The sequence below is a fragment of the Equus asinus genome, chromosome 5 (genome assembly GCF_041296235.1).
Source record: "Equus asinus isolate D_3611 breed Donkey chromosome 5, EquAss-T2T_v2, whole genome shotgun sequence".
Lineage (NCBI taxonomy): Eukaryota > Metazoa > Chordata > Mammalia > Perissodactyla > Equidae > Equus > Equus asinus.
The window spans coordinates 96,005,805-96,146,490 of record NC_091794.1 but is presented as its reverse complement, the minus strand read 5'-3'; the positions used below and the strand labels follow the sequence as shown (position 1 = coordinate 96,146,490).

Here is a 140,686-nt window from a genome sequence, read left to right as displayed (position 1 = left end):
ACAAGTTAACAAGAGAAAATGCATATGGATTTTTACACGGGCATGGGAACCCCCGTAGGAAAATGAAGACCCAAAAAGCAGATAGTCCCAAGTGTTTATATACTAGGTTGAACAAAGAGAGGCTATTGTGGAAAAGTAAGTAAAATACATGGGCAGACTAAAGGAAGATCAGTTATTTTAACACAGGCTGTTTGTATAGATTTCTCTCTGCCTTGACTGCCCCATCTCTGGTGTTAAGAATGTATCTTTCCTCCTGGTATAGGAGACCATCTTTCACATGGGAGTTTTATCTCCTGCTTTCAGGAAGAAAAGGGGAGGGGGTCAGAGCATCCTTCTTGTACCTGCTGTTTTTCAAGTATCTTTAGTTCAAAATAATCCTTACGCTAAAGTAGCATGTTTTGGGGTGGCATATTCTGCCACTCTTTAGCTCTATCTGGACAAGAACTTTTGATAAGGGTTATTCATGGAATTGAAGCAAATAAAGGAAGTCTGCTAAGATCTTGAAGGTTTAGATTGTCCAAGAACCCCCAGGGCTGTTCAGCACAGCCTGTGCAGCCCCTAAGGCAGCTGATATACATCCAAAATGGCACTCATCACCTTCCCCCTGAAGTGCACTTCTGTTCCTGTGTTCCCTACTCAGTTCATTTGACCACCATCTATGCAGAAATCAGCACATAACTTCTATCCTTTATTTGCCCCTCCCCCAAGTACATAATCAATCTCTAAGTCTATTTTGTGTTTTTTTTTGAGGAAGATTAGCCCTGAGCTAACTACTGCCAATCCTCCTCTTTTTGCTGAGGAAGACTGGCCCTGAGCTAACATCCATGCCCATCTTCCTCTACTTTATATGTGGGACGCCTACCACATCATGGCTTTTGCCAAGCGGTGCCCACATGTCTGCACCGGGGATCCAAACTGGCAGACCCCAGGCTGCCACGAAGCAGAACGTGGGAACTCAACCGCTGCACCACTGGGCCGGCCCCTCTAAGTCTTATTGATTCAATTTCTTAAATCTCTCCCTGTTACAAGTTGAATTGTGTTCCCCAAAAAGAGATGTTAAAGTCCTAACCCCTAGAACCTCAGAATGTGACCTTATTTGGAAACAGGGTCATTGCAGATGTAACTAGTTAAGGTGAGATTATGACAGAGCAAGGTGGGTCCTTAATCCAGTACAACTGGTGTCCTCATAAGAAGACAATATGAAGAGACAGAGACAGAGAGAAGAGCATGTGACGACAGACGCAGAAATTGGAGTGATGCAGCTGCAAGTCAAGGGACTCCAAGGATGGATGGCCACCACCAGAAGCTGGGGAGAGGCAAGGAAGTTTCCACCCAGAGCTTCAGAGGGAGCTTGGTCCTGCCGACACCTTGATTTTGGACTTCTAGTCTCCAGAACTGCGGGAGAATACATTTCTGTTATCTAAGGCACCAAATTTGTGGGACTTTGTTCCGGCAGCCCCAGGGGACCAATACATGCCTGTACTGGAGAAAACTACACTTCTCCTCCTGTGTCTTTCTCCTCTACTTTCACATAGAACACTTCACTTCTGATACTTCTGGTCACCAATGTGTGGGTTTTTTCCCCCACACCAAGCAATTCTGCAACATCATGTGGATGTCCTACAACTTAACTCAATTCTGGCACTCTCTACCTGGGGAGGGTGTCAGATCCCATTGGTTAAGGGCTCAGTCCCATGAGACTGCCTCCCACTTCAGATGCCAATCAAAAGCCGTGGGTCCTCCGGTTACCCACAGCTTCTGTCCAACTTGGCTACAAATCAGAGGTTCCCATGACTTCCTCCCCTTTGGATTTAATTAATTTGCTAAAATAGCTCACAGAACTCAGGGAAAGACTTACGTTTACCAGTTTATTAAAGGATATGATAAAGGATACAGACGAACAGCAGATGAAGAGGCACACAGGGCGAGGTCTGGGAGAGTCCCCAGCACAGGAGCTTCTGTCCCCGTGGAGGTGGGGTGTGTCACCCTCCTGGTACCTCTCTCTGGAGAGGTGGGGGGCAAGGCTGAAAATTCCAAGCTTCTAATCATGGGTTGGTCTTTCTGGTGACCAGCTCCCTTCCAGGAGCTATCCAGGACCCCACTCAGAGCCACCTCAATAGGACAAAAGATGGTCCTAGTGTTCCTATAACTTAGGAATCTACAAGGATTTCAGAGGAGGCAGCCTGTGTCAGGGACCGGGGGCCAAGACCAAATATGTATTTCTTACCATAAATCATAATATCATAATGCCCTAATCTATTCACTTTCTACCCCAGGTCACCAGACTCTCATTTTGCTGCAAGAGCCTCTGGAGTGGGCTCCCAGCTTCTAGTGTTGCTTCTTTTCCGTTCGTTCTCTCTGTAACAGCCTGAATGAGCTTTCTAAAGCTCAAATTACTGCCCTGTTTGCACACGTTTCAATGGCTTTCCAGTACTCTAAAGATAAACTCTGCACTCCCTCACCTGATACAAGACCCTATGTGCCTTTCCAGCATCAATTTCTTCCATGCTTTTCAGCTATTCTCAGTGTCTGCAATTTCCCAATGTTCCTACTGTGTTTGACCTCTGGGCTCTAATCCCCATTAGATGTCCCTTCTTCCAAGAAGCCAGCCTGGACTCCCCCAACACTGAGTGCCCTGCTATAGGCTCTTGTAAAGGCTGGCTCTTACCCTATCGGAACACAGATCCCACTTATTACCATGCACGCCTGCTTGTCTCTCTGCCTCCCTAGTCTGTAAACTCCCGGGGCAGGGATCGCGCCTCCGTCAGCACGATAGCATCGCTGTGCAGCAGCGATGGCCCCATTTCAGGTGCTCAATACAGTGGATTAAAGGGAACAGAGGGCTGACTGCTTTTATTATCTTTTCCCCATGGGTTTCAGATTTTGAAAGATTTAAATCACAGAACACCGTTTATTTATTAAGTTAATCTATTTGGGCTTATCAGGGGATGAACGCATAGTTTTATTTTTTTATCTAATATTGAAAATTGCTTGAAGAACTTCCATGCTGTTTTCTTTTGGGGGAATAACTCAGGGCTTAGTGATCCTAGTTTTTTAACCTAAGCAATCCCCCTACATTTAATACATAAAGAAATTGTTGCCCAGAGAAGTGAAATGACTTGTTTAAGGTTTACAGTGAGTTAGTAATGACACCAGGCTAACACTCAAGTTTTCTGAATTCTATCCAGGGTTCTTTCTGCTCTTTCACAATAGCTAAGCCAGCTATTGCGTGTTGGAGCAATGTTTAACAATTGGCTCTCTAGGGGGAAATAAAAGTCAGTTTCTGCGGTGTAAAAACGTATACCATGGCTAATTTCAAACTACCTACACGAAGTCACTCGACACAGCAGTTGGTTCAGGCAGGCTCCAAATTCCATGCTCTCTGCCTTCTTAAAGGTTTCCAGTGCTGGAAGCTCCAGCCCCTGGGAAAGTGGCTGTTGCCAGAACATGCTAAAGTCTGGCAGTGAAATGACACAAAGGGCTATAAATAAAAATAAAGGATCCCAAAGGAAGGACCTGCTGAAAATATGCAAGATGGAAAACTGAGATGATTAGAAAGTACTATTCGTTGTCATCTGTTGGAACCAAAAGCCAGTGATAGCCTCTGCAAAGATGAGTTAAGGCACCAGAAATATAAGTCCCCAAAGCAGTCCCCTCTTCCCTCTGTAGCTTTTCTGATTTATCTCAGGGGAAAGAATTCCTCCTTGCTTAGTGGTTCCCATATATTTATACTCAGTCGCTTTTTTATTTTTAGAATTGTCTACAGACTTTATCCAAACTCCCCAGCTCAGCAGAGAGGCCTTTTACCAAATGAATTTCAAAGAAGGCGGGGTGGGACAGCAGGAAGAACACAGAGTTCTGGACTTAGCACTTCTGGGTTCACTCCTGCCCACTGCTTACTGCTGTGAGGTCTCGGGTCAGTGGTCTAACCTCTGGCTTCAGTTTCTTCGTTCTTAGATACCTTCCTTGTAAGGATGAAACAAGGATGAAGCAACATAAGATATGTCAGGTGTCTAACACGCCACCTGTCACATGGTAAGGATGCAAGAAATACCTGTTTTCTCCTTTACAGGTTAAACATTACCTGCCTGTCCAGATCATCTTCACATTTTTCAAGACCTTACTTTTCTAAGAATTAGTTCCTTTACTCAGTCTCTTAATAAATATTTAGAGACAGGAGAATGCCTCTGTGGACCGAATCTCTCGAATTGAATCCATTGTCTTTTTCTAGTGGTTTTGGAGAACCAGGACACAGTTTAGTTCTTGGGCTCAGGGAGGCAGGATAAGATCCCATGAAAGGTGTTCTTTAATGTGGCCGAAGTGCTGAAGGGCGGTCCTGAGGGTCCTGTTCTGCATGGCGCCTCACCAAGTGAAGCCTGTAACCGTGAATGACACTAGTGCCCCCGCTGAGGGCTGGGCACTAACCCACAGCCTTAAACCCACTCCTTCAACCTCCACATTAACCCTGTGGGAGCAGAATTATCCCCATTTTGCTGATGAGAAAACTGACATTCAGAGAAGTCCATGCTCTCTAATGTTCCTTGGGCACTCCTATGTACCAGGGACTGACGGAGACAGAGCAGGGACAAAACAGAGAAAAGCCACTGCCCTCGTGGAGCCGACATCGATGAGGCTATAGACAGGGCAAAGGAGTCAACTATATCCTGAGCTGGGTGGCGCTAAGTGCCATGGAGAAAAATAAAGCAGAGCAGTTCTGGGTGGCATTGGGGTGGCATGGGGGAGGCTGCAACTTGATTTAAGTGATCAGGGAGGGTCTCCAGGGGGTGACCTTAGTATAAAGACATGCAGAAGGGGAGGGAGGGGCTGTGTGGATAACTAGTCCAGAAACTTGCCTGAGGTTACTAGGAAGCGACAGTAGGCCCTGGAGTCGCTGTTTGCCAGGCTCTAAAGCCAGGGCTCTCATTTCAACAGGCTTCTTTTTCAAGAAGCAGGGATGCCGTCCTTCAAGCAGGGTGCGTGTGTGTGTGTGCGTGTGCGCGCGTGTGTGTATCTATGAATGTGTTGTATGTCCCCAGCAGATCCTGTTGGGACCCAAGCTTTCCTACTGACACCTCCCAGGGGCTGAGGCCTCACATTGTTGGTTTTCATGGAAACTTGGCAACTTTCTAGTCACCCCACCCTGAGCCCTGCTCCACATTCCAACGGCTTTATTTATGTGCCTTGGAGCCCTGCCAGGGCTGGGCCTGGGACAGGTTGCCATGGCGATCTCCTGCTCTCTCCAGCTTAGAATTTCTCAAGGATGTTGCCCTTGGGGCCGACAGAGCTCAGGCCTGCTCTCAGCCCGCAGTAGGGCAAACTGAGTTAGGAAACTCTTTCTCTCAGCTTTTGCACTTGCACAAATCAAAGCCGGGGTGAGAAAGACTGCTGGGGAGCGTGGTCCAGGGCCCCAGGGATTTAGGAGCGGGGATGGCTTTCCTTGGGATACGGGGCAGCTCCTTCTTTCATTTGTTACATGGGAGCCTGCCTCTGAGAGCCCTGCTGAAACTGAACATTTTTTACTGCTTTTCCGTTACCTCCCCTCCCCCACCTCTGGCCCCAGGCAACTGCTGATGGCTGTCACCATAGATTAATTTTGCCTTTCCCAGAAGTTCATATAAATGGAACCATCTAGGATGTACCCTTTCGTGGTGGGGTTCTCTGCTCCGCATAATGTTTTCGAGGTTCATCTGTGTGGTTGCTTGTGCCAGTGATTCATTCCTTTTCGTTGCTGCTTCCATTGTACGGAATGACCACAGTCTGTTTATGCATTCTCTTGTTGATGGATATCTGGGTTTTTTCCGTTTTTGGTTATTACAAATAAAGTTGCTGTGTACATTTGTGCATAAGTCTTTGAGTGAACACATACTTTCATTTCTTTTGGGTAATACCAGGAGTGGAATGGCTGGGTCACACGGTAAATGTATGTTTAACTTTATAGGAGACTGCCACACAGCGCATTTTGAGGCAGCGCTGGGTGCAACTGGTTTTTGCTCACAGGGACGGGAGCTACCAGTGCCTCGTGAGTCGGGTGCAGAGGGGATTTCAAGAAGGGAGAGCAGGGTCCTTTATCAGTGAGTAACTTGCCCGCCCATTTAGGAGAGTCCATGGACGTCTACTGGTAGGTAGCTGAGAACGGGTCGGGTAAGAGTCAGATAGGGAAGTGGCCACGAGGAGTATGTTTCAGGGCGGCACGGTGGCTGGGTGACTGAGGACTGTGGGGACCCTGGAAAGGTATGTGTCGGGAAGGGAGGCTCAGGGTCACAGACCCAAAAATCTAAGTACAAAGTCTGGTTTTCAGTGATCAACAGTTCTCTTTAGGGCAGCTTGCTTTTCTGTCCCATTCTCCACTTCTATCTCTCCACCATTGTCCAGGAGAAAGGTAGGGAAAGAGGAACACTTAGATGTCACTGGGTGCTGAGTGCTTGACGTGCTTATCTCATTTAATCCTCCCAAAGACTTGGCGGGTCTGAGTTCTTTCTCCAGTTTTTGAGACTAAAAGTATTTTAGTGATTAGTTATAGACAATCATCTAAGGAGGGTGCTAGGTGGAGTAACTGCTGTTCATAAGAAAGGGATAGCTGGACATGGGGGGTAAGACGTGGGGGGAGTCAGCAACTGAGAGGGTGAAGAGAGGCTAGAAGATGTGAGGGAGAGACACAGAGAGAGAGAGAGAGAGAGGAACAAATGTGGCAGCTGCTAAAAGGAAAGGACTTTGAGGAAAGAACTGAAGGATAGCAGAACAGGCCCCCCCAAAGTATGACTGTAGGAGTTTAGGACACGGCACCCCAAAATATGCTTCTTTGGTGTATTGGTTATTTGAGCTGTAGGCACTTGAGAAACAGCAAATGTGGGGAGAGGCTTTCTCTGAACTCACTTTATCCGCCTAAGGATCGATCCTCCAAGGAACTCAATTGTCATAGATCCTCCCCACGGAGTTTCATCGACCAGGGAGGACTGACTCTGATCACAGGAGAGATGAGAAGCTGACACCACACCCAGACAAACTTTCTCCCATTCATAACTCCTGCCTATTCTCCTAAGGGCCCATTCATCTTTCCTGCTAGTCACTTACTCTTCCCAAGAGGCCTACATCCCCCCTCCCCTTTCCCTGTGAAGATGGCATTTAACCCTGAATTCTAAAGCCACCTCTTTGGGGTGCTCGCTTTTCCTGGGTCTCTCCCATGCATACATGAGATATACACATTAACAAACTTCTGTTTGCTTTTATCTTCTTACTCTGTCTTTATTACAGGGGTCTCAGCCAAGAACTCAGAAGTGTGGGGGGAAATTATTTTTCTTCCCCTACAGAGCCATGATTTGGGGAAGTTTTGTTACGTGATATGCACTGTAATTCCCTCCCCAAAACGTTCAGGAAGAACTCTCATTACTCACCTTTGCCTTTGGAGTTGGGTGTGCGTGTGTGTGTGCATGTTTCAATGTGATTATGTCTGAGACTGACTTTAAGTCTTGGGTAGGTCCAAGGAGGTCCAGTTACTTTTGAATTACATGTAAATGGAGAAACAGAGAATAATTGATTTGAGAGAGAATAATTTGCCCAAGACCGCACAGATTTGAACTCAGTTTCCTGACACCAGTGTTCTTTCCCATTTCACTGCACCGTCCTGCTGAGGTCCTAGGACCTTGCCTTGGGTGCTATGCTAAGATACTATCCTCTGTTTCCAAATTCCCAATTTTTTCAGTGATTCCATCTGCAAATGGAAGGCTGGTCCACATAACCTGTGAACTGAATCAGAATATGTCTCCTCAAAATATGCCTCTTTAACACAAGAATTGTTTTGAGCTGAAAGCAATTAAGAAATAGCAAATTCAGGAAAAATTCTCTATATTTTCCCCCTTTCTGCCTAAAGGCAGGAATATAAACCTACCTTTACTGGAGATGCCTCTAGATTCTTATCAGCTCAGAGATGACAGCAGAGGAATCTGCAAACAAAATTTACTCATTAATTTCCCCCGTATTATTTGTCTTCACACAGTTTGCCACCCTTGGAAATCTAAAAATGCTTTCCTTTGTCTGGCTATTTCTCCTCAAATTTATTGTTCTTTGTTGAAGATGCTACATAAGCCCGAGTTCTAAACCACCTCTTTAAGTTACTCATCCCTGAGTTTCTCCCATGTATATATAAGATACACGTGTTAATAAAGTTTTGTCTTTCTCTTATTAATCTGTCTTTTGTTACAGAGCTCCAGCTGAGAACTCAAGATAGGTAGAGGAAAAATTTTTCCTCCCCTACAGCTGACTCCTGAAATTCACTGTGTGGCATTAGATTCACAGCAGCACAAAACAATACTTGCCTGCAGATGTCTGCTTAGGAAACTCACATGCCCGAATCCGGATTTAGAGTCTGTCCATATGTTAGGCTCCCCCTGCATATGGTATTAGTTTTGTAATTTTCACTGTGTGATGACTATGCCACCTGAGCAGAGAGAGAGAAGGTGAAGAAAGGTCAAGGACTTCAGAAGTGGAACGATGCCCAAGATAGCTGAGCCCTAATCCCTTGTTTTAGAGATGAAGATCTGAAGCCCAGAGAGGGGAGGTGCCACCCCCTCTGCCTCTACTCTCAGATCCTCCCCCATGTCATTCATCCAGCATTTACTTATTTTCAAGCCTCTTCTGTGAAGTTTTTCAAGCTGTCCCGGTGTGCTCATTCCCTGCTGCGCCCCATAGAGCTGTCCGTTTGCTTCTTTGCGCCTTCCTCCTCCATGCTCAGGTTGCTATCTGTGTCTGCATCACTTGGCTGGCTGTCACTGTTAGGCTAGGAGCTTTCTGAGGGCAGGGACGATGCTAGCTCACCTTTGATCCTAATGCCTAGCATAGTGCCTGACACATCACCAATTACTCAGTAAATTTCCTTTTGTTATAAATGTGATGCACATTTGCAATCACACCTATGGAAAGTATGCTTCCCTCTCCCACAGCTCCTCTCTCCAGCCACTGTTCAGTCTCTTGTGTGACCTTCCAGACATTTTCTCTGCATGCACAAAGCATACATAGATATATCCATCTTTAAAAACATGAGTCATGCTATAGAAACGATTATGTTATTTATTTTTCTCATAAATACTTTGAGCAAATAAAGTGACTTGTCCAAACTCACTGGACCAGTTATCTATTTCTGTGTAATAAACCGCTCTCAAGCTTAGTGTCTTATAACAACAATCATTTTATTTGCTCGGGATTCTGTGGGGCAGTTATTTGAGCTGCTGCTCTTCTGCTGGTCTTGGTTGGGACCACGCATACAACTGCAGTCAGCTGACTGGTTAGTTGGGGCCTCAGCTAGGATGACTCTGCTCCTTGTGGTCTTATCCTCCAACAGGCTAGCCTGGGCTACTTCACGTGGCAGGCCTAAGTCCCTTGAGGCCTGCTGCTTGGCCGGGCTGTGCTCAGGAGGTGAGGCTCAGGGCCCTTCATGGGCAGATCCTGGAGCATGCACAGTTCCGGGGGCCTAAAGAAAATAAAAAGTTACTAGTATAAAATCAGGTTCAGGCCTTGGAAGAGGGCTGTGTGCATGAGGGGCCCAGAGCTTGAACTTTATGAGCTTCCCAATACATCCGCTCCTGGCCTTCTCTGCTCTTGCGTCCTCAGTGAGCCTTTATGGGATTCCATTGTCTTTCCCATTCTCGGGAACGGCCGACGATTGAGGATGGCAGAGAGCAGGGCCCTTCTCAGTGACACACCAACAGCTAAGCTTCCCAGCTCTCCTCTCAATCCCGGGCCTGGAAAGACTGCTCTTACTTTATGTGTAAGAACATGTGTGTGAGAACACATTCTTCTGAATTTATTGAGACAATAAATTTCATGCTCTGAATGTTTCATGATTTAGATTTTAAAATTTGACATCTTCCTCCACCCGCCCCTTTTCTCATGTACAGCCTCTGCCATAAATTTCAAAGGTCTGTTTTGAAACTCACCAGCTAAGAACGGACTCACTGCCCTGCTGTCTCCTCCTGCAAGGTGGGCTTCAAATGCCCTGGCTGCCTCTTGATGAGGGGGCAGGATTCAGGAACAGAATCCACTCTGGACAACGTTGTAAAGTAGGACCCCACTTCATGGTTAGAGCTGCTTATTTACACAGGCCTAGGAGCACCAGGGGAAGTAATTTGAACTTGCTGTCTCTTGGGGTTTGAACTCATCTGGGCATATTTGGGGTGGAGGTAGGGGTAGGGTGGAGGAGTGAGTGTACCCACGTAAGTTCAGCTGTAGGTGGAACTGTGTTCCAGAGAGACGTGACAATGGGGAAGAAGGCATCTGGCCGCTCTAGACTCGGCTATGGGGCTTTGAGTGGGATGTGAGCAGCGGCTCTTGCAGAGTGAGGCTGTAACCGGAACACCACGATGGTGGCTCATGGTGACACTGGGGAGAGAGAGTGCTCTGGGTATAAAAGCTGAAAGAGTTGTAGCACCTAGAGCCCAAGCCACGGAGAAAGTTGAGTCCTTCCTCTTAGCAGCAGACTGGCGAGCAGCAGAGTTGGATACCTAAGTGACAATTGGTGGTAGTGCTGTTGGCACTTGTGGGCAAGCATGGAGGTTGGTGGTGGGCAGGCAAGTAGCAATGGCTAGGTCAGTAACCCAAGGGTGGGGACCTGGTTTGATGGGTGGTGAGAACTGCAAGAACTTTTGGCACATGACAACTCCATCCAAACCCCTGCACCGAGAGACCTGGCCAACCCGAGTCTGGCTTCCAGCAGCCTAAAGTGGAGTCACCGGGACAACCCAGTCTCCTTTTGAGTTACTGTCTGGAAAAGGTCAGGCTGTCAAAAGAATTTGCTTTTGTTCTAGCCAACACCTGACATAGGCCTCTGACCTCCCTTTCTTAGAGCATTTAGTAAAGAGGGCATACAGTTCCTTCCTCTGTCCCATTGAGATGTCTGTGTACCTCCTACTACTCAGGAGTGTCTTTCCCAGGGACCCGAGATCCGTAATCATCAGGGAGGAGAGGGCCACAGCCTCCCCGTCTCTCCCCTCCCTGCCCCCTCATTCTCCCTTGAAGACGCCTTGTGCAAATCGGAACAGAGCTCAGTCATTTCCCCACCGTCTATAGTTACTGAGTAAAACCTGTTTTTCTATTTTAATTCATGTTAGGCTTTGTTTATCTTTCACAGTTGCTTAGGAGTTCACAGTGGCCCTGGGGAACTCAAAACTGCAGCCCGGATGAGGGGCAATCGAAGAGTTCAAGTCGCTGTGATGATGACAGCACCAGAGGGTGACCGATGAGACTGGTGACTCGGGGCAGGAGTGGTTTGGGCAGCATTTGAGGGTACGTTAGGAGCTGCTACAGGGGCACGCGGGGGCTTTGGTCCAAGAGCGGCAGCAAAATGTGCAGCCTGGCACAGACTGACGTGGGCGAAGAACCTGGGAGACACCCCCTGGCAGCCCTGTGGAGATACAGGAGGGGGCTGAGAACCGCAGAAAGGAGGCAGTTGGCGTCCTCCACTCTCACACATGTCAGCTGCTGAAACCACAATCTTTCTACTTGTTGATGGGACCTCAATTGTGCACATAAACCACAGAAGCAAACCTCTGTGTGTTATTGTGGCAATTCTCAGAGCTTCCTGTTTACCCACAAATCTCTTTGTTGGGGACCACTTCTGGAGGTCACGGTCACTGGCCTCTTGCCTGAAAGAATTTTTTAAAAACTTTTTCCAGCAGGAGGAAAAAATTCGTTTTGAGGAGGAAAAAAAAGTGATGAAAGAAAATTCTAGTAAATGGAAAATGATTTGGAAGGCTCCCCTTGCACTTGATCAGTATAAGGGGCTCTCAGAGTGAATCAGACTTTTAGGACATTAAGGGAGCCCCGTTGGGGGAAGAGAGCTGGAAACAGGACTCAAAGCTGAGACCCCAGGACAGGACGGCTCCCTGCCTGTCCCTTTGGTGACAAAAAGGGATAATTTCAAACCTGAATTTCAAATGATATTCAATTTTTATATGTGGGCTTAATGCTTGCTATATTTTTTGCAGTTAATGATGTTCCTTTCTATATTTTTGTTAAGGTAAATCATTGTTGTTCCAGATTTTTTTTTCCCAGATAAGTGGAGAGGGGCACATGCTAAGTGAAGTGGGGTACCCCAAAAGTAAATGGTACTTAGCTGACACATGGGCTTCGGCTAGATGAGTTTGGCCTCCCTCCAACCTATCTTCAAAAGGAAATATTTTTGGTTTTAGATTTAAAATATATTTAGGGTTGAGTGAAAGAAGCAAGATATAAAAGAGCAATACTGTATTATTCCATTGATATGAAGTTCAAGGATGGGTAGAAACTAACATATGGTTGTAAAACTCAGGACAGTGGTCACGTCTGAAGGGGCTGGGCCATCAGGTGTTCATGAAGGTTCGTGAAGAAACCTTACCGGTTGATTAAAAAAGTCCTACATCTTGTTTTAGGTATTGGTGTTATTGCTTTGTACATTTATCAAAACTCATCCAACTGTACACTTCAGACCTGTGCATTTTTTTGCACTCAAATTAAACTTCAGCAATAGTTAAACAAATTTTTATGAGACACAATGAGTCCCCAAAATTTAGATGATGAACTAGCTTGGGTTGCTAGCTCCCTTCCTTAAAATCAACCCTGGAGAAATTGTGGAAGCTGGAGGGAGACATAGATTATAGAATCAAGGGAAAATAGCAATGAGGCCACCCTTCTCTTTGTCTCACCACTCCCTAATTGAGGCTGTCTTGAACCTGTGTGTGGGAGGTAGGTAGCTGCGGTCTCTGGTGGGAATGAGGGTGGGTGTGGAGGAAAATGACTTTGTTTCCCCTCTTTGGAGATCTATATCTATATGTATGTCTAGATCACTGCCTGTTTGATCAAGCCCAATTTGGTTTGGTTACCTATCCTTTCTTGCCTTTCCTCCAAGTATCTTCGGAAAAATTTTCACTTTCCTTGGGCACAGGTACCTGTGGGATGATATTGACCATACAAAAGCCCTACAACGTTAGAATCCAAGCCGGAACATTGTTTACGCTTCCCTCTTTCTCCAACCCCCAGGCTGTGGCATCAATGTAGGGAGACTATCTCCTCTCAGTGTCTCTTCTCTGTAAGGGGTTGAGGGGAAATTTCAAGCGATAGAGCTGCTTGGTGGGGTCAAAGGGAACCATCCTGGGGTTCCCTGGGGTGGGAGTGCTCCCTGCCCTGGGGCTCACCCCCTTCCCTCTCCTCAAATTCATAAGGGCTGATCTAAATTAGGGCTTAAACTAACTCTTTCCAGTACTTACTTCCAGACAAATTAGCTGATCGATATCTGATTTGATTCTGATTTTTTACTCACAGAGTGAAACTTTTTTCCATTTCATCAGTTCCCCTTTTGCTTTTTTTTTCTGCTAATTTTTGATTGGATAGGCACAGCTCTTCTCCTATATTACGTGCTTTGTTTTTTGTCCTTTAAAACTGTTCCCGCCGTGACAATTCCACATGCACATGCAACATTGCATGCTTCATTTCCTCACCATTTTCAAAGTAAATATTATTTCTACGTTTGTTTCTTTTGTAATTGTTTGCCTTTTATTAGTGCTTTCAAGATTCTCAGTGGCTTTACACTTATTGACTATTATGGGGTTGATAACATGTGAAAAATTACCTGGGCACAAGGACAGCAACACAGAGTAGAGTAACAGATTGTGTGTTCGAAATGGCGAGTCTAAAATGACCTTTCACTATAGCGACGCCATCTGTTGGCAGAGGGAAGAGCTGACATACTTTTCTCTGGAATTTTTATTTCTGTGAATCCGTAGGCGCCGAAATGTAAGTGGAAAAGCTTCTCTATACATATTATTCTGGGGCTTTAAAACTAATTTGTTATATATAGCAGACACCTCTCCTGGTCTGTGTGTACAGACGTACTGCATTGTTTCTATGGCTGCGTATTTCCGGGTCTGAGGACGCTATAACTTATTCAATCATTTCTCTATTGATGGACATTTAGATTCTTCTGAATTCTTTTTTTTGAGATTCTTCTTTTTTTTTTATTACAGATAATCCCATAAAATAGGTATCTTTATATTTAAATGTACATTTCTTTGATTTTCAATGAAACTGAGCATCTTTTTCTATGTTTATTTGCCATGTCAACAAGTAGACTTCTATTTCATGATTTTAAGTGCTACACAGTATTATAAGATACGGCTATATCGCCACTTACCCAGGTAACCCCCAGTGTTGGACAGTGTGTTGTTTCTTTAGTGGCAAAATCAAATGCTTTTTATATCTCCTGAATCCGCTTAAGATGGGAAAGCTTGGCTGGCTGACCAGCTGTCTGAAAAATGTCTTACAGTTAATGAACTGGCTTTTATCATCAACTTGGTTAGATGGTTTCAGATATTCATATTTCATTGTGGGGCCAGAGAAGCATAATTTTTGAGATGTTTGCACTGAGTGCCAGCCGAACTTCCACACTCCCCTCTGCTATTCTAAAGAATAATTATCAAGTTATAGTTGGGAAAGCGTTATATCAGAATCCTTTTTTGATTTTATGTGTATATTTGGATAACTGCCTTCTTTAATAGGACCTGTCTTATTTGTCCATAGGAAGATTTAGGGCATCACTATTTGTCATAAAAGAAGAAACACAGGGATAAAACTAATAGGACAAACTTTTTAGTACTTTAAGGATTTTTCTTCTTACTGTCCATCAAGGGTTCTTATCCAGTTTGTGGAGCTGACTAGCATAACTTTAAAGCTTTTACAGCAGCTTGTGTTTTTGTTATAAATGGTTCGTTCTGATGTGCTCATCTTGACTAACGAGGCTGCATCATAGTCGATGGAGGTAAGCACATACTTCTCTTTGAGCAGTCTGCAGATAAATATAGACTATTTGATTTCTCACCATGCTTCCTCAGAAAGGGTGCTTGCCTCCCTCCCTCTCTCCTTCCTCTCTCTCGCCTTTTTTCTACTGAGGGATAGCACACATATTGCAAAGTTCATAGCCTGTACTAATTTTAAGTGCTTGCTGGATTTTTACGTATGTGCACATCCACGTGACCACCACCCACATCAAGACGGAGAACATTCAGTAACTCAGCAAGCTTCCTCATGCCCCTTCCAGCTCTAGACTACTGCCCTGCTGGAGGTAACCACAATTCTGACTTCCGTTATCGTCAATTTTGCCTATTCTTGTACACACAGTATGCGTTCTTGTGTGTGGCTCCTTTTGCCTGTATTCCATGTTTCTGAGATTCATCCATGTTGCTGAGTGTACAAATAACTGTTCTGCTGTTGTTTCTGTTGAGTAGTATTCCATTGTATGACCATATCACAGTTTATTTATCCATTCGTCTATTGATGAATCTGAATTGTTCCCAGTCGTTAGCTATTATGAATCAAGCTGCTAGGAACATTCTTGTACATGTCTTTTTGTGCAGTCCTTTCTTTCGGGTGTATACCTAGGACTGGAATTGCTGAATGGGAAGGTAGCATATATTTCACTTTAGAAAAATCTGCTGAACAGGTTTCCAAAGAGGTTTTATTCCTCTCAGCAGGATCTGAGCATTCTAGTTGCTCCAGGTCCTTGTTAACACTTGTCATTGTCGGTCTTTTTAATTTGGCCATTCTGATGATATGCTGTGGTATTTCCTTGTGGTTTTAATTTGTATTTCAAGGCTATTTGATTCTGTCAGTCACTTTCCCCAAGCTTTTACTTCTTATCTGAAAAGCCCTTCTATTTTATGTGTGGAATATGCCAGTTGTTTAAAATGGTTTCTAAGATGACTGGACAGCTTGTACCAATTTGCTTATTCCCAGCCTTGGCACCAGTATTCCCATAGCCTTAAGAATGCCTGGTTTGTGTGTGTGTGTATTTATACCTAGTAAGTCTCTGTTTCAGAGAAGAAGCTTTCTCTAGAATGTTCTTCACATATGGAATCATGCCAGGTGACTCCACCTGTGATAAATCCCTCAGATCAGATATCTTTTCAGTTTTAGGAAAGGACTTGGTAAGCCCTCATCCCAGAGTCAGTAGAGAGCCTGTTTACACAGGATTGGGAAGGGAAAGGTGAGAAATTTGAGCAGTTCTGTTTCTTAAATATAAATCTGGGTAAGAAAAACCTGAAGGAGTGAATTTAGCTGGCCCTGGACAGTTGCTGGCAGTGCAGTAGCTGCCTCCAGGGCACCTTGGATAGGGCCATTGTTAGATTATTGGTAAATCTCATCACTGTAAGTGGCAGCTCAAACATCACCTTCTCAACGAGGCCCACCCTGGTCACCCTATTTAAAATGTAACCGCCTCCCCACCCAAGCCTGATTCTCTTTACCTTGCTTAATTTTTTTCCTCATAGCCCTTATCATCTTCTAACATAATCTGTCTATTTATTATTGTGCCAGTTACAAGCTACTGTAACTGTTTTTAGCTCCAACCCACCTTCCTATATGCTTTGTGATGCTGGGGCGGGGACTCTGCAGACTACATTTCTGCTTTGCCGGCTGGTCCCTGTTAGTCTCTGCAGATAGATGCTAGGGGGAGGCTGCAAGGATGGAGGAGGAAGAAGGGCCTTCCTCCTTCCAGTCTGCTTCCTGTTTCCACGAGCATCTCCCCGGCAACAGATCTTCACCCCCGCAGTGGCAGGTCCTTCCTGTAGCAGCAGCTAAATCCACACTGCGGTGTTTCTAACACCTGCAGAAATAGCTTCACTGCGCTCTCCTCAAAAACACCAGCAGCAGCCAAGCAGCGCCTCCTCCTTAGAGGTCTGAGTTTCAGTTCTGCAGGGCCTCCTCCTAAGCTTCTCAATTTTAACAGCCCCAACCTCCTCCCTGCGTTCCCCCTACCCTGGGGTGGTAGCTGCTTCCTGTAGTTGCTACCTCTGATATCTTAGCATTCTCTTTCCACGCTTTTAGTTCCCCCGGGAACAACTTTATACCTAGTTAACAATTCTTTATATTAAATTCTCTTTATTCAAACCTCTGGTGTGGTTTCTGTCTCTGGAAACAATTCTGTCTGTTGTTTATTGTCTGCCCTTCCCCTCCCCCCACCGTAATGGCAACTTCCTAAGGGCAGGGATTTTGTCTCTTCACTGAGCTCCTCCCAGCCGCTAACACGGCGCTGGCACCTTGTAAGTGCTCAATAAATATTTCTGGGCTGGGTGAATGGGTGGGTGGATGGTTGTTGGTCTACGATTTCTTTGAATTATTTGTTTGAGTTTTGTATTTAGGTTTTTGTTAGCTCTGAGCCAAGATGAACTGTAAAACGAGGTTTAAATGAATTTGAGCGGCATGTTCTTTTTTGAGATAAAGGCACTCCCCAGAACTTGGGTGTTTTGACTTAAGGCTCATCCAGTGATGTTTTGGGAGCCCTCTGGACCGGGAGATAGAAGAGCTGGGTGAGGCTACGGATGACAGGGACAGCAGAATTTCACTCTGGTCAGTGGTCAGCTCAGGAAACCAGTATAGTTAACACAATATGTTTGAGGCAGACTCAGTCTGGGCCAACCAATAACCTGGCATTCTTTTTTGGAAACTAGTGTTTTGAAGTCAGGACAAGACCAGTGGATGGAAGCTTCTGAGTTATAGAGACAGGAATAGAGACCAGTCAGGAAGAATTTTGAGATTTTTAAAAGCAATCTTTCAAGTGAAACGAGCACCTCTATTTCTTGAAATGGAGAAGGTTGGTTCCCAGTGGGATTAATATCATAACAGAGTTTCTTAGCAACAAAGGTGCAGACAATATTTGTGCATAGCAGGACTTCAATTCTTCCAGGAAAACCCCCACCTCATTTAATTAGGAAAGAGGATTGATAGGAATCAGCGTTAGGAAATTGAATAGATATCACTTGGAGATGCAGGAAGGGACCAAGAGGCACGTGCCTCATCATCCACCATCTTTATGGGCTTACCCTCATCATGGGTTTGGCAGACAGGGAAACAAAAAGTCTAGTTCAGTCTGATATAAAAACTGCAAACTCTCATCCAATTTAAACTTTCTTGGGGCCTGCCCGGTCGCATAGTGGTTAAGTTTGCACACTCTGCTTTGGTAGCCTGGAGTTCATGGGTTCAGATTCCAGGCACAGATGTATGTACCCTTTGTCAAGCCATGATGTGGCAGTGTCCCACATACAAAATAGAGGAGGATTGGCACGGATGTTAGCTCAGCAACAATCTTCCTTAAGCAAAAAGAGAAAGATTGGCAACAGATGTTAGTTCAGGGCCAATCTTCCTCACTAAAAAAAAATAAAACCCCCAAACCCCCAAAACTTTCTCTTTCCCCAGGCTTGGTGGGGAGGATGTCATGGTAGGCATCTTCTCTTTATCTCCTTTCACTTCCTCCGCACTCACCCGCTGCTGTTTTGGGTCCCTCAAGGGTTAGAGCAGTGGGAGGGGAAGGTCTTCCTTGGTGTCTTCAGTAGTAATCTGGTGCTGGTGGCTCTGGGTGTGGTGCAAGTGCACACAAGACTGTCTCGGGAAGGTGATTTCGTGGGGAAGGTGATTTCGTGGGTCTTTTGGAGGTCTTCTTACTGGGGACCTCCACCTGCAGTTTCAGAGTGGAGGATGCTTCCTCTGGCTGGCCGCTCCATCTTGGCTTTTGTGTTTGATGGTCCAGTATCCAGCCTCTTTCTCTCTGATGTCACCTGGCTTCGGGCAGGAAGCTTCCCTGGGCGGATTTCTTTTTGGGCATCTCATACCTGGCAGTCCCTTTGGGGTCTGCCCTTGGAAAGCACCTTTACCCTGCCCTCCCTGGACATAGATGTTTTACCAGTTTCTGTTCTAGCCTTCCAAGGATAGTCTGTGTTATTGTTTCAGTTAACCATTTATTGTGTCTCAGCATGAAAGCCCTGCTTTGTGATATGGAAGCTGGACCCTGTGTCAGCTCTGGCTTCATTCTTTTGAGTAGTCTTTACCCCTTGGTAGTTAATCTCCTGTTATTAGCTAATGATTCTTTCTTTCTTTTATTTTGTTATTATTTTTTTTTGAGGAAGATTAGCCCTGAGCTAACATCTGCTGCCAGTCCTCCTCTTTTTGCTGAGGAAGACTGGCCCTGAGCTAACATCCATGCCCGTCTTCCTCTACTTTATATATGGGACACCTACCACAGCATGGCTTGCCAAGTGGTGCCATGTTTTGGGTCCCTCTGTTAGTCAAATGATATAATACAGAGAATGAAAAGGCAAGCCACAAGGTGAAAAAAGCATTTGGAATACATAAAGCCACCATGGACTAGCATACAGAATATATTAGGAACCATCAATATGAAAATGTCCACACCTGGGATCCGAACTGACGAACCCCAGGCCCCCGAAGCGGAACATGCATACTTAACCGCTGTGCCACTGGGCCGGCCCCAGTTAATGATTCTTTACATTAAGCTTTCCCTGTTCAAATTACTGTGTGGTTTCTGTTTCTTGACTGGACACTGACTAATACATTATTGATTTTTAGTAATTCTTTGTATATTCTGAGTCTTAATACTATGTTATATGTTTGTCACATAGCTTTCTCCAGATTCTCACTTATACAACAAGTACACATATGCATAATTTAATTAATAATTATAAGGAGAACACTTATGTATCCTCCCACCCCAAGGTCAAGAAGTAGAACATTGCAAGCACCCTGAAATCCAGCATGCCCCCTCTGCAGTCACAATTCTATGTTCGCCTCCTCTCCTCCCACTCCAGGTGACTACTATCCTAGCTTTTATAGTAATACCAACCTTGCTTTTCTTTATAGTTTTAGTACATAGGTGTACAACCTCAGACAATGTAATTGTGTATATTTTTAATTCTACATAAATGCAGTCTTACTGGCTGTGTTCATTTGTAACTTACGCCTGTGAGATTTGCCCCGTGTCATTGTGTATAGCTCTGACTCATTTGTTACATTGCTGTATAGAATTTCATTGTGTGAATACAGAATATATAGTTTATCCATTTTCCTGGTGATGGACAAGAGAGTGGTTCACAGTTTTTAGCTTTTTAGCTATTAGGCACCATGCAACTGTGCGTATTTCTGAACAGCTCTCCAGGTATAACTGGGAAAGGTTTCCTATAGTACATACCGATAAGTGGAATGGTGAGATCAAAGGATATGGATAATCTTCGACTTCACAAGATAATCCCTATTTTCCAAAGTGGTTGCACCAATTTACGTTCTTACCAAAAAAAATAAAGGATGACATTCCTCCTGTTCTCCAATCACACTAACACTTGTTATCGGATTAAAACTTATTGGGTTGTTTTGGCCAGTATGGAGGATGTGCAATGGTATCTCATCGTGATCGTGTGGCATTTATCTGATTACTAATGAGACTGAGATCCTTTAATATGTTTATTGGCTATTTGTATTGCTTTTCTTGTGATGCTGTGTTAAAATCTCTTGCCTGTTTTTCTATTGGTCTTGTCTGTCATTTTCATATTGATGGTTCCTAATATATTCTGTATGCTAGTCCTTGGTGGCTTTATGTATTCCAAATGCTTTTTTCACCCTGTGGCTTGCCTTTTCAAACTCTGTATTATATCATTTGACTAACAGAATTTTTTTTTTAAAGATTTTATTTTTCCTTTTTCTCCCCAAGTCCCCTGGTACAGGTGTATTTTTAGTTGTGGGTCCTTCTAGTTGTGGCATGTGGGACGCCACCTCAGCATGGCCTGATGAGCGGTGCCATGTCTGCTCCCAGGATTCGAACTTGTGAAACCTTGGGCTGCCGAAGCAGAGCGCACGAGGCCATGGGGCCAGCCCCCAGAAGTTTTAAATTTTAGTGTTAACAGATGCATCAATCTTTCTTTACAATTTTGCTTTTTGAGGAAGATTAGCCCTGAGCTAACTACTGCCAGTCCTCGTCTTCTCTTTTTTTTTTTTTTTGCTGAGGAAGCCCGCCCTGAGCTAACATCTGTGCCCATCTTCCTCTACTTTATACATGGGATGCCTGCTACAGCATGGCGTGCCAAGCAGTGCCATGCCCACACCCGGGATCTGAACCAGCAAACCCCCGGGCAGCTGAGAAGCAGAGCGTGTGAACTTAACCGCTTTACCACCGGGCCTGCCCCCTACAATGTTGCTTTTTGTATCTTGTTTAAGAAATCCTTCCTCACAAGAAATCCTTCCTAGTTTTTACTTTTCACATTTAGGTTTTTTATGAATAGTGTATGGATATCCAATTATCTAGCACCGTTTATTGAAAGATCCTCCTTCTCTCACCGATGTGTCATGTCACTCTGTCACATATCAAGGGTCTGTAGAAGTTTGTCTGTTTCCAGGCTCTCTACTCTGTTCCGTTGATCTACTTGTCTATTCCTGTGCTAATACCGTACTGTGCTAATTACTACAACATGAAACATATCTTGAAATTTGGTAGAGCAAGTGCTTCCACTCATTCTTCTTCCTTAAGATTTCCTTGGCTCTTCTTGGTCCTTTGGACTTCCATATACATTCTAGAATTAGATTGTCAGTTCCACACAAGTCTTGATTGGCATTGCATCGAATACATCAATTTGGGGGAGAATTGACCTTTTACAACGGTGAGCTTCCAACCCATGAACATGGTATATCTCTATATTTATTTAGATCTTCTCTAACGTCTCTCAATAAGGCTTTGTAATTCCTCCACAGACTTGGGTCAGATTTTTTTCCTCAGGTACCTCATATTTTTAATGATACGTAAGTGACATCTTTTTGTAAATTTTCCTTTTCTGTTATGCAACTGTGCAAAGGAATAAAATGGACTTTTATATACGTATTTTATATCCAGAAGCCCTGCTAAACTTTCTGAACTTTAACTGGATTTTCTATGTATACATTAATATAATATGCAGACTAATAGACCAATGGAACAGATTAGGGAGCCAGGAAACAGGCCTAAACTTTTATGGACCCTTGATATATAACAATGTTGACAATTTCCAATCCTTATACCTTTTATTTCTCTGTTTTGCCTTATTGGCTTATTGCATTAGCTAGGACTGTCAGTACAATGTTGAGAAGAAATGGCGACACTGGGCATCTTGGTCTTACTCTTGATCTCAACATTTCACCATTGCATATGATGGATGCTGTAGGTTTTTGCTCTAAAATAAATATCCATGATCAGATATTGTCTTCTATCATAATCTGCTAAGAATCTTTATTGTGAAAGGATGTTGACCTTTACCAAACGCATTTTCTGCATTCATTGAGATGATCATATGCTTTTCCCCCAAACCCCGTTACTTTGTGTATTCTTAGTGCCTAGTAGAGGGTCTAACACAGAGTGGATGCTCAGAAAAATGATTTTTGAATCAATTAATGATGAATAATTAAGTAACTTGTTCATGGTCATGCATCAAGTAAGTGACAGCCTTAAGATCTAGGACTCCCGACTTTTAGTCCCAATATACTTTCCACTAACCCTTCCCTCACCACCCATGATTTATTCTAAGGACCCTCATATCAACCTCCTGGCTGGGATAATTCTTCCAGGAAACAACAAAGGCCAGGTGACTTTTCCAACTTGATCTTAATACTCTGCTCAAAAACCAGTCTAGCATCAGGATCTACAATGTTAAGCTTACTGTGAATTTGTAGGTAATTGTCCAAGTTTTCTTGCTCGTGTACTTGCTGTATTCCACTGAAAACCATTCTGGAACCAGAAGGTAGAGGGAAGTTGGTAAAGTTGGGAAGAAACTTTATGCCTTCGTGGAGAATCTGAGGTTATGTATACTGAGTGTGGGATCTCCTAAGGCACATGGAAAATTATTAATTAAGGGACAATTGGTAAATGAAGTTTCGAAAAGGGTTAATGACTAGTAGTTCATTGTGTTTTATGAAAAGGTAATCTGAGTTACTTTTCCACTTGTGTCTTAACCACTGTGGTTCATGATTAGGTTAGACTTCAGATGTCAATTTGCTGGTTAGGTTAAACCACAATACATTCCCAACGTATTTCCTTTACCACTAGACATACTGTTACTCATGGTACCAAGACCAATCAGTGGTTCCTAGAGCTCTGTCGCAGATGCTGTGAGTGCCAGCTCATGCTCCCTAGGACCACCCTGGAGATGACCTGCAGAATGGCTTCTTGTTTCTCCCTGCCTGAAGGTGTCTCAGGCCATAGGAACTTGCTTGTCTTGTGCAAAGGAATACTAGAAACGTTGGAGAGTTAATGCCCCAGATGAGGGCTGCCCTAATCAATGAGGGATGGAGTTGGGGATAAACACCCCAGCTTCTTTGCCCCTCGGGTGGATAACTGTGTTCTATCCAGACTCTCAGAGGGTCCCCAGTGGGATGGGGCCTCAGTTGCCCACAACAGTAACCTGCTCATTAAAACACGTTCTCTCAGCGTCCTCCCCTTCCCTGTGTCACTTGGCCCCTCCCCTCCTGGTGTTTCCTGGGAGCTCCTCTCCAATAAACCACTTACACACAAATTCTTGTCTCAGGGTCTGCCTTTGGAAGAACTCAAACTAGGACAAACGCTGTTCTGGTCTTGTCACTCTGCCACTCGAGAAGCTATATTGACTCCTTGCCATCTACTGAGTAAGGTTCAAGCTCTGCTCCCTGGTGTTGGGCGCCATTTGTAATTGGCCACCTAACTTTGCTCCCAACACTCCCCACCCCATTCTCAACTTCAGCCATCACTGTTTCCTCACTGACCCCTACTCGTGCTGTGTATTGGCCCATCTCTGTGCCTTGGATCTTTCTGTTATCCCCCCCGGGGTGTCTTTTAATCATCGGCCCCTCTCCCTCTTCTCTGTCCTGTACTCACAGCAGACTAGAGACCAGCACACAGTAGTTACTGTTTGTAGAACAAACTCATTAATGATTGAGACGTCATTTTTAGCTCATTAGACTACTGAACTATTATAAAGTTTGATAATAACAAGTGTTGGTTACTGGTGTGGGGGTATAGGTACTTCCTGTACTCAGTGTAGGGGGGTATAGGTACTTCCTGTACTCAGTGTAGGGGGGGTATAGGTACTTCCTGTACTCAGTGTAGGGGGGGTATAGGTACTTCCTGTACTCAGTGTAGGGGGGGTATAGGTACTTCCTGTACTCAGTGTAGGGGGGGTATAGGTACTTCCTGTACTCAGTGTAGGGGGGGTATAGGTACTTCCTGTACTCAGTGTAGGGGGGGTATAGGTACTTCCTGTACTCAGTGTAGGGGGGGTATAGGTACTTCCTGTACTCAGTGTAGGGGGGTATAGGTACTTCCTGTACTCAGTGTAGGGGGGTATAGGTACTTCCTGTACTCAGTGTAGGGGGGTATAGGTACTTCCTGTACTCAGTGTAGGGGGGTATAGGTACTTCCTGTACTCAGTGTAGGGGGGTATAGGTGGTACAGTCTTTCTTGGAGGGCAATGTAGCATTATCTATCAAAAATCTAAATACGCCTACCATTCACACAGCAGTTCTGGTTATTTATCCCACAGAAACGCTTTATCCTACACAAATACTCTATTCCTCAGAAGTATTCCACATGAGCCCAACAGTATGTGAACAAGGGTCACGTAGAACGTCTATCACTATCTTTAGTGAGGAAAAGTAGGAAACTGCCTAAATGTCCATTGATAGAGCAGTCATTAAACACCATGTAGTACATGGTATAAAATACTATACATCAGTTAAAAAGGATGATGAATGGTCATTAAAAATCTTCAACATTTACTATGTTCAAAAAACAAGTAGAAGAATAATATTGCATAGCATGATTCTATTTATATAAAAATAAATGTACACACGGGTATACATAGATATATATATGAATGTACAAAAGAAGGACTGGAAGGATACGCTCCAAATGGTTAACGGAGGTTACCTCTGGGAAGGTCGGTCAGTGAGTGTGTGTGACACTGAGGAGGGGGAGGGAAGGAGTGACTTCTGTTTTTTATTTTAGGTATTTTTGTGCTGTTTGAATTTTTACAGCAAGAACATAGTCACTTCCCACAGAAGGAAGTTTTGGCAGCAGGCCTGTAACCTATCCCTTCGTTTCACCAAGGATCCTTGGGGGAAAGAAAGGGTTCCCCACTCAGAGCCCCTGCCAACACTCTCGTAACCAGAGCTCTGGTCAGTAAAATAATGATGCTAACTAGTAGAAAGGTACTGGTGAGCCTTTATCTGTAAAATGCATTTAGCAGTATATACTCGGTCTGCCTAGATGGCTTATGGTAAATAAACTTGGAATTTATGGACTTATAGGCCACAGCTTTCCGGAAAACGTTACATGAGCTGTATAATTAATGGAAGACAAGAAGAAGATGCTCCGTGAGCACTACGGCTCCCTTGTGCAAGTGCTGTTGGGGAGAATTCCTCAGACCTCTCGTGTTAATCCAAGTCCGAATGTGTTCTATGCGGGAGGAGGATTTAAGGGGAGCTGTGTTGACGGTCTCAGACTTCTCCAAGGAAGGAGTGTTTCACCTGTCTTTTGATTGCCGGTATCCTTCGGATCAGTAGAGTTTGGTCCTGAGTAGGATCTATGATTCACGTGAATCTGATTTATGAGGTGGGAGACATAAGTCGGATAACATCAGCACGTAAATGCAGCTTAAGGCCATGGAACTTGGAAGTTATAATCTGGGGAGAGGGCACTGATAGAAAAGAGAAGAGCTTGGACCATTGCAGTGCCCTCCTAACTGGTCTTCTGGCTTCAGAGCCCTTGACCTCTCCACAACTCACTCTCCATACAGCATGACATCACTGTTTGAAACTTTGCCTGGCTTGCCATCACGCTTAGAGTAATATACAAAATCCTTGCCATGGCAAACAAGGCCCTATGTGAGCTGGCCCCTGGTGACTTCTTGGGCTCGACTCCTAGTACTTGTCCCCTTATTTGGTAATGCCCCTGCTATGCTGGGCTCCTTCACTTGCCAGAGAGCCTCCGGCTCCTGTCCCAGCCTGCAGTATCCTTCCCCGGGGACAGTCTCTACGTGGCTGGCCCTCTCTCATCTTTCAAGTCTCAGTTCATATGTCACCTTCTCAAAGAGACTTGCCTTGATAATGCAACTTAAAATAGCTCCAGCCTCACCCTTAGTGTCTATCGCCTCACCTCATTCACATGCTACTCTCTGAAATTGTTGTGTGTTTTTTAACTGATCTTTTTTACTGTGGTAAAATCTACGTAATGTAAAATTTACCATTTTAACCATTTTTAAGTGTACAGTTTAGTGGCATTGTACATTCACAATGTTGTGTAACCATTACCACTGTCTATTTCCAGAACTTTTTCGTCATCGCAAACAGAAACTCCACACCCAATAAACACTAACTTCCCATTCCCTCCTCCTGACCCCTGGGAACCTCTAACCTATTTTTGGTCTCCATGAATTTGCCTATTCTAGGTTCCTCATATAAGTAGAATCATACAATATTTGTCCTTTTGTGTCTGGCTTACAAGAATCATCTATGTTATAGCATACGTCAGAATTTTATTCCTCTCACAGGCTGGGTAATATTAATTGTATGTATATACTCCATTTTGCTTACCCGTTCATTTGTCGATGGACATTTGGGTTGCTTCTAGTTTTTGGCTGTTGGTGAATAGTGTTTCTATGAGGCGTACAAGTATCTTTTTGAGACCTTGTTTTCTGTTTTTCTGCATATATAACTGGGAGTGGAATTGATGATATTGTTTATTTGTTTACTTGTTTGTCATCTTCCTTCCACTAGAATACAGACCCCTCTCCCGCCACACCTAGAATAGCGCCTGACTCACAGTAGGAGCTCAACACATATTTTTGAAATGAATGAATTTCTCAGGTAAGCTGAAGAAGGTATTAAAATAGCAACCTGCCTCACAGAGCTATGAGAGGATTCGATGCAGTCGCTCATGCCGCAGCACGGGGCCCTCGCACCTGCTCATGAATCAGTCTGTTAGCTCCAAATGAACGCTTCACCCAAAGCTCCTGAGGTTGATAGTGCTTTTTTGGCTTCTATTTATCTTTCTATTGCCAGCAAAGATTTTTTTGACGTTCTCCAATTTGCCCAATGCCACGAGGGCTCAAAACATCAAGATGACCAAGGCCCTGCGCCTGTCCTCAGGCGATTCAAAATCTAGTTGAATTCAGAACGTGGTCTTAAAAGCGGACACTAGAGGAACTGTTCATGGAGTGAATTCACTCGGGTTTTAATTTTAATCAAATTAGTTTCACAACTGACAATGTGACTTGGGAGGACTATTCAAAATGGGTGGAAACAGACCCAGAACAGAAAGCCGTCCACTTGTTTCTATTCTTCTGCTACTTCTGATGATCCAAGCAGGATCCGAAGGCCTGGGCTAGAGGACACCCACCCTTCGGCTTTTCACTCCACCTGTTGCATATCAGGTCCCTGGGAAGTCGCTTAAGCTTTGGCCAACATCCCCTCTCATTTCATACTCCTTGGAATTATAATTTGTGAATCTTTTTAGGGGGAAATCCTGGGGAGAAATGGAGAGATGAAGGAAAAGGAAGCAGGGGCTGTTAATAATAGATTTTAAACAAGTATCAAACCACCGGCAAGTTATCTTTAAGTGCCAACTGTGTGCTTGCTACAGCGTGGTGAGAGTGGGGTTGGGATCAGAGGGGAGATAACCGACTACTGTTTTGTCCTCAAGGAGTTACGATCTGGAAGGGGCAGATAGAACTCCTGGCTGAGAAACTTCCACAAGACAAAGGTGTAAGCGAGTGCTGAGCGCTGAAGCAGTTGCTGGTACAAACCTAGACAGAGTAGAAGGGCTCATTGAAGTGGTCTGATCCAGTCCCTCATTTTATAGGGGCAAGTTGAGACTCAGAGAGGGTAAGTGGTTTGCTTGAGGCCCCACAGCTAGATAATGTCAAAGCTAGGACTTGAACTTGTGTCCCCCAACTTCTCCACCAGTGTTTTTTCCATTGAACCACAGATATCTCTATTCATTGAATAGTCTAGCTTGGCTCTGTCCAATAGAAATAGAACAGGAGCCATATATATAGAATTTTAAAATTTCTAGCAGCTATGTTAAAAAAATAAAAAGAAACAGGCAAAATTAATTTTAATAACATATTTTATTTAAACTAATATATCTGAAATATTATCATTTCATCATGTAATCAATATAAAAATTATTAATGAACTATTTTATAAATCTTCTCATTGTACTAAGTCTTAGAAATTGGTGTTTACTTTATACTTCAGCACACCTCAGTTTGGACCAGCCCCATTTCAAGTGTTTAACAGCCACATGTGGCTAGTGGTTGCTGTATCGTCCGGGACCAGCTAGCTTTTTGAACTTAATGATTAATGTGTCAAATTTTCAGGGGAAATATTGAAGAATGTGAAAGGCGTTACATGAGCATCATGGTATAGTGTCAAAAGAGAGAGTTGGGGGCCGGCCTGGTGGTACAGCGGTTAAGTTCACATGTTCCACTTCTTGGCGGCCTGGGGTTCGCTGGTTCGGATCCTGGGTGCAGACATGGCACTGCTTGGCACGCCATGCTGTGGTAGGCGTCCCAGTTATAAAGTAGAGGAAGATGGGCACGATGTTAGCTCAGGGCCAGGCTTCCTCAGCAAAAAAGAGGAGGACTGGCAGTAGTTAGCTCAGGGCTAATCTTCCTCAAAAAAAAAAAAAAAAAAAAGAGAGAGAGTTGGCGGCTGGGTTTTGGATCTTGGTTCAACTGTTGACCAGCTGTGTAGACTCTGCCTCATCATTTAAGCTCCTTGATCTTCTTCTCCTTAATTGCTTTACAGCTACCAAAGGGCAATTGTAAAGATCAGTTGAGCAGCATATATAAAATATATACGTACATGTATGTAAATATATATGTTGGTATAAAAATGATTTGCTGGTATAGCATCTGGTACTCAAAGTGTTATGTTTACTTTCCTCGAATACAAATGATGTGGGAATATTATCATGTGGTGAGCACCAGATGGATAATGAGACAACTTTATTAAGTATCTTTAGTATCCTGTGAAATCAGTACAAAAGCAATTGGGAAGCAACTAAAGATGTCACAGGATGTTGGGAAAGCCAGCTCATCTGGCCAAAGTCAGAGGGAGCAAATCTTGCCGAGCCGCCAGGCCCTCTGCCCACTGGGCTCCACCCCAGCTGACGGCCGCCGAGAGTGACCACTGCCAGGGAATCTGGGCTCTTTGGCCGGCAAGCGGCATGCTTTTGTAATCTGCCATGTTAACACTCACTTCAATTTCTGACTCAGGATTAGACAGGGAGAGGCTCTGCTGGGAGCTGAATTGCCTCAAGGCCCCGCTCCAACCAATCCTCTGATAAGGGAGAGGCTCACGCTTGCCTGGGTAGGTAGGCACGTTCGTTATCCCCACGTGACACGTGAAAATACTGAGTTCTGGAGAGGTTGAGTGATTAGGCCAAGATAAATGAGCTGAGGTTTGAATCCACGCAGCCTGACCTTGAAGCTGCTTTAGGGACCAGAGACTTGGTTATTAGAGACATATTAAATAAACTAAGTGCTGTTAGTTGCCTTCCCATCCTCAAAAAGCAATCTGGAGCCTACCGCTTTAAATGGTTCCGATTTTAGTTCTTGTAGTGGTCGATACACCTCTAAAGATAGTTTGTGTGGTTATTTCTCAATGTATTGATTTTAGACATTTCTATTGACTTCCTGCTGTGGGTTATACAACTTCCTTTTCCTCTCTTCCTGTTCTAATTTTGATATTTTATATGCCTGTTAGCTTCATAAACCTCTTTCCTCTCCCATCAGCTTTCCAGTTATCTTTTGACCTCCAATAAACAGTTTCCATGTTATCATCTCGCAAGGAGAGCCAAGTCGCGTCCTAGGATGGCATTTCCTTCTCTACCAGTTCAGTGTTGCTCAAAGGAGAGTGTCCCCAGAGTCAATTTCAAATGGATTCTTCTTTGTAAACACCACCAATTGTTTAAAATCAGGATGTTTTAGTTTTGAATTATACCTATCCCATACCATTTCTCCCCCTGGCATTCCCGAGCTTCTATTTTCTTGTTGGGAGTGGCGAATAAAAATTGCTAAACTCTTTTTGAGTAATTAGCACCTGCTGAGCTCATTACTAAGTTCTTTACACGTAAAAATTAATTTAATCCTTACAGCTACCCAAAGAGGAAGGTACAACAGCATCCTCATCCTATGGATGAGGAAACAGAACCACAAAGAGGTTAAGTGGTGGTGCTGGATTCCATCAGGGCGGCCAGGCTCCTGTATCCAAGTGCTTAACCACTAGACTCTTCTCAAGAAGAGACATATGCCATCTTCACCACATTCCTAATCCATTCTAGCTTCCTGTTCATTCTGAATATTGATCTGTTTCTTTACATTTGGACCACGTCTTTCTTGCCCAACTATTAAAATTTATTTTAAATGGATATCTTTGGCCTTCCATTATTCTGCCTTCCACATCTGGGAAAGAGGTCCATGTAGGTCCTGGAATTGAGTTTGAGGTCATTTGGTGGGGGAATTCTCTGTTCTGGGCACTGGGTGCATAATTTAGAAAAGGAAGGTTTCACAGGCTCATGTGGCCATGTTCCCCTGGCTCCAAGGACTCCTTGGCCCATGGAGAGGGGTGCAGCCAGCAAAGGGTCATTATGCCCACTAAAGCATGGAACCCAGAGAAGAAGTCCCTCTTGCCTGGGTCTAAGGCCAATACTGTTTTCCTCCAAGTGTTTTTTTTTTTTTTAGGAAGATTAGCCCTTAGCTAACATCTGCTGCCAATCCTCCTCTTTTTGCTAAGGAAGACTGGCCCTGAGCTAACATCCATGCCCATCTTCCTCTCCTTTCTATGTGGGACGCCTACCACAGCATGGCTTGCCAAGCAGTGCATAGGTCCGCACCCGGGATCCAAACCGGCGAACCCCAGGTCACCGAAGTGGAACGTGCTCACTTAACCGCTGCTCCCCCAGGCAGGGCCTTCTCCAAGTGCTTTTTTAAATAGCTTTTGAAAATAAACTCATCCTCCTATCCCAATGATTTGCAACCACTGAGATGATTCTAAAGGATGTACCTTGAGTTCTGACTGTTCAGTTGTGTGTAGCCACTTAAGAGTCAAACCCGCTAAGCAGTTTCTGGAGTGTCAAGGCAAAGGGTGCCCAACCCCTATCTAAAAACCGCGTGACAGGTCAGAAAGCAGATGCCAGAAAGCCCCAGGGCATTTCCCAGAAGGAACGGCTGCTCTGAGTGGCGTGCCTTCTTGGTCCTGCAAACTCCTCACCTACAAGGGGCTGCCGAAGATTGAAGCCAAGAGAGTAAGTCACAATGAGGAGTTCCATTTATGGCGAGCCTGGGTAAGCTCCAACTAGGCTGATCCTCCTGCAGACGGTAGCTATTAACCTCTGCACACACACACACAAAATTTACCCAAAGCACTGGAGAATGAAAAAAGCAGGCAGATTTTGGAGGGGAGTCAACCCTTTGAAGACGAGAATGGCACCAGATGGGTTTCTCGTTTTTTTGTAGCTTTCGGCCCACGGCAGTCAGGAGCATTTGAGAGTGTCTAACCCTCCAATAGAAAACTTGCAGTATTTGTGGCCTGAAAACCCAGAGGGCAGAGTTGAGGGCAACCACAGCCACTGGAAAGTGAGGGGGAAATCCCGGGAAGGTGAGAGTCAGAGAGAAGAGGAGCCGCAGGTTCTTTACAAACTCTGTCTAAATCCCTGGCTGGCCTCCAGGTCACACGCATAGGGCACAGACTACAAGCAGGTCCGCCAAGGACGAAAGAAATGAACTGATGTTTGAGCTGCTGGCGCAAAGATGAAGTTGTGTTTTGAGTCCGACCAAGTTAATTACCTGACAAACCAACAAGAATCAGTGCTTTTTAGAGGAATATAGCAGAATCCAGAGTCTCCAGAACACAACTTTCACGATGCAGTCCCAAATTATTTGACACATGAAGAGAAGGAAAATGTGATCCATTTTTAAGAGAAAAGAGACTCAACAGAGACTGACCCTGGGATGACCACATAATTTTAAAGCAAGGATTATAGCAATGCTTTTTGCTGAAAAGGAAAATAAGTTTGTAATGAAGGAGAAGATAGAAAATTTTGATAGAGGAGTGGAAACTATAAAAAAGAACCAAATGGAAATTCCAAAACTATAAAATACAATATCTGAAATTTTAAAAAGTCACTAGATCTCAAAAGATCATGAAGCGAGGGTGCCAGGGACCATTGACAAAAGGTTTATGAAAGCAAAATAGGGTTTTGGAACCAGGAACACAGAGAATAAGGAGAGGGAAGTTTGGCAGAAATGGGGCAGATATGTGTGGTAGCTTTTAGAACATTCAACAGTCTTGTTTCTTTTAAACAAGTCTTGTTCCTGTTTAAAATATAACGCAATTTTATTATAGAGATTTTGAAAATATTGATAAGGAAGCAAACATCAGTTGGGATCCTACCACACAGAGAATTCACTGTTAACATTTCGATATTTATTCTTCCATTTTTCTAACATACACACAATTTTTATTTTAATAAAATAAGATCACAGTCTATATACTGTTTGAAATCTGCCTTTTGATTTTTAAAACCCATCCTGAACATCTTTCCATGCCGCTAAATATTTTTTTGCAGCATCATTTTTGATGACGGCATACCGCTCATGATATGACTGGATTGTAATTCTATATTAAGTATATTAACCTCATATTTTCCATACAGATCACAAGTATTTTTCTCGGCTTTTATTTTTAACTTTACAGTGAGCTTGCCCTTTCATCCGTTGGGTATAGTCCAATAAAACCCAGCCGCCATTCTCTGGGTAGCCATCTGATAAACGGCGTTTCCCATGTGGGAGCCCATGTCTGTTCTGGTCTTCATTGTATCGACAATGCCTAGCATAGCGCCTGGAGTGAAATAGCTACTCAATAAATGTGTGTTGGCCGATCAACTAATTTCTGACCTGTGTCCCTGAGGGGAAGGCCCAGGGTACCGTCACTCATTGCTGACTTCCATTTTTGCTATGTAGCTAGTCTGTTTTCGGTCTAGTAATTCATGCCCTTTGACCCTTCTAGAATCTATCCCGAGAATTTTCCAGAGATGCGAGCAAAGATTTACATACAAGGATGTCCATCCCAGTTTCATTTACAATAGTGAAAAAATGGAAACCATTTCTAGCAACACGGAAATGATACGTAATTACATGATAGAGAAACACAAATATGGGGGTTTGGAATGCTTTTTGGTGATGTGAGAAAATATTATGATTCAATGGCATGTGAAAAACCCAGAGTGTAAAATTACATGTCCGATTTCCTAACTCTGTTAAGGCTGGCAGGAAATACACCAAAAAAATGTTAAAAAGTGGTTTGTGAGTTGAGAATGCTTTCAGCTCCAAGAAACTGAAAACTTGACTTAGGGTGCCTTAAACATATAGGAGTTTGTTTTTCACTCGTAAGTTTTCTGAGAGTCTTAGGGCCTGGCGTCAGCAGCTTGGTGATGTCAGGGCTGGCATCTCTGTGATTCTCTTTTCTTTATGGTCACAAGATGGCTGCTGCAGCTCCAGGCATCATGTCCACATTTGAGACAGGAGGGAGGAAATGGAGTAGCCTGGTGCCTGCAGTGTCTGCCCCTTTTATCAGAAACATCAAGAGTCTACCATGGTGCCCCAGCAGATTTCTGCTTAGGTCTCTGACAAGAAACGTGTCCTGTGGCTGCCCTGCCTACAAGAAAGCCTGGGAAAGTAAGTATCTTCCCCATCTCTAGAGTGGAGGCAGCAACGGGAAAGGGGTGAGAATATCTCTTAGGTTAGTTAAGAAACAGTGTCTTCCACTGTGCTTATTTCTGGTTGGTGGGCTTACGAATATTTTTACTTTTCCTCTTGGTTCTTTTCTGTCTCATCCAATTTTTCTACACTAAGCATTATAATTTCTATCATTGAAAAAATACAACAAATGCTATTTAAAAAATCCCTTGTGAGGTTGTGGGCTCCAGTCTCTGGAAGCGTCTGTACCGTCAACATCCAAAAATGTGCAGAATGGTTGAATTCTGTGGGAGCTGGATTAACCCGGCTATGTTCCCCAGTAGACGGTGACTCTCCCCTCCCCGCATGGAATGAGCAAGTGGGGAAATCCGTCATTTGTTTCTCTCCTGTCAGACACTGTGGCAAACGTCCCCTCAGTTAATTCTTACAGTCGTCCTCCATCTAAAGACGCAACGCACCAAGGTTAAATAACTTGGTTAAAGTACACATTGAGTACAGCAAAGCCGGATCTCAGATTATAGCACCAGCCTTTAATTTTGTCTGTTCCTGCCCCATAGCATGCTCAATAAAGGTTGTGCTGAACAAATGCAGAGTCGACGAATCATTTGCATGTGTAATTTTTTTTAACTACAGCCATCACTTGATAATTATTTCTTGTAGTGCATCTGTGTGACCATTAATTTTAATTAGTGCGATTGAAAAATAACAGGCTGTATAAATTGCCTGCAAGAGAAGAACTCTGTGCTCCCTTGCTTGTATCTAATATCCTTGACTAATTGCTGGATAAATACCTAATATGACTCCAGATGAAAAGACAGCCGAGGATTTGTTTCCTGTGGGGTCTTTAAAATTTCTTATTATGAAAAAATTCCAAACACATATGAAAGTAGAGAGAATGATGGTATGAACTCCCGTGTAGCCATCACCCGGCTTCAAGCATCATCAATATTTTGCTAACTTTTTCATTTGTCTTCCTTCCTCCCTCCCACTTTTTTTTTAAACTAAAGTATTTTAAAGCAAACCCAAAGACTCATTTCACCATGAACATTTCTATAATTGGAATGAAAAGGCTTTCGTGTGTTTCTCTTTCTTTAGATCTGCTAGCACAGGAAGCGATGATAGAAAAATCAGCCCAGGCCCGGGAGAGGAGGGGCACGTTTCTCGCCGGCTGTGCAATTTGTTTTTGCTGTCAACCCTGGGCGCTCCTTTGCTGAAACTCCTCCGGCCTTAGGACTTATACTTTTCTCAAATGCCGAAAATAAAATATCTGGCTTCCTCTAGCTAGAGACATCTGGGGAGTGGGGAGAAACTATTTTTGGCATGAAAATGTCACCCAAGTTGCTTGAAGCGATTCGAGCATTTTAAGGTATTGAAAGCATCTGACTAGTGCGGTGGCTGAGGCTGAGTGGGTAGAGGTTAATTATTACACAGGCCAATCATTCCCATCAGAGGGCCTGCTCCCTATGCCCTTCCTGTTTACTGCTCTCAATGCCGTAGGCCAAGGATTGCACCCAGGGTTGGTATGTGAAAGGTGGCAGGATGCAGTGGGGGAGGGGTGGTAGGTGGTGTGACAAAGGGGGAACCCACTGACTGGCTGTTCTTTCTTCAACCTGCACACCCTGCAGAGGGTCCCCAGGGTCCTGTGTTTGCTGATGGGCTCCACCAGATAAGAGAGACAGAGTTCCTGGTACCCCCACGCAGGATACAGGGATCATGCTAGACCAACTGAGATCTTCCTCAGGACGAGCCAGTAGAAGAATACCACAAAGAGCAAGTGGGAATTGTAGGTAAGGAAGAACCAGAGGGTCCAGTAGGCATGATGCTGGGAGTAGCCCAGGCCAGGGTCAGGGGTGGAGGCCACTGGGAACAGGTCGGGAAGGGGAGAGTAAGGTCAAGGCCAGTGGTTCAGACTGCAGAGTGTGAATGGGTCAGGCTGGTGAGCCTGGCTTCATTGGATGATGGCACGCCATTGCCACCTACCCTGGGCTAAGGAAATATGGAATAGATGAACATGGAAAAGACCCCATGGGGAGGTGGTTGAGTCCTAACTCAGCTGTTTTGGCTCGCATCACTTCTGACACCAAATGTGTGGGTTTTTTCCACACCAATAACCAGTTCTCCAAATCTCCAGATGCTGACTAGGTGTCCTACGGTTCAATTCAATTGCGACACTAATTACCTAGAATTAAGTGTCAGATTCCACGGGTTTAAGGGCTCAGTCCCACAAGACTGCCCTTGCTTACAAGACCAGTCTCAAGCCCCAGGTCACCACCTATACTTCTGACCAACTGGCTATAAATGGAGGGTTCCCATACTCCCTCCTCAGATTCGATAATTTGCTAGAATGGCTCACAAAACTCAGAGAAACATTTTCCTTATGTTTACTGGTTTATTATAAAGAATATTATAAAAGATGCAAATGAACAGCCAAGTGAAGACATACATAAGGGCAAGGAATGTGGGTAAGTATGGAGCTTCCATGCCTTCTGGGTGCACCACCCTCCCAGCGCCTCGATGTGTCTACAGGCCCGGGAGCCTTCCAATTCCGTTGTTTAGGGGTTTTTAATGGAGGTTTCATCACTTAGGCATGATTGATTAAATCATTGACCATTGGTGATTAACTCAATCTCCAGCTCCCTCCCCTCCCCAGAGGTCAGGAGCTGGACAGAAAGTTCCAACTCTTTACTCAGGTTTTGGTCTTTCTGGTGACCAGCACCCATCTGGACCCATCTAAGGGCCCCCAGTCATGAGTCATCTTATTAGCATACAAAAGACACTTATCCCTCTGGAGGTTCCAAGGGTTTTAGGAGGTGTGTGTCAGAAACCAGGGAGAAAGACCAAATATTTATTTTTTATTATATCACAACATCCTTTAGCAAGGTTCCCCCCACTTTCTCTCGCCTGTGGGCTACTTGAGGTTTCATTGGGATTAAGTGGGAAGAGCTGAGAGAGAGAGAACAATGGAAGTTCTCAGGGACGTTCATCCCCACTGCCCCATTCCTGGGATCGGCCCTGTCCACAGTCCTCCTAGGTAGGACCCTAATCGAGAAACCAGCCGAGACGGGGGGTCTGGGAGGTGGGAGCAGGGAAAAGACAGCAGAGCAAACAAGGGTCTTCAGGAAGGCTGCTCGAGGATGCTGCCCTGGGGACTCTATTTGGGGAGACTGGCCAAAGAGAAACTGTCCATATGCAGCAGAGCAGGAATGACCTTCGGCTCCCCAGCTGACTACAAGTCACCAAATCACGGAGTTGCAGCATCTTTAGCCCCATAATGCACTGCTTCTGAGCCGCTTCTTAGAGTGCAAACCCACTCCCCACCAACAGGGGGCGCCCAGGCCATGCTCCATCAGGGCCAATGGGAGGGATGGATGCTTCTCAGGGAACAGTTCACGACAAATTGCTGTGTTATCACTCCCCTCCCACTCTTCCCGTGGAGAAAATTTTACCCTCGGGACAATGGGGCCAAGAAGCCACCTCCATTAGCCCAACCACTTGCTGATTTGCTCGCTCATTACTTTGGCAATTCTCAAGTGGTTACTGAGAACTTAGGCGTGGTTCACCTCTGGGCTCCGGGCTCCCGTGCCCCGTGCTCAGGGGCAGTGTGGCAGAGCAGAGCATCCTCTGAACCAGGACCTGGGGACTCTTGGTCCTGTCTTGACTCTACCAATTACCCTCGGGTTCTCAACTGCATTTCTGTAAAAATGGGGCCAATGATACTGTCCCATTTGATGCTTCATAACCTTTTAAATGTAGTGCCCACGTGATTTATTGCCATCATCACATCCTCTGCCTACCTCCGTGTGTTGCGGTGACGATCAGGTGAAGGAGAAGGGAAACTGCCTTGTGTGAACACGAAGGGCACACATAAGCATGCTTGAGGCTGTTCTGGTTTTAAGGAGAAAGTGCACGGATACCGCACTTTCTGACTTCTTTGAAATTGGTGATGTTTTTCATTGACGTATGAGAGAAGCCAAGTCTCTCCTCTGAGATTCCAAGTATGAGAGTGGGAGGGTAGGCTAGGGTCTAGCCTTTCTCTTTACCACATCATCAGGAGAAAAGCAAAGCAAAGGAGAATCAAATTCTGAGAGGTAATAAAAATCTCAATGTCAGCTGGAATGGCCCTCAAACACAATCTTTCAGCCTTCTTTTACAGATGGGAAACTGAGGCCCAGAGCAAGGACAAGAATCGCTCGCAATCACACAGCGAGTGTGTGGCTTCAAGCCCAGGTGTGTTTGCCTCCAACACCTGCACAATTCCCCATACTCACTCTCGGTCAGGGCACGGTCAGGTCCCCCGGCCCCCATGCCCTCACTGAACACCTGGCCCGACTGCACCAGGTGGCCTGGAACACGAGCCGCCGGGGATGTAAGTTACCCAGGGTGCCTTGCTGCCTGTGTAGGCGGTGGATGTAGGAGTGACTCATTTTATCCTTAAGTTCAGAAGTCATGTCAGAAATCAGACACGGGTACTATCTTCCCGTGTTGGGAGTATTTATTTTCTCCTTTAGAATTTTCAGAGTTTTCTAAAATTTTACAACAAACATCAATAACTTTATAAACCCCACCTCCTCCAAATCTTATTTTAAAACAGAAGGAAATTGGAGGGCAGTGAAATGCCCAGCTCTGTATGGAGATCCATCAAGCAAGGTCAACCAGGGTCGGGCACACCAGGCAGAGGCCCCGAGCTGGAAGAGGTTCTGAAGGTCATCCAGTTCTCCAGCCTGGCGTCCAAGGCCGCCCTGGCAGCCACACCCCACCTCCTCACCCCTCACCATACCCTGCTCCTGAAATCTCCTCCTCCCGTTACCATCGCCAAATCGGACTCATTTTTCAGGGTCTGACACCAATTATGCTAGTTCCTTGAAGGCGTTTTAAAGCCCACCTTCCCCAGTTGGGACAAACATCTACCTCCCTTCTCTGACCACTCCTGGCACTTCATGTGGACCTGCCTTATTATCCTATCATCTGCCTTGTCATGGATCATTTGCGCCCAGGTCTGTCTCTCCTACTGGGCTGAGGCCTCCTTGGGGGCGGGGCCTGCATATTATTTATCTTTGTGCTCCCAATGCCATCCTCAGCCTAGCACATGCTAGACTTCAAATGAATGTTTGCTGAACTTAAGTGAACCGAAAATAAGTATCCTAAAAAAGACATATTGTGATATATCAGTTTATGGCATCAACCTCGGCACTACTGACATCTGGGGTCGGATAATTCTATGCGGTGGGGAGCTGTGGTGTTTAGCAGCATCCCTGGCCTCTATATACCAGATGCCAGTAGACACCCCCAGTTGTGACAACCCAAAATTTGGACATTGCCAAATGTCCCCTGGGGGACAAAATTGCTTCCTATTGAGAACCACTGGTATATGGTTTATAAAGGATTTTCATAAACGATTCCTAGGAGAAGGAATTCTCATGTGATAGATGAGAAAGGCAAGGTTCATGGAGGGTTTAAAGGTGAAATCGAGTCTGGCACATAGGTCCTCCATTCCAAGTCCAGTGCTGATCCTGCTATCCTAGAGGTCTCTCGGGACCCCAACAAGGTCTTTACTTCTCTACTTTGGTGTGTCCACTCCACCCCTACTCCCATATCCCCAGGTTCCACCCTGTCCCCGTCCCCCCTGTTGTACCCTGGTGGCCTGTACCAGGCTGCGACCCACTGGTTGACCCTACTGGTCCATGCAGACTAGACCCCAGGCTGTGCCTGAACATGCCCATCACATCTGCAGCTCCTTCGGCTCCTCCCCATGCTTGAACACGCTGATGGTGACCTGGCCCGTCTCGGAGCCATACTTGTTCTTGACGAAGACGCCATAGCGTCCGCTGTCCTCACTGTTGACCTTCTCGATGGTGATGGTGACCTCTGAGCCCCTCACCTCCATGTGGTAGCGGTCAAGGAAGGTGACAGGCTTGTCATTCTTCAGCCAAGAGATTTCAGGGGTGGGGTCTCCTGAGATGACGCAGGTCAGGCACAGAGTCTGAAAGGACAAGAAGGGAACCCTCAGCCTCACCTCCTTGTAAGAAGCCTTGGCCTTCACCTTCACTCCCCGAGACAGCTCCCAGGACAAACTGCTCCTGGTGATGCGCTCATCACACGTGTTTTATTGTAACCCATTAAGGGATGACATAAAGGGAGAGACATTTTATTTTAACCCCACATCCTGCATCCTCAACTTTTCTATGGGAATTCTTACTAGTTAGAATCTCAGACCATTATGACTCTAGCAATTATCTGCCACAGAATGGCCTGAACTTTGCTTCATTGCTTTTTGTCATATGTAAGTCATGATGACTTTACCATGCAAATAAAGCTAAATTGCTTTCATATAAAGATTTATGAATTGACTTTGAAAATTCTTGAATAAGCTCTAACGCAGAGCACTATAGTGCAACGGTCAAACACTCAGAGTCTGAGTGTGAACCTCAGCTCGCCCCTTCAAGCTGTGTGACCGTAGGTAAGTCCCTTAACCTCTCTGGGCCTCAGTTTCCTCAGCTATAAAGTGTGACTAGTGATAACACCCCATTTCATGTGGTTGCCTTGATGGTTAAACAAGCTAAAAGATGTACACACAGGGAATAAAGTAAGCACCATATAAATAAAATAAAGTAAGCACAAAGTAAGCACCATAAAAATGTTGGCTATCGTTTTCTGGAACACTAGACTTGCATAATTTCAGCTCTGGAAGAGCGTTTAGGGATCGTCTAGTTCAACTCCTGTGGAAACTGAAGTTCACAGACAGAAGTCATGATGCCCCAGGTGCCCTCGAGAGGTGGGGTAGAGCTGGGGCAGGAAGCCCATCGGCCTGACACCGGGCTCCATGTCTGTCCTTTATACTACGCTATTCGCAATCAGTCAGGTGTGGTCACTTGGCCAGATTCTGGCGGATCCAGCCCCTCTGGCCCTGGAATCCACGGTGTTACAATCCATGATCTTTGATGGATATGCTACAGACAGAACACAGTGTGGGACCGCCGGCCGGGGGCTGGGGACAGTCAGTACCTTATCTTCCATGATTGTGGCCACGTCTGGCAGGCCCCTCACCACTTTGGCGCGATCTGGAAGGGAAAAACGAGACCCCGAGTGATGATGTTTTCCTGCAGGTTGCTTCCCAGAAGCAGGTTTCCACAGAGCTGAGGTTTATTTTTAAGCAATGCTTCTTTTTTTCTATTTCATCATTTTGGGTGGAAATCTTTAAATTTGTATTATATTTCCTTGACGTCATAAATAGAAGATAGGGGACACCATGTGTTTCTCTCATTGACTTGAGGTCATTGTCATGATTGGTGGTACCTGGCGGGGACAGTGAGGGAACTGGAAAAGAAGGTGAGTAAGACTGCTCTGAGCCTTAAGCGGGCAAAATGCACACGGCAGGTGTGATGAACCAGCCAAGGGAGTGAACGAGGAGGGGGGGCAGGGAAAGTGGGATGGAGCTTTTGGGACACTGACTCTGGTCAAGGGACCTGGTGGCCATTGTGGGTGGGCAGGAAGAGAATGTGGTTGTAAATCCCTAAGCAGAAAGCCAGTACATTCCCTATGCTTCAGTAGAGGCTGCGGGAACAGGAGCGGGCAGCATGGACCTTGGACCATGGATCTGGGAAGTGCAAAGAGCTCAAAGTAGCTTGTGTGTGTCCAGTGGACGTAAGGAGAGCAGGACCCTGGATTCGGAGGCGGTAGCCCCAGAGATGGAGGCTGCCGAGGACAGCAGTGTTCACAGGCCCTTCACAGCGGGCGAAATGATTCACTCCCCTTGACTCTTCATTCCACAAGCCCCAGCAACCATACATGGTGAATTCAGCTTCCCTCTGTCAGGGTCCTGGAAGGGGCGTCCTCTCCAGGGACATAGCAACCAAGGACGGGAGGGGGCGTTAGCTGGGGATGTGATTAGACGGGTGGTGTGAGCCCCCGTGAGGCGGGGCTCCTCCGCAGGGCACGGGCTGAGGCCGGTCCTGGGCCGCGCTCCTCCTCCCAAGGGGGCCCCCCTGCAAGGGCTTCTCATGCAGGGCCACTGACACCCGCTCTGCCCCCTTCCAGATTACAGTTATGAAGGCCAAAGTCTGCGCCTCCTGCCAGATGTGGACACTCAGGAACAGCGATGCCATGTAGGGGGAATTATGCCCTCCCACAAACGGCCCCGGGCTAGCGGCGTTTTATCTCTCCTCTGTTTCTCACAGGCGTTCAGTTTCCCTCCTTGCTGTCAGGTTGTCAGGGGCTGCTTTGCTCCGCTGCGAGAATTCTTCCCCCCGTGGAAATTCCCACTTCTGACCTGCCGGGTCAGTGAGACCAGAAAGCCAGATCCTAGAACGGGGCCGTTTAGAACCAGCCGGGGGACACCTGATGCAGATCGAGCGTGTGGACTCAGGGGTGGCGCCCCGGCTACTCAGAGGTCAAGCCTCTCTCAGGATTTGGGGCTGTGCCATAGATTAGATGGGGCTCCAGAGCCCTGACAGCCAGAACCAGCTTCAGCTTTAAAGTCGTCCCCTCCCCACACCTCACTGGGAAAGGCTGGCCTCATTACTGTCTGTCCCCGGCCTTCCGGCTCCCATCCGTGGTCTCAGGTATCCTCAGACTCCTTGTCTGTCTGTCCTTGTGCTGCCACTGCTCTGGCAGCTCCGTGACAGCCCAGAGCCACAGACACCCCAAAGGGAGCTGGGACTTCAGCAGCCTGCCAGGAGGTGGGAGCTCCTGGGAAGCCACCTGAAACTCAGAAACGAAAACACAGAAATATCGGTGGACTCACTCTTCTCGATGATGGCCAAGGCTCTGAAAAACAGAAACAAGGAAAAGGCTCAGGGTTCCATTTGTTAAAGGACAGTCCTGCCCTGGTGGGGGCGAGGGGGTGACAAGGGAATGGCGGAGCTGGCCAGGGCTCCCAGGAAGGGGTCCTGTGCACAGCTCATGCCACACCCCAGAGGGGCCACTAATTCACACTGAGAAACGCAGAGGGAACTCACTTCAGTCTCTGGTGCTCAGCCATGGCGTCTTCAAAAGCTGCGAGGAGAGAAAGTGGGAACAGAGGGGCTTAGCACTGGCTGTTCCTCCATGCTTGCCTCCCATTCCAGCATTTTCTTGGGGCAATGCCAGGACTGGGTGGGGAGATGGGAGTCCTCCCAAAAGACCATGGGGTTTTCTAGCAGGTTTCACTGCGGACCGGCAGGTGGGCGGCTCACCTTGCCCCGAGAGGTCAGTAAAAAGCTGCCGGACTTCCTTCCCGGCAGCTATCTCCAGAGTGTATTTGCCCTTGTCTGAGTCTTTGGGGTCCAGGATGTGGAGCCAGATCTCATCCAGGGTGGTGCCAGCCCTCACCCGGTCACCACTCTCCAGGCGTTTCTCTCTGAATGTGAGGGCAAAGAAACGGTGAACACGGCTCAGCCTGGCTATCTGCGGTCTACACACCCCACGCCCCGAACTCCTCCCCTGGGATTTGTTTCCAGATTCGTGGGTTGAAGGTGGTGACCGTCCATGAGACATTCCATAAACATCTATCCACTCATCCATCCATCATTCATCATTCAATCATCCATTCCTCAAACCTTGTGGCACGTCGTCCACTATGTGCCAGTGCTGAGCCTGTGTTTGTGACGTGTCCTGCAGACTGAGCCTCTGACGTGCTCGAGGGCCAGTGACCACCACCTCCTCCACCCTTCCTCACCTCTTCATGCTCCTTATCTTAAACCCTCCCAGGGTTTCTTCCCACAATCACTCTCCTCTAGCCCTTAGAAACCGTATAAACTCCTTCCCTTCTTTACTTAAATTTCATTCCTGGAGACACCAGCCCCTGTCCCCAGTATTGTGCTGCAGAAGTGACACCTCTGGGCTTAGTCACAGGGCTCAGAACCTCTGGCTAGAGAAGGAGCTCATTGTCCTGGAATTCAGCTTGGCCTTGGCTCTCGCTCATATGACAAACTTGACCAAGTGAGTTTAGCCTTTTCCACAGAATAGGTGTGGCAACGTCTGCTCCACAAGGCTGAGGCGTGCCAATGAGAAGAAGCACTGGGAAAACTCTGCTCTCAAACTATCTGGGGTCACTTTGTTCCCGGCTGAGTCTCTGATACCTCATCTATCCTGCCTTCAAGCCCTGGCCCTCAGTTAGCTGTCAGCCCCACAGGTCCCTCTGTGTGCACCTCTCCCCTCAGCCTGGCTGCCTGAGTTTGCAAAAGCTGCAAAGACCCACAAGGGCACCATGACCCACCTGACCATCTGGTTGTCCCTCGTTCCTACATCCTTCCCTCCCCCAATTCCCAGATGCTGCTCTAACATCCTTCTGTGGCCATGAATATTCTGGAAAAATGGTCCTACCACCAGGGTTCCCACCTCCCCTGGGGAACCTCTAGCAGCTGTTCCCTATCCTTGACTCCCTCTGTGGACAGCAGGACTGGGGGAGACCCTGTCTCTGCCAACCCCTTGGGACTGGGCTCTGGGGAAGGTGCTGAGCTCCCTCCAGCCTGGCGAGGGCCCTGGGGTCAGGCCGACCTACTTGTGGAACCAGGCAGTCTTCATGTACTCCACGTTATAGTACTTGACCTTGCTGAAGATCCGGATCCCCTCCTCAGTCCCCTGGATTTTCAGTGGGGTCGCAGAGAGGGCTAGGCGGCAGAGGATTAGAGTAGGTCTGTCCCAAGGCCCTTTGCACAGCACATTTTGGGGCCAGCCAGCTCACCCCTGCTCTGGGGGTGCTGTGGGGGAAGGCAGTGTTGTGTGGAGGCAGGAACTTCTCCCCTGTCTTTGAGGTTGGAAACTAAACCCACCCCTGGTAGCCAAGGCTGGTGGGAGGTCCCCTGGAGGCTATTTGGCATCAGGGCAGGGTTGGGCAAAGAGTGGGGCTTGCTTACCACCAATCCTGCCCAGCTCAGTGAGGATGGCATCCAGGACTGGAGGGAGACAGAGAGACTGGTCAGCTGACGTAGGGCAGCCCTACGGATGTGCCAGGATGGGGACACCCTTGGAAAAGGCTGATGGAGCTCATGAGCAGCCCTCGGGGCACAGGGAGCTCAGTAGGATGACTCCCATGCCCTGGGGGTGCAGCGGGTCTGGGGTACTCCGTGATTGACGGGACAGGGGGGGCACCGTGGATGGAGGACAAATGGGCTGACTTGACAATTTTCTTGGAGGCTGAGCCAACCAGCCCGATGAGGAGCCCTCAGGCTTTGGGTCTTGAAGCCTGGGCTCGCTGCGGTATACTGCAGTGAACATGGGGAGCAGCAGCACACAGACCAGGCCCCTGCCACTGACTAGCTGTGCAGCCTTGGGCAGGATGCTTAACCTCCCTGTGCCTCATTTGCCCCAAGTGACACAGGGGTCCCATAAATTTTATCCTGCAGGTCATATCACAGTCTCTTGGTTCAGTGGGATCTCCCCGTGGCCCTGCTGGCCCATCTCTAACATCGTCAGCTCCTACCTTCACCTGTGAGGTCCAGCATGGTGTCATCCTCCCCTCGATTGTCAGACACTGTCGCTCTATAAATTCCCTTGTCCTCTTTGGCCAGCTGGAAAGAAGGATGAGTGGAGGCAGTGTCAGCATGGGTTCCAGAAGGAGCCATGGACGGAAGATCAGCCTCGGCTCCAGGCCTGCCCCTAATGCTCTGTGTGACCTCAGGCAAGGCCTTTCTCCTCCCTGGGCCTCAGTTTACCCATCTGGAACGGGTGATCTTAAGGCTCCTTCCAGCTCCAGAACCTTTGGTTCCAAGCTCAGGGCTTGGCTGGGCTGGAGGTGGGCTGGGCTGGGCGGAGGCGAGGGCAGAACCCAACGCCTGCATGTGGAGTCGCGGGAGCTGCGGGGAGCAGAGCACAGCAAGTCCGCCTTGCAGAGCTTGTCTGAGCCTGGCAGGTCTCCATCCGAGCTGCCCGGCTCCCTGGGGGCCCTCGCTGGGGGGACCCCTCTGCGCTTCTCCAGAAGGAAGTGGGTTTCTCCTTCCACCCAGGACAAGGGGTCCTTTCTGTCTCATGATTGTAAACCCCAAATGATGCCTGAGCCAGCACTCAGCAGAGCCAGAACTTGGGTTATGTTTTTTTTTTTTTTTTTGAGGAAGATTAGCCCTGAGCTAGCTGCCAATCCTCCTCTTTTTGCTGAGGAAGACTGGCCCGGAGGTAACATCCGTGCCCATCTTCCTCTACTTTATATGTGGGATGCCTGCCACAGCATGGCTTGCCAAGTGGTGCTATGTCCACACCCGGGATCCAAACTGGTGAACCCCGGGCCGCCAAAGCGGAACGTGCGCACTTAACCACTGCGCCACCGGGCGGGCCCACTGGGTTGTGTTTTTAAAGCCAAGTCCTGACATCCCAAGTGGCCTCTTGCTCCACAGCACCTCCTTCAGGGCCTGGGGAGTACACTCTGCCTCCCGCCTGACCTCTGCATAGCGTGCTTTGAGGCAGGACCCAAGCAGAGGCATCTCGAGCCTGGGGGTTGAAGGGCTGAACCCCAACAGCCCCCTCCTATATCCCCTCCCTCCTCCCTAAGTGAAGGCTCTGAAGTCCCAGCCAAACCCCGGGGAGGGTGAAGGGAGTGACTTCTGCACCCACCCTCTGGCCTTGTGCCTTTGTACATAACCCCCGGAGCCTCAGTTTACTCATCTGTAAAATGGGGGCATCATCCTCGCCCTGGCTACGTGCTACAGCTGCTGTGAGGATCGAGGGAGGCAACCCTTTGGAAGCCAGAAAATTCACCAATGGGATGGATGGTTATAACAAGACACAGTAGCTATTAAGCACCTACTGGATGCCACGCCCTGTGCCAGGAGCCTGCACCCGGGTGACAAAGGCCAGCATGGCATCATCCTGGTCAGGATTTGGAAGACTCTGAAATCATTATTTCCTTCCAAGTCAGCAAACCTGTGTTTGCTCCAGTCCTCCTGGGCACCCAGTGAGGCCACAGAAATCAGCAGCTGGGCAGGAAAACTTTGAGTGTTTGAGAACAAGCCTTGCGTTTCTATCTTAACCAGGACACACCCCTCTGAAGGCCACAGGGAGGACGTGGGTGGGAGGCCTGGGTCCCAGGCCTGCTTTACTCTGCCCAGACCTGCCTCACATGGAGCCAGCCTTCCTGTCTCAAATCCTAGACTGTCGGGGGCAGGGGGAAGGAGGAACCTTTGAGAGAGCATCCCTTCCAAACTGCTCATGTTACAGATAAAAACTGAGCTCAGAGAGGGACAGTGATCAGCCCAAGGCTGCACAGTCAGTGGCAGGGCCAAGACTGGGGTCCAAACAAAAGGAAAGATCAGTAATACTGACCCTCTCTTTCTTTAAAATTTGGTATTGTTTTCCCTTCATCTTTTTTGGGGCATCAATTTTGATTTTTTAAAATATTGCATGAAATATTATTTATCTTGATTGCTGAGTTCTCATGGGCCCTCTGAAATTCTGAGCCTGGGATGAGCGCCTCCCTTGCCTCCGCCTGGTCCCAGCCCTGCTCCTGCCTCCCAGCCCGTGAGCCCCGGCGCCGGCGCCACGGCTGCGCTCACCTCCTCGATGCAGAGACGCCCTTCTCCAGTCTGCGGGTCGTACTGACCGGCCGGCGTCTCTCTCTTCTGGAAGAACCACTGGAAGCAGGTTTCCTTCTTGGTGTTGGTCGCCTGAGGCAGGTGGAGGATGAGGAGACTCCATCAGGCTTTCTCTTTTTAACTGAAAACTCAGCTCATCAGGACGTTTTTTACAAACATGACCTCCCCCGTCCCCCCACCTCTGGCTAAGTCTCGGCCAACTCCTTCCTCACATGGATCTCCTCCGCTGCCTTCCGAACTCTGGGCTTTTGCTAACGGTGTTCCCTCTGCCTCTTGATCCCTTCCCTACTCTATTTTTCCTTGTAAATACCTATGCATCTTAAAAGAGTCAAGTTGGATGTCACCTCCTCCAGGAAGCTTTCCTTGAAGCACCCCAGAGCACCCCCCATCATAATTCACCAATTTCCTGCACCCTTCTTGATCACAGCAGGAGATGTGTTGTCTTCCCATAACCCTGCTTCAGACCATGGGCCCCCAGAGGCCTAAGGAGCCCACTTCTTCATCCTGTATGGCCAGGGCCTGGCAGAACATCTGGCGCATAGTGGGCACTTTGAGTTTGCTGAATGGCTATGCTTCTGGGAGACCCTCTCTGACCCCGCCTTCCCCAGGAGTCTGAAGAGGCTGCAGGGCGCCGAGAAGGAGGGCCAGCTTTGGAGTCGGCAGGCTGTGGTCTTGAGCTGCCTCCCCACCTGTTTTCTCATCTATAAAGTGGGGTAATAACGCCCCTCTCACAGATGATTGGGAGGCCCACGAAAGAAAGGAATGCTCTGAAGCACCGAGCACAGTGTCTAGCAAGGCTACTAACAGATGCCGACGGACCCCCTGCACGTAGGGACCCCTTACTTGCTCCCAGATCCTCTGGCCCCTGAGACCCGCTTCCCGAAGCAGCGGGAGACTCAAGGCTGAGCCAGCTCACACCGATCCCGCTCCCCGGGGAGGGGGAGGGGGCTTTGTTTTTCAGTTAAATGCAGCTCCCTGGGGCTGATCCCAGGTGTGGGGTCAGCCAAGAGCAGGGCAAGGAATGTGGGGACGTGGGGCAAGGATAGCCACGGGGCTTGGGGACAAGCCACAGGTCTCGCCCCGCTGGGCCTGGGGGCAGGGCTGGAGGCGGGGGCGGGGATTTGCCTTGCACGTCAGCAGCACTTGGCAGTCCTCCGTGACCTTCCACTGCAAGGGCTCCTCGAAATAGGGACCTGCGAGGGCGAAGCAAACACGCCCGCCATCAGAGCGCCAGGCTCGGCCAGGGCGCCCCCTGGTGGCGAAACGGGGAAGCCAGCTGGGGAGGGGCCCTGGGCCCCCATTCTGCCCCTGGGGGCGCCGCATTTAAGGAGGGGCTCTCTCTCCGCCTGGGCAAGGGCTGTTGCGTTCTGGCGCCGGGACGGACCTGGATTGAATTGCGGTGGCTGTCCCTCGGGGGCCCCGCGGGGCCGAGGGGTCTATGAACCCACGAGCCCAGCAGTTCCCCAGGACTGACCACTGGCCTGGCGGCCCAGGCTTTCGGACTCGCCCTGGGCAGCTCTTACCCTGTTTTCTCTTCCAGTCTCTTCTCTTAGCATCTGCCTGCCTCAGAAGTTTGTCAAAATCTGGGAACACACAAGGAGGAAGCGGCATGAGCCAAGAGGATCGCAGGGGCGGAGGGGGCCATCAGGGGGACAGAAGACCTGAGGGCTGAGGGCCGGGCAAGGGGCAGGGCGGGCGTGGGGCAGGGCTGACCGTCGTCCACCAGCGCCAGCGTGATCTGGTTTTTGGCTTTTCCATCTTGGAGCTGAGCAGTATAGGACCCTTTGTCGTCCTCAGACAGGTTCTGGATGATCACTTCCACCAGGCCCTTCTCTCGGTCGAAATTGATTTTGCGGTTCTGGAAAGAACAAACCCCAAGAGTCCTTTTGGCCATTTTCCTATCCCAGGAAATTTGTGTTGTGGGGCACCCATCAGGGCGTCGTTGGGCTTGGGGGTGAGATATGCAGAGCTGGAAGCCTTCAGAGAGCGGGGAGGGGCCCTGGATAATGCTCTCCGGCTTCTACGCAGCGGCTCTCCCCACACGCGGCCCCTGAGCGCACCCCCGGGGCCGGCAGGCACAGGAAAGGCTCGGGGGCTTGAATTAATTGCAGTTAATAACAAGCCCCCAACGGCTCTGTGCCACGTTTTTTGTTATTTTCTACTCTTTTACAACTTAATAAAAAAATCCCCATAAAAGTGTAAGGATAATATAAAAACGTCCTGTATACTTGGTACCCAGAATTGACACTCATATTCTAACAGTTTTTAAAAGTTTTATTTTCCACATTTGGGACCTTATTCCCTCTGGCTTTATTTGCATGTATGATTTAAGGGAGCTATCTAGTTTTATTTTATTTTTCTATAAGAGCAACTGATAGTGGCAGTACTGTGTACTGGAGTCCAGACTTTGTAATGCTTCCTCTCCCATGGGCCAAGGTCATGCTTAATCTTTATGCAGAACTGTCAAACCTATTTTCTCATTTGCTCCTCCTGATTCTGGGCAACTAGCCCCATTGTACAGATGCAGAAACTGAGGCACAGAGAGGTGAAGAAGCCTGCCCAAGGGCACATAACCCACGGGGGGGTGGATATGAGTCTTCTGACATCCAGCCCCAGGCTCTTTCTCCTGGGTCAGAACCAGCAACACCTCCTTATAACACAGATTTTCTGATGACCACTTTGCCATCTGGAGCTGAGATTCACAAATAACTCAGTCTCATGATTGACTCTCTCATGAGACTGAAATTGCCATGTTTGTAAGTAAAAACAGTTGAATATGGACAACTCATATGGTCCAATCTAATACGACCTATCTACGCACGTGATGTTTAAAAAAATGCAACGTCATAGCACAACTGTAATATGAAGAAATAAAAGTAATAACTATTTCACTCATAGATGCTCAGACATCATCTCACTCATGTTGCCCTGATTTATAACGAATTGGTTTGAATTTGAGAGAAGGAAAGCAAAAGATCAAAGCTATTCTGTACAAGAGAAACAGGAAAATGAATGAAAGTACATAGGGAAGTGTCTAGTAGAATAAGAACTCTCTGTTCAGTGTATGTTAGAACTGTGCGAAAATACATCTAAAACAGAGTTAGGGTCCAGGCTTGGAAAATTATAGGCATGAATGTAGGTTTTTCATGCTAAGAACGTCTAGCAGGACATTCAAAAGTTGTGGGGGGCGGTGGCCTGGGAAATTCCTTGATTGTGGGAGTGCCCCCCCACCCCCGCATTGGTGAGCGTCTAGCGTGCCTGCCGCCCGCCCCCCAGGTTCTCAGAACCAGGTGTGCCCACCCCCACCCCATCGCTGTGACAGCCAAGCATGTGGCCGTTTCTGGAATGTCCGCTAGGGGGCGGTGCCGGGCTGCGGAGAACCGCTGCCCCCAGAGGCCGCGTCCCGGGCAGGGGACCGTCCCTTCGGAATTGCGACCCCCGTTACCGGTGAGCTGAAGATCTCCTTCTGGTTGAAGATTAGATGCAGCTCAGCGGCCGGAGATAACTTTTCCACTTCCAGCCAAAGCCGCACCTCGCCTTGCTCGAGGATGTCCACGTTCCAGCCGGAGATCAGCTTGATGACTGGGGGTGGCAGAGGCCGGGAAGGGGGTGGGTGGGGCACCTTCTCCGCTCCCCACTCTCGACTAGCCCCACCCGCAGCACCTCGCTGGCATTTAACATGCCACGCAAAGTGCTTGAGAGTCTGAAGGAGACGCTGGGTGGGGGTCTGAGGAGGGTTTTCCGCATTCAGTCCCTCTAGATGGGATTCATCTCGGGAAGCCTTTCCTCGCCCCATGACCCTGAGGCCGTCACCCCTCCACCCCCACCCATCCTAGAGGACTTGCAAAAACTCAAGCGTCCGGGCTCTTTGGGGTGTGTCCTGGGCCCTCGGGATTTTGCAAAGCTCCCGGGGGGAATTCCCATGTGCACCCAAGTCTGTGACCCCTGCTCCGGGGAGGGAAGCAGAGGGTTCGATGATCCGGAATCCAAGAAGCAGCAGCCATCCGCTCTGCCCTCCCTTGCACCCCCTTTCTGCCCCGCGGACTGTCCTCCTCTTGGTGGACTGCTGGAGCCTCTGCCCTCCAGCACCGGATGCCCCCGCCTCTGGCCCCTGGGCGGGTTTCTGGCTCTCCGCCTGACTCAGCTCTCCTCAGGACCCCCCAGGGGGAGCTGCTGGAGGCTGGTGGTGGGGCAGCTTACCTGGGTTTCTGATCTCATGGCTCAACTTCTTCAGCTTGTCCAGCTCTGGGACAGGAGGAACGAGAAAGAAACCAAAGAGAATGAAATACCCGGGGCAGTGGGGTCCATGGGAGCCATCCTAGGGCCCATGTTGGGTGAAAGTCCCAAGACACTCCCCCCTCAGCTTGGGGTCACTTGGCTACCCAGCGGTTGATGACCAGCATTGTGGGCTTTGGTGCTGGGACACCAAGGGGACTGTGGGGGCTGCTGCAGGCCACCCTGAGATCAAGTGCCACTTCTGGAGAGCAGCACCTACTATGTGCCAGGCTCTGCATTATCTCACTTGTCCTCACACAATGCTGTGGGGTGAGCATCACTGTCCACCTCCCAAGTCCACCAGGCCCACCTGCTCCTGAGCCCCGTTGTCAACCCTGTAATATGCTGTCCTAGTATGCGAGGGTCTCAGTTGCTATGTCCTCAGTTGCTATGGAGACAGCAGAACTGTCAGTCATCAGCACTGGTTTCAGTGCAGTTTAAATCATCAAACATGGATGACCCTTTAGACTTAGTATCCACTCTCTGGTTTGCCACAGTCCCCACTGTTCCCTATTGTCCTCTTCATTCCTCAGACCAACTGCTATTTGTAATTTATCATTACACTTGTACTGTTGTTTTTCTTAGCTTATGGAGGGAAGAAAAATAATTCTGGTACCTTTGAGTTTATCAAAAATAGAAAAAGGAAAGAGAGATAAGAAAGAATGTGAACCCCACCAGACAGGGCTTTTTGCCTGTTGAGCTCACTGGTATAATCCCCAGGGCCTAGGACAGGTTCTGGCATATGGTAGGTGCTCAGTAGATGTTTGTTCACTGCCTGACTGACTGAATGGGTGGGTGAGGGCTGACTTCTCTGGAAATCGCTGCTTTACTCAGTTTTGTTGCTTCCTGCTTGCTTCTGGGGGCATTTGTGTTGGGACTCAGTCTGGGCCTGTCTCTCTGGGGAGGGGGCAGTGGAGCAGGGCATTACCTTCCTCGGTCAGCGTGTGGCTCGCTGAGATGTCTTCGTCAGCATCAGTGACCACCACTGAGTAGGTGCCCAAATCCTCGAGGCCAGGCTCTTTCAGGATGACCTTGGATCTGGCAGAGAGGGGAGGGCAGAGGCTCTGAGAGGAGCTGGAGAGTCTCGGTCAGCTCTGGATGTCTTGCACCCCACCGGGACCCCAGCCAAGCCGGGAAGCAGGGGCAGCCACCACCTTACACCCCACTGGCGTCCCCTGCCCAGAACAACTCTAGCCTGGCACCTTCAAGGGCCCCCGTTAGCCAGTTTCTGGCACAGGATCTTCTTACTGGCCACGCTGCCCTGTCTCTCCTCCCAGGGCTCGAGCTATGGCTTTATCTCCTGCTGGAGAAGCTGCCAGGGATGGGGGAGTGAGACCAGAGGGTGTTTGACAGGGGCCCTTGACATCAGGTGGTTCCAGCCCCTTACAGATGAGGACACTGAGCCCAGAGAACTTGCGAGAGCAAGTCACTGGCACCCAGGCTAGAACCAAGTCCGGTGTGTCTCCTGGGAGGCACTGACGCAGAGGCACACGCGCTTCCCGCCAGAAGAAGGATCTTCAAGTGAATGTCGCCATTTGAGCCCCTATGTGCCCTCCCCTCACTTCTCCCTAAGGGGCAGCCAGCATCCTTTACGAGACCAAGCAGCCCCTCTCAGACCCATTATCTGTGAGTCCAGCCAGGTGGTCTCACCGCGAGTTTCTGTGAACTCGTCTGACAACATTGGGACCTGTGGACCGGCTGTGCCGCCCCCTCTCCCCTCACTTACTTGTTGACTTCCTCTTCGATCCTGACCCTCTGGGGGTCCGGCGGGCCCTTATAATCCTTGGACCACTGAAACTCTGAGGAGTCGGGGGCCTCGGGGGCTTCGAAAGCCAAGTAGATAAAGCCTTCTTCATCCACACCAACTTTGATCTCCCGGGCATCTGCGGGCAGGACGCAACGGAGGGTACCGGGCATGTGTAAATAATGACCCAGGTCATGCCCCTCCCCTGCTTAAACCTCCCAGCGGCTGCTCGTTACATTTGAATAAACTAATAAACCCCAGACTCCTTGCTGTGGTCTCGAAGGCCTTGCATGATCTGGCTGCTTCTCAGCTCAAACATCACCTCCGCAGAGAAGCCCTCTCTGACCACTCTGGCTAAAGGGACCCCCATCCCGCCATATCACTGTTTCGTTTCCTTTGTAGCACTTATCACATCCTGAATCCTTTTCTTCACGAACTTGTCTGCTTGTTCACTGCCGTCCACGTGCCCCTCCCCCGCACTGGCACAGGTGCCTGGCCTCTCATCCACGGCTGTATCCCCAGGGCAAGGTGGGCATCACCAAATATTTGCCGAATGAGTGAATAATTAAAAGAATGGAAAGAGAACGTGCTTTATAGTTAGGAGACGAGTGATTCTGTCATGTACTAACACTGTGTGACCTGGTCATTTAACCTCTCTGAGCTACAATAAAATCAGTTCTAAAGTGGGGACAGTCATGGCCCCTCTGAGGGTTGTCGGGAGGCCAGGGCAGTGTAAGGACCTGCATCCGGTGTGTGAGGCAGGAGGGGACCTCAGGGGTTGTGACTGCGAGACACACAAAGCCACCTGCGGTATCCGAAATGGGGCTGGGTATCATTTTAGATATCCACAAAGAGTTGTATGAGTTTATGAACCTGGCTTCTGAACAAATGGAAGATCTCATCAAATTTTAAGGAAAAGATATGTTCATATCTTGAGATCTCAGAGAAATAAACAGGAGTAGGGCATGGGGAGAGAAACAGGCAAGAAGGAGGAGGAGCTGGGAGGAGTGTGGGAGGCAGTGGGAGGAGAGAGCTGCAGATCCGCCTGCTTCTCCGGACGCCCCTCTGAGCTCCACTCGTCTCCGATGGCACAGCCCAGCAGCGGCGTGCTGGCACCCTCCGCCTGCCCCCACCTGGCTTGTCCTCCAGGAGAATGGGGTCCGTGGGCATGGATGGTTGTCCTGGACCAGCTGAGTTCACGGCCTGTACCTGGAACACGTAAGTCTTCCCCGGCTGCAGGTCAGAAATCTGGGGGGAGGAGAGGTGGGAGGCAAGAGTGAGCACTGAGGACGGCAAAGACTCACCCTTCTTGCAACCCTGGCCACGGGGTGCAGGGAGCCACGCATGTGTGGAACCCCAGGAGGGCACAGGCTGCACTGGGGGTGGGGACAGCCTAGGGACACATTGCTCTCCTGAGTTCCAGTTTTAGTGGGCCTCTCCTTTGGGATTATCTCCCACGCCCAGGGACCCCTGGAACTCCACCTGCTCAGAGCTGAACTCATCATCAGCCTCCCAACAAGAGCACCCCCTTCCTTCCTGCACCCCTTTCCTTCCTGCACCCCGTGTCTCTCCTCCGTTCACTACTCCAGAGAGAAGTGTGGGCATCAGCTTCGACATCTTTTTCTCGAGCCCTGCACATCCAATCACCAAGTTCCACCCATTTATTTCCGCAACGTTCCTTTCTTTTTTTTTTGCTGGGAAGATTCACCCTGAGCTAACATCTGTGCCAACTCCCTCTGTTTTTTACTATGTGGGCTGCCAGCACGACAGCTAATAGAGTGGTGTAGGTCTGCCCCCGGGAACCAAATCTGGGCTGTTGAAGTGGAGTGCACTGAACTTAACCACTAGGCCACCGGGGCTGGCCCCAAGGTTTCTTGAATGTGGCCACTCCTGTCCATGTCCTGGCCGCGGCCTTGACTGAAGCTTTAGTTCTCGCCACCTAGATTAGTCCAACAGTTCGCTAAGCGGCGTCTCTGCCTCTAGACCCTTCTTCCCTGGTCTGCCGTTCCCTCTGCCAACCTTTCCAAGATGCCAATCTGATCGTGCTTAAATCTTTCAGTGGCCTTCAGGGTAAAATCTTCCTAATCCGGCCTCAGCTCTCCGTCCTCTTCCTCCTCTACATGCCCCCTTCACTGCACGATCCCTCAGGGTCCCCATACTCATCACGTCATTTCACGCCTCTCTGCCTTTGCCTTGCTGAGCCCTCTGCCTGGAACTCCCTCCCCTCCTCCTCATCCTTCACTGCTCAGCACGGGCAGACATGAGGATTCCGGGGAGGCTCTCTGACCTTCCTCCTTGGAGCTCCCAGAATCCCTTGGAGCCCCCTCAATTGTATAATCCTCAGTATTGTAATTGCCTGTTACCCGAGAACTGTGACTTATTTAGCTTTTTGTATCCAGGATCTAGTTCCAGATCTGGCACTAAGTACGCGTCAAGAAGTGTTAAGTGAATGACTGAGTGAGTGAATGCCAGCCAACCATCCACACGCGGAAGTGGTGCCAAGTCACTGAGGCCAGCCCCGCCCTGACCTGGGCCAACCTACGTGGAGAGGCAGAGGGACCATCCATTTTGAGTGGCTCTCTCGGGCCAGCTGTCCAGCCCTGCCTGACTCTACTGCAGGGAGGCTGGCCTCCTGGAGGCGGAAACTGCAGAATCTCAGAGCATTGCCCTGGCCAGGGCTAGTCCTCCCTGGTTCTGTCTTAGGTGGCCTTAAGGTTATTTTTTCAAAATGAAAATATTTTTATTTTTTCTGATTACAAAAGAAATACACACTTGTTGGGGAAAATATTAAAGCAACAGAAAAGAATATAAAATGAAGTGTTAAAACTCCCCCGGCAGTCCTAGCTGCAGAGATGACCAGAATTAACAATTTTGTAAAAATCCATTTAGACTTTGAAATGCACATAAAGCATGTAGAACCATGACATGCACCGTATTCTGTTTGTTAGTATCTTCTTCTTTCCCATTGTTTTGGTCTTTTTCAGCCTCTTGTCTTTTCTCTTGGTGCTAACTAATGGAATTTCTAATGTGGGGACTCGAAAACTGCACGCCGTCCTGTCTACTGGTGAGAGATACCTCAGGAAAAGGAGCTGGAGAAAATGTCCCCTCCCTCCCTAGACCTGCAGAAAGTACAATATAATCCAGGTTATGGAACCGTCCCTACAAAGGTTCCCTAAACAGAGGAGGCCCATGAGACACGCTGGCTTCAGAGACGATGCTGCGGCCTGTGAAAGTGGCCCCGGGGACCTGGAGTCTGTGATTCTGACTGATCGTCTGAGTTGTGATTCACGTTGGCTAAGAGTGTTTCAGTTGAAACGTTTGTTTTCTGACATATACAAACAGTTGTGAGTTGTCTGTGTTATGCCAGGAGAGGATTTTGTGCTTTCCTTTCTCCTAGGTGTGCGGATGTTAAAACAACCACCACCAAGGCTTCTGCTAGATTTCTTATTTATCCAAGGAGTTTAGAGTTTGTCACTCATTTAAATTAAGAAACATGTATCTGCATGTCTGTTTGTTAATGTGCAATAGGGATAATGTGATATATGTATGTTATATGTTCTCTAACATAGAAATATCCTGCTCCGTAGTCTGCTTTTTGTTTTCAGCCACTCAGGATGGATATGCTTCCACGTCAATGCATACATGGAGGTCTAGCTCATTCTTACACTTGCCACTCTTTAAACTCCCATAGTCTTTATACCCCCGGCACAGGATTCCACTTCAAGGATACACTATGATTTGTTTAAGCAAACCCCATACTGATGGATATTTAAGTTGTTTTTCACTTTTGCCTTTATGAACAATGCTACAATGAGCATCTGTGTCCTTAGGTCTTTGCACACTTGCCTAATTATTTCTCTACAGTTCTATCCTAGAAGCAGAATTCCTGGCTCAAAGAATGTGCCTATCCAAATGCTGATGTATCTCGCTAATTATAAGTGAGTTTTTAGGGAGGAGTCTGCCCAGTGTGGAGCAGGTTAAGACTACTAGCCAGCCAGACCTACTACCGACTCACTGTGTGACTCTGGGTAAGTCACTCCCCCTCTCTGGTCCTTTGCTGCCATTAACTGAGGGCAGTGATCTCTGAGGGTTGTTCCAGCTCTGGTGTTCTGTAGTCCTGTCCTGACCAGTGGCAGGGAATGCTCAGGGAGGGTCAGAAGACGAAGGGGGCAGGGACTCACCCTCAGGTGGGTGTCAGAGATGGGGGTTGGGGTGACTGGCTTCCATTCCTCAGAGCCTTCCTCCTGGAAACTGACGCGGTAGCCCGTGACAGGCCCAGCCCCGATGTACAGTGGCGGCTCCCACTTCAGCATCAGGGAGGTGGCCCGCACCTCAAACGCCTGCACGTCGTACGGGGGGCCTGTGGGAGATGGGGTGGAGAAGGAGCTGGGCAGCCAGGCAGCCAGCCCGATGGCCAAATGGGCAGTCGGGCAGCGAGCCAGGTGGTCAGTCGCAAGCTTGTCTGTCTTTCAGTCACAACCAGGCCTGGAAGCACCTGCCCTGGGCATAGGGGGGACCTGGCTGGCCTTGGCATCAGGACAAAGCTTGGTCTGGGCCTGAAGTAGGGTGAACTCTTCAAAATGTGCTTAGGATCGCCTCATCCGAAGCCTTCGTCCTCCCATCCCATCCCGTCCCAGACAGCATCAATCCTGCTGTCTTTGCTGCTTCAGCATTTAGTGTAGGGACTGCAGGTGCGACCTCCACAGTCAGATCACTGGGTCCATGTCCCAGCTCCACCCTTTCAGGCCATGGGCCCTCTGGGCAAGTTACTTAGCCCCCATGTTCCTGTCTCCTCATCTGTAAAGAAGTTCTCGTAGTAGAGGGCTGCTGTGGGCATTAGTGACATCACTTAGGGAAAGCGTCGGTACCCAGCGAATATTAGTTGCTTATAATTGTTGTTGTCCAAAGCATCACATAGTAATGATCTGCCATTCAGGGAACGGTTTTGTGCAGAAAGTGGAACTGAGCTGAACAGAAGGGTGGCAGGTTGTGGTCTTTCCTCTCTAGTTGGAAGGCGATAGGCTCATTTGGGAGAAAGCTAATGGGGTTGTGGGAGCAGTGTGCAGGGTGACCAACCCTCCCTGTCTGTCCAAGGCTGGGACATGGGACTTTTAGCAGTAAAACCAGGAAAGTTCTGGGCAAACTCGGATGAGTGGTCAGCCAAGCAGTGTGCTTTTGGGGTTTGAGATGGGTCTGTGGCCAGAATCAGAGCTCAGATGGTATGTCGAAATGGAAGATAGTTTGTGCTAGGGGTACAGGGCCGGCCGATAGCCAAGGCCAGGGGTCCTCTAAGGCAGGGTTAACACTATCTGTGTCGGAGATTACAGGGTCGGCTGGTGGAAGGGGCCAGAAGTCTGGGGTCCAGGAGCAACAGAGCAAGCTTGCATGCACAGAGAGCTCAGCGGCATTCATCTCATCGGTTAGGCTTGGGGAGGTAGGAGGCAAAGGCAGCTGCTGGATTTTGGCTTCTCCAGGACGCTCACCTGGCTGGGGCATTGTCCACTCTTTGCATTCAAAGAGGCTGCTGGGCGCCGACATCTCGCCAACACCTGCCCAGTTTACTGCCCGGGCACGGAACTCATAGAAGTGGCCTTCCTGAAGGTCACTGACCTTGGAGAGCAGAAACACAGGTTGTGAAGGCCCAGGCTTGGGAGGAAAGGGGAAGAGGTGCAGCCGCAGGGGGACAGGGTCAGAACAGGAAGTCTGTGGGGGCTTTCAACAGACTGGTCAAGTGGGTCTGCACTTGAAAATGAGCTGGATTATCGAGGCAAGGGGACCTCAGGCCTCTCTCAGCCTCAGAAGCTCCAACAGTGACCTCTGGTCTCCACCTGCACAAGTCAGGCCACCAGGCCGGTGGCCATATTCCAGCCTTACCTTGCAGACCCGGGTGGGGACAGGCTGCTGGTTGACTGGGTGCCAGTCCAGCTCCTCTGAGTCGTGCTGATCCAGGAAGTAGCCCAGGATCTTGCCACCTCCACGACGCTTGGGGGGTTTCCACCCAATGACCATTTCATTTTTCCCACAGTTCAGGAGGATGAAATCATATGGGGCAGATGGTATAGCTATGGGGAGGCAAGGAGGCGAGGGCTGCTGTTGCCTAGGGGTACCAGATAGGGCAGTGGGGCCCGCGGGAGCCAACAAGCCTCCTCCAGTGGGTGCCACTGCTCCAGGGGCACTAATTTAGCTAGTGGCACCTGCTGGTGACACTAACTCCACCCCCTGGGGGAACCTGGGGCTCAGAACTGGTCAGGCTTCACCACATGGCCTAAGGCCATTGTTTCTTCCTCCCTAGTTTTCTCCCCCAAAACTGGTCAGGGTCAGCTCCAGTTTCCCTCAGAGGGCTTGTCCCCATTGGCCTCTGGGATTGGACTCTCTAAGAAGTGGCCTATAAACCCCCTGGCTCTCTGCCCAGCCCAGGGCTGTCCCCAGAGGCCTGTGGCTGGACCTGCCCCTTCAAACTTACCCAGAGCCTGCTTGACCCTGATGGGTTCGGTGGGGGCTGAGCTCTCGCCTACGCCAGCCTCGCTGACAGACCTGATACAAAACTCATACTCCTTCCCTGTCGTCAGCCCGGGAACTGTAAATCTGGGAGAGAAACGTGCAGCCTTCAGGCATGGCCAAACAGCTCACGGACATTCCTGAATTTTCTAGAACAAGCTTGTGGGATAAGCGGCCACCAGCATGGTAGGATCTGAGGGTTCTGGGCCAGTTCTTACCTAAAGACATTGCCCCTGGCCTCAGAGTGATGGCTACACCACAGGGATGAAGTCCTCACAGTTTTAAGGAATGTGGCTCCTCTAGAGGCCAGCGTTAAAATGCAAGTACACCGGGAAAGGTACCAATTGAAGGCCCAGGGAGCCAACCCTGGACTGTGCTAGATGGTACATCTCCAGGACTCTGGGCCTTGTCCTTGAAACACAACAAGTGGCTCTTGTTATCTGCGGAAATCCTGCGATTCTAAAACACAGAGTCCTTTTAAAGACCCTCAAAGAGAATTGTCACTCAGAGACATACAAGAACACTCTGATTAGAGGAAAATGTCCTTCTCATGCTGTCCCTTCTAGATAAGGCCCAAACTGTGGACTTCTTTCTCTCTTTTCACTTCTCCACATTTTCCTGCAGCAAATCTTGCTCTACAGGGAGCTTCTCTCAGCCAGTGGACCCCGAGGAGACTCGAGGACTTCAATCAGGTGTCGATGGCTGACACAGCGTCAAGGCCCGTCAAGGACCCCACTCAGGGACATGTACATCTAACGGGGAACATGCCCTTGTGAGAGGGATGGAGCACTGAGGGAATGGTGCTCAGGCAGCACCTGAAGAGGTGAGGCTGGGGGTGACTCCCCAGCCGGCCCCTGTTGACAACGGATGACGATGACGACGATGATGACAGCCACACACGCTTGCCTAGCACTCACTTTCCATATACTCTATGTAAGCTCAGGTGCTCGCCACAACTCCCTCGGAGGAAGGCACTGTTGCTTACCCCTGCTTTGGAGATGAGGATGAAGTTGAACGTTGGAATGTTGGAGGGACCCTTATGGGTCAAACTGTCAGTTTCTTCATTTTACAGGTAGGGAATTGCTCCCCCAGGAAGAAAGAGGTGTGCCAAGAGCATGCAAATAGGAATACAGCCTGGACTGGAGCCCAGGTCTCCTGAGTCCCAGCACAGCACCTGCCCATTCGTTATCTACCCACCCATCCACCCACCCCTCCATCCATCCATCCATCCATCCATTCAGACATTTTTTGAGCATCTCCTGTGAGCCAGGTTCTAGAGGACCCAGCGATACAGCATTGAACCGGACCACCACAGCCCAGCTGAGCCCCCTTACACCATCAGCCCAGGCAGCATTCCTGGGCAGTAGTGTTCGGCCTCTTTCCAGTCATGACACATGCAATAGACAACATGCACACGTGTGACAAGTTCTCTGGACATAGCACAGGAGCATGCCACCCCCCACATGTGACATGTTCCCTGGGTATGCCACTCCCGTCATGTGACTCTCCCTCAACCTCTGTCCCCACTCGGGGAAGCACACCGAATGCAAGTCAGGGGAGAGATGTTATTCCAGGGATGACCTGGACTCCGAGCTAATTTGTCAAAAACCCGATTTTTCTCCAACTTGGGAATTTTAGCACTAACAAATTATGCGTGACTCTGCTCAGCTGACTCTATGGCGTCAAAGACTGGTGGGGCACAAGGTCCTGTCCCTTCTTCTGGGTAAGATCTTGGGGGTCATGGCCCAGGGTGAGGGGAGCCCAGCCAGGTGTGCTGAGGGTCTGGCCCATCGTCCAATGGAAAGGAAGGGGAGGGTGTCACCACCTGAGCCCTTTACCTGACAGAGCCTCACACCTGAGAGAAGTCATGAGCCCAGGAGCCTTGAGGCTCACCGTGCCTGCAAGGACCAGGGCCACTGAGTGAGGAGGGACCTCAGAGGGGGTGGGAGTTGGAAAGGCAAGAGGATGGGAGTCTGAGCTGAGGCTCAGAGAGGGGAGTCTCTGTGCAGGGACACCGGGCAGGTGAAGGGTGGGTGCAGAGCCTGAAGCCAGGCCTCCCTAGGCCCAAAGTCTGCTGGCTGCTCTGCACCCTCTACCTCTGTCTCTAAGCTCCTGGGGGAACGAGACCTAGTTAGTCACTTCTGTCTGCAAACCGCATGCCCCAAGCAAGTGATGGCTGAAAAAGAGGCCATCTGGGTCAAGTCCTCTACTTACTAGCTAAGGGAGTTTTGGCAAGCTACTTAACCATTCTCTGCCTCGGTTTCTTCAACTATAAAATGGTAATAAAAATAATAGTCCTAAGCTCATAGGATTGCAGTCAGAACCAAATGACCTAATATATGAAAAGAGCTTAGAATAGTGCCCAGTGCCCAACCATACTGTGAACTGCAGCCTTCGTTATTATTATGGCCCCTCCTTTGAGGATGCCCTGGCGCAGGAAGGGGTGCGGCAAACTCACTTGTTGCCCTGGATGGGTTTGTTGTTAACGGTTTGCCACTCGGAGGATCCTGCCTGCCGGGAGTAGACGTAATAACCCAGGAGCTCTGGGCTGTCTTTCACAGGATCCCAGGTCAGGGAAACAGAGGTCTGCGTGTCTCGGAAAGCTTGAACTTGAGCTGGAGGAGGGAGAGTGGCTGAAAAACAGAAATGTGGGTTGAGTGAGGATGCTCAGTTACACACTGCTGGCAGGCTAGGGAGGGGGAGGGCTGGGGAGAAAGGCAGGGAGGAGGCCCCTCAGCAATCAGAGGGGAACATGGATTCCAGAAATGCCCTGGGGCTTTGTGCAGCTCTTTCCTCATCCCAGACGTATGCTCCAGACTCTTGTATTCTAAAAGTCCTCTCCCCTCTTACCTCTAAACGTCTTTACTTCCTCTCGAAAATCCCCATTCATTAATGCTTATAATCCCTTTCTTTCTATTAGAAGTCACCAAATCTGACAATTTCTCTTAGTTTTTTATCTTCAATTTCTAGGAAACTTGATTTTCTTTCCTTGAAACTTCTCTATTGATTTTCATCAGTCCCTGAGACTATGCTCTTTAAGTGGGGACTGCCGTGATTTGTTAAATGGACAGATGGATGTGTGGATATATGGATGGATGAATGGATGAATGGACTAATGGATGGATGCATGGATAAATGGATGGATAGATGGATGCATGGATGAATGGATGGATGGACAGATGGACAGGTGGATGGATGGATGGATGGATGGGTGAATGGATGGATGGATGGATAGATAGATGGACTGATGAATGGACAGATGGATGGATAGATGGACAGATGGACAGATGGATGAACAGATAGATGGATGGATGGGTGAATGGATGGATGGATGAATGGATGGATGGATAGATAGATGGACTGATGAATGGACAAATGGATGGATAGATGGACAGATGGACAGATGGATGAACAGATAGATGGATGGATGGATGAATGGAAGGATGGACAAGTGGATGAATCAATGGATGATGAACAGACAGATAAATGGATGGATGGATGGATAGATGGATGGATGGATGGACAGATAGATGGACAGATGAGCAGATGGACATACGAATGTATGTCTATACATATGGATGGATGGATGGATAGACAGATGGACAGATGAAAAGATGGATGGATGAATGGATGGGTAGATGGATGGATGGACAAATGGACGAATCAATGGATGGATGGATGGATGGATGGCAGGTACAGGATCTTCTTTGTTCTCTTTTTACTTCTTGAACTCCTTATACCTCCTTCAGTGGCTCCTCGTCTTCATTTTGTCACCAAATGTGGAACTCCTTCAAGCTTCTTTTCCTTGACTTGCCCCATTTTTCTCCTGTTTTCTCATTTCAAGGGTCTGCTTATTCCCATGCCTTTAACACTCACCTCTTTGCAGGTGACTCCCCAGGCTTTACCTCCAGCCCTGCTCTCTCCTGAATTCTGGAGCATCATATTCCATTTCCCCCTGGACACCTCTTCTTGAGTCTGGTGGTGGCCTCAACGTCAACAGGCAAAGGCTGAACTCATCATCCATCCAACGTAATCCAGTATCTATTGAGTGCCTACTCTGAGCCAGGCTCTGCTCTTGCCCCAGGGGATGTGCTGAAAACAGACTTGAGGTTGTGGCCTCAGGAAGGTTCTGTCAGCAACTTCAGCCTCTCAGGTTGAAGACAGTGTGACAGTGGATGAAGGCTGGGTGGAGGGGAGAGACCGGAAGGAAGCCACTCAGGGTCCCCATGTGCCCGAGAGACCTGATTCTACCCAAGGGCAAGAGCTTGAGCTGAGGGTATCTATGGTGTGGAGTAGTCCTCAGATACTAAAATCATGATTTCAAGGAGGATTTCATGACCTGGGAAATGTTTGTGATACAATGTTAATTTTTAAAAGTAGAATGCAAAGCTCTACATATGGTTTGATCTTACTTTCAAAAAGATGCCTTGATATACATGTGGTCAAAAGGCCAGAAGCCCAGGCACCTGGATGCTCAGAGTGGGTTACCCCTGGGCAGTGGACTCATGGGAGTAGCGACATTCTTTTCCCTCCCCCCCTCCTTGTCTCCCTTCTTTCCTTTCTCTCCTTCTTTCCTTCTCTCTTGCTTTTTTTGTATTTTCCAATTTTTGTATAATAATTTTACTTTTATAATACAAGTAAATGCCTTTCTTTTTTCCTCCCCCCCCCCCACTCCTTTCCTTTTCTGAACTCTACCAGAACCTTGCCCCAAGGCTGCCTTGTGGTCCAGAGACTTCCACATCCAACTGCAAACTGCTCACTGGCCAGGCCCCCAAATCAAGCCTAGATGTTAACAGACCAGAATATCAGGGTTTTCTTGGATGGGGAATGCTGCAGCTGGGTTCCTTAAAGGACCAGTTGGTGATGGCAGCTGCAAGGTACCTTCTGATCTCACATGATCTTATCAAAAAGGGAAGAGTCCCAGAATCCAGAGGCCTCAGAGGAGAGAGGGAACTCTGGGAACCTGGGACCAGGATGGAGCTGCAGCTGAGAGACTCAGGAAGGAGCTGGAAGTGGGAGCAATAACCAGGCCTTCAGAACGATGGGTTTGGCAGGTGAGAACTCCAGGAATGACTCACCCAGGCCCATGTGTGCTGCAGATGAACAGCGCCCCACTTGCTGAGCTGTGGCTCAGAGTAGGACAGCTCAACCCCAACCAGGGAGTGGGCAGGTGACCTGCTCAGGAGGCTCACTCCTGGCTGCATGAGGCAGGATCGGGTGCCGGTCGGAGACCTTTAGAACTGAGGGACCACTTGGTCACAATCAGCTCCTGTGCTGGACCAGCTGGAATCTGCAACCTGTGAATTATTGATCTGGAAAAAATGTCTGTTCTTCCGTGAACCCAAAGACATGTGATTCCTGATGTCCTAAAACTTTACAGGCCTGAGATCATGTTGCTTCTCAGCTTCATGATAGGTGGAAGGGGTCAGGAACAGGGAAGTGGGCACGGCTCTGTCCCTGCAGCCGTGGGGTGCTGACCCCTGGATGCTGACAGCATGGCGTGCCCCCATCTCCTGCATCACACAAGTACCTGGCTTCCCCCTCAAGGCGATGGGCTCGCTGGCCTCTGAGGGATCGCTCATGCCATACTGGTTCATCGCTCGCACTCTGAAGACATACGACTTTCCTTTCTCCAGATCCAAAAGGGCGAATCTTGGGGATTTCACAGGAGCTTCTGAGTTGATGGCCTCCCAGGTGCCACTCCCTATGACCGACTGTGACAAAGGAGAGAAACTCACATTGGTTAAGCGGTTGCCTGGGCCTGGCTCTGGGCTGGCAGTTCCCATACCTGCTCTCGTTAACTTCCATCCCTGGCCCAGGTGGCCCCTGAACACCTGAGGTGTGGATTCACCTGCCTCCTTGACATCGCTACCTGAAGGCCTACTGCGAGCTCACATTCAACACGTTCTGAGCCTGACTGTGGATCTTACCCCAACACCTGCCCACATGGGGTTAGTGGTACCCATCCTTCCAGCTGCTCAGCCCCAAATCCTTGGAGCCATCCTTGACTCTTTCCCTCACACCCCAAATATGCTCCATCAACAAATCCAGTTTACTCCCCCTTCAAAATTTATCCAGAATTCAACCATGACTTACTATCCTCATGTCCCCTGCCACAACCTTGATCCAAGCCACCAGCATCTCTCATCTGAGTTATTTTAATAGCCTCCTAACTGGTCTGCCTCCTTCTGCCTTTAAACTGGTTCAGTCTTTCCTCCAAATGATGGTCAGAGGGATCCTTTTACAACACAAGTCAGATCGCATCCCTGTCTACACAGAACCCTCCCCGGCCCTCGTCTCCCTCAGAGCAAAAGCCTCTCCATGGTCTGACCCCCTGCTACCTCTCTGGCCACATTCCATGCCCCCCTTTGTCCACCCACCATGCTCCGTGGCCCCTGCTGCGCCAGATGGCGCCAGGCCCAACTCCCACCTCCAGGCCTTTCACTCACTAATCCCTTTGCCTGCAATGTTCTTCCCCCAGAAATCTCCTGGCTGGCTCCTCATTTCCTTTAGGCCTTTATTCAAAACTCACCTTCCTGGGGAGGCCTCCCCCAGCATCTAACCCCTCCTCCCGACGCTTCAAATCCCCTTCTTGATTTCTGTTTCTCTCCTTACTCTACCACTAGCTAAAGTGCTAAATATTTTACTGATTTATCTTCTTTATCATTGGTCTCCCCACAGCCTACTGGAATCTCAGCTCCACAAAGCAGGGGTTTGTCTGTTTTATCCACTGCCGAGGCCCCAGGCCTGAGAACAGGACTGGCACATGGCAGGTGCTCAATCTATGTTTGTGGGAGGAATAAATGAGTGAATGGATGAATTCTCACAATTACCCTACAAAGTAGGTGTTAATTTCCCCACCGATGAGGAAACTCAGGTCAGGGAGTTTTGTTAACTTGGTTGAAAGTTGTGCATCTAGTAACTGGTGGACTTGGTATTTAAGCTCAGGTGTCTCTGCCCCCAAACCTGCTCACTCTCCACAGGGCCAGGGGCCCCCAAAGCAGCCACAAATCCTGCATCTGTGGGCAGATAGAGGATGATGCAGCTGAGTTAGGAACCCAGAGGATAGTTCTGCTGAATCTGGGCATTGAGAGTTAAGACCTAGAAGTCCCAAGGGGGACCAACTGGCCCCCCCACCCCGTGTTTTCCCTTCCCAGGGCCCACCCAGCTGTCAGGAGCCTGGAACACAGGTAGGCCAAGAAATTGCTACAAAAGCCAGTGAACATTGCTGAGCGCCTACTGCCAGTTTCTGCCCTCAGTCTTGATGTACTTTAGTTAATTTGATCCTCATATTAACCCTATAAGGTGTGTAAATTATTATCTCTATTTTACGGAAGAAGAAACTGAGGCACAGGGAGACTAAATGTCTTGTCTAAGGTCACACAGCGAGTAAGAAGCAGAGATGAGATTTGAACCCAGGCAGTCTGACTCCGAGGTCTTCACCATTACACTCTACAGCCTCACGGAACAAGTCCTCAGTTTTCCATAGCTTTCCTGTGTCGGAGAAATAGGGTCCCCTGTGAGTGTGTAAGGAGGGGCCCAGGTGGACAATCAGAGCCAGAGACTCCTGCCTGGAGCTTTCTTATTCATGCAGTTATTAAACCTGTCCTGTTCACCTACTATGTGCCAGGCACTGTGCTGATGCCTCCCCTCCACTGTGAAATCCACTCCTCCCCAGACACCTGCCCCCACTCTGTCTTTGTGAGAATTGCCTCCGAGTGCAACCCCTGACCCAAGCCGGTGAGTGCCGCAGGGTGATGACCCTGGCTGGTGGGTACCAGCCCAGCTTCCCTCCCAACGTCATCCTGGCCAAGAATAGGTGCTTGACTTGATGTGTGACCCAATGCCAGCCAGACTTCGGGGGCAGGGAGGTACCCAGGAAACAGTGGATCTTACTGTCGTTGTTGTGTCTGTTATTCCATCAATAGCTTCAGGAACTGCCAGGAGTAACTGGCCTCTCAGGGCTGGAGCTAAGTTCAAAAGGTCATTTAATCCATCCCACAGCCTCCGAGCAGGGACATGCTCAGGCCCTTCCAGGCAGGGAATTCTCTCCTGTTCTCTGAAGGCCTCCCCAGGGAACACTGCCCGGGGTCTCTCAGTGCTTCCTTGGCCTGGCCCACAGCACGTCTTTTTCTCAGGCTAGCCTGGGGCTGGGGTCCTCTGGGTCTCTGTACCTTCTCCAGGGAGTATGTCAGCGGGGCTTTGCCTCGGGGCTTCGGCTCCTCCCAGCTCAGAACCACGTAGGCATCACGGATCTCACTGGCGTGGACATTGGTTGGGGGTGAGGGGATGGTCACGAACTCTAGAATCAGAGTCATCTGAGTCAGAGTCAGAGATGGGTTGGCCCTCAGAGACCCCTAATCTCAGCCCCTCATTTCATAGAGAAGGGAATTGGGGCCCAGAGAGGGGCAGGAACTTGCTCCAGTTCACCCAGCAAGGCAGGACAGAGCTGGGGCCAGAACCCGGGTCTCTCAATGTCCTGCCCAAGACTTTCCCCAAAGTGCTTCCTCCAGGAGGGTTACAGCAAGACGAGCCGCAGTCACCTGAGTACTCTGGCTTCCTCCGACTAGACTCCGCCCGCCCTCACCACCCCACACCTGCACATGGACAGCTTTGGTTCTTTGCCGGTGTGAGTCCCAGAGTTTCCAGAACCATCAAGGGGGCTGGAGTCTTGAGGCAAAGTGTCAGGGGTTCACATGTACCTTCAAAATCATCTGTGCTGACCGTGATCTTCTTTCCCAGATCAAACGGGATCTCTAGGGCGGAGAATGGAGCAGTTGAGGGAGAAGTAGGGGTGCAGGGTGTGCGGAGGCAGGTCAGGAGGATCAGCGCAGGGCTGGCCCCACTCTGGGTGCCGGTTCCTCCCCCGTTCCCAGTCCTGGCCTTTCGGCCCCTTGCTGCGTATCCTCAGGTCCTTTTTGGGCCCTGGTATTCTCAGGGGTCTGAAGTGGAGCACTGCTGCTCTCAGACCCTGAGTTAAGCTCTGTCCTCTTGGGACAAATGGGAACAGACAGGAGAAGCGATGTGCCTGGGGTCAGGTACCTAAGGCACAGTGGAGCTGGGAGGCAAACCCAAGTTGGGTTGACTCCTAAGGGCTGTGAGGGCTGTGTCCCCTTCCTTCCCCCCTGGGCTGGGGGCTCCTGAGGCAGGGCTGTTTTTTTCCTTCAGATTAAGAGCATCTGAAGAAGGTGGTCCTCCCTCAGACTGGCATCTTCTGTGGTCATGTTTGTGTTTCTTCCGTCAGGCTAGCTGTACCCCACCCCCTCTTCAGGCTAGGAGTTCCTAAGGACAGCGCTGTATTCCCTCCAGCAGACTGGGGGTTCCTGAAGCGGTGTCTCCTCCATCATACTAGGGGTTCCTGGGGGCTTGCCTGTGTCTCCCCCTTGGAATAGGGCTTGGAATGGGGGCTGCGCCTCCTATCTCCTGTGTGAGGCAGTCCTGAGTGCGTCCTGACTGATATTCTAGAATGTCCCTTCATGGCCTCTGTGCCCACCTGTCTTCCTCCGGGCTTCATCATGGTCGCCCATGACAACTGGTTCTGAGGCCTTGGAGGGGAGGCTGCTGCCTGCTCTGTTGATGGCTCTCACCCGGAATCGATAGCTCTGGCCTTCAACGAGGCCTTGGATTGGGCACCGACAGGTCCCGCCGGGGGCCTCGTGGCAGGGCACCCATTGCTCAGACTCGCCCTGGCACCTGTGGGAGAGAGGCCCTGGCTTCAGCCCCTGCCCGTGAGTCACACCTTCCCAGTTTGAGCCTCCACCAGGGCCATTCGCCGCCCTGGGCTGCAGGCCCAGCTCATCTCAGCCAATTAAAGTCCTGCCCTCGGGGCTCCAGAAGGTTGGGGGCCATCCTCCAGTGACTGCAATGCCAGTCAAAATACTAGTGCCTTTCATGGAACTTCTGTGTGTGCCTGGAGCTGTGCTGTGCCCTTCCCTTCCAGCATCTCCTTTAATCCTAACCGTCCTTGGAGTCAGGTGTGATTGCCTTCACTCTACAAACGGGGATCTGTGGCTTGGTCAGTGAGAGGAGCCGCCCGAGGTCACACGGCTCAGGAGTAGAGCTGGGATTTCACTGGAGGGCTGTCCACTCCCAAAGTCGGCGTGCATTCCAGATTGACCCTCAGAGTCTGGGCTCTCTGTGCCCTCTGGGTACCGCTGTCTTCAGGCAGTACCCCAGTATGTGTTACTGGCTGGATGGAGCGCTGGTCACATATGGATCCAAATCCTGACTCCATCACTAATGAGCAGTGTGACTTTGGGCAAAGTCATGGCCCCATGTACCTCAGTTTCCTCATCTGCAGAATGGGGCACTAAGAGTCCCCCTCCCCCTTAGATAGGGGTTGTTGTAGGCATTCGATGAGACAAGGCGTGCAGCTCCAGTGCATAGGCTGCGAGCCACATCAGTGGCAGGCTTGGGTGTTAGCTCAAACTAGGGCCTCGAGCTGGCAGCACGTGAAGGAGGAGGGCCCTCTTCTTCCTGGTGTGCCCCTCCCTCTGGGGTCAGTTGTCACTCAGGGAGGAAAGTAGCCAGCAAATCACATGTGCTCAGGTTTCAAGTACTTACTATTTGCCCTCACAGGGTCAGCTCTTGCTGTAAAGCATCCAGAGGGCCATGGCTGACTCCAGGGGTGGAACTCCAAGTATCAGGGGACGCCCTTCTATCACCCCTACATTATACAACACAATCTACCCCCTGCCCTGTTTTGAAGAGAGGCATGGGGCCGCCTCTTTCCTGTGGTCCCCACTCTGTGGTCTTCACAGAGCCATCTACTCACAGGGGCTCTGCCTCTCAAGAGGTGGACTCACAGCTCGATGGAGTAGCCGGTGATGGGGCTGCCCCGGGTGTCGCTGGGCGGGGTCCATGTCAGGATGAGGCAGTCTCTGTTCACATCCAGGCATCGGACATTCAGAGGGGAGCCTGGGGCCCCTGGCTTCTCAGCTGCAGCATCTAAAATGTGGGGTGGAGGGTGGGGAGAGACGAGGGGAATGAGGATGCTCTTCCCGTCAGGGTCCACTTGGCAACAAGCTCCCTCCTGCTCGTGCCCAACATCTTCTTCTCATTAACCCTCCAGGGGTTCAGTTTTGATCTGAGGACAAGGACCTGAATAATAGCCTCCTCCTTTTAAACAACAGCATCTGGGGGCTGGTGGGAGTACCATTTATTAGGAGCCCATCTATACCACACACCTGAACAATTGACATAATGAATCTCGGAGCCCCAGAGCAAACCTCCACTTTGTAGCAGGGAAAACTGAGTCTCATAGAGGAAAAGTGACTTGCCTCTGATCACCCAGCTGGTAGAGTGGCAAACCAGGAGGCAGAAATCAACCAGGGACCAGAGCCACCTCAGCCCATGTTCAGCCCTCCCTCCCTAGCCCTCACCAAGTCTGCGACTCTCAGCCTGTCCTTCGGGAGGGTCACAGGATGCCACAGGGGTTCCTAGAGAGACTCTAACCCAACACCCCCATTTATAGCAGGGAAACTGAGGCCCCAAGGAGTGGGCACTTGCCCAAGGTCCCACAGCAGATCGGTCAAGGGCAGAGCCCCGGTGTCTGGGTTCCAGCTGCCCCCATCCCCACCCCACCCTCTCACCTCTCACAAACACATAGGCGCTCTGCTCCCGGGTCCCAAAGGGCGAAGGCACCTGGACCGTGTAGAGTCCCTCGTCCTCCTTGTAGGCACAGGACACCTTCAGGGATGCCTGGCGGTCTGCATAGAGGGTGTGCCAGCGTTCTGAGGACCTCAGGAGCCTCCCTGAGGAGGGAAGAGGTCTGGTATGAGCTTGTGGGGGATCCTGGCCTCACCTGGGAACCCACAGACACTCGAGACAGAGGCGTGGCTGGTGTGGTTATGGCCTGGGGCTCAGCTGGGCAGTTGGGGTGGGGGTGGTGACGTCTAGGGCTTTGCCAAGGTGGCCGCTGGACTCTCGTCTGCAGAAGCTTGGTCAGTGGGACAGGGCCCAGGGAAGGGGCGGGGGCTCAAAGAGGAAATGAGGGTCTAGGGACATGGTCGGCAGCTCAGTGAGGAGTTAGAGGTTCTGTGAGGAAGTGGGAATAAGAGAGATGGGGCCCTGTGTGAGGGTCAGGGGTTCTGTTGGGGGGCTGGGGGCTCAGTGGGTGGGGATTGTGAGCTTAATGAAAGGAGTAGGGGCTTGTTGAGGGGCGTGGGGGCTCAGGAAAGGGGTGAGGGACTCATTGAGAGAGTTGGGGTGTCAGTGAGGAGGGCGGAGGGCTCACTGAGGGGGTAGGGGTCAGTGAGGAGAGCGGAGACTCAGTTGAGGGGACCTTAGTGAGAGGGATGGGGACTCAGTGAAGGGGCTCTGGGGCTCAGGGAGTGGCCCTGCCCCGGGGCCACCCCGCTCTTTGTCCACTCAAAGGCCCCTCCCTCCTGTCAGCACGTCTATTCTGGAAGATCGACAGCTTTGGGAAAACATCTCAGCCTCGATAGTGCAGCTGTTTCTCTGGCTCCGCAGGGCCTCCCCACTCTGCATCGGCAGGTGCAGCCTCCCAGCTCAGAGCTGCGGGGCACGGGTGAGCAAGGAGCGTACTCCTGTCCCTTGGCTGCCGGCCTGGTCACGGATGGGGCGGGAGGTCCAGCTGTCCTTCTCCCTGGCTGGGCCGCCTCTTCCTGCCTGAGCTGCCCAGCCTTCTCCAGCCTTGCCCATGACCTCCCCAGAGGCCTTCCACTCAGCAGGAGCAGTTATGCCCCTGCACCCACTTCCTGACTCTGAAAAGCCCTAGGCAACAGTCACAACCTGCCCTGACACTCCTCGTGCCATCCTGCCTCCTGGCCTTGGCCTCTTTTCTCGTTGCAGCTTGGGTGATGAGGATCCCATAGATGCAAAGGGCCGAGCCAGTGCCTGCCCACTGCAGGCTCTCAGCAGTGAGCAGTGGCTACAACCATGCTTTGGTTTCCTCCCTCCTCCCAGATGGAGAGCCCCTTAGGCTCAGGCATGTCTGTGCCTACCTGCACCCAGCACAGGGCCTGACACCTGGGTGCTTGGTGACCCTTTGTAGGGTGACTTGAGCAGGCTATGCTCTGCTTCCCTCTGTCCCTCTGCCTCTTCAGCATCCATAACTCAGCTGTGCTGGTGGCAGGGGGTGGGGGGGTCCCAGGGTTGACTTCCACCTCTCTCTGGCTTCCACCTCTGCCTCTGAAGGCTGGGGGCCAGGACTGGGTCCTCACCATCTCGGAACCACTGGATGTTCTGCTCGGCATCTAAGACATCTTCCGAAAAGAAGCAGGACAGAGAGAAGGATTCCTTCTCACGGGCAAAGACTGGCTTCAGCACCGATGTGAATTCCACACTGGGCCCAAACATTAGTCCTGGAGTGGGAACAGAAATTTAGGGCAGAAGTCTTCTGAGGCCGCCAGCCTAGCCTGGGGCTTAGACGGGAGTGTCCCCACCCCTCTGGGTCAGAAGTCAAAGTTCCTAAGGTGGGCTTAATGAGAAGAGGAGCCTGGTCCTGGGGGGTGGGTGAAGAGATTCATCTAGGTGGGGACCAGATGAGCCAAAATAGCAAATAGCCAAACGTCATGCCCATTTGTCTTTTTGGCTTTGCCTTTCCCACTCAGTTTCGGCCACTGCACAGTTCAGGAGCTAGGGGCAGCTCTCCGGTACCTTGGGACCCGCAGAAGCCAGTCTGCAAGTGTTAATAGCTCACAGGCAAACCCCATGTGGATATCCCTTTGTGGGCAATGGGTGACTATATTCTAAAGGGGGCTGTGGGGACACCTGATGAGGAATACCAGACACCCTCCTCCCCGAAGGCCCGTCCCTCCCTCAGCCTCCTTACTTTTAAAGATCTCCGAATCGAAGCCAGCATCCTTCCCCAGGTAAGCTGAAAACCCAGAGCAAATGGAGTTTGAGAAGGTTCAGACCCCGTGTTCCTCCTAGATTTTAGAGGCACGAGCTTGGGTGTGGGTTCAAGTCCTGGTCTATTAATGGCTCCCCGTTTGGCTTCATCTCTCTGTGCCTCAGTTCCTTTGTTGGTAAAATGGGGACAGTGATCCCTACCTGACGGTGGTGGGTTCTGAATAAGTGAGTTCACATGAACAAAGCCCTCAGCCTGAGCCTGACACATGTCAGTGCTTAATAAATGGTGGTTTACTTCCTCTGCCCACACTCACTGCCAGGATCACACGCTGTCTTCACAGAGGCTGAGGCTGGCCAGACTGGGATTTCTGGTGGGGTCAGGGGGAGCCGGCAGGGGAAGGGGCAGTGCTAAGAGAGCCACCTGGGGGCTTAAGGGTGAAATCCAAGATGATGATGACACAGACCATCAGAGAACAATAAGAACAGCTTTGTTCAGATAGCGCATGCCATGTGCTGCTTATTAACCTGATTAGTCCTCACAACAGCCCTGTCTGTTGGTGCCATTAGAATCCTCTCATACAGATGAGGAAACTGAGGCATACTCACTTAGCTAGCCTGAAGCCATGACATGACACTGGTCCCTGGAAAGGCCCTTCCTGAGCGAGGCCCAGAGAGGGCCATGGGGCTGCCCAAGGTCACAGTGGAAGAGAGTCAGTGGAAGATGTAGGATTAGAACCCAGAGCTCCTGCTTCCCAGCCCAGGGCCTTCCACTAGGACCACTGCGGTTGCTATGGAGATGAGAGCCGGGGAAGGGTGGTAGTGGCAGTGAACGGATGCTCTTAGTAGGAGGCTTGCTGGAGCCTGGGGGCCAAGAGGAAGGCAGGTGGATCCTGGAGTTGCTGTTCTTGCTAGAGTTGGGGGCAGGGATCTGGAGGAAGTGATGGAATGATGGGTGGACAGAGGGAGGCAGGGCCCTGATGCCCGACCTTGGGCTTGACTCTGGGTACAGCCTATAGAGATGGCTCAAATTCCGCAGAGAGTCTGGCCTGGCAGCAGGGACAGCTGCCTCCCAAGAGCTATTTGAGGAACAGGTCAGGGAGTGAAGAAGACTGTGAAGGACGATTTAAGGAGATCTGATGAGAGGAGGGGAGGAGGGGTTAGCTGTTGCCCAGGGAGTCTGTGTGTGTGTCTGTGTGTGTGCATGCAGGGGCCCTGAGAGCAAGGCACAGCATTCTCCTGGGCTCGGAATTGTGGCCTCCTGGGCTGTGCTCTGCCCTGGTCATGGGGCCCATGGGGGTGGGGACTGAGGGCTATCCCTTCCCAAGATCCTATTACGGCCAAGCTTTACCTATACCATCTCAGTTAATCGACAGGAGCATCTGAGGGAGGCGGTAGGAGTCCCTTTACAGATGAGGAGGCTCAGAGAAGTGAAGAGGCTTGCCCAGGCTCACATAGCCAGTCAGTGGCAGAGCCAGCGCATGACCTCGGGTGTGGCTGACTCCTGAGCATCTCCCCTGCTTTATGCTGTGATTTCAGATGCTCTCAGGGTCACCTCCAGGAGGGGCCTGAACCCAACCGGGAAATACACACCAGAAGCCAGATCAAGCAGTGGGGTCAGGAGGGGAGTTGGTAGAACCCTGTCTTTGCCCCCGAGGACCCCTCAGCGGGGCTGGCAGGGCCAGGCCACCCACCCAAAGGCCCTGAGCTGGGTCTGGACCCAAGCCCAACCCGCTGGATGAGCATACTCTTTGGAGCCTGGTAGGTGGGGACCCCTTGAACAGCCATCTGAGGGAAGCGACTTTCACTTGCTCTGACGGCCCAAGGGGAGTGAGAATCTCTGTGGCTGCCCCGGTCACCTGATCCCAGGCCAAATGCCCCTCTGCCAGGGCCCTTCCTCGAGTCTGAGCGCAGACCTGCATCCTCCTGTGCTCATCGCGGGTTTGCAGGGGCCCACCTGGCCTGCGGCGTTGGAGCACTTACTGCGGACAAGGACTTTGGCGAAGGAGGAGGCCTGGCCATAGGCATTCTTCACCTTCACTGTGTAGGTGGCTGCGTCCTCAATGGTGCATCTGAAAAGGAGAGAAGGAAATGCCCCCCAGGACTGCTGGGCTCCAGGGGAAACTCAAGTCCCCGTCTGCGGGTGGGGAAGGCGGGGATTAACAGGAAGGCCTCAGAGGGGAGACTTCAGGCTCCACTCAGGCCCCTCCTCTGAAAAGCTGTGTGCCTTTGGGCTGGGCACTGCCCCTCCCCATGCCTCAGTGTCCACCTCTGAAAAACGAGGGACATGACGTCAGCCTAACCCACCTCAGGTGAAAGTGCTTTGAAAATGTGATTGTTATTACTGACTCTGCAGGACCAGAGGGATTAAGTGACTTGCCCAGAGTCACATAGCAACTAGAATTCAACTCGGTTTCAAGGTGACAAGTCCTCTCCCAGGCATGGCCTCCTGCCCTGTCAACACCTCCAGATCAGAATCCTGGAGCAGGAGCAGGGCACAGACTTGCCCAAGACATCCTGCCAGTCTGGGCCAGCACTGGGCCGGATGCCCAGGTGTTCTCAGTCTCAGGCCGGGTCTCACCACCCTCCAGGCCAACCCTGTCTTGTTCCCAGTGGAGACTGCGGCTGGGTCCATGCCAGGGGCATCTTGATGACAAAGAGAGTAGTTGGTAGGATGTGGCACATCTGGCCCCATCAGCAAGAGAGCACCCCCTGGTGCCCTCCCCCTTCCCCTGGCTGCTTGGAGCAGGAGTCCCTCTTGTTTCAAGGGCCAGCCCCACCTGCCCCTACAGACTTGCCTGGCCCTGCACGCCTTCCCCGACTGCGCGGCCCCTGGAGCACCTCCCTTTGTGGCATTGTACAGTCAAGTATTTGTGTCGTGTGTCCCCACTTTCTCTGGAGGACAGGATCAACGTCCTGTCCCTATCTGTGTCTCTGCAGCCCACGTTGGTTGAGGTGGAGGGTCTCGTGTATTGGGAAGAACTAGGATGGAGAGAATGGCTCAAACCCAGGCCCTGCCCTGGACAAGCTGTGCGAGACCCTTAACCTTTTGGAGCCTGTTTCCTCACTTGTAACACGGGCCTGACAACGCTTTCCCGCAAGAACGGCAGTAGGCATTGTCGACTGAAAGCATCAAGCCCCTAGCACAGGGCTTGGCACCCAGAGGTGTTCAACACGTGGCAGCTCATGGGGATAATGCACAGAACTGTGCTTCCACATCCCATGGGGCCTCCCTCCACGCACATGGCCTCTTCCTTCAAAACCGTGCTTGAGACGCACCAACTTCTGAAAGGCCTCTCTCCCCTCCAACTGCTTCCCTTTGCATGTGCGTGTGAGCATGCACGTGTGTGTGTGTGTGTGTAAGAATTTGTGTGTTCTCTCCCCCCGCAAGGAGCTCTCCCAGTGTGCCTAGCTCAGCATTCAGTCCTTGCTATTAGCCTCTGCGTGCAAATTTCTCACCGTATATTCCAAGGCATTGGAACCCCGTGGGGGCGTGTGTTAAATACCAACTCCTGGGCCCCGCTGCAGACCTTCTTAATCTGAATCTCCGGGAGTGAGAGGAGGGTCCATCCCATGAATCGATATTTTCACAAGCCCCCCAGATACTTCTGAAGATGAGGCCAACTCGGGAAACAGCTCCGAGGAAGGCTCAGGAATCCTGCTCCGGCCTCCGTGGTTTTGGGGCCTGGGGGCTGTGGTCTGTCCGTGGCTCACAGACTCACCTCCTAATCTCCAGGGTCAGCAGCCCGTAGTTGTTGGTGATTCGGTACTTTCCAGGAGGAAAGAGGCGGGGGTCGATTCGCATGTCATTTTTGTACCTGTGGAGACACAGTGGTCTGTGGCAGGCAGTGTGGTTCCGAGCGGGAAGGATCCGGAGCCTCTCAGTCTGGATTCCAAGCTCGGCTTTGTGCTGCTTACTCGCTGATGTGACCCAGGGCAGCACTTTCCCTGCTCTGAACCTCAGTTGTCCTCATCCGTGAAATGGGAGTAATAACAGCACCGACCTCGAAGGGCTGCTGTGACGATTTAATGGGATAAGATGTGTAAAGCTTTCTTCCGGAGACCTGGACATTATAGATACTCAAGGGTTCATTCCCCTTCTCGAGGGCAGAGAAGAGGGAGCCTGTAATTAGGGGTGCTGCTCCTCCCCCTACAGGGGTACCTCCAGGGACCAGCTTTTCCCTCCTCTATGAGGGGGCTTGCCAAGGAAAGTACCCCATCCCCGCCTCCCTGTGGACCCCTCAGGACAGCAGTTCCTTCTCTTGGCTCTCGTTAGAATCACCAGAGGAAGGTTTTAAAATCTCCAGGCCCCAATTTTGAACAGAAGCCTTTGGGAATTTGCATCAGAAACTGCTAATCATTCTCCAATAGCTATTCTCCTCTTATTCGAAAGGAACAGAATTTCTCCCTGAGCCACTAACCGCGTAACATGTTTCCTAGCCCTCGTTCTGCAGGTGTAGCCACGTGACTGAGTATTGTCAACAGAAAGTAAGTCCCAGTTCACAGGGCTGCTTCTGCCCCTTTTGGCATTGTCTTTCCCTCTGTCCTGCCGCCGCAAGAATATGGCTGTGAGGACTGGCCTGCGTCCCTGAGGAACCGCTGAGCCGAGCTGCCAGAGCAGCCCTGCCCTACCCCAGTCTACAGCAGACACTTACATGAAAGGAAAATGAACGTCTCTCTTATTTAAGCCATTAAAAAAATCTCCACGCCCAGGCTGCATCCCGGATCAATGAAATCAGAATTTCTGGGGGTGGGACTTGGGCATTATTTTTTTAACTCCCCAGTTGATTCCTAGGGTGGCTCAGCAGATCACCCCAGTGCACCTGGTGACCGCTGTTTGGTTTCTGTGAACTCTGGGGTCTGGTTCTCCCTGCCCTGGGCACCAGACAGTGAGGTGGCCTTGCCTTTGTGCACGGCATGTTAGAGGGTCGGGAGGCCTGAGGAGTTGGACTGGTGAGTGAGTCTCTGAAAGTTAGGATGTCTGGCTTCTTGAAACAGCTTGCTGAGTGACCTTGGGCAAGTCAGTCCCCCTCTCGGGGCCTCTGTGTCCATGAGGCCATTGCATGCACAGCCTGCCCCAGTGGTGGTTGAGGTTGAAGAGGAGGCCTCGGCCGAGAGAGGGCGCCTGGGACTCACTGCATCGCCTTCCTTGGACCCAGCTCCCTTCACACCCTGTTTGTCTCCATGGCAACCAAACAGCCCAGGCCCACGCCCACCACACAGCCCCCAGGCTGCGCCCTCTTCTGAAATGAGCCCAACTAAGTCTTCCACGGGGAGGGCGGTGCCTGATCTGGGCGCCCAATCTCTCCGCCTCTCCCAGGCCTGGGGGCCAAGGTCAGGTCCCCCCGCCCCACACCTGTCAGGAACATTCCAAACACCTCAGCCTGGCCAGCCTCTGCCTTTCCCAGAAAAAGCAGCAGCTGCAGCTCTGGGCACGACCTGGACGGCCGAGAGCTGGGCGCTTGTCCTGCCGGCTCTCTGGGCTGCAGGCTCCTGCCTCTGCGGCCGCCCTGAGGATGGGGGCTGCGCCGACCAGTAACGAAACAGCGTCCAATGAGACAACGAGGCGAGGGGCCCAGCCCAGAGACTGCCTCTGAGAGGCCCTCATAAAAGAGAGAGATTTTTGTGATTTGTCTAATTTCCACCCCCATATTTTGGTGTTAGAGTTTGCTTTTTAAGGCTGCTTGGCCTGGGAGATGAATTCTGACACCAGGTGGAATCAGGGCCTGCTTCTGCAGTATAAACATGGCAAACGTGGGCCTGGCCTACCTCGTCCTGTTGTTGCCCCTGCATTCAGAAGGTGCTTAATAATTGCTGAATGAGTGGACTTGCCTGACAAGCCCTGTGAGCCAGCATTGTCCTCCTAACCCAGGGCTGCATCTGTCCCAGGGCCTGGCAGCGCTGCGGAGGCCGGTCCCAGGACCACATGAGGCCCGCTCGAGGGGCTGATGATGGAAAACCAGGTCCCCAAAGCCAGGAGCCCCAGGGGCCACCTGGTTCCCTCTGGCTGGAGGTGGGCCTGGCCTTGGCTTCCACCACTGACAGGAATGCTCTACGCCCTGTTGTGGCAACTGGCTGGCAGGGGCGGAAAGGAGTCCTCCTCCGGAGACGCTCCAGCGGAATGCCCTAGATGTGGGCCTCAGGGCCAGGGCGGGGCAGGGCTTGGCTGCCAGGCCAGGCCAGCTGAGGTGCTGACCCCCACTTAGCCCAGGCCAGCTGTCGGGAGCAGTCCTCCTACTGGGCCAGTGACTTGCAGGCGGGGTCTGCCTCAGTCCCCATGAATTTCAGTGTCCAGTGTGGTGTCTGGCACAAGTTTTTGAGCAAATGCCATCTGGCAATGACCAGCCCCAATGCCACCTCCCTTAAGATGCCTTTCTTGGTTGCTCCTGGCCTCAGTGCTTTTTATTTCCTGGCTTTTGAAGCACCAGGCCACTAGAAAGAGCTATGGGCTGGGAGACGAGAGGCCTGAGTTTGAATCCTGGCTCACACTGGCTGTGTGACCTTAGACAAGTTGCACTACCTCTCTGAGTCATGATATCCTCACCTGTGACATGGGGATAATTGTCCCTCCCTCATGGGGTGGTCTGAGGCTCAAATAAGAGAAAAGCGCTGGGTCAGTGCCAAGCGGGTTCAAGTATCAGATGTGGTTCTTTCCTTTGTGATCTTGGTCATTTGTGCCCTTATCTTCTCTCTCCAACTGGACCGTGGTCTGTTTACCCTCAAGATCTGGCTTATATGTTACCTCCTCTGAGAAGCCTTCCTGGATCTTCCAGGCGGAGGCAACCACACCCCCTTTTGGCCTCCACCCTTTCACCTCAGATATCACCCATGAATGTTCTCTTCTGGGCTGAGGTTTCCTTGAGGTGACGTTGTGTCTAGATCAATTCTACGCCTCAGTGCCTGAGTCAGGGTCTGGGACAGAAGGCGCTCCTGGTGACTGTTTGTCCCTTCCTTGTCCCCTAGCGTGCCTGACAATGGGCCTTAGACCGAGGGAGAGTCAACCGTGGGCTCAGCCACGTGAACGACACGCCTCCCTCTGTGGTAGAACTGAGACCCCAGACACGGCCACACCCGCCCCATCTCCACCGTGCCCGTTCAGGAGACACCTGCCGCCTCCCTGCTCCGCCAGCAAGGCCTAGACTCTGTGGTTCTGTTATGGTTACTCTCCCAGGAAGAGCGTCTCCTGCTTTCCCAGCACCTTTCAAGTTCTGAGGGCTTCCATGTTGTCGTGGCATTAAATCCTCACCACCTGCAAGCTGGACAGGAGGTCTCGACCCATTTTACAGAACAGGAGAATGAGGCAGAACCATGGAGGTTAGTAGACATCGTCGAGAGCACACACTGAGTTAGTGGAGAGCGAGCTAGGCCTTGGAGCACAGGGCTCCCACCCCAGGCCTGAGCTCGTTTCACGGGCCTCAGCCCTCGCCACCTCCTCTCCTGCTCCCTGCCCCCTGCCGGGCCTCCTGCCATCATCCTCCAACTCTGGAGACGCCCAGCTCGGAGCAGCTGCCTTCTCATGCCACTCCAGTCATATTTTTACAAGCGCTGGCTCACCGGTGGTCCAGTCTTCCAGCCCCAGGCTGGCCTCGAGGCGGCTAAGAATAACTTCTCCTGAGCTGCCAGCAGCTGCTGCTCTGTTTGGGGGACGGGCAGAACTTGGGGTCTGTGGGTCTGCAGCTTCTCTAAGGCGGCAGGAACTTCTAGGGGAGGGCCCAGGCCCCTGGAAGGGAGGAACTCACTCTCACACAACCCCGGAGGCTCAGAGAACCCTGCTCCCCTGCCCCGGGCCTTACCAGGTGACCTGCGGTGGAGGCGAGGCATGGACAGTGCAGGTCAGCAGGACCGTGGTGTGCTCCCAGACGGCGTGGGAGCGCAGAGGGATCCAGAACCAGGGCCCCCGGCCGGAACACAGCTCCTTCAGCTCCTTGACCTCCCGGACTTTCTCCTCTATCTGGAGGCGGGAGGGGTCTGTGACTCCTAGGAGCCAGGGCACCATCTCCTCCGCATCTTTGCTGTCACTTTCCCCTTGACACCCAGGTTCTGGAGTCAGACCCACGTGGGCTGGAGCCCCCCTCACGGCAGCTGAGAGGCAGTGTGGCACAGAGGGCAGAGTGTAGGCTTTGGAATGAGCTGGCCTGGGTCAATGCCAGACTCTGTCGCTTACTAGCTGTGAGACCATAGGCAAGTCCTCAGATTCCTTATCTGTACAATGGGGATGATGATAATAGCCCCCCACCACAATGGGTTGTAGTGAGGATTAAATGAGTTAATATGTGAAAAACGTGGGCGCTGAGACAGCCTGTGTGAGTCTTAGCTATTGCTCTCCTGCCTGGGGGAGGGGGCATGGAGATGCCTGACATTTGTCAGGAATGGTGTTTTCTGAGGGCCTTCTGTGTTCTAGGCACTGGGAAAGTCACTTTACAAGCCCAGTCTCTCTTAATTCCTGTCTCAACACCGAGAGTTGGTACAACCACATACGTCTACTTTACAGATGAAAAAACTGAGGCTCAGGCAGACTCACTTGCTTGCCCAAGGTCACACAGCTAGAGGCTGGGGGCACCAGCTTTAAACCTGGGTTAATGTCCAGGGCCCCGCTCTTCCCCGGATGTCCAGCTGCCTCTTGAGAAGGCGGCAGGGAGGCATGAGATGGGCCACAGGTCCCAGGGCCCCGGGGCTCCCCCGCCCGCCCCTCACCTGCCGTCTCAGCGCCTTCCGGTCTCGTCTCTGGCGCAGCAGCCACTGGGTCCGCAGGAAGGCGATCTCCGTCCTCTCCCAGTCGTTGCCGAAGCCCACCCGCTTCTGCCCGCGCTCCTCCAGCTCCACGGCAGAGGTCTGGCGCCTCAGCTGGGCCTCCCTGCGGTGACAGAGGCCTTCAGGATCCGATGGCCCAATGGCCCAACGGCCCGGGGTGGGGGGCATCCCGGCCAGCTCCACCCCGACACCTAGCTTTGCCAGCTGCAATTTAAGCTTCTTGAGGACAAGAGTAACTTTTAAACCTCTCGCCTCCAAAATACACTGAATGTGTCCTGCTTACAGTAGGTGCATAATAAATACTATTGATACAGTTCTCAAGGTCCTTTCACAAACCATTGTTCCTCTTGTTTTCACTACCACCGGGGGACAGGCAGCAGTCTCCCTATTTTACAGGTCAGGGACTTGAGGCTTGGCAGCTTGCTTCAGGCCAGGACCAGGATGCGGCCTCCTGACGCTCTCAAGCTCGGGGACCTTCCAGTCTGGGGATTTGTGTCCGAAATTTGGGGCTGGTTTACTCCCTCCTTCTCTCCCCAGGAGCCCCCTCCCCCACCATCTGAAGCCTGGTGATGAAGTGCGGAACCCCACTTTCTCCCTTGGGGATGGTCACTCCCTGCTGCCTGTGGACCCATCCAGGGGGTGGCGTGGTGGGCTTTGCGGTCAGACAGCCCTGGGCTGAAACCTCTGTCTAGCCCCTTATTCTGGATGTGGTTCTTTAAGCTTAATGTGTGAGCCCAGTAGAGAGGAGGGGACGGGACACCATGGCCCCTTCTCAGCCCAGGGCTCTCTGGAAAGGTCATCTGACTTACCAAGACGTCTCTGAGGAGGCCGTCAGAGCCAGCGCAGCCGCCAGGGCATAGTCTTCAGCGCTAAATTCATACTCCTCTTCGCTGTCTCGGGAAAGAGAGTGAGTGGCTCCCGCGGGTTCAGCTGGGATCTGGCTGGGGGCTCCCTGGGATCAGACTGCATCTACATGCCTCAGCCTCAGGGTACTCATGCACGGCTGTGCCTCCCTCCTCAGACCGGGGTCTCCAGAAAGAAGGGCTATTCTTCCCCCCTCAGACAGGACTCTTATAGGGCAGGGCTGGGCCTCCTCCTAGACTGGGGGTCCTAAGGGCGGGGCAGTTGCCGGGCTGGGGTCCCTGATGCTCCCACCTGCTGCGGAAGGTGTGCCTCCGCATCGAGGAGCCCATGTGCAGGCTATGCTGGCGCTCCTCCTTCTGCTCCTCCTCCCGGCGGTGCTCCAGCCTGTGGACCTCCACGGTCTGGGGGGGCCGGGGCTCCCCCCCACTTCCAGGGCTGTGAGGCAGAGTCATGGCTGCGAGAGTGACAACCTGCCAAGCCAAATGCACAGTCAATCCACCAGGTGTCTGCCCATCCCGCCCCACGTGGTCCTCCCAGCATCTCTGGGAGGTTTGTGGGGCCGGGGCTTCTCTCTCCAGTGGGCAGACAAGGGACAGAGGCCTGAGAGGGAGAGAAACCCGGCCGAAGTGGCAGAGGCAGGCTTCCAGCTCCGAGCCCGGCTTCTCCACCACCTCACACGCTCCCCAGCTGAGCGAGCAGAGACCCACACGGGGGAGCAGCCCCCGGCTTCCAGCTGCAACCCTGCCCTGGCCTTGCCGTGTGACCTGGGGGCAAGGCCTTCCCTTCCTTGGGCCTCAGTTTCCCAGACGGTGAGCGATTGAACACAGTGATGTCCAGGGCTGTTCTACGACTCCAGGTGGGCTGGTATCCTCGCGCTTCCTGCAGATGCCACACTCAGTCCTATCTCTGAGCCTCTGCTTGTGCTGCTCTCCTCATGGAGAGAGCCCTCCCCCTCCTCCCGGCCTGCTTAACTCTCCCCAGGCTTCAAAGCCCCAGCTGAGAATGCTAGGCCAGTGCTGTGGTGGAGCGTGGAGACTGGTCCAACCCCCCGGTGGGAGCCCAGCTCCTCATTCCACTTCACAACTGTGTGACCTCGGGCAAGACTCTGTGACTTGTTTCCTCGTCTGTAAAGTGGGTCTGTTGACCTCCCAGGGTAGTCGCGAAGGTGAGATGAGTGCCTGGTGCGTAGTGAGTACTATATAAGCGTGAGACGTGATATTTCTAAGAAGCTCTGACGAAAAACTACCGCCACCTAGAACTTTCTCTCCTCTAACCCCCTTTGTATTTTTTTCTGCACTCCACAATTTAGTTCTGATTCAGAAAATGCCTCCCCTTCCTGTTTAATTATTTCATCTCCGAGCACTTGTCTCTTCGACGAGAAGGTAAATGAATTGAAGGTCACAACAGTGGGTGCTCACTGCGTGCCGGGCCCCACGTTAGGAGTTTTCAAATGCGCTGTCCCTGGTGCCAACCCAAATGGCACAGCACCATTTGATCCCATTTTACTCAGGAGGAGGGAAATTGCTTGCCAGGGTCACCCGGCTGGTTGGTGGTGGGGCCACGACTGGCTCCCAGGTCTGCCCAATCCGAGCTCTCTTGACCCCTTTGTCACACATCTACTCAAGGCCAGTTCTTGGCTGAGGCTGGGGACACAGTGGGCCACACGGCCTTTCTTCTCAGAAGGGGATCACAACAGAGGATTCTTCTTGCATTTGCATTCCTTAGGCTCGGCTCTTGGCCCCCAGGTGGTACCCAGTAGGGTTAGATCCGATTGGTCTGAGGCGGCTCAGGGACCAGGGAGTGAATCTGTGGGTCTGGAGAGGCGGGTAAGGAGAGTAGGGGGCCTGCGAGCCGGCTGGCTTTGGGTTCTTGCACTAAGTCCTTTCCAGCTCTGGGCCCCCGTGTCACCACCGGGTCTCTGAGGGCCCCTGTGATGCTGAAGCTCCAGGCTGCTTGGCGGACTCACTGGGGTGGCTTTCGCGCCTCCTCCAGTTGGGAGTTCTGGGGCAGACCTCTGACCTGGGCGGGTCCTTGCCGGGCTTGGACCTGATGAGACCCCGGGCATGGAGAAGGACGCAGAAGAGGAGACCACCACCTCAGCCCTGCCTTGTCTGCTTCTACGAGGTCCAGGTCTGTCCTGGCGCCCGCCTCTCCTGAGGGGCCTGCTGGCTGTGATGGAGTGTGTGTGTGTGTGCGTGTGTGAATTGTGTTCTGACCTGGGTGTGAGCACAGCACCTGGGTGACCATTTCTCTAAGCTGGTGACACAGGAGGCAGGCCTGCTGGCCTCATCAGAGATCCTTGGCCTGGAAAGGCCTGTGGCGGCGTGTCAGGGGCTCAGGCTGCTGAGGGTCAATCTTAGGGGGCATTTACTCCTTCTAGTTCCCAAATGTTTGCTCCCTTTGGGTGTTCACAAAGGACACCCAAGAGTGCCTGGACTACTGCAGAGTGTTAGCCCGGACCCAGGGCTGCCCCCAAAGCTTCCTTGGCCTCCTGTGGATGACCTCAGCTGAACATCATGGGACAGTACCCCTTGGGCTTCCCATCTGGCCCCTTCCGAGGAAAAGGGCCTGCCTGCACTCAGAGCATGACTGGCCCTGCTCATTCTGCTCCTTCCTCACAGCTCAAGAGGAGAGCTGCTGGGTACCACCCTACGTAAAGGAGGCTCCGCTGCTCAACTTTCCTGGGACACCGTGGCCCTGGCCCCAGCAGCTGAGGGTTAACGTTCCCTGGCATCAGCCACTGGCTCCCTTCCCCGTATGCTCTGTTCCTGATTAGCACAGCGGGTGGGCCTGGCGCTCATCCCTGACCTCCTGGGCCTCCCGCAACCAGACCCCTGGCTTCAGCAGATGAGCCATTGATTCTTTTTAAAGCGCTGACTGAGGCTCGGGATTAAGTAGTGACGAGTGTGCAGCTTCCTCTGCCCTCTTTCCAGAACGCCATGTGTGCTTGCTGGGGAGGGGTCAGCGGGGTGTGGCCCAGGAGGGGAGACTGCCCCCCCTTGCCCTCTCCTGGGGGTGCAAAGCCCTGGACCAAGGGTCCTGCCCTGTGGCCTTCCCAAGCTGCCTCTACTTCCCTCCCAAGCCTCAGTCTACTTTCCCACCTGGCCCTCTGATAGGTATCCCTTAGTGAGAAGGGCCAGAAGGTTCTCCCCTTCCTCAGGAGGGACAGAGAAGTGCACAGAGCTGGGTGACTCGAAGACGCCTGACAGCAGAGAGTGGGATCCTGTGGGCGGAAGCAGAGACAGCCTGCCTGTGCTCTTAACACTCCATCAGCTTCTGAGAGGCTGGAGTTCTGACCCTGCCACCGAGGGTCTGAGGAAACTCCATCCCTGTCCAGGCCTCCGTTTCCTGCCAGGGAACCCAGGCTGGAGGAGCGCCCTGCTGGTCCAGCGACCGGGGCCCTGAGGGTTTGTTCCCTTTCCCTGCCTGCTGGGTCGGCCAAGCAGGGCCCGGCCAGCACTGCTGTGGGTTTGCTGGTCCTGCCAGCTCACCCCCGTCCCTGCTAATTCCTGCTCCGTCGCAGGAAAGCCTCCACTTCCCGGGCCATCCCCAGACGCCTTTTTTTGCCACTTTCACATCACAGAGGGCTCAGCTCAAAAGACCCAGGGCCACACAGAACAGAGGGATGGGGCAGGGGTTTCTAGGATTCCCTCCCATTTTCACTTGGGGTGCTGCCTCAGCACATGTCTACTTTCTCTCTCCAAATCTCCCAGGCTCCTCTCCTAACATACACACACACACACACACCCCTCACTTCCCAACGGAAAACTGAGGGTCTCACTTTCAGGAGGTGTCCCTCCCCACCCTTGATTCTTGGAGGTGACTTACAGAGCAGCAGTGTTTACTTAGGTGTCTCTGGGGAGAAGATTCCAGAGGATGAGAGGGTCCTTGGTCTCTTCTTGCCCTGGACTCAGCGAGGACTGGGAGAAGAATGTGATCCTGGAGCCTGCACGGGCCTTAAATATAGCAGCGCTGAGACAGTGCAATGACAATGGATGAGAACTATGGGGGGAGGACGGGGGGAGGGGCCGTGGGTCAGTCCAGCACTGCTCAGGCGGCAGTGACAGGTGGAGCTGTCCCCACCCCCACCCCAGCCTCCTACAGGCTGCTCCTCCCCCAGCTTCCCTTCTGCCCACTCTAGCCCACCATTAAAGTGGACAGAAGGGAAAAGCTCAGGCCGGGTTGTGTGGAAAGCAGGCAAAGGGTGATTTTCCCAGCTGCTGGGAGTTCTGACTGTTGCCTTGGGGAAGACACCCATCTTCTCTGATCCGAGTGCCTTTCTGAGAAATGGAGACAGTGAGACTGGGCACCCAGACTTCACGAAGACAGTGGAAGGAACGAGACCTAAAAATCCCTGGCTGAAATGGAAGTATGTTGCTTCTGGTCTCTCTAACTCCCCCAGCAGCTACTGACTCAGCCCCCACCCGGCCATGGTCATGTGTGTACGGGGACGTGGCACAGGCAGGGGAGGAGCGAGGAAGCCATCTCTTTCTTCACTGGCCATATTCCTCAGGCTTCCAGAGTGGCCACTGCGGGTCCTTCCTCCCAATCTTTGCTACACCCCTCTCCCCTATCTCAGTTCCTCCCCCTTACGCTCATTCACGTCTGCTCTTTGCCAGGCCTGGTGGGCACTGAGGATGCAGAAGGGAATAAGATAAGACCCCTGACACGGAAGAAGTCCTAATCTAGACAGGGAGTGATCAGGACGGTACACCTGCGCCAGGTCTCAGGGGATGAGCAGGTCTGGGGAGGGTGTGCCAGTGCCAGGGCAGAGAGCTCGGCTCCCTCCTTGGCCTCCTACTGGGGCCTCAGGGGGCCAGCAACACCGCGCCCACCAGTCTTCCTACTGCTGGGGGACTACTCACTGGCGAGAGAGAGAGAGGACACATAAGGGAGCTCTTCAGCCAAAGCCTTGATCTCCTGCCCTATTTGAACCCCCTGTCTAGGTTCTCCTGCTTCTCCCCTTTTCTCCCTGGCTGCAGTGTTCAGAGCATCTTTTGGGAGAGAACACTTGATGGCTCTCCCCCATCTTGTACTGACCCATCCCAAGAAGGGCTTCCAACACCCGCATTTATACATTAACTGCGAGGGGTGAGTGTGAATCTGCAAATACAGCAAAGAGGGGTGTGGGCTTCCAATTCAGCAGGAGACAGACATTTAAACTGGTCCTGTAGTCCCCTTCCCCCCAAGGCAGCCTGGTGGAGGTGTCACCACTTCCTGGCTGTATGACCTTGGGCGAGTCACTTAACCATTCTGGTTTTATTATCTGTACAGTGAGGTCAATGATGTCTGCCTTGCAGTCTGATTGAAAAGATTCAGTTGGGAAAAGTGAAGTCTGGCGCCTAATAGACGTTTGCTAAATGAGAGCGCCACTGATAACTGCACGACCCTGGGATCCTGAGAGCTTCCTCTCACCCCTCCTTCTGGGTGTGGGATCCCCATGCACTCATTTGCTGACCAAACCCCCATGATGCCCTCACTCCCCGCTAGGACCTCTCCTCAGGGAGGTCCTGTCCCGCCTTAATGGGAATGCAGCCAACCTGAGGTCGTGAGGCCGAGCAGAGGGTAGATGACTTGGAGCTATCCAAACCTTGGCTTAAATCCCAACCTCTGGCACCCCTACTCACTAATGGGGGACCTTGGCCTCCCTTCTGGGCCTCAGTTTCTTTATCTGTAAATGGGAGATAAGCTCTAAGACAACACGGAACTTGCCTGCCTGTCTTGTTCACTGTACCCATAGCCCCAAGGACAATGCCTGGCGTACACCTGGGCCCTTGATATACGTTTGTTTAAAAATCAATGAATGAGTGAATGAAGACCCATCCTGCAGAATGGTTGTGAGATTCAAATGAGATTAAAAATGCAGAAAATGCTGGGTATAGTACCCGGCTCATGGCCAGTACTCTTCAAAATATTTCCTTCTTCCTCCCCTTTCCTTCTCGTCTTTTTCCTTTCATTGTCTTCCCTGGACTTATGAACTTTAAGCACAGTACTTTGAACCCTATTTCGCACACCGACCATCCAAAACCGCCACACCATTTTTCCAGACAGCGACCAAACTGTGCTTGGCTGATGGCTCCACCTGGGGGCCAAGTGGAGAACTGTCCGGCCTGATGCCTTCTCCCCACGACTTCCTCCCTCCCTTCTTCAGTCTCCTTTCCCTCCCTCTGTCACTCTCCCAATTCAGTTAATTCCAGTTTCTGTTCTTCTCACACTTACAGATCAAAATATAGCTTCCTTATGCCTTTTCCTTCTTAGAGTGGGGAGGAAAAATGGGCTCAAGCAGCCCGGAGGCTGAGCAGGGGTCTGGGGTCTCAGAGCTGTGTCCCGCCAGCACGAGCAGAGGCTGTCTGTATCTCTCTGGCCTTTCCTGCCTCAGTTCACTGTTTCTGTCTGTCTCATGTTCTGGAAGGTAGGGTGGGGATAGCAACATGGGACAAGCCTTGGTGGTGACATATGGCCAGAGCCTCCTTGTCCAGGCTGACACTCAGACTGGGGGTGGGGAGGGGGTGTGGGGGGGGGCGGGGCACAGAGAGATCTGGCCCTCTGGGACCGTGGAGAAGCCCCGGTCCCATCAGCCCTTCTCTGGGTGGAGACTCTGACAACCCCTGTATGTTCCTGGGGCCGGGGACTCTGGAGGCCAGGGGTCTCCAGGCATCACAGGCTGAGATACCACCCAAGGAGCCTCGCCGCTCCCCTGCCCCCATCCAGGGTATATTGGAAGTGACTCCAGGGAGGTGATTTGAGGCCATGATAGGGAAACTGTGGGTGTGAGTGTTCCCTCCACTTGCCCAGGAGGAGTCTCCAAATGAGTTTATTAAAAATCCAGATTCCCCCTGAGCCTTGGATTCCGGAGGTCTGGGGTGGGGGCCGGGGGTGCTGGGGAAGCTGTATTTTCAGTAAGCTCCCCAGGGGATTCTCATACTGAGGCAAATCTAGGAAACCAACTTGGGCAGGTCACCTCTCCGAGCCACAACTTCCTCCTTTGCAAAATGTCAATAAAGCAACCTATCATGGAAGGCTAACGGGAGGATGAGCGGTCAAGAACCTAAACTCCCCGTCAACACGGCTCGGCTCCTGCCCCTCTTCCCTCCTGTGGCTGGTTTACTCCCAGGCTTGGCTCTGCTGGGCCTCGGAGGCAGGTGACACCTTGGAGACTCGCCTTTCCCTGGGCTGGGTGGGGGAGCCGTGGAGATTCCTGGTGAGGGGGTCGGGGGCTAGGACACTCAGGGATGCTGAGGTCCCAGCCCAGCTCTCGGGGCCTTGGACACTCTGCCCTCTAGTGGTTCCAGCCGTGTCTGCAGGCCTGGGCTGACCCAAGACCCGAGGGGTGTTGCAGCCTGGTGCCTGCCCCTCAGTGGCGACCCGGCCAGCCTGGGAGGTCCAGAGGTCTCTGAGCCATCACCTGTCTCCTCAGGCACTCAGACTCCACCCTCAGAGAGTCACGGGGGATGGAATGACTGCCACCTGAGTTGCTTAGAGAGCTTGGTGGCCCTGTGAGTTGAAAAGATGTTTATGGCTTTTAATAAAAGACCTCTGTGACTCCCTGTCTCACTTACCGGGTGAGAACAGTCCAGCTGTTAAGTTGTTTTTCATTACTAAACAAGGTGAAGACAGTCAACCTTTGGCCAAATTTGCCCCAAGTGACAGGAAGCCGACTTGTTTGTGGTGTGGGGGAGGGAGGGGAGAAAGGGCCAGGGGTGCTCAGGAGGGCGGCCCACCCCCCTGTTATGGGGATACTGGGTCTAAGCCAGTGACCCTGAAGAGAGGTTAAATATTAATTACAGATAAGAACACCACCACCTGGTGCTGTGTCGCAGGGAGGGGAGGGGAGGGAAAGAGGGGGACATATCTGGGTACAGAGAAAGGAGGCCATTGTAGACTCCAGAAAGGGTCACACTGAGGCGGCTGGACTTTGATCTTGTTTCTCAGAAACGTTCAGACAGGGCTTTGGGACAGGAAGGTGACGGGGCGCTTGGATCCCATTGGGGCCCTCCTGTCCTTATGCCCCATTAGTTTCATCCTCCAAGAATTCAGACCAGTGTGGAAAGTTCCGACTCTCTCTCTCTTTCTCTCTCTCTCTCTTTTTTTTTTGCTGAGGAAGATTAACCCTGAGCTAATATCTGTTGCCAGTCTTCCTCTATTTTATGTGGTTTGCTACCACAACATGGCTGACACTCGGGATCCAAACCTGGGAACCTGGGCTGCTGAGGCAGAGGATGCCGAACTTAACCCCTAGGCCACGGGGCCACCCCCAAAAGTTCCTTCTCTTGATGAGGACAAAAAGTGCTAGATTTGATCTCCAATTGTGTCATGGCCTCAATGGGGGGCCCTTGGGTGAGTTCCTTATCCTCTGTGGGCCTCAGTTTCCCCGTCGTAGGGATCACCTGACATGCAAATGATACAAAGGATGTGACAGCACAGACTCTGAAAGCACAGAGCAGGGGGCTCTTTTCTTACGTGGGAGCAGATGCAGGGTCAGGAGGGCCTGGTGGCACCACTCTACCACTGGTGGGGCGTCGAGGAGGCAGGCCTGGGGGCTCTGAGGGTGCGCTGCCACCCCCAAAACAGCTTCCACTTGTGACCTCAGGGAGAAGCTTCCATCTGTCTCTGGACCCTGTTTCCAGAAGGGCCTGCAATCCCTTCCCTGTTGCCCCGTCAGGCAGCCCAGCCCCACGGGCTTGGCCAGAGCAGTCCTGAGGAAATCCGGATAATCCGAGTCCAGAAGAAACGCCCGGCACAGGCCCACCCAGACTGGGGAGCCGGTCACTCCCTGTGCCGTCGGATTTTAAAAAACCACAACAGGAAGTAGCTACATTTATTGGGCGCCACCCATGTGCCAGACACCATTAAGCCCTTACAGACACCATGTGATTTCTTCCTCACCGCAACCCAGTGAGGTAGGTGTTATCATCCCCACTTTACGGATGAGAAAACTGAGGTTTTGAACACTGATTCATTTGCCTGAAGTCCCACAGCCAGTCAGTAGTGTGGTTGGAACTTGAACCCAGATGGGCTGAACCCACGGCTGGGTTTCTAAAATCATGAAGGAAGCACAGTTTGTTGCTGTGTCTCCTTCCAAGGCCGGGGGGCGCCCTGTTCCTTTTAAACCCGTCTCTCCAGACAGGGTCTGAAATGGCTGCCGGCAGAAAAGGCTTCTATGTTCTCCCTCCCAGTTGGACCTGCATTTCACTCGGGGCAAAGCCTCTGGCAGAGGAATGAAGTTGAAATGGTGCAGCGTCAGGCAGTAGCCTGGTTGGGAGTGAACCCCAGGCCACGCCCCGCCCTGGAGTCTCGCCGTCTTGCAGCCTCTGGCCTTGGCAGACGTGCAGGTTGTTCTGGTTCTGCCCAGCCTGCTATGAGGCGTCCTTTTCTAGACTCCTTTTCTCACCTTTGGGGAATCACAGAGGAGGCAGAGACCTCACTCTCTGTCACACTAGATTACAAAACTGGCCAGGAATGGGGGAAGCGAGGTGGGCTCCCGGAGACCTTTGTGTCCAGCGTACAGGGAGCTGGGGCCCTGGGGCCCGAAGTCTCCCTGCGTTGACTCTCCACACTCTGACTGTCCTGTCACGCCCTGCAGGGCTCTGTGTGCACACATTTGCACATGCTCACTTGCACACGAAGCACTCCTGGAACTCTTCTGGCTGGAGTGCCCATCATGTCTTTTTGCTCCAACGGGAGCTCAGCCATGGCAGGGCCCAGCATCTGCCTGCCTCTGGTTCTCTCCAGGGCACCCACCTGAGGCTGGGCTGCAGAGTGTGCAGCCTGGTTGGGCGTGGGAGTGATGGCTACGGATGTGATATTGGGATGGGGACAAGGAAGAAGCCCCAGGCCTGCCCATTCTCAGCTCAGGATTCCCACTGCACGGTCAGGGCCAGGCCTCTGAAAAGAGAGTCCAGCTCCACAGGCTGCTCCAGCTCTGAGCCCCGAGGGGCTAGGCTCTTGGCCTCAGTCTCCGACACTGGATCCTCATCCTTGGGACACACGAGGGACTCCAGCAGGCCCCAGGGACTTGAACCCAGGTCTGTAGGGGAACATGGGAGGGAAGGAGTGTGCAAAGGGAAGGACATGGGGTGGCCCTCGATCTGGACAGAGGAGAGGAGGGGCAGCTGGCTCGTTAGGTACCCTGCTGGCCCTGGTTCCCCTCTGTGTAGCACATCAGGGTCAGGTGTGCTGTCCGTGTGAACCCCCAGATGCTGCTGGAAGGATTTTGGTTCTTGGGGGTCCTCCATAGCCAAGGAGGTCACCCCCTGCAGGGAAAGGCCATCTGAGATACAGCTTCCAGCTAGTGACTCTTTCTGGAGTTGATCTAGAGACCCGAGGTGTTTGGGACCAGAGCGTGTCACAGGTGGAGAGTCCTTGCTGGAGCCTTCCACGCATATCCCATAGGAAGAAGGCCAGCTGTCCGGAGTGGCCTGAGGGGTGTAGGAGGGAGGCTGGACCTCAGAGATGGCCTGTGAAGTGTAGAATGGGGGTGTAGCTTCTGGGGTCACCTGAGGTGCGTAGGATGGGGGCCTGACGTCAGGGACAGCCTGCGGGGCATAGGACAGGGGGGAGAGTGTCTGGTGAGGTGTCACTCCAGCGGGCTGGAGGATGGAGATGTCCGGCTGCCCAAGGTAGGCAACGTCAGACAGTCTGTGCTGCCGTGGGGCTCCTGGGGGCTCCCTGGGCCCAGAGACCTTGACTTGGGAGTACTGGACAGGCTGGGTCAGACCGCCGGGGCCGCTGAGGTCAAAGACGGGGATTAGGATGTGCTCCTCGATGAACCGCAGAGGCTGGAAGGTCAGGACACGCTGGACGTCCTGCACGGAGACAATGACAGTTCACCTGTTAGGGCAGGTCCTGAGCTCCGTGGGGTGCCGTGGGTGGGTGAGGTCCTCCATCGGGTGCTTCTTCAAGATGCATAGCTACACGTCCCCTTCACTTCCTGGGGGTTCCTCTAAATGCTGGGCCCTTAGCTGAGGGCCACTGGGTTATCTCAGGGAGAAAGAGATAAATGCTGGGCTGTGGGTCTCTAGGAGGTGGACAGTCCAGGAAGTAGCTCACTCAGGTTTGGGGAGGTTCGAGGTGGGGGCCCACACGGCTCGTTGCTCACGGGTCCCTAAGGGCCTGATGTAGGGGGCAAGCTGGGAAAGGATGAGGGATCATGGGGGGCCAGAGAGTTTTACAGGAAATGGCCCATGGGGGCTTCGACATCGACTGCAAAGCCCTCGGAGGGGCGAGAGCTGGCTCCCGGAGCCTCTATACCCCCTCTGCAGCGGGCCCTGCTGCTTTAGCAGAAGCAGCGCTGGTGGCCAGACTGGGGCTGCTGATGTGACTTGTGTGCTTGACACAGGGCTTTACATTTTAAAAAGTAGGTGCCAACATTTGAAATTTGGGAGATTTCATGTTATAATATGAAATTCTGATTTCTCTTTAAAAAATGTGAAGATCTGGCCACGCCGGACCTGGCTTCCCAGGTGGCAGCTTGGCGGCCCATTCGGACAGGGCCTGAGCTCCGGGTCTCCCCTGGGTGCCCCCCACTTCTCAGCCCCTGGCAGCGGCCTGTTCTCTCTGCCTGGCCCTTTCAAGTGAGTGGCTTTCTGTTCCGTGTCCACCCTTTCTGATCACCTACCCCTCTTTGATCCCCTCTGAGACCTGCTGGACCACGGCTTTGTGGATTCTGGGTTGGAAGGGAGGAATGAGGCCTAGTTCCCTGCTTTGCGGGCTGGTCCCTGCACTTCAGGAAGAGCCAGAATCCCTGGGCCCGTGCCCTCCCTGGACCTCCCTTCCCCCTGCCAGGTGCGACTGCTCACCAGGGCGTTGGGAGGCAAAGGCGGCTTGGTGACATATCTGTAGCTCAGGTAGCAGAGCCCTGCGACGAGGAAGCCCGTGGAGAACAGGATGGCACCTGAGAAGGCGTAGGTCCATGTCCGGTCTGGGCGAGCAAAGAGCACAGGGCAGGGAGGGTGAGGCTGGCATCTGACCTGGACCCCGTCCTAAGTGTGGGTGCTGCAGACCTGGCCTTTTCGTCTCCTGCCCTCTTGGGCCAGGCTTGGGAAGGCCTCTCCTACCCCCGACATTTGCAGGGCCAGGCCACAGTACAGATGGAGGGTCACGTACCACATGTCTAAATATTCAAAACTTATAAATCATGTTTTACACGGTCCTATAAAATATGTTCTACACTCCCACCTTGATAAATAGACTTTTCATCACACCCTGGAAGGCCAGCTTTGAAGTTTGAATTCTTGGCCCCTCAGGGCACTGTGCTGAGATGCGGAGGTGCGGGGAGAGCCTGCCACAGGCCCTTCGCCCATCCTGGCTCCATCCCACACTTCCAGGGGCCTGGTGCACAGGGATACGGACCCCCAGACCACACAGCCAAGCTCATCCATGCCCCCGACAAATAGCTGCTCATTGGCCACCCATTGGGCCCAGGGTCTGCCCATCAACAGAGCGTCTGCCCTCCAGAAGAAGGACCCAAGGAAGAGATCTGCCTGAACTGGACACAGGACATTTGAACGGGGAGTTTCAGGGTCTCAGGTGTTCAGAGCGTGGTCTGGAAAGGAGACCACAGGCTCCAGGAGCATCTGCCCACTTGGACTTAAGGACCCATCATCTTGTGGGGAGGGCTGTGGCCAGAGCAGGGCTGGGGCAGGGCCTTCTAAAGCGGGGCCCTCTTGCCTGGGTCTGAGGACAGTCTCACCTCCCTGCAGGCGGTGCAGGGCAGAGGCAGACCGAGGAGAGAGGTGGCAGCAGGAAGGGCCTGTCCTCCCTACCTCCCACCAAGGTCATGGGCTGGGCATCAGGGAAGACCTTGCTCAGGAGGGGCCTGGGGAGGCACTGCCCTTCCGCAAAAGGAGAGGGACAGCTGAGGGCTTCAGCGGCGAGCCTTCTCCCTGTGGCCCTGCAGGCAGCAGCCAGCTCTTAGCACAACACACTTCCTGTCACCAGCCCAAGTGGGACTGGTGAGGGGCTTGGTAAGGAAGACGTAGTTGGAGTTTTTGTTAAAACTGGCAATTTGTATCATGCAGGGGTCTTGACTCTCCAAGTCACCCTCCTTCCATTGCTGGCCCCCATGGGACTTCAGCTTGGGAAGTTGACCTCCAGCTGCCAATGACCTTGGCAACTGTGACCCCTGAGAACTGCGGGAGCCTCCACTTGTAGCCCACTCCTCGCTGCTCCCCCCGCCCTGTGGCACAGGCCTCTCTGGGTCAGCTTCGTGCTTCAGTGATTCCCTGTCCCCTGTCAGGTGATACTTCTGTCCCTGCACCAGGGAGAAGATAGGACCTGAATGGCTCTACATGACATGCCTAATGTTACTGCTCCTTGTCCCAGGACAGGATCAGAACTTAGAACATTCCCATACACCACGTCACCGTTGGGGAGGCGGGATGGAATAATAAAAATTACACTGGCCTGGGAGTAAGGAGTGTAGGGTATTAGAGGTTTGGCTCAGCCAGATATGCATATGCTGATCATCCTTCTCTCTGCTTCACGACCCTCTCTGGTCTCCCATTTATTAATAACAGTATCCAGCGGTTATTGAATTCTTGTTACATGCCATGCCCTGTGCGCGGTGCTCTACCTATGTTATCCCACCAAATACAGAGGGCCAGGGATGCTCCCTTCGTACAGATAATGAAGCTGAATCTCAGAGAGGTTAAGTGGCTTGACCAAGGTCACACAGCTACTCAGTGGAGAATCCCGGATTGACATGTATAACTGCAAAGCTCATCCTCACAGCCACGACACAGTGATGCCTCAGTTCCCTCATCTGTAAAATTAGGCTGGGGCACCTAGAGCCCTTTCCAGCATCAAGATGCTGGGATGATTCTTGGTGATGCTCCGTGACCACAGAGGTAGATAAAGTGGGGATTCTGGGCTCTGGGGATAAGATAGACCTCAGAATACAGGTCAAGGGCAGGACACATCACCCCGAAATGGAAGTAAGAGGGGGAAGTGTGCAGTAGAGGGGACCAGCTGTAAACAAAATTGCAAAGTGGTAGTTTAAGCCCAGGCTTCAGGATCGAATGGCCCTAAGTAGGTTCACTGACCAGCTGTGTGATCACGGGCAAGTTGCTTAACCTCTCTGAGCCAGAGTTCCTCCTCTGTCAAATGGGGATGATGCTACTCAACTTGCAGGATTGTTCTAAAGATTAAATGGGATAATATAGGTAAAGCATTTAACACAGTGCTTGGCAATAGGTACTTAATAAATGGTAGGAATTATTAATATACTTTCTTTTTAAGGATAAAGTGCCTTCTATATGTCAGCAAGAAATAGCCACCAAGAAGTGTGATATATATATAAAGGCAGCTAAAGTCTTAGAAAAAAATAGTATGATATCATGAGCTAGGTCACGTAAGGACAAGGCAACGGAAAGATAAGGATGGAGAGTCTGCATGTGGTCAAAAAGCAGGCGGGGCAGGGGCGGGGCAGGAATGGGCGAGATTTGTCTGGTACAGTCAGGGGCAGAGGATCCCAAGTCATGTGTATTCTCCCAGCTGAGTGTCTGTAGAGTTGGTTTCCTTCCTCTCGTCCTCCTGCCAAGTTCTATTCTGGTCTCCCCAGCGGCCTGTTCCCCAGGAGGGCGTGCCCCGAGCAGGAGGCCAGGTATAACGTTCCCTGAAAATTAATGCCCTGGGACTCAGGGGGAGAGATCAGTGTCCCGGAGGCTCTTGGGGAAATGGATGAGTTGAGTTTCTGAACAAAGGTGAGGACCAGAAGCTACTCGGTGATGATTCGATGCAGCTGCAGTTACACCCTAGGGCCCAGCCTGTAGCAGGCACCTCGCTCTGTTCATGAGACTAGAAATCACCTACTGACATCATCCATCTGAGCACGATGACTAAGGGGGAGGCTGTTTCTCCAAATCCACCCAGGCCACTGCTATCACTTCCATCGTCTAGACGTGTGGCCCTGAGCATTACAACATTCCTATCTCTAGGAAGATAGCACTAAGAACAAGACCATGATGCTTATGAAGAGTCGAGTGTCAGTGTGCTAGAGGAAGGGAGCATGGCACACCACCTCACTAGCAATGACTCAAAACTGTTTCTATGGTGACGCAGTGGCGAGAATGTGGTCTCCAGAACGAGGCCCAGTTCTAGCCCTCACCACCTGTGCGACCTTGGGCAAGTTACTTAACTACTCTGAACCTCACTTACCCCAGTAAAACGGAGATGCTAATAATACCCGCCCCATAGATTGCTCACGAGGATTGCGCTCAGTAGAGCCGGGTCCTGGCTGGCCCTGCAGAAATGCTAGTTACCATCACTGTGATTGTTATTTGACTTTGGAAGATATTGAGGGATCTTTTTATCGTCTCTGCTCCCCCTTATGCAGACTATTTTCCAGTATATCTCACTTGGGTTAATATTAAGGTAAATTTGCCTTGCCAGGGTACACACAAAGCTTGCCAGAGAGAGGAAATCCAGATACAAGCTGGAAGGTAGAGATCAAACATGTGCCATGATAACCCATCAGCTAGCTCATTTATGGATAAACAAAGCTTGAATTCAATAATACACTAATAACTAATAAATCGTGCAGGTTTTTAGAGCACCGCCATCCTCCCCTTGCTTACAGGGAGGAAAGCGCAGAGGCAGGACTTGACTTCAGGAGCCTGCCTCCCTCTGGCTTCAGCTCCTTACCTGGCAGCGTCTTCACTCGGCACACGTAGGGGGCGCTCTCTTTGGACCAGGTTGGAACAGAGATCGTGATGGTCCCAAGGAACTCCGTGTCAGGGGTCAGGCCCATGAACTCGTATTCTTTCTTCGGCCCTGCAAGGTACTGAATTTGACAGAGAACCCAGAGTGACTCTCTTACAAGCCAAGCTCCCTAGAGAGCCCAAGTACTCGTGCTCAGGCCCCTGCCTGGGTCACCACACTTGCTGAAATGGTGCCACCAGCTGGCCAAACCAGAAACCGGGGGTCAGTCTCCAGTACTCCATTCCCATTCCCCTACCTTGTGCTTCAGCCCCAAATCCAGTCAGTTGCCAAGCTCCACGCACTTTCCTGGCACTCCAGGAAATTTGTAGTAAGCACTCCATAAGTACTAGCTGCTGCTATGATCACCGCCATCAGCAGCACCGCCACCATCACTACCATCACCATCATCCCTCCTTCTTCGAGTTCTCCTCCTCTCTTCCTCTTTCTTCTTTATTAGACATCAAAACGCCTTTGAATATCCATCCCTCTCTTACCTTCTTTTTTTTTTTTTTGAGGAAGATCGGCCCTGAGCTAACATCTACTGCCAATCCTCCTCTTTTTGCTGAGGAAGACTGGCCCTGAGCTAACACCCGTGCCCATCTTCCTCTACTTTGTATGTGGGAAGCCTACCACAGCATGGCTTGCCAAGTGGTGCCACGTCCGCACCTGGGATCTAAACTGGCGAGCCCCGGGCTGCTGAAGCAGAACGTGCACACTTAACCGCTGAGCCACCGGGTTGGCCCCCCTCTCTTGCCTTCTTCGTAGCTTCTGCCTTAACTGGGCCTCGACATCTTTAGCCCGGACTTTTGCAGTGGCCTCCTAACTGGTCGCCTGTCCCTGCTTTTGCCCCTGTCCACTTCCATATCCATCCTGGTGCCACAGTGATCTTTCTAAAGGATTAATATAATTACAACGCTCCTCTATTCAAAATCATTTGAGGGCCTGGCCGACACTGCAGGATAAAATCCTGGTCCCTGCCTCCTGCCCACTCCTCTCTCTCTAGAGCCCAGCTGGCCCTTTGGGCCCTGGTGATGCGGCACGCCTGTCTCTCCTGCAAACGCCTTGCTTGCGGAAGCAAGCCCGTGCTCCTTTGCGTCTGCAGACCCTTCTGCTGGAGCTGCTTTCCAGTTCTCACCTTCCCGTATGGCTCTAACCTCTTTGACCTTGAACTCCTCCCTCGGCTGCCTCAGTCCATCATTCCAGCTCTCCCCCACCTCTCTGATTGCTCTTTCACTGGTTTCAGCCCCTGAGTGTTGTTCTGCGGGATTCGCTCCTCGTCCACTTTTTCTACTCTCTCCACATCCGCTCTTACTTGGTGGTCTTATCTGGATCCATGGCTCCTGTGACCGCCAGGGTGTGGATAACTCCCAAGCCCGTCTCACTGAGAGTTGTGGAGTTCCTAACGCTCTCTGCTGGCTCCCTCCTGGACAGCACTCTCTGGGCTCACCGTGGCTGAACATGCTGATCTCCTCTCTGTGGGTCCTGCCCCATCCCCAACCCCAACCCCGCCCCTGCTCTTGATTCCTTAATTCTGTTAAAAGAGCCTTTCTTGTTATAATACCCAAGGCCCAACCCTTAAAGCCACTTTTGACCAATGCCCCTCACACCCTTTGTACCTAATGCTCTGAAATGATCCATAAACCATCATTTAAAGGGCCACAAGCTGTGCTCCTGGGAGTTCAAAAGCTAAGAATCTTCTTTGGTTCTTTGCATTTCGGCTATGCCTTGCCTTTTCCAGGCACAAAGAGGCCAAAGTTTGTGGTTCTTTGTTGGTTTTTCCTTTGAGAGGGATGAAGTTGGGTGAAGAAGTACATAAACTGATTTTACAACTTACTGTTTTGTGAAACTCATGTGGTTAAACTGCACACTTTAAATATCATGTGATACAAGGCCAGTGGAGTTGCCAAGGCCCTGAGCGTCATCCTTCCCCCACGTTTTTACTGCCTCCATCCTGGTTCAGCCCCTTATTACTTCCGGCCTACACCATCGCAATAGCCCCCCTGACTTCCCACCTGATCTCTCTTTTATTCCCACATTCAATTTCTCTCCCTTCTGCTCTCGGTAATTTATCATTTCTATTGAACCAACCCTCCCTAAAATAACAACTACAAACTCTGGCCAGAATAAAGACTTCCTACAGGCATTGGAAAGTAAGCAAAAGCGGGAGATATTGGAGAAAGGAGGAAGGGAATGACACTGGGAGAATGTCCCCCTTTTTTCTGTCTTTTAGCCTGAAAGCAGGCCCCTCGTCTATACCGTATGAGATGGCTGAAACCTAGGCAGCAACTCTGTAATCTTACTGGCTTGAATAAGCAGAAGAGGGAGTCAGGGCAGTCACAGCAGCTGGAAAGCGAGGGGAGAAACCGCAGACCGGAGAGGTCCACAGATGGATGCAAAAAGATAAATGATGCAAACTATAAGAAGGCTGGGGTTGCCATATAATAGCAGATAAAATAGTCTTCCCTACAAAGAATATGACTAGAGATAAAAAAGGACATTTCATCATGATGAAAGGGTCAATTTATCAGGAGGCTGTAACGATCGTAGACGTGTATGTGTCTGAGCATGGAGTTTCAATTACACACAAAATTAAAGGGGCACATAGACAAATCCACGATCTTCCCTGGAGATTTTAATACTCTCAGCAATTAAAAGAACAACAGACCTCCCCCAAAGCAGGAAAGAAATAGAAGATCTGAACAACACTATTAGTCCCCTTTATCTAATCGATATTTATAGAGCACTCCACCAACACCTGCAAGATACACATTATTGTCAAGTGCACATGGAACGTTCACCAAGATAGGCCATATGCTGGGCCATAAAGCAAGTCCCCATAAGTTTAAAAGGACTGAAATCATACACAGTGTGTTCTCTCACCACGAACTGAGTCAAATCGGAAATCAATAACAATGAAATATTTAGTAAAACCCCAAATATTTTCCCAAATGTAGTTGTGATAAGGACTCTCCCAACTCAGTAATCTCTAATTGCCTCCTCCGATTACTGAAATAAACAAAAATTCCTCCATCCATCACCGCGGAGCTCGTCAGCACGGCTCCGCCTGTCTTCTCAGGGTTACCTCCCATGGTTCCTCTCCCTCGGTGGTTCTCAAACTTCAGGGTGAGTAAGAAGCACTAAAAATTCAGGTCCCAGGGGTGCAACCATAGAATCTGATTAAGTAGATTGGAAGGGGCCCCAGAACCTGCATTTTCTTTTTCTTTTTAAACTTTTTTTTTTTTGAGGAAGATTAGTCCTGGGCTAACATCTGCTGCCAATTCTCCTCTTTTTGCTGAGGAAGACTGGCCCTGAGCTAACATCCGTGCCCATCTTCTTCCACTTTATATGTGGGACGCCTACCACAGCATGGCTTGCCACGCGGTGCCATGTCCGCATCCGGGATCTGAACCGGTGAACCTGGGCCACCGAAGCAGAACATGCACACTTAACTGCTGCGCCACCGGGCCGGCCCCGAACCTGCATTTCGACAACAGCTACAGGAGATTCTGATGGTGTTGGTTTGGAACCAAGTTTTGAGAAACTGCTCTACATGTCCCTGTGCTCCAGCCAAACTGGGCAGTTTTGTGCTTTCTGACAATGTCCTAAGTTTTCCTGCTTTTCTCTTTGATCGTGGTGGGATTGTGTAAGCCGGGAGGGGGGAGGGGGCGGGGAGGAGGCAAATGTGGGCTTTGAACAGAGCTGAATTTGAATCCTGACTATACTATTTGCTGAACAATCTTGAGCAAGTGACTTAACCTCTCTGAGCCTCTGTTTTCTCATCTGGAAAATGGAGGTAATAGTGCCTACCTCACGGTGAGAATTAAATGACATAATATGCATATCTAGATACCTGGCATAGTGGAAATTGGTATTGGCACCAGAAAGTTTTCTGGAAGTCTTTCTAGATCTCTCTAAGTTGACATCTCCTCTCTCTCATCCCCCTGCTCAGCCCCACACAATAACCTTATGTCCCTCTACCTGTAGCTGTTTGAATTCTTGTTTTAATTCCTCCCACACGCACTAGATTATAAACTCCTTGAGTGCAGGAGGAGTCATTCAGTGGAATTATGGATTAGTGGCACGTGCTGGGGGAAAACACCACATATTTTGTGAATACAAAAAGAAATAACTTGTATATCATTTGACAGTTTATGCCCTTGCCTTCCATCTTTCATTATTACTGATCTTAAGACACTGCCTCTATCCAGTTTCCAATAATAGTGGGGAACCAGCAAAAAGAACCACAGTGGTAGAAACTAATCGTAGCATTTTCTAAAGTGGACACTTTAGGATTTTAATAGAGGTTGTTTCCCAGGATGTTAGAAGGCATTAGGCAAAAAATAAAGTAAAAAAAAAAGAAAAAAGATAAATATAATGCAAAACAAAAGGAGTTTCTCTGGTCAAATAAATTTCAGAGAAGTTGGGCCAAACAGGTTAAACTGGAGTCTCGGCTTTGCAGGACTTGTCAGGGACTTTAGCATGTTATGTGCGTGTGAATCGACAAGAGGGAGGCTGTGGATGTGTTTTGTGGAATGCTGACTTATATAACACAGCTCCGTTCGACTTAAAGCAATGCCACTCTAACTGAGAGGGACACGGTTTTCCCAGGCCGGGAAGGACCGGGGCGGCACATGTACTTACCATTTGGTAGGTCTGGTTGACGTGGAGCTCTAAGCGGTAGAAGAGATCTTGGAAGATGTCCTCCAGGGTCAGCCTGCGGCCGTCCCCTGTGCGGATGGGCGTGGAGGTGGGATGGATAATCATCTGGATGGATCTCACCTTGGGGATACAGGTCACATCAGGTGGTTTGATGGTAGCTGGAAAAAGAGAGAGAGAAAAGAGAAGAGAAAAAGTCAGAATCAGCCAGTAATGTCCCAGGCTGCCCTGGGCTGGGAGGAATGACTGCTTCTGCTCTCCTCCCACCGGACCCCAGCTACGCTTCTGAAAGCATCAGCTAAGCCAGCAGTGAGAAGAGGACAGTTCTGCAAGAACTGGTGTTTGGCTTGAAGGCTGCCAAAGGGATGACTGAGGGTCGGTGGGAAGAGCCAGGGAGAGGGGCACCGGCCCCCTATGTGGATCATGCTCTTGCCCCAGCCCCTCCACATGCCCACCTTGAGTCTGCCCGGAGCACCCTTCCCCTGGTCTATCAGCAATGGCAGCTTTGGGGACTGACGGTTCAGCCACATATCCTAAACACTGTTTGGGCACCCATTGTTATTGACTCAGCCTCAAAGGCCACGCCTAAGACTTCAGTCTCTCTCGAGATGGAATTTTCCGAATAACTAAATGACCTTTACTGGTTTACAGACCCCTTTGGGAATTTGATAAATGCTATGGATCTTTTTTTTCTTTTTAAAGGTTTTATTTTTCCTTTTCCTTCCCAAAGCCCCCTGGTACATAGTTGTATGTTTTTAGTTGTGGGTCCTTCTAGTTGTGGCATGTGGGACGCCGCCTCAGCATGGCTTGATGAGCGGTGCCATGTCCGCGCCCAGGATTTGAACCGGCGAAACCCTGGGCAGCCGAAGCAGAGCGCGCGAACTTAACCACTCGGCCACGGGGCCGGCCCCAATGCTGTGGATCTTGTCTCCCCCAAAATGTACATGTATAGAAATCCTGCACCCAATTTCAGGGATTCATGAACCCCACTTCCGCTGAAGCTAATTTATAAAAATCCCTCAAGGGTCCATTGACCTCCAACATTAAAAACAGCTGAGCTAGCAGACTGCTCACCGTCATGTTCTTTATAAAATTGAAAAACTGAGTTAAATGCCTTCAAAAAGGGAAGGAGGGAGGTAAATCAGAGTGCCCCCACAGAACGGATCATCTTGCAGCCACGAAATATCACGTTGTGGAAAAATATTTACTGACACAGGCAAATGTTCAGAGAGACAACCAACCGGATTACAAGAGTAGACACAGTTGCTAGTCTCTGCAGTTATGTTTACTGTTCAGGTTATTCTGGGCTCCTTTTATTTTTCTTTGTGTATTTCTGTATTTTCCAAATTTTCTATAATAAACATGTATTCATGAACAAGCCAAGAAAAAAATAATCTGTTTAATTTCATTTTTTTGTTTTCTCAAAAAACCATGTGGCTTTTAAGTCAATTGGTGAACGTCACCACCTGCTTAACTTGGGTGGGAGTTCGGCAGCTCATATTCGTTCATTCATCCATTATGTATGGAGCATCTCCCACGTGCCAGGCACTATGCTAGGGGCTGGGAACATGGTGGGTTCTACACCCACACACGCTGTCGCAGAGCTAATGTGTCAGAGGGGGAGGCAGCTGATACATGCGTATGCAAACACCATAATTGCAGATTGTGATATGAGCTGTGGAGACAATGAAGAGTTTATTATGACAGAAAATAACAGGTGGTGACCTAGTGAAATCGGGTTGTCAGGGCTGGGAGTGGGGACGCTCACTTAGGAGGTGACACCGAAACCGAGACCAAGACTATGGATTGGAAGAGTCAAGGCGGGACTGGGGGGACGGAGTTCGAGGCCTTGGTTGTAGTTGAGAGGCAGGATGAAGGTGGTCTCAACCAGGGAGATGGGGATGGAGATGGAGAAAGACGAACAACCTCACGGGGATGCTCTGTAAAAGTCACAGCCCTGACTGCCCTCCCATCCCCCCACAGTCCCTTCTGGGCCATCCCCGGAAATAAGAGCGGCTCCTACTCACTGTGTTGCAGTGAACTGAAGCGGTCGGTCATCTTGGTGGCTGACCGGCCCCCTGCGCTGGTGGCGGTCACCCTGGCATAATAGAGCTCTGTGACGTTGCCGGTCTCCACGGTCAGGTTGCAGGATTTCCGGGTGATCTGCTGGCAGCCCTCCTTTGCCAGCCACTCTTTCTCTCCGTACCTGCAGGTGAGGAGGGGGACGGAGCGCCCCTTTATTGAGCAGGCCTGGCACTGGGCCTGCGGCTTATTAATAACGATAACGATAGCTAATATTTACTCAGCACGTTCTGTGGCCCAGGCCCTTTGTGTGGGTGATCTGTTAGTCCTCACCATGATCTGTGATGCTCAGACATTATCCTCCCTCCTATTCAAACAGGGAAGCTCAGGCTTAGAAGTAGAATTTGCCCAGGGGTTTGAAGCACGCCCGTGGGGAACCAGGATTTGAACCCAGCCAGTCTGAGTCCACGTTCTGGGCCTGTCATCACCACAACCCTTTGAGGTGGGCATTGTTATCCCCATTTTACAGATAAGGGGACTGAGGCTCAGAGAGGGAAAGTGACTAGACACAGGACGAAGTGGCAGGACCAGGGATGGAACCCAGGTTTGCAGACTCCTGAGCCCATGCCAGCCCTACTTGCTGCAAGGGAGGGGAATGGGGGCATGGGCCTGAGGCGGTGGGCACAACTTTCTGTTGACCTATGTTCACCAATAATAATAAAACAATTATCAGTAGCTTATAATTTGCCAGGCACAAGTGCTAATGACCATCTTATTTAATCTACCTAACAGCCCTATGATGAAAGTACTATCGCTATTTTTAGGTTACAGATGGGGAAACTGAGGCCTGGTGAGGTTACCCAACTGCCCAAAGTTATATAGGCGAGAGCTGGCGTTCAAGCCTGGGCTGTCTGACGCCAGAGCCTGCACCTTTATCCATGATTTTCTCCTCCCTCCGCAAAAAACATACAGAAGCAAAGCTATAGCTGAGTAGGAGGGGGGAGCTGTGTAACACCAATCCAGGTGGGGGCTGTGGGGACTCATGGAAGGGGGCGATTTTCTTGGAGGGGTTGGTTCCAGAGCAGAGTCGAAAGAGGTCATGCTGGGAGGGAAGCCTACGTCTTGTACTCGACACTGTAGACCGTGTCTGGGGCGCTCTCCAGCCCGCTGTCCCACGTCAGGATGTTTTCAAAGTTGCTGGACTGGAATTTGACGTGCTGAAGAAGATCCAAGGTGTCCTCAGCAATCTCACCTGCGGGAAGTGGGAGCACTGTGAGCCGGTGGGCTCGTGGGCCCTGCCCCCCAGCCTGCTAACAGACTGTCCAGTGAGGGGGAGTGAGTGGTAGTACCCACTCACGAAAGCCTGGGTCCACCGCCCATCGCTGCTCTCCGGCCTGCTTATTTTTCTTTCCATTGAGCTATGATTCACATTCCACAAAATTCACCATTTTAAAGTGTACGATTCAGTGGCTTCTCAGCATATTCACAAAGTTGTGCAACCGTGACCACTTTCTAATTCCAGAATGTTTTCATCACCCGAAAAAGAAACCCTGTGTCCACAGGCAGTCACTTTCTATTCCTCCCCCAGCCCTGGGAAACCACTACTCTGCTTTCTGTCTCCATGGATCTGCCTATTTGGACTTTTCACACAGAGTTACACAATATGTGGCCTTTTCTCTGTCTGACTGCTTTCATGTAGCATCATGTTTTCAAGGTTCATCCATATTGTGGTTCGAATCAGCACTCATTTCCTTTTTAAGGATGAATAATATTCCATTGTGTGGCTATACCACGTTTGATTTATCCATTCCTTGGTTGATGGACATCTGGGTTGTTTCCACTCTTCAGCTATTATGAATAATGCTGCTGTGAACATTTGTGTACCAGTTTTTAAGTGGACATATGTTTTCCGTTCTCTTGGGTGTACAGCTGGGAGTGGACTATCTGGGTCATATGCTGATTCTATGTTTAACTTTTTGAAGAACTGCCAAACTGTTTTCCAAAGTGGCTGCACCATCTTACAGGCCCACAGCAATGTCTGAGTGGTCCAGTGATCCCGCCTCCTTGCCAATACTCGTTATCGTCTCTCACTCACCTCTTAACGCCACCTGAAGTTGGTGTTTTAGAGAGAGTGGCACCGTATTTTAGAGAGAGTCAGCTCAGATGTCTAAGCAGTAACTTGGCCAGAGTCAATAACTTCAAACAAGGGTGGAGAAGATGTCTGTGAATTCCTGCCTCTCTGCTGGCGGAACCCATCCCTGCCCACCCACCCCGTGCCTTCTCAGGAAGGCGGAGGCACCTGGCAGCTCTGTGGACTTCGTAGTGCGGACGGATGCTGACTCAGGCCACATACGGGCAGGGCGACCTTGCTGTTTAAGCTATTAGAACTTTAATTTCTTCGTCTCTAAAATGGGAGTGATTTGACTTACTAAATACAAATAATAACACCACCGGCAGCTGACGTGTATGAAATGGACCTCAAATGCACAGGGACACAGGGCTCTTACTTCATTAAAGCCTCCTGAAGACCTGATGAGGCAGCTACTATCATTATCTCCATTTTGTGGGTGATAAAACTGAGGCTCAGAGAAGGTTATTTGCCCAGTATCACTGTTAGGGAGTGACAGAGCCTACACTATCCATCGCAGTGCTGGACTGGTTGTGGGGTGGATGCAACAGGCAACGTCTATGAGAGCCTTTAGCACGTAGGAAGTCCTTATATGTGTGTGTTGAGTGCGAGGACAGGGGATCTGGGAAAGCAAGAGACTCACGGTATAGGGAGGGGTCTGTCCTGTTTACTCTTTCTTCCGCCCGGGGAGTTTCGGTGGCCTGAGCCCCTGATAATAGGCCCAGCGAAGGGAGGAGAGAGGAGAGGAGAAGCTGGCCCTGAAGAGTTCACAGCCACCTCTTCCAGCCTAGGCCTCTGCCAAGTCTACTGTTGGTTATGTCAAGGAAAGGGTAGCAAAGGCCAGAGGCCGAGGAAGGGGACTACGGAGGGGCTGCTGCCTCTGAAGCGATCTTCACCGGAAATAAGAGCTTTTGACTTGTAAAACGCTCCCCTCAGCCCTCCAAGCTAGGTCTGTGGAGAGAAAGAGGGTGCAGGAAAATGGCGGCCAGAGCCAGCAGTGGCTCTGAGCATGCTCAGAAGGGCCTGGTTGGCTGGGGCGGGAAGTAAACAGCTGCAGATGCAGTTGAGTGGAGGCCTGGAGGCCTTGTGTATATGTGTGCCTTTGATGTGTGTGTGCTCCTCCTGGACATGACCGTGACCACCAGCAGCCCAAGCTGTGAGGCAGTGGATAGCTGCTTATTCCCCTGCTCCGAGTGTGCATGCAGTGTTTCCGCAAGAGGGGCCCACAGGCTTGGAGAGGCACCTGTGGGGGTGGGAAACACTGTTAGGACAGTCCACCCTGCTGTGCACCCACTGGCGAAATCTAAGGCTGCACTCCTCTCTGACTCTGGGTTGGTCAGCCCTAGAAGCTGCAGAGATATTTGTCTTCTAGGATTCCTGGAGCCCCCAGCATGGGGTCTTGGGGACTGCCAGGGTCTTACGGCATCTACTCAGTGCGATGGCTATGCTGCTGAGCCCCAAGGTGTGGTTGACATCTTGTCTGAATCTGAATGAGGGCAGCATTGGGGGCAGTTCTGGAGGGAGGATTCTGGATTCAAGGCTGGGTCTTAAATTGAGGGAAGGAGTCCACGTGGGGTCAGAAAGTCATGGTGGCTTCGGGCAGGGGGTCAAAGGCAGGAGAGAGAGAGGGTGGGATTTGAGAGAGGGCCAGGGTCTGTCTGGGGGTGGGCTTAGCTTCTCCTAGTGGTAGGTTAGGGTCTGCAGTGGGAAGGTTGCTGGTTGGGGGTCAGTATCCTGGGCAGGCTATGTGGATCGGGGTGAGGCTGAGGCTGGGACATGCTCAGGAGGGAAAGGGCCCAGGTCAGGTGGAGGTTGGCACCACTTTCCAGGAAGGAGCTGAAACTGGCTTCCTGAACTGGGGTGCACAGACCTTGGCTGGTCCCCCTCTTTTAGGAGGTGTTGAGGGCTAACAAGGTCTCCCCTCTCCTCCCACCGTATTTGATCCTTTTCCTCCTCAAAACCATCGTTCCTCAGCCCGTGTCATTTCTGCACGTCCCAGATGAACGTCTACACTGTGAAATCCTGAGGAGACCCGTGCTGTCCAGAGACCAACAGACCGACAGATTCGATAAAAGGAAGTTTTCCTACTTGCATGAAAAAGCAATTCTGTGTCAACCAGTTGAGAAGCTAAGGAAAAACAAACACACAGAAACAACTCGACATGCTCATCAATCAGCCTAGGCATGGTGGGATGGGGAACTGGGTCCCCTGAGGGAGATTAAAGACTTGTAGCCGTCTTTCAAGGGCTGTTTCCTGTGGGTCCCTCATCTTAAAGGGTCAGGAGCCTCCAAGACTCTCAACCGGAATGAGTGGGGGTCTAAAGGAACATATTTTGGGGTCTCTTGGGGACACATCAAGTCTCCTGAGCTTCTCACGAGCCCAGTGTGGAGGGGAGGGCCTAGTGTGATGCTAGAAGTGCCCAGGAAGCAGCTGGAAACACTGTGGATCCAGTCAGCACTGGCTGGGGACATGAGTACAGGGGACCAGGATGCTCTGGGGCTTCATGGGCCTCATTCTGCACGTGAGCTAGAAAGGGCCTTGTAGAGGCCATCTCTCCTCCTCTTCAGTCAGGACTATGCTTTCACTTCTCGAGAAAGCTGCCTGAATTTTATTAAATTTCTCAGGGAGCAGAGACACGATCTAGGATCTCACGTGTCTGTCTGAAATTTCTCCTTAACGGTGGATCAACAAAATCCACTTTGTTGGATTTGAAAATGGTGCCCTTTAGTCCTGTTTTCAAAAGGACCCTGGTGTTTTAGGACCTATGAATGCAGCAGACCTGGCCACTGTGGGAGAAAATGCTCTTTCAGATCTAGCAAAAGGGGCTGGAAGAGGCCCCTGGAGCGGCGTGAAGGGAGTCAAGGGCCAGACTCAAGCTTTATCCATCCGGTCCCTCCCCTGCCTCCCCTTGTCAGGTCAGTGCCAGCCAGAAGCAGAGAATGGATGGCACAACTTCTACCAGAACATTCTGAGGATCAAAGGATGCCGGCTTCCCTCAAGCCAGTTCTTTATCTTCTGCAGCAGGGGATCCAGCACCCCCTGTTCAGACAGCTGGCTGCCTCCCTGAGTCTTGAGGTCAGTTGAGTCTCTGGAAGAACCCAGGGTCTGAGGGAGACCCTCTCATCCTCCCCCATAACCTGAGTTGGCATCCACTTCTCCAAGGAAACTCGGCACCCAGTTCAGCCCTTAGCAGAGGAGAAACTGAAACTGCCTGTCCTGAGGCTGGGTGGGGTGTGGGGGAGACAACCCTGATCATGGGCCCCTGGGGTGGGAAGGAGTCTGACCACAGGGTGTTGGGGCACTCACCGACCAGGGATCCCACAGCCAGGATGGTCAGTAGCATCCTCATTGGGCCGGGCACAGAGCCCTCTTTGGGCCTCCACTGTGGGCCGAGCACCGAGGGAGGGCTGGGAAGCTTTGCCGCCTTGGCAGCTGGCTCCACCCGGGCACGGGGGCGGGGAAAGAAGGGGAGGGTGGGACCAGAGCAGTGGAGAGTGGGGTACAAAGGTGCCTGGCCTACGTGCTTTGAAATTCCAGGGCCTGGGCGGGAACCGAGGGAGTTCCCTTCCTAGTTGCAGAAAACAGCCACAGTGACAGGTCGGCTTGTTTATCTGGTCTGGCAGCTGATTCATCTTAAGACTCTTTAGTGGTTTATCAGGGAACCGAGAGGCAGAAAAGGCAAAAATCATCCATGATGCACAGCCTTATCAGAGAGCAGTTTGGCACCGTGTATCAAAAGCCTGAAACACGTGCATATCTTTTGCCCCAGTGATTCTGTTCTCAGGGATTTACCCTGAGGAAAATAACTGGACAAGGGAGCAGAAAATACATTCCAGAATGTTCCTTGTGGCAAAGGAAAAGCTATGACTCCATGGCTTCGTTCTGGCAGGAGCACATATAGGATGCTGCTGCCCCTCTTTGTGCCCCGTATCAAAGCAGGTCCCCCAGCCTGGATGATGGGCTTGGGGATAGCTGTCCTCCTAGACAGGCTGAGAAGCCCAGGCACCCTGACCTTGAGCCTTTGGAGTCTGGGACCTGCAAAAGGTTAGGAAAAAACAGATCCGAAACGTTAGTGACTCTACTGTGCTAGAGATGGGGAGTAAAATTCATGAATGGACGTTTGGTTTAGGACTGTGAAGATTCAAACTGCTCACCCGGTATACTGCCCTACAGAGCTGTATCCACAGGGACTATTGTGAAATCCACTGGGATGGGTGTTTAGGGAATTATTTTCTCCTTGCTGGGCCTCAGAGAAGGTTGAAGGAGCCTGAACTCTGGTTAGGATGGACACAATCAAAGCCCTCTGCCCCTGGGGAGAGTTTGGCTGGTCCCAGTCACACAACGGCAGGCTGAGCCCGATAGCAGGAGAGCTGGCTAAGGGACCCGATTGGGTCTAGCTTTCAGATGTAGTAGGCCGTGATATCCAGGGAGCTGTATTCAAGTTGTTCTTTTCTATGTTGTAATTGTTTTCCATCAGCCCTGAGTCTTTGGCCAGGTTTGTTTGACAAAGCAGTCGAATTTGAGCTATGGTTTGAGGGATTAAGGTACGGCTTGGGCCGGTCATTTCCTGTAATTGCAGGAAATTATGTTTCTCAGACTCCTTTGTTAACTGCTTCCTGATGGGTTCACCCAACGGGAGGCACTGGAGGAAGCCAGGAGAGCGGAGGAGAGAAGTCGGGGTAGTCCTACCCCTCTTCTCTGCCCTGAGTGGCACCCCAGCAATGGCTGTGTGTCCTTTGGAGCTCCAGTTCCCTCCGGCCAGGCAGCCACCACCATCTTTCTGTCAGGTGGCCAGCTCCTGGGCTCTGGTAACAACGTCCCCGCACCCCGCCATTTTTCCCTTTAACTCGAAGGATGAGGCAACTTTTTGCTGTGGCCCATCTCTGGGCTGCCTCCAGGTCCCTGAATGGATTCTCAGCTCTTCCATCACCCGGGTAACCAACCCCTTTGTATGAAACTCCTTTGGTTTGAAAGCCTCGAGAGGTTTCTGTGCTCCTGAATGGACCATGATGGATACGGGGCCTTTGATAACTTTAGGGACAAGGTGGTGTGGAGAGATCATGGGCAGAGAAACAGGTCACAAAATGGCGAGAAGTGACCTGTAGGGGGAAGAGCAATCTGGAGCAATCTTGGCTGGCTGTCCGAGAGGAAGTTAGTTCCATGGAACGGGAAGCCTTCTTTGGCCACTCCGAGAACACCTGGGGGAGAGAGCTGGATGGAAGAAGAAGACTCCCGATAGCTGTGAGAGCCTCTGGTTATGTGGGAATTAACGGGAAGGAACCTGCCTGGATTGTTAAGGAACTGGGAACATCCAGACTTCATTTCTAATAGTGAAAAAAAAGAGAACAGCTTTCATGTCCAACAACATGAGTTTGCTTAAATGAATAACGGTCTGTCCACCCGATGCAAGATGAATGCAGCCTTCCAAATGATGCTGGAGAAAAGAGATTTGTGGCCTGGCAAAGATTCTCTATATTTTGCCAAATGAAAAGAAGCATGGCATAAACTATGTCTAGTATGAGCCTGGTTAAAACACATTCATACACATGCAGAGAAAAAAGTCTTGAAGGATGTAATTATAATGTGAAAATATTAATGGAGTTATCCCTGGGTGGCAATACAATTACAGGTGGTTTTTATTTTCCTTCCATTGCTCATCTGTACTTTCTTCTCTCTCTTTTCTTTTTTTGGTGAGACAGATTGTCGCTGAGCTAACATCTGTGCCAGTTTTCCTCTATTTTATAAGTGGGACCCCGTCTCAGCATGGCTTAATGAGCAGTGTGAAAGTCCACGCCTGGGATCTGAACCTGTGAACCCTGGGCTGCTGAAGTGGAGCACATGAACCCAACCGCTACACCGCCAGGCTGGCCCCACATCTGGACTTTCTACAGCTTTTATAGGAAATATATTATTTTACATTAAGGAAAAGCAAGGTTACTGAACAAAACAAATAGGCATTAAAGAAGAGTCTTTGTCTGGGCTGTACCCCGTCCTCGAATGCCGTCTCCTCTCCCTTAGCTAAATTCCCTCTTCTTCAAAGCCGTCTGGGATGATTTCTCCTCCTGCAAGATGCTCATGACAGCTCCAGCTCACCACAGTCTTAATTTAAAAATCCTTCTAGAGCTCCCGTCTGCTGCGCATCGGGCATCGTCCAATATTATTCTTCAGCTGTGCTCGTGTTGAAGACTGGAAAGGAGCAACTCAGGCCAGGCGGAGGTGAGACACCAGCAGCATCTTAAAATGTCGGAGGGCTGTTGCATGAGAAGGATCTCTCCGCCTTCTGTAACTACCTCTAAACAGGAAAACCGGGGTGCAGAGAGGGGACATCTTAGGGAGGCAAATTTCTTCTGATTTAAGGAAATAGCTCTTGCTACAATGGTGAGGCTGACTTTAGGATGCGCTGCTCTTGGTTACTGGGGGGATTTGGTGAGTGGTTGTGACCACTGGTAGCTGTTTGCTAGACAATCGCATTCTCTCGTCTCTAAAATCCAGTGGTCCTTGTCTCCCCAGCGAGGCAGAAAACGTTCAGAGCAAAGAGCAGCCCTTGCATTTCTCTGTTCTCTCCACGTGACTGAATAGAGAGCAATTATCCAACACTGACTTATACAGAATTGGCCTTCACAGCAGCAGAGTCACCCTGCCGATTCCCTCTGGCTCAGACTGCCAGGAAAACGCACTTCTTTTCTCTCTGATAAATTTCTCTGATGCACCTTGTGTTGTCTTGCCTCTGAGCCTTTGTCCAGGCTGCACCCGGCGCCCGGAACATGCTTTCCACTCCCTTTTCCTGTCTGATTCCTGTTCATTTTTCAGATCTCTTCTCAAATTCACTTCCTCCAGGAAGCTTCCCTATGTGAGCCACTCATGGGGTTGGGTTAGGAGCCCCAGCTCTGTGCTCCGGTGGCCCCTGAAGCTCCCCCATCCTAGTGTGTATCGCACCGTGTTATTTGTTTCGCCCCATTGCCGACTCCGGGGCCAAGGCGTGTAACCTGCTCTTTTTGATATCTCAGTGTCCAGCATGAGCTGGCATAGAGCGAGTCCCTAGTAATATTTGCTGAGTGAATGAGTGTGCTGGGGGGAGCTGGCCAGGGCTTCAACACTGCCCGTGGGACATTCCTAAGCTGCAGAAAAAGCATATCCTAAAATGACAAATACTTAGGAATGTGAGCTGCTCCTGTCCCTTCTTTCAACACCCAGGGATGCAGAAGCATGAACATCAAAAGGCAGTGGGGTGTACTTTGGAGGGGAGAGGTTGGTGACACAGCAGTGAGAGAGCCTGAAGAGCGGGGGGGGGGGTTCCCTGGCCCTTCCTGGACAGGAGGAGCAAGGAGCAAAGCTTTGGCAACCCACCCTGGACCCTCTTCTTAGAGAAAAGCCTGGGAATCAGACCCCCTCTGAGTCCATCTGGCTCTAAGCCTGGGCTGTGTCAATCAGGGACATTGACTCAGATGTCCCATGTAGGGAGGCTGGGTCTGGTCCCAATCCTGCACCTGACTCCAGGTGACCTCGAGTAGTCTTGTCCCTTCTCTGGGCCTCAGTTTCTCTGTCTGTACAGGAGTCGTGGTCTAGAAGGCCTCCAAGGGCCCTTGGAGCTCAAGTGGCCTTTGCATCCATGTCACTTTGGGGTTGGAAACCTCCCCTGACATGGCAGAATTCCCTTCAAGGCAATGGTTGGTGACACAAGCACAAATTCAGCTCAGCACTTATTCCACTCTGCCTACAATTTCAGCTGTCTCTTAGGGTAAGGAGTTGCTGAAGCGTGTTACATGCTTCTAAGACCATCCTTCTTAAAAATATTAAGAAGATCCTGTGTCTCACGCCAGGATTGAGGGAACAGTTTCATATGGCCCCTGGACACCAAGCAGTGAACAGAATATGGGCTTTGGGCACAGACCCGGCTTTGAATCCCAGCTCTGCCACTTGCCCACAGTGTGCAGGTCGCTTCATCTCTCACCCTCAGCTTCCTCATCTACAAGAGGGAAATATTAGTCTCTACTCAGTACTGCTGGGTGAATTCAAGGAGTCGATGTCTCTGGACAGTTTCTGAGGAGGAGACCTCCTGCACTGAGTCTCCTCTGTTAAGAGATGAGGAACCCAGGACCAAGTGAGTTTCCTTAAAAACTTTTGCGAGAACCCAGACTCCTGGGTGTGCAGGCATGGGGGTGCAGGAGGGGGCGATGAGGGCAGTGACAAGTGTTCCCTTAGGTTATGCTGTGCAAGAACTCACCTTGGAGGCCTGCAAGGGGCCTCCCACCACCTGCTGATGGTTTTTCCCACCAGGACGGTGTACTCTGAGGTGTTCCTGCCTCAGGACCCCCAGCTTCTCCTCCCAACTCACAACTAACAGTAAAGGGGAAAAAAAGACTCCATCATTTATAAAAGCTGTCACACCTCTGTACCCTGTATCATCACATGCCGAGAGGTGGGGCTCCCCGGGCTGGAACAGGTCCTGGTGCCAACCAGTGTTTCTGGAGTAATTGACTCATGGAACTGACTCACTCGTTTAGATACAGATATACCTTCTGGTCTGTTTTTTTTTTTTTTAACCCTTGAAACTCTCATCACTTTAGTCCCATTTTGTGCACTCAGGAATGAGCTCAAGGAAACTGTAAGCAAGCAGCCGTTGACCAAGTGCTAACTCATACGGGAAACAGCAAGTTACCATTGGGGGATTAAGGCACTGGTTTGTCCCCCACTTCTGTCTCCTCTCTTGCCATCTCACTCACGGAGCAGGACTGATCCCCCTTCTGAGCAGATGCTGGGTTGAGGGAGGATGATCATCTGCATGGGACAGGAATTTGGGATCTGGGATAGAGTCTAATGCAAGATCTCCAGCCACCTTATACGTAAGTCAGCTGCAGCCAGCCCCTTACTGACTCCGATTCATACAATTCACTCACCCATCCATTCATTCACTTGTTTAAGACCAAAACTCGCATGCTGTGCCAGGTGCTGGTGCCAGGAGGAAAAGGGTCCCTTCCCTAAAGGAGCTCTCAGGACATAACATCCATTGCCCCAACTCTTTCTCTCCGAGCTGCCCTTAGCTCCGTTCAGGTAAGAACCCTTGCAATCCTGCAGCCCTGCTATCCCACCACTGTCCAGAAGGTGGCAGCAAACAGGCCAAGAAAGGCTCAAAAGGTGACCAGTCGCCGGAGGCAGGCTGGGAGATGGTTGGGAGTCACCTGGGGATGAAGTTCTGCCAAGTTTTTTGGAAAGGACCTACCGCACATCCATTCAAGGGGACAGATGGCCCAACCTGACCACCAGCTGCAATGTGCACGCAATGTGCATTGACAAGGATATTTGGTTCCAAGCAACAAAAGGCCCTGGGAGATGGCTTAAAAAACCAGGACGCAGGAAAGCCGAGGCGATGGCTGCAGCTGGGCCTCAGGAGTGGAACCAGAATCAGGGTTTATCACTTCTCATCTTGGCAGCTCATGTGGTGGCCCCATTCTGCATACCGGGCTTTCCCATTCCTCAGAGTGGGAAAACAGGGCCATAGCAGGTTGGAACACAACCTGTTGCAGCCAGCCAGGAAGACAGGAATTCCGGGGAAAGGAACTTGGTGAATCAGCTCAGCTTGGGTCTAGCACCTGCCCTGGTACCAGGAAATGATGACAATCTGCAACCACAGGGCTGGGCCATTACTGTAGGAGAAACCTACCGGAATGAGTTTGGGTGTGCAAGGCCAGGCAAAGAGAATGTTCTGTGTCCTTCCCTGGACCATGGCTGCAATAGGGTGAGCTGCCAGGGTGGTGGGCACAGCTCCGGCCTCACTGTAGCAGGCGATGTGGGTGTCCTATTCCCACCCCCATGGCACTCACCTTTCCTGTACTCAGCTTGGGGGACTCCAACTGCAAGTACCTGCCACTCTGTGGGAGGGAGCGGCCCTCCACCCAGGACAGACTGAGGGAGCTCCTGCCCCTGGCAGGGGAACAAATCTGGAGGGTCCGACAGCGAACTCCCAAAGCCCCCCAGGGGGACAGGGCCCAGCTGCCCAGAGCAGTAACCGGCTACCTTCCCTCAGTCTCCCCGTGCTTTCTGGAATCACTTCTCTGCTTTATACCCCAACGTCCTGGTCTCTGGATCTGCTGCGGGGGCCCCCACTCCAAGCCCCTTGTAGTCTCAGCAGCCAGATGAGTGGGGAGGAGCCTTTGAGAAATGAGCACACACTTTTCCATTCAATTCTGCCTTTTTCTCTAAAAATAGAGCTCTTTATTGAAAACAGTCTAGGTTAGATACCAAAAAGAATTAGGGAATTATTTAAATATGATATAAACAAAATTCACAATAAATAGAAATATCTAAGAACAACATATAATATTCTCAGTACTCTGAAGACTTACACTGTTGCTCTCGCCTAAGGCAGCACCCATGTTTCCCCCATGGCCTTTAAGGGTGGCCCTGGGGCTCCCGCTCTGCAGTTCCCCGGGCCCCTGTAGGCGAAAGGGGCTTTGTAAACAGTTAGGTATTATATCGATGGCCATGCCCTTTGGTAATGCCTCCCACCGCTTTTCATGAATGACTTAATGACCTTAAAGGAGCTAAAATTTAGAATTCCTAGAGAGCTCAGCTTCTCTCAGAAATGAAACTTTGGAAAAAATGTTTAAAAAAAAAAAGCAAAGTTTAAGAATAAAGTGGTTCCTTCACACAAGCCTGAGAGCACAGCGATGATAGCTTTTAGTTTTTCAAAATTACCTCCACGAAGCAGCTAGGCTGGGTTCCAGAAAGAGCATCAGCCTTGGTCTAGGCATCTTCCGGGGAACTGGCCCTGAGCCGCAGCTCTCCCCAGTTCCAGGGTTTGTCCTGCCTCCCCTGTGCTCAGTGGGTTTGCAAGCCCAGCCAGAGAATGTTCCGTGGAAGGTGTAGAAATGCACACACGTGTGCGTGCATGTGTGTGCGTGTGTGTGAGGCCCAGCAGTGGTGAAGGCCTCCTGTCAGCTCAGTGCCCCTCAGAAATCCTTGCTGAGACCTCGGTACCGTGTCGACAAGGCCAAGGGTATAAAGGTTGTGCCAGCTGGCCAGAGACCAAAGATCTCACCCTTAAGGATATGCATAGTAAGTCACTATTTCAGCTTCTTTGTCTGAAATAAAGACAGGTGTTCCATTTAAAAAGTGGTTTGCTAACTTTTTCTTTAGCAGCGGAACAGCCAAAGCGCAACCTCATGTGGAAGGCCGCTGGAGTAAATCAGAGCCCGGGGCAGCCACTCTGGGGGAAGTCAGGGGGTCCTATAGTCCATGGCTGCCCCTGCAACTGAGAGTTGTCCCCACGAAAGCTGAGGCCTTCTGGGAACATGGTTTGAGAACCCCCAGACCAGACGCCCTCGAGCAGCTTTTCCACATCTTTCATTTAATGCTATACTCTCATGCTGGCTTCAAAACACCACAGCTCTGTGAGTAAAATGGCTACAAAGATGCTTTTCTCACAAATGGAGAAATGTAAATCCGGCAGGTTAAATGGCAGAGCCAAGATTGTTCAGCTCTCTGGCCATACAACTGACAAAAATCTTGGTCCCTATGGCTGAAAACTCGGCTGGGCTCATCCATACACTGGTGGGTGCAGGTTAACAAACGCGTTGAGAACACCCATCGTACCCCCAGGTAAGGACAGCCACTGTTTCCAGAAGACACTGGCTTCTCAGAACTGGAAGGGAAAATGGGATTTCTTTACAACCACAGTCATCAACCAAAGGGTCTCAAGTTCTGTCTGAAACAGGGATCCCAAGCGCAGGAGTCCAATGCCTTGCCAGGTTGCCACCCCACCCCCTGGAAGGTGGACCATTCGGTTCTTTCTTTGCTGGGAAAAAGCAGAGGGACCAGGGTCCCCCTTGACTGGGCTCTGCCTTCTGAGAGCTTCGTTTCGTGATGGGGGGAGGCAGCGAGGGTGGAAGAAAGGAGGTAGACTAGAAGCGGACAAGCTGAGAGGTCGCCGCTTCCAGTCGCTCTGAGGTTAGGGGTCACAGGTGGCAGACGCCCAGCCATCTCCTCAGATCCTGGGTGGGGTGGAGAATCCTCCAGCCACGATGCAGAGAGTGCTAACGACGCAGCAGGCACGTGCTATACACATCTCTCTCTCGGAACCCTCATCACACCCCAGGTGGTAGTTACAGATGAGGAAACTGAGGTAGAGAGAAGGTGGCTAACCCAGTGTCGCACAACGAGTAAATGGCAGAGCTGGGACTTGAACCCAGGTCTGTCTGATATTAAAAACTGTGCAATTCCATGATTCAGAGACCGCAGTTTGAATGATGACCACCCTTTCCCTTCCCCTCCCACGCTCTCAGCTAACTGGATTTTCCTTTACCAGGGCCCACGCTCAGGAATCAGGAGGCTAAGTATCGAGGGAGGAGGGACCTCAGTGGGTGCTGGAGAAAGGCACGACTCTGATACAGACGTGCCTCCGAATTTCCTTCCCCCAAAGCCAGATGGCCCCTTGTGGTGGCAGCTCTTGATGTCCAGTGTGACTGACCTCACCTGTTTCACGTTGTCCAGCGATGACTTTTCCACCTGGCCTATCAGCCCAGGGACAATGGGGTGATCTGACTCCCACCCAGCCTCTGACCTCAGCCCATCCTTGTCTCCGTCCGTCTTGGAGCTCAGTCCAAAGCCGGTTGGTCATAGGGTGGGGTGGCTTCTTAATGCTCAACCCAACAGACAAACAGCCTTGAGCTGGGGCTGCACCTCAGCGATGCCGCTCCCAGTCTCTCAGGTCTCGTTGGCATCTTGGGTCCTTGGGAAGCTCGGCAGCACCGGACTCGGTGGGAAGCTGGAGGACAGCTCACCTGGCCATGTAATGCCCCAGTGTACTGCCCCTGACCTCGGTCCTCTGGAAGCCGTCAGTCCCCCAGCTGCCGGCACTGTTGTCCTCAATTTCCGATTCCCTCCCACCCTCTTCTTCCTCCTCCTCCTCCTCCTCAGCGCTGCTGTCCCAGCCGAAGATCAGTGTCCCAAGAGAAACTGGGGGCTCCTCGGGGAGGAGCTTAAGACCTGGTGACAAGGAGCCCCAGCTGGCCCAGGAGAGGTCCTCTCTTGGCGGCTCGGCCAGGGAACCCGAATCCTCAGAGGATTTGGGTAGTGGGAAAGGCTCCTGACACTCGTCCCCACCCGGCCCTTGGCCTGGCCCCTTCTTGGTCAAACAGCCAGAGGACCCAGCCTCATCCCAGGGGGAGGAGCCCCCGGTGCTGGTGCAGCTTCTGTCTGAACAATCACAACCAGACGAGCCTTCAGCCTGGACCAGGGGAGTCCAGGAGCCCCCTGCTTCAGTGGGTTCCAGGATCTGGTGCTCTTGCCCCAGGAAGGAAGGTGGTTCCATGTAAGGCTGGAAGCTGACATTGTCGTCTGTGTCCTCCTCGTCGTCCTCCTCCTGCTCAGCACTGTCCTCTGATCCTGCCTGGACGGTGGCTGGGGCTCTGACTCCAGGGGTCACCCTGACCCTTCTGGTCACTTCCTTTTGGGGACAGAGGATCAGGTCATCTGGAGACACTGGGTCACTGGGCTGAAAGGTTGGCACTGGGTGTCTGTGTCCAGAAAAGTCCTGATTTGGGGAGGAGAGAAGAACGGAAATTCAGGCTTTCCTGAAATAGGATGGCTCTAATGTGGGTTCCCCCGGAAACACCCTGAGACAAAGATTCAAACGTAAGCAGTTTCTTTGGGAACTGATCCCAGGAAACGCCAGCGAGGGAGTGGAAAAATGCGACAGGAGCGGGGGGGAGCAGCCAATAGAGGGGCGTTATCAGGCGAGTTCCCCCCACAGCAGCTGGAGCTGAACCCTGCCCTGCTGGGGACTCAGGGAGCCCGCAGCGCACACTCCTCAGAGCACGTCGGGTGACGGGTGGAAGGGGTGTGATGGTGCTAACTTCCTGACACTTGCAGCCTGCCACGTGCATGGCCAGAGTGGACACCACACGCCAGAGACAGCCCCCAGGATGCAGGTTCTGGCTACTAGAGGTCAAGCTGGCGACTTTCCATGCAATGGGAAGGCGGAGCGATGGGGCAGGGTGCAGACGCACCTAACACAGAGATTTTCATTCTTTAGTTTGACTTCCCTGCAGGTCCTGAAGCCAGGAACTGTGAAAATACTTCCCTGGGCAGGGACACTCAGAATCCATGCCCACGGCCCCTACCCGACCCTAGTGCCCGCTGAGCGACACCCAAGGCTCAGTCTACCTTGCCGGGCCCTCATTTGAACAAGTCGGACCCATCTGACCTCTCCAGGCTTCCCCCGCCCCAGCCGGCCCCCACCTTCTAAGGCAGTGAGCCAGAAGACAAGTGAGAAATTTCAGGGTTGGCTTGGGCAAGACTCACCCTCGGTCAAACTGTGAATTAAGTGTTGGGCTCCTTCAAGACGTTCTCTTTTGGCACCACCCTCTCCCCCTCCCCTTCTGGGCATCTCTCCTGAATCTCAAGGCTGGGGCTCCGCTCTGGGCCCCTGACAAACCCTTAGCAGAGATGAAATTATTTAACTAAAGGGACTTAAGGCACTCCTCCCTCCTAGGTATATTTGCTATTTGCATTTGATGCCAAAGGAATGAATCACTAATGGTGGAAATTTAGACATGAAGATAGGAGCTGTTTTGCAGGCTGGACCATCTCGATAGTCTACCTGAACTACCTCTAAGTCTAACCTCGGTCCCTTCCTCTTGAACAGCCCTCCCCCTCGTCGCACACCCCCAGATTGGCCATACCAGGGCCTGTGGCATCTTGGCCCGCTGCAAACAGAGGTTCCCTGTGAAGCTCTTCCAGATCACACGCCCGGTGGCAATGACCACAAGCAGTGGCAGCAGAAGCAGAAGCAGCACCAGGAAGGTCCAGCTGGCTCCTAAGGAAGGAGAAATCACAACAACGAGGGAGACAACAATGGCTCCTGTCTATCAACTGCGTATGTGCTGAGGGCTTCACACACATTGCCCTATTTAATCCTCCTAAGAATAAACCCATCCTACAGACTGAAATCCAAGGTTCAGAGAGGTCATGTAAGCTGCCCAAAGATACACAGTGAGTGTGGTGGAGCTGGGATTTTAATGGAGGCGAGTCTGTCTCCAGACTCATGCTCTTAAGCATCCTATCATGCAGATCCTGAGGCCCAGGGGAAAAGTCGCTGCTTCTCTATCACTTGACACCCACCAGGCCCCTCCAGGGAGAAGCAGGTGGGCTCGGAGAACTCGCTGTATTTCGAGGCACCGTAGGTGTAGATGGTTCTGGCGCTGAGGCAGTGCCGTCCGCTGGCAGCTGGCTGGAGGGGGATCTGGACGGGCTGGCCATGGGGAGTGGCAGGAAAGTGGGTCTGTGTGGAGAGAGAAGCAGGGGTGAGCAGATACGTGTGGGGACCAGCTCTAGACAGCCGGGATGGCGTGTGGTCAGCAGGCAGGATACAGCTGTGATCCCGCATCTTCTTTGCCTGCATTAAAGTGTAAGTGTTAAGAGAGCACTTCCCAACACGACCTGGTTTCTTTTCCACTGAGTCTCAAGGTCAGGATGATGGTCTGGGTTCAGCCTGATGCTCAGGGTCAGTCCTGTGCGCACCCCCAGGGCCTGCTGGTCCTCACCTGGAGGGGCAGATTCCTCAGGCTTCCTACCTTCAGGGCCTCCCAATCTATTAGGGGAGGAGGGGAGGATTGTTCAGCCATTACAGACACAGAAAACTCCAGGGCTGCCCTGTTCAATACAGTAGCCACTGGCCCCACGTGGCTATTGAGCACTTGACGTGTGGCTGGTCCAAACTGAGATGTGCTCTAAGTATAAAACACACACTGGCTTTCAAAGACTGAGTGAAAAAAAACCCAAAACATTTCAATAGTTTCTATATTAATTACAAGTTGAAATGATGATAACATTCTGGTGGATGAAATAAAATCTATTATGAAAATTAAATTCACCTGTTTCTTTTACTTAGTTTAATGTAGCGCATTGAAAATTACACGTGTGGCTCGCAGTAGATTTCTATGGGGCAGGGCTGGTCTGGACTATCTGTGAGGTCCTGGAAGGCAGGGACCACATCGGACCATCTATACCCTTAGGATCCAGAGCGCTGCCTGGGCAAGCAGGCCTCCTGTAGCTCATCGTACTTCAATCAGATTTTATGGGGGGAAAAAAGGCTTTCATAAATTTTAAAAATATATTAGGTAGAAAAGTGCTGTGCTGTCACTACTTGTAACAGGGACAGGATACACTGCACTTGGCCTCTTGTAAGGGTAGAGAAGGGCAGAGGTGGGCCACAGGCTAATTGCATGGTACAGAGTCGCGGGGTGACTGCCAGGAGTGAGGGATATGTGGGGAAAGCTTCCTGGAAGAGGCTACAGGGAGGAGGCTGGCGGGGTGAGGAGCATGGGGGTTTGGTGGGGCAGTGGGGGAGGAGGGCCCAGCCTGGGGACAGGAAAGGGACTTCCCACCTTGTTCCTCGTCCCCTCCTTCCAGAAATCCACCTCATACTTCAGATCTGGCTGGTGCATGCAGAGGGGCAGCTGGTATGTGGCATTGACGGTCAGCATCCTCTCTGTCCGGTTGACCACGAGGACGGGCGGGGCCGGCTCCACTGCAGAAACAGAACAGGATCCGTCAGTACACTCTGGGGGCCACAGTGCGTCCGGCCCCTGCCACCAGGCAGGCCTGCTCTTCACCCGGCCCAGAGAGCTCTCTGGAAAGGGGAAAGCAGCACTAGTGTCTGTCAAACACCTACTGTGTGTCAGGAGCCTTGCGGCCATTTTACTGCAGCCTTGCCGTGAGCCTGGGAGGGAGAGATCGTGACTCCCAGTTTAGAGAAGAGTAAAGTGAGGCTTAGAGAGAAGAAACGGCCAGGCCAAGCTCATAGCTAACCTGCCTTGACTCGTGTTGTCCCTTCCACCTGGGCGCTCTTCACATGTCACCGGTCTGTCAGAATCCTGCCCATTCCTATCAGTTTTCTGTGGCTGCTGTAACACCTTACCACAAATTTAGTGGCTGAAAACAACACTAATTTACTATCTCACAGTTGTGCAGGTCAGAGTTCAGGCGGGCGCAATGAAGTCCTCTGCTCTGGGTCTCATGAGGCTGAAATCAAGGTGCTGGGCGGCCTGGGCTCTTCTCAGGAACCTCAGGGGAGAATTCACCTCTGCCCATCAGGTGTTGGCAGAGTTCAGTTCCTCGTGGCTGCAGGGCTGAGGCCTGTGTCCTTGCTGGTTGTAAGCTGGGAGCCCCCCACAGCTCCCGAAGGCACCTGCGTTTCTCAGCAAGTTGCCCCTCCATCTTCAAACTAGAAATGCCATGCTGAGTCTTTCTCACACTTCAGATCCCTCTGCTTTTCCTTCCTCTCCATCCATTCTGCCTCCGGCTGCAAAGTTCTCTGCTTTTAAGGGCTTACGGGATTAGATCGGGTCCATCTGGATAATCTAAGATAATCTCACTATTTTAAGGTCCATAAACTTTATTAAAATCCCTTTTTTTAAAAAAATAGGAATCTTTTATTTTTTATTTTATTTTTTTTTTTAAGATTTTATTTTTTTTTTCCTTTTTATCCCCAAAGCCCCCCGGGTACATAGTTGTATATTTTAGTTATGCGTCCTTCTAGTTGTAGCATGTGGGACGCCGCCTCAGCGTGGCCTGACGAGCGGTGCCATGTCTGTGCCCAGGATTCGAACCAACAAAACACTGGGCCACCTGCTGCGGAGCGTGCGAACTTAACCACTCGGCCACAGGGCCGGCCCCTTATTAAAATCCTTTTTGCCGTGTAATATTAACATCTAGTATATTCACAGGTCCCAGGGGTCAGGGCATAAACATCTTTGGGGTGGTCATTCTGCCTATCATGGTCCTCCCTCGGACCCCCAAAATTCATGTCCCTCTCAAGTGCACAATACATGCACCTCATCCCAAGTTCCCCCAAGGTCTCATCCCATACAGCATCAACTCGAATTCCACAATTCCATCATCTAAAGCATCCAAATCAGGTTCAGGTGAGAATCTGTGTACAATCCATTCAGTCCACCTCCTGGGACACAATTCCCATCCACTGTTGGGCCAGTGAAAGCAAAGAACAAGTTATCTGCCCCCTAATACAAAAAGGTGGGACAGGAACAGGATAACAGTTACAGACATTCTGGTTCAAACAGGGAGAAATAGAAGGTAAGAAGGAGTTACTGGTCCAAAGCAGTTTTGAAATCCAGCCAGGGGAACTCCATTAGGTTTCAAGGCCTGGGAGACTTCTCCTGGGCTCTCAGCACTGCTCTCTGGGCTCTTGGTTCTGCCCTGTGGATAATCCTTCCTTTTCATGAAAGGAAGCAAGTATTTGCAGGTAAGTAGCTTTACCAGTTGCTTCTTGCCAGTAGAAGCTGGGAGTCCAATAGCCTTCCTTCACTTCCTACTCTCTCTGTCCCTTTTAGTCCAAGCTGGCAGTGTTTCTGCTGATATAAGATTCTCAAGAACTTCATGGGTCTCCTGTGGATGTGATGGGGCTCCACTCCATTAGACGGAAGCCAGGTCCACAAACGTTTTGAGATAGCCCTTCTCTATGTTTGGCTTTAGCTGAGATGGCTGAGGGATAACACTCCTCAGCTTTGTGGAGGACCCTTGATTTGACTGAGAGGAACTGTGACTCACACTCTTGAATCTTTTCCAAGAGAATTTCTTGACGGAACACTTTGATCTTTTGATCTTCCTGAGATTTTAGCGAAAGACTCTAGAACCACAAACTTAGCTATTTCTTTATGTCACACTTTTGGAAGCAGTTTCTTAATTTTAGCATCCTTTGCCATCTGGATAAGTTGAGAATTTCCCAAATCATCAAATCCTGGTGCCTTTTTGTTTAGGTTCTTCCCTCAATTTCTCTCCCTCTCTCTCTGCATTTTGCTGTAAGTAGCAAGAAGAAAGCAGCCCATGCCTTCAACACTTTGCTTAGAAATCGCCTTGATAAATATCCAAATTCATCATTTACAAGTCCTACTTTCCACACACCTGCAGGACACAATGCAGCTAAGCTTTCTGCCAGTATCTAAGAGATCGCTTCCTCAAGTTTTCAGTAACATATTCCTTACTTCCTTCCGTGAGGCAGCACCTTTAACAACCATACTTCTACCAACAATCTGTTCACGATGATTTAAGTATTCTTAAAGGAGATTTGCGTTGTCTCTGCAATGCTCCTCACTGCCTTCTGAGCCCTCAATGGCACAGTCTTTAATGTCCACATTTCTCCTGACAGTCTGTTCAAGATCATCTAGGCTCGATGTCAAGATCGTCTAGGCTTGATGTCAAGATCATCCAGGCCTGCCCAGTGGTTTGAAGATAGAGGGGGCAAGTGACAAGGAATAAGGCAGTAAGAGAAAATCAACACACCATTGTTCAAGGTCCAGCTGAAATGCTGCTTTTTCCAGGCAACATCCTCTGACTCCCAGCCAGCAAGGAGCTCCGACCACACTTGTCACCCTTGCCTCATCTATGTGCTCAGGGCAAAGATGTGGCTTCCCTGAGATGCCACTCCTTATGTGTTCAGGAAATATCCACTGGACACTGATATGTACTAAGCCGTGCGAGGAGATGAGGGGAATGGGGAGATGAGGGTTCCAGGAATCTTGACCTCCAGGAGTCGGAGGAAATTAGGGGGAAATGAAATATGCAAGCTACCAAAACTGAAGACAAAAAGTGACCAGGGGCACAGCTGGGGGCAGAAGAAGGCAGGCAGCGTCATTCAGGCTTGGGCTGTGCTACGGAAGAACCAGGAGAGCTTCAAGGAGGAGGAAGAAAAAAAAAATTAACCTCTCTGCATCTTTCCCTCTATCGTTCCAATGTCTTATTCCTATCCATCTACCCATTGTAGTCATTCATCCCTCATTCTAGCCAGACAGCCTTCCCATCCATCTATCCAAGCTTGCCAACCATCCTTCCTTCCTTCCTTTCCAACCAATATTCCTTCCTTCCTCTCCACCCTTTCTTCCTGTTCATTTATACTTTCTTCCTTCCTTTTATCTGGCCAGTTAGCCTGCTTTTCTACTCCTCCATCCTCCCCATCCATCCATTCTTCATTTCTTTCCATACATCTTTCCTTCCTGCCTGCCTGCCTTCCTCCTTTGCCTCTCCTTCCCTCCTGCTCTTCTGTCCTTTCCCAGGCAGCCAACCTTCCTTTTACACTATCCACCCACGGCTCCATCCCTCTGCCTTTCTTCCTATCCGCCATCTCTCCATCCACACTGCTTCCTTCCTAGGAAGCATTTGTCCTTCCACCTAGCCTTCTTCCTTCCCACTCCTCCATCATTCTGCCTCTATCCTCTCCATGCTTCCTTTCTTCTTACCCATCCACCTTTCTCTTCCTTTTATCCATCCACCCAGCCAGCTTCTTCCCATCCGAATCATCTCTTCTTCCTTTCCTGTCATCCTTCATTCAATCTCTTCCTCCTCTCCCTTCAAGCTCTACTTTGCCCTCAAACATTTTGAGAAGCCTGGACAACAAGTTACAGACCTAAGCTTCAGGAGGCAACTGACTGAGTATTTATTCTCTCCTTCTCACCACCCCACCGCACTCTTGATCTGGCCCAGTGCCTCATCCAAGATCAGAAAGATCCAGATTCACATCCCATCTCCACACTTACCAGCTGCCCATCCTGGCAAGGTACTTAACTTCTGTGAATCCTGCTTCATTTACTTGTTAAAAATGGGTTGATGAAAACAAACCTCACAAGTTTGTTTTGAGAATTAGAAATAAAATGCATTGGAAAAAAAAAAAGTACTCTCCTCACTCACCGTTAACACTGGTGATTCCTGGATGTGGTGAGCATGGGGAATGTTTTCCTCTCTATTTTCGTCTTCTTCCCCTCGCCCCAAATTTCTACAGTGTATAGAAATTACTTTTGCAATCAGAATTTTAAAAAATTGCTTCTTAAAGAGGGAGGTTGAACATAAGAAAAACAGGAAAAAGTCTCCAAAGTGCCTTGTGTGGTCCACGACCAAGGTTGTGCTCAACAGAAGATCACAAACGTGATCAGAGGAGGGACAAACTGACTGGCTGGCGCTGGTGGCACTCCGCAGCTCCCAGCCACGAAGTCAGGCTCCTCGGACACGGCCGGGGCCCACGGCGGCTGCCCCAGAGGGCTGCCCTCTGCTCTGGGGGGAGGAGACAGATGGCCAGGAGAGTAGCACCACCACAGAGCCAGGAGCCTCCCGCAGGTCCCTTACCTACCTTCAAAAAGGTATTCCAGCAACTCGGACTCCGCCCAGGAGGACTTGGCGCTGGGAGAAACCACCCGGACGCGCCCCTTGAGTTTGTTGTACAGGTCCTGTTTCTTCAGGCACATCAGAGGACAGGCCAGCTCTTTGATTCCTGCACACTTTTCCACTTTTCGCCACCGTCTGGTGATTGGATTGCTGAGGGAGGAGACAGGAGAGCGTGGGCCACGGACTCAGTCTCTCGGGGCCAGGGGACTTGGGGAACAGGTGAGCACTCCTCCCTCCGCTCTGCCTGATCGTCCATCTGTCCATCTGCTCAGCCAGCCATTGGCCGAGCCAGAACGAGCAGGGTCCAGTTAGGAGCTCAGGCTCTGGAGTGAGAGTCGTAGCGGGACTCTTGGCTCTGCTCCTCACTAGCTCTGGGGCCTCACGCAGGTCACTGCCCTTAAACCTCAGGCTCCTCCTCTGTCATGCCTCCCTCACAGGGCTGCGGCGGCAGCCGCTATTCTTGGCGCTCGTAACCATTTTCCACATGTTCATCCATTCAGGCATCTGTGGACCACCTGCCGTGTGCCAGGCACCACGCTGGGTGCTGTGTGGGTGTCAGAGGGGAACATGCACGTCCCACCTCCTAAGAACACTGAGATCCAAAGAAGGGACCTGTGCGCTGGGCAGTATTCTTGGCGAATCGGCAAGGCATGACAGACGAGGGCCTGCCCTTGGGAACTGACACTCTGGTGGGAGGGGAAGGGAGACAATCATCACATGAACGAGACAAACCCAGGAGCTGGTAAGTGCAGCGACATGGGTAGCGTGGGAGCGACTGCTTTCCAAAGGTGGCTCGGGAAAGGCCAGGAAGATGGTACTGAAGCCAAGGCTGTGATGATGACAAGGGAGCCAAGAGAAGGCTTAGGGGAAGGGACAGCAAGAACGAAAGCCCTAGGAAGGGAAGCAGCTGACCCGTCCAGAAAAAAGCAAGGAGGCCAATGTGGCAAAGCCCAGTGGACGGGGAGGGGCAGTATGGACAGACTGGAGACGCAGGTGGAGAGCGGGGTGGGCAGTGAGAGGACCTCGCCTTCCCAGTAAGGAGTTTGGATTTTAGTCCAGGTGTGACAGGAAGCTACTGGAAGGTTCTAAATAGGGGAACTGAGGTGATCTGATTTATATTTTTAAAAGACCACTCTGATAAACCAGCTTGGAGGCTGCAGCCGTGGTCCAAGAGAGAACGGTGTGGAGATGGCGAGAAGGGGTTGGTTGCCGGACATATTTTGCCGGTAAAGCCGACAGGACTTGCTCACGGATTGGGGGTGGAACGTGAGGAGAAGGAGAATGAAGGGTTACTCCTGGGTCTGGGGACTGAGCAATGGGTGAATGGGGAGAGCTGAGATGCAGGCAAAGAAGACAGATTATGGGGGAGAATCCCTCTGTTTTGTTTCTTGGTGGAGCTATACTATGTAAACGCTAACAAAAAAAGAGACTGGTGTGGTTATACTAATATTAGACAAAATACAGACTTCAAAGTCCAGAGCAATACTAAAGCTTGAGAAGAATCATTGCATAATGATAAATGATTCCATTTACCAGGAAGATATAAAAATTCTAACTCATATGTGCCTACTCAATAACTTCACACTCTATACAGCAGAAACAGACAAAACTACAGGGAGTAACAGAGAAGCCCCAATTACAATGAGAAAATTTTAATACACTTCACTCAGTAACTGACGATTGAGCAAAGAAAAATAGTCAATATGTCAAAAAAATGAACAACATAATTATCAAAGTTGATCTAGTGAACATATATAGAACAAACTGAAGAAACTGGGTGAGCCACACATGAACATTAACAACACAGTAACAAAATGTTAATGAGCATTAACCAAAATAAAGCAACTCTCAAGAAATTTCAAAGAATAGTCATCTCACTATTCCCTCTGACTTCACATAACCCAGTTAAACATCACTAATGAAAGAAAACTAAGGAAAGTTTGAAAATTTTTAAATGTTTTAAAATAACTCATGGATTAAAGAGAGAACTATGGGGCTGGCCGCGTGGCTGAGTGGTTAAGTTCACGAGCTCCGCTTCAGTGGCCCAGGGTTTTGCCGGTTCGGATCCTGGGTGTGGACATGGCACTGCTCATCAGGCCATGCTGAGGCAGCAACCCACATGCCACAACTAGAAGGACCTGCAACTAGAATATGCAACTATGTACTGGGGGGCTTTGGGGAGAAGAAGAAAAAAAAGGTTGGCAACAGATGTTAGCTCAGGTGCCAATCTTAAAAAAAAAAAAAACAGAAAAACAGAAAGAATTATGATGGGAATTAGTAAATACCTAAAACTGACCACAAAAATAATAGAAATAAAAATTTTCAGAGGAATATATATAGCTTCAAATACTTAGAAAATAAGAAAGGACAGAAATTAATAAACTAAGCAATCAACTGAAGTCAGAAACACATCAAAAACCACATCCATAAACAGAGTAAAACTGTAACCTGGGGCGGGCCCAGTGGCGCAGCGGTTAAGTGCACACCTTCCACTTCCGCTGCCTGGGGTTTGGCGGTTCAGATGCCGGGTGTGGACATGGCACCGCTTGACAAAAGCCATGCTGTGGTAGGCGTCCCACATATAAAGTAGAGGAAGATGGGCACGGATGTTAGCTCAGGGCCAATCTTCCTCAGGAAAAAGAGGAGGACTGGCAGTGGATGTTAGCTCAGGGCTAATCTTCCTCAAAAAAAAAACAAACAAAAAACCCTGTAACCTACTACTCCAAAATGGGGTAAGAGACACTTAAAAATGATACTAGACATGAAAGAACAATACGAAACAGAATTAGAGAAACTCAGAAAGGAGAGAGCAGAACAGAAAGGAGGTAGCAGGAAAGAACCAGATATTCAAAAAAAACCCTCATTTCAGAAATGAAGAATAAATTAGAAGGAAGACAAGAGCAAATTAATAACAGATTATGCCTTAAAAGAAATAGAAAGTGAAAAGAAGGAAAGTTTTAAAAATAAAAAGGAAACAGAAACTTAAATACTAAAATTATGAAACTTCTAGAAAAAAGCATAGAAGAGTATCTTCATGATGCTGAGTCGGGCAAAGATTTCTCAGAACACCAAAAGCTTTTGCTACTGAAGAAAAGAAACTGGACGTATGAGTCTGCTAGAGCTGCCGTGACAAACTACCAGGCGGGGACTCAAACAACGGCCATTTATTTCTCCCATTTCCAGAGGCTGAAAGTCTGAGGTCAAGACATCGGCACGTTTGCTTTCTCCTCAGGCTTCTCTCCTTGGCTTGTGGTTGGCCACCTTCTCATCGTGTCCTCACATGGCCTTTTCTCTGTGTGAGCATGGGGTCCCTTCTCCTGGGGTCCCTTCCTCTTCTTAGAAAGATACCAGTCCTATTGGGTTAGGGCCCCACCCTTATGACCTCATTTAATCTTTTTTTTTTTTTTTAAAGATTGGCACCTGGGCTAACAACTGTTGCCAATCTTTTTTTTTTTTTCCTGCTTTGTCTCCCCAAACACCCCCTGTACACAGTTGTATATCTTGGTTGCGCATCCTTCTGGTTGTGGGATGTGGGACGCTGCCTCAACGTGGCCTGACGAGCGGTGCCATGCCTGCGCCCAGGATCCGAACCCTGGGCTGCCGCAGCGTGAATGCGCGAACTTAACCACTCTCGGAGCCGGCCGCCTCATTTAATCTTAATTACCTCTTTAAAGGCCCTGTCTAAAAATAGTCGCATGGGTGGAGGTTAGGGCTTCCACACAGGAAAGAATATGGGGGAACACAATTCAGTCCATAACTGGGCTAGTGAGTTAAGCTGCTATGAATGTTCATGCACAAGTCTTTGTATGGACACGTTTCCATTTCTCTCGGATCAACATCTAGGAGTAGAATCGGGGCGATCTGGTAACCGAATGTGTACCTTTACAAGAAACTGTCGAGCTGTTTTCCAGAGTGGCTGTACCACTGTATACTCCCACCAACAGTATACGAGAGCTCTGGTGACTCCACATGCTTGGCGATACTTAGTATTGTCAGTCTTTTCATTTTAACCCTTCTAGGGGGCGTGTAGCAGTAACTCACTGTGGTTTGAATGTGCATTTCCCTAATGACGAGTAACGTTGGACATCTTTTCACGTGCTTATTGGCCATTCATATATCTTCTTTAGTGAAGTGACTATTCAAATCTTTTTGGGTGATTTGTCTCCTTATTACTGAGAAGTAGGAGTTCTTTATCTATTTTGGATACAAGTCCTTTATCAGCGTCTATATCGTTAGAATATTTTTTTCTTGGTGACTGTCCTTTTCATTTTCCTCAGGCTTTTTTTTGAAGAGGAAAAGTTTTAAATTTGATGAACTCCAGTTTATCAGGTATTATGGACTAAACTGAACTCCCCCTAAATTCATACCATATGACTGGATTAGGAGACAGGGCCTTTAAAGAGGTAATTAAGATTAAATGAGGTCATAAGGGTGGGGCCCTAACCCAATAGGACTGGTGTCTTTCTAAGAAGATGAAGGGCCCCCAAGGATGCTCACACACAGAGAAAGGGCCATGTGAGCACACAGTCAGAGGGCGGCCATCTGCAAACCAAGGAGAGAGGCCTCAGGAGAAAGCAAACCTGCTGTCACCCTGACCTTGGACTTCCAGCCTCCAGAACTGTGAGAAACAGACGTCCGTTGTTTCAGCGCCCCAGTCCGTGATATTTTGTTATGGCAGCCTAGCAAACGAATACAGATTTTGGTACCGTAAACAGGGTGCTAACGTAACAGATAGCTAAAAATGTGGAAGTGGCTTTGGAACTGGGTGATGGGTAGAGGCTGGAAGAGTTTTGAGGTGTATGTTAGAAAAAGCCTATTTTGGAAAGACTCCTCATAGGAACATGGATGTTAAAGGTGATTCTGGGGAGATCTCATATAGGAAGGAGGAACGTCTTACTGGAAACTGGAGGAAAGGTGATCCTTGTTAAAAAGTGGCAAAGAACTTGGCTGAATTCTGGTCGAGAGTTTTGCGGAAAGTAGGAGTTAAAAATGATGAAGTTGCATATTTGGCTGAGATTTCTAAGCAAAGATGTGACCAGGATTCTCCTCACTGTTTGTAGTAAAATGAGAGAGGAGAGAAATAAATAGAAGGAATTGCTATGCACAAAGGAACCAGAACTTGAAGACTGGAAAATTCTCAGCGTACATATTCTGCAAAAAATAAGAAAGCATGTTCTGGAGAGAACTCCAAGGCTGTGGCTGGAGAATCATTTGATAACGAGATCTTGGGTGTGACTCATGGGCTTAATTAGCCACGTTGGTAGAAGCCAGGAACAGAGATGGGTTATTATACATGTACATACATACACATATATATAACAATATATACACCATAACTCTGTACACTGAAAAGGCCTAAAAGCAGCAGCTACGTAGTGATCCGCACAGCTAGCACACAGATTGAGCTCTTTAAAACCACTTCCTACTAAATGGAGAAATGGCTGCTTTCAGGTTTTAGGTCAGGAATTGTGCAAGTGAGCCTGGAACATGTTATCATAACAGACAGCAATAAAGGTAACAAAGAACTGGGGCCAAGTTAAAAGGATTCAGGAGCCAACTTGAAGAGACTTTCATTGGCCAAAGATGGGACGATTCAAGCTTCAATGAGCAGAATGAGTTGCAGTGGATTGAAACCATCAGACATGTTGAAATAGCTGAATTCATAATGATAAAAAGAAAAATGCATCGATCACCCATGGGAGATGATAGGGAACCGATTCATTATCTTGAAAACTGGTAGATAGAAGGAAAAAAAAATCAAGCATTTATTTTGTCTTGCCTATTTGAATCATACCACTGAATATCAAATACCATATGAAGAGAGACATCTTTTTATAAAATAATTCCAATGAACAAAGGAAAAAAGAATACAATTAGAATATCACCATTTTGCAACCCTCACAGGTGTTTAAAAAGCGTAAAAGAGAAGGAAAATATAAAGGTCCAGAGGATGGGCGTTCAACCCTTTAATAAATTTATCCCAGCTCCACTATTCCCAGCTGTGTGATTGAGCAAAATACCTTCTTTATCCCTCAATTTCCTCTACTGAATCCTACCTCACAGGGCTGTGCGAGATTAAATAAGTACATTTCATGTATTGACAGTGCTGACACACAGCAAACACACAGCACATGTTCAGTGTTTTCTGCCTCCAACATAGTTCTATACAGTTCTTTCTTTTGAAAGCTCTCTTGCAGTCTGTCCTGCAAGTCAGGCCCCCATCACTCACATCTGGATGCACCAGACGGAGGGACTGTGATGGAACAGGAAGAGCGCAAGCTTTGGAGTCAGACAGACTTGGGTTTTTCTTCTGGCTCCATCACTAGCTTCCTTGGGCAAGTCATGCCACCTCTTTGAGCTCAGTTTCCTCATCTCTGAAATAGGGGAAATGCAGCATCTGCCCAGTGATCCTGGGAGGGAGAAGTGAAATAACCATGCAAGGCCCTTAGCACTCAGCCTTGCGCAGGGTGGGTCCTGAGCACACAGCAGTGCCCTCCCTTCTGATTTCTTTCTCGTCACCAATTCTGGACGAATCCTCCTGAGTATCTGCTCTTATCATTGTACTCTCTACTTAAGAACTTCAAATGATTCCCACCTATGGGCATGGATGGTGAATCTGCTTCCATTTGCAGATTTATCTGGATTAAGAGTGGCTGCCTGGGCTGCCAAGTTGAGAAGGACCCCGAGGTTCTGTGCAGGCTCCGTGGGGAAAAGTGTGATCATCCAGTGATGCCTGGCACTGCTCTGCAGGACATACATCTGCCCTCTCTTATCTTCTAGAACAAGTCCAAGCACCACATCCTGGCCCTCAAAGCTCCACCCAAGCCCCCTGGGACTTTTCTCAAAGATCCACCCCACTCCCGGCAGGCCTGTCACCAGTGCCCTGTTCTCCATTCAATATCATTCCCACTTCCTTTACCAAATGCCCTCTCCAAATACCTGCCACATGCTGTCACCCATGGAACCCTGAGAACCAGCAAATGCTGCCACAGTGAATGCAGCCAGCCCAGAGAGGGCCCTCTGGCCCCTGCCCACCTCCTCATTCTCCCCACTCACTAGCCTGGAGGCTCCCCTCTACCTCTGATAGGCCACAAAATAGGTCACGTCCTGGGGGTTGCCAGGCCCTGGGAGCCACGTCAGGTACATGCTGAAGTTCCGGGAGAGCAGCGTCACGTTCTGGGGAGGGGCCAGAGAGGGCCTCCCTGTGGAGAGAAAGAGGTCATGAAGTTGGAGCTCCTGGCTGGTCTTTACATGGCCATGAGGAGCTGAAGAGGGCACAGCGCACAGTCAGGTGCTTGCTGAGTTTGAGAACCAGGGGTCATCTGGGGCAGCTGAAGCGTTGGGGACATGATGTAGGCTGGGAACCCGGGGGTCAGGATTCCAGTCACAGCCGTGCCTCTGACCGGCTGAACTGCCACCCCTTCCCCTCCCTGGGCCTCGGTGCCCGTCTGTGCCATGAAAGGAAGCTCCGGCCCACTCTGGTAGCTGAGGGTCCCAGCAGAACACCGCAGGACAGGATCCACCTAGTGGATCCCCGGACTCCAGGAGGGAACAGCCCTGAGGATTGAGGGTCTCAAGGAGGAGGGGCTTTGTCTTGGTCTCAGCCATGTCCCCAGAGCCTGCCTGCAATGGAGCCTGGCACACAGCAGATGCACAACTAATGTGTGGGGGGTGAATGAACGAATATTGATATAACCCGCATTATTCCAAAGGCCTCCTAACTGGCGGCCCTGCTTCCAGCCTTGCCGCCTCAATCCATTCTCTACATGGCAGCAAGGGCTAGAAGGAAAGATCGTGTCACTCCTCAGCTTTCAACTGTCTAATGGCCTTCACTTCACTCAAGGTAAGATTTGAATTCTTTACAATCACCCACAAGACGCTACCCAGTCTGACCGTGACTCTGCCCCTTGCGCCCCGTCTCCTGTCGCACTGGCCTTTCTGCTGTTCCTAGAGCACGCCAGGCACGCTCCCAACTCGAGGCCTTTTCCTGACCTGTTTCCTCTTCCTGAACTGTTCTCCCCTGGATATCCACGTGACTCACTCCTCTGCTTCCTTCGCACCACTGCTCAGACATCGCTGTCACCTTTAACAGGCTTCTACTTCCCCTCCTTGGCACCTCCCCCTTCCCACTGCTCACCCTCATCTTCTGAAATAAGCATCTGATTACACCACTCCCAGTTTCATGCCCTTCCCCTGCCCTCGGAATAAAGTCCACGCTCCTGATCGAGGTCCGTGAGGCCCTGCCCAGTGTGGCCTGGCCGGCCCATCTCACTGGCCTCTTCTGACATCTCCCTGACATGCTCACCGGGCTGTGGCCAACCTTCCTCCTCACCCTTCTCAAACCACTGCATTCCTGTGGGTGTCTTCAAACCTGGGTATCTCTGACTTCCTGGTATTCACCATCTAATCTTTTAAAGACTGGATTCAAATGTCACTTCCTCCGGGGAGTCTTCCCTGACTTCTTGAAGAAGTGGTGGTGATGCTGCTGCTAATACTGAGCAGCTAACGTGTACTGTGCCCTAACTATGCGTCGGGCACTAGGCACCTGCATTTTCTCCTTCAATCCTCCCCACATCCCTAAGAGGCAGGTACTAATTATGAGCATTACAGATGAGGAAACTGAGGCCATCTCAGCTAATAAGTTATAGAATCAGAATTCAAATGGAGGCCCAGCTGACTCCAAAGTCTGAGCTCTTGACCACACTTTCTCCTCTGGGTTCTTTTGGGGCCTGTTCAGCTTTATTCTTCCAACATCTGTGGGCCACTATTGGTCAATGAGATCTATTGACCACTGTGTGCCAGACCTTTCAAAGAGGAATACAACTCCATTCTTGCCTTTTAGGAGCTCACGATCCTATGGAGAATTCAGTGCCCTGCAGTGTTACGTGGGCCATGATGGAAATCATACAGGTTACAGAATGGCATCAGGGAGAGAGGGGCCAGTTCTGATGGTTCTCAGCTCGGCTCCCACCCATGGCCTTTTAGACCAAATATGGGTGCTCACTTCCACCCCATCCTGTGTCCTCTAGCTGGAACTGGATCACCAGGATGCCGATGCTGTCATTGCTCCCTGCTTCTGGGCTTTCTAGCAGGTGACTAGCAAGAGGCCAAAGTCTGTCTGTAAGCGGCTTATAAGGTATCCCGCAGGTAGGACAGGCCCAAAGTCTGAGCTTGGCCACAGTGGAGAAGTAGCAGCTAGAAGAGTTACCCAATGGAGCCTTCAAAGGGTGCCAGGCAACGGTTTGGCACTTATACACAAAGCCTCATTCAATCCTCAAGACAAACCACTTGATGGGGTGGATGTCATTACCCTTCCATGCAGCAGCACTAGGCTCAGAGACTGATGGTAAATAATTCGCTTGAGGCCACACAGCCAGATTGTGGGGAAGCCAGGATTTGAACCTGGATCTCGCTGTGCACTACCCTAAACCATCACACGACAGTTTGTGTTGCATACAGAAAACATCCCTGGGTCAAAGCACAGCTAAGACCAGGCAGGAAAACTATTGAGTTTGACAGTGAAACAGGGGCACAGACTACCCCCTCCACCTCACCACAGAAACACTGTCCCTCATCAGCTGCAATGACACTCACTGCTGCCGGGACACCAGGGGCTGGGGCATCCCTGAGCTACATGGATGGTCCTGCTCCAGCTGCTCACTCTACGACCAAAGCTGGTCATGCTGGTTTCAGCCTCAGTCTTCTCTGGTCTGTGTGTCTCACCTCTGCTTTCCTTCTTGGGTAATTCCCTTAATTGCTCTGAGCCTCAGTTTCCCCAGCTGAAAAGGGAGCAGATTACACCTATTTCATAAGACGGTTGGTTGTGACGCTTAAATAGGATAATGTGGAGCCAGCACAAAGAAGTTGCTCAATCAATGCTGGCTTTTGATGTTACTATTAGATTATGTTGGAGGGCCCTGCTAGCTCTTAAATTGTGAGTCTAAGACTAGGAGGACATCCTGGGGGCAACCTTGGGACCTTCTCCCTGGATTGGCTGGGCCTTGGTGGTTGGGTCCCATTTCAAGGTATTTTGTAATCTGTCAGTGGGGGCTCAGAAAAAAGGTGGCTTGACAGAACAAGAGCAGGGCACAGGCTCAGGCAAGAGCTCGGTCGCCTCAGGTCTGGCGGAGCATCTGACACTCCCAGCCCCAGGACGGAAGGGAGCAGAGGAACGCGAGCAGGCTGCGGGGGTGGGCGGGGCACTTCCGTCTGATTGCCCCTACTAGCGAGGGTAAATGTGGTATTAATGCCAGCGGACTGGGCTTTCAAAAAAACCTTAAAAAGCACTTTTTAAATAAATGGAACTGCTTTTTAAACTGCCACTGTCTCTTTTTCCCCCGTTCTCCCGATGCTCAACTGGCATGAGGAAATTACTGGATCAGTTTCCTCCCAGAAAGGAATTTCAAAGACTCTTGGGTCTGTTTAGCCCCTGGAACAAAACTGGTGGTGGGTGGGCAGGGCCGATTTCGCACCCAGCTCCCGAAGCTGCGGGCGGGCTGAGGACCACGTCCCTCCCTCCCTCCTCGGAGCTCCGGGTCTGAGAATGGGCACGGCCCGGTCGGGGCACCCCGCAGCCCGCAGCCCCTGGCCCTCCCCGCGCCCCGGACTCCGCGCCCCGCGGCCTTACCTGGAGCGCACTGCAGCAGGCACAGGAGCAGGGGGGCCCACTGTCGGGACCCCGCCATGTCGGCCCTTCCGCGGCCAGCCCGACGGGGTCACGTCCCGGCTCCCGCCCCTCCGCCGGGCGGGTGATGGGCGGGCGAGCCGCGGGCCCGCCCCTCGCGGGCCAGGACTCTGCGAGGGTTTCCCCCCGGGGCAGCCCCGCCCCGAGGGAGGCGCCGCACTGGCTCCCGGTGCCGCCTGTGCTGGAAAACCTGCAAAACCGCCCGTAGCTTCCCAGTACCTCCACTTCTGCTCCATCCCGGGAGGCGGGGAGGTGGGCAGTAAATCACTGATGGGGGGAGGGGAGGGGTGGGGAGAGAAACTCTGTTATCAATAACCACAGTTAGGAATTCCAAGATGGGACTCTTGGACAGGACTAAGAGAAGCGTTCAGAGCCAGTTTGACTACAGTCTCAAATAGCACTGGCCACGGTATTTAAGCGTGTTCTACGTGCCAGGTACTAAACCAAGCACTTTTTACACATTGTCTACTTTAATGTCCGCGAGAGTCCGGTGGGTCGGCCGTCTTATTCTCTACATTGTTCACATGGGGAGTGGCAGCCTCCAGAGCGTAATGGCTTGTTGAGAAAGCGGGTCCCTCCGACACCGAAGCCTGCGGGGTGTGACCAGTCACCTGAAGAGTAATCGCTTCCAAATAATGGAACCAGTCGCCCCCGCAGAATAGTCTACAGCCATTAAAAAGGATATTTGGGGGCATATGTAGTGACTGGGGATGTTTACAATACCGGCTCAGTAGCGGAAAAGCAAGTACCAAAATATGGGCCCATTAAAAACTGTCTAGGCATCGATGGATTTGGAAGGATATAACACCAATGTGTTAATGGTGGGTATCTCTGGGTGGTGAGGATTTTTTTTTTAAAGTTTTCTTTCTGTTCATGATTAGTTCTGTGTTTTTCAATAATTTATATGTATTGCTTTTCCACCAAGAAAAGTCACTTTTATTCTAAAAATAATCATAGCTCTCATTTATTAAATATGGTCTTTTCTGGGGCTGGCCTGGTGGCACAGTGGTTAAGTTCGCACATTCCACTTCCATGGCCCATATTCGGGCTGGCCTGGGTGGCCAGTGCCGAGCTACGCGCTGCTTGTCAAGCCATGCTGTGGCAGGCGTCCTAGTGTAAAGTAGAGGAAGATGGGCACGGATGTTAGCTCAGGGACAGTCTTCCTCAGTAAAAAGAGGAGGATTGGCAGCAGATGTTAGCTCAGGGCTAATCTTTCTCAAAAGAAAAAAAAAAAAAAAAAAACGTCTTTTCTGTCCTTCCACAACTCTGGAAGGAGGTATTGCTTCCTCTTTACAGATGAAGAAACTGTCATTCTGAGAAAGCAGA

General features: G+C 50.7%; 3 protein-coding genes across 4 annotated transcripts; all 3 read right to left on the bottom strand.

The window, feature by feature from the left end:
* Positions 1-38,024: 38,024 nt before the first annotated feature.
* On the bottom strand, positions 38,025-86,957 carry MYOM3 (myomesin 3). The gene is made up of 37 exons (XM_014855062.3): positions 86,829-86,957; positions 83,292-83,470; positions 82,946-83,026; positions 82,080-82,239; positions 81,179-81,336; positions 77,108-77,203; positions 75,369-75,457; positions 73,369-73,413; positions 72,758-72,898; positions 71,165-71,326; positions 70,379-70,520; positions 69,067-69,266; positions 68,276-68,329; positions 67,748-67,875; positions 65,104-65,287; positions 62,032-62,206; positions 59,539-59,660; positions 58,950-59,137; positions 58,559-58,685; positions 57,257-57,435; positions 54,209-54,323; positions 53,058-53,214; positions 52,260-52,369; positions 51,257-51,301; positions 50,502-50,638; positions 48,770-48,914; positions 48,580-48,639; positions 48,182-48,249; positions 47,018-47,128; positions 44,956-45,043; positions 44,390-44,428; positions 44,035-44,143; positions 42,728-42,891; positions 42,512-42,548; positions 42,298-42,320; positions 40,560-40,615; positions 38,025-39,537 (listed from the first exon to the last, which is right to left on the bottom strand). Exons 2-37 carry the CDS (start codon positions 83,450-83,452, stop codon positions 39,277-39,279), a joined length of 4,317 nt encoding a protein of 1,438 aa, XP_014710548.3. The 5' UTR covers positions 83,453-83,470; positions 86,829-86,957; the 3' UTR covers positions 38,025-39,276.
* Positions 86,958-91,804: 4,847 nt separating this feature from the next.
* On the bottom strand, positions 91,805-110,946 carry IL22RA1 (interleukin 22 receptor subunit alpha 1). Its single transcript, XM_014855061.3, has 7 exons — positions 110,812-110,946; positions 106,497-106,629; positions 105,383-105,561; positions 103,341-103,516; positions 98,643-98,781; positions 94,799-94,920; positions 91,805-93,805 (listed from the first exon to the last, which is right to left on the bottom strand). The coding sequence occupies exons 1-7, from the start codon at positions 110,852-110,854 to the stop codon at positions 92,852-92,854; spliced, it is 1,746 nt and encodes a 581-aa protein (XP_014710547.3). The 5' UTR covers positions 110,855-110,946; the 3' UTR covers positions 91,805-92,851.
* A 6,744-nt stretch (positions 110,947-117,690) lies between these two features.
* IFNLR1 (interferon lambda receptor 1) lies at positions 117,691-139,452 on the bottom strand. 2 transcript variants are annotated; one of them, XM_014855179.3, is made up of 7 exons: positions 139,304-139,452; positions 135,755-135,878; positions 128,642-128,826; positions 123,891-124,033; positions 122,626-122,785; positions 122,187-122,320; positions 117,691-121,036 (listed from the first exon to the last, which is right to left on the bottom strand). In XM_014855179.3, the coding sequence occupies exons 1-7, from the start codon at positions 139,359-139,361 to the stop codon at positions 120,281-120,283; spliced, it is 1,560 nt and encodes a 519-aa protein (XP_014710665.2). In that variant the 5' UTR covers positions 139,362-139,452; the 3' UTR covers positions 117,691-120,280. The 2 variants fall into 2 exon arrangements, with proteins under 2 accessions (XP_014710665.2, XP_044625932.1); XM_044769997.2 differs by having other exon boundaries at positions 135,733-135,878; positions 139,304-139,407.
* Between the last annotated feature and the right edge of the window lie 1,234 nt (positions 139,453-140,686).

Excerpts from the sequence above, each read along its gene's own strand:
- MYOM3 (XM_014855062.3), bottom strand. The coding sequence starts at position 83,452 with ATGACTCTGCCTCACAGCCCTGGAAGTGGGGGGGAGCCCCGGCCCCCC. Across the intron at positions 72,899-73,368 it reads CGATTCGGAGATCTTTAAAA|GACTAATGTTTGGGCCCAGT; the intron begins GTAAGGAGGCTG and ends TTCCCACTCCAG. Across the intron at positions 71,327-72,757 it reads CATCCAGTGGTTCCGAGATG|GGAGGCTCCTGAGGTCCTCA; the intron begins GTGAGGACCCAG and ends TTCCCTCCTCAG.
- IL22RA1 (XM_014855061.3), bottom strand. The coding sequence starts at position 110,854 with ATGAGGATGCTACTGACCATCCTGGCTGTGGGATCCCTGGTCG. Across the intron at positions 98,782-103,340 it reads TCAACCAGACCTACCAAATG|TACCTTGCAGGGCCGAAGAA; the intron begins GTAAGTACATGT and ends TGTCAAATTCAG. Across the intron at positions 93,806-94,798 it reads CTTTGCCTCCCAACGCCCTG|GACGTCCAGCGTGTCCTGAC; the intron begins GTGAGCAGTCGC and ends GTCTCCGTGCAG.
- IFNLR1 (XM_014855179.3), bottom strand. The coding sequence starts at position 139,361 with ATGGCGGGGTCCCGACAGTGGGCCCCCCTGCTCCTGTGCCTGCTGCAG. Across the intron at positions 135,879-139,303 it reads CCTGCTGCAGTGCGCTCCAG|GGAGGCCCTCTCTGGCCCCT; the intron begins GTAAGGCCGCGG and ends TTCTCTCCACAG. Across the intron at positions 122,786-123,890 it reads AGGAGGGGACGAGGAACAAG|ACCCACTTTCCTGCCACTCC; the intron begins GTGGGAAGTCCC and ends CTCTCCACACAG.